The sequence below is a fragment of the Perna viridis genome, chromosome 14, assembly GCF_037379345.1.
Source record: "Perna viridis isolate PV_CMFRI_1.1 ecotype Kerala chromosome 14, ASM3737934v1, whole genome shotgun sequence".
Lineage (NCBI taxonomy): Eukaryota > Metazoa > Mollusca > Bivalvia > Mytilida > Mytilidae > Perna > Perna viridis.
In genome coordinates, this window is record NC_142458.1 from 28637090 (window position 1) to 28773820 (window position 136731).

At 33.0% G+C, this 136731-nt stretch overlaps 5 protein-coding genes across 18 annotated transcripts in view; 1 reads left to right on the forward strand and 4 right to left on the reverse strand.

The window, feature by feature from the left end:
* LOC148598896 (uncharacterized) overlaps positions 1 to 2006 on the reverse strand; it is a 15368-nt gene extending 13362 nt beyond the window's left edge. Inside the window, exon 1 of the mRNA XM_088562191.1 lies at positions 1543 to 2006. Coding sequence (XP_088418317.1) covers positions 1543 to 1828 — 286 coding nt within the window. The 5' untranslated portion in view covers positions 1829 to 2006. The remainder of the gene's footprint in view (positions 1 to 1542) is intronic.
* Positions 2007 to 15090: 13084 nt separating this feature from the next.
* LOC148598897 (uncharacterized) lies at positions 15091 to 42917 on the reverse strand. Of its 13 annotated transcripts, XM_088562532.1 has the most exons (13): positions 42739 to 42917; positions 38287 to 38718; positions 30492 to 30582; positions 29153 to 29185; positions 27023 to 28522; positions 23351 to 23453; positions 23012 to 23090; positions 22296 to 22376; positions 20829 to 20882; positions 19005 to 19058; positions 17685 to 17833; positions 16918 to 17067; positions 15091 to 16336 (listed from the first exon to the last, which is right to left on the reverse strand). In XM_088562532.1, the coding sequence occupies exons 1-13, from the start codon at positions 42745 to 42747 to the stop codon at positions 16066 to 16068; spliced, it is 3006 nt and encodes a 1001-aa protein (XP_088418658.1). In that variant the 5' UTR covers positions 42748 to 42917; the 3' UTR covers positions 15091 to 16065. The 13 variants fall into 13 exon arrangements, with proteins under 13 accessions (XP_088418658.1, XP_088418663.1, XP_088418662.1 ...); XM_088562537.1 differs by lacking the exon at positions 22296 to 22376; XM_088562536.1 differs by lacking the exon at positions 19005 to 19058.
* Positions 42918 to 53268: 10351 nt separating this feature from the next.
* LOC148598898 (replication factor C subunit 1-like) lies at positions 53269 to 90776 on the reverse strand. Of its 2 annotated transcripts, none has more exons than XM_088560567.1 (24): positions 90681 to 90776; positions 81210 to 81599; positions 80462 to 80558; positions 80046 to 80132; positions 77782 to 77975; positions 77273 to 77429; positions 76457 to 76566; positions 75204 to 75374; positions 74049 to 74150; positions 73255 to 73434; positions 70397 to 70510; positions 69287 to 69629; positions 68717 to 68820; positions 68222 to 68333; positions 66631 to 66725; positions 65805 to 65942; positions 64765 to 64860; positions 63577 to 63675; positions 61965 to 62119; positions 61077 to 61194; positions 59840 to 59985; positions 57666 to 57879; positions 56635 to 56823; positions 53269 to 54276 (listed from the first exon to the last, which is right to left on the reverse strand). In XM_088560567.1, the coding sequence occupies exons 1-24, from the start codon at positions 90759 to 90761 to the stop codon at positions 54178 to 54180; spliced, it is 3591 nt and encodes a 1196-aa protein (XP_088416693.1). In that variant the 5' UTR covers positions 90762 to 90776; the 3' UTR covers positions 53269 to 54177. The 2 variants fall into 2 exon arrangements, with proteins under 2 accessions (XP_088416693.1, XP_088416691.1); XM_088560565.1 differs by having other exon boundaries at positions 80462 to 80561.
* A 5649-nt stretch (positions 90777 to 96425) lies between these two features.
* LOC148598899 (uncharacterized) lies at positions 96426 to 98417 on the forward strand. The gene has a single exon (XM_088561036.1). The coding sequence runs from the start codon at positions 96613 to 96615 to the stop codon at positions 97681 to 97683; it is 1071 nt and encodes a 356-aa protein (XP_088417162.1). The 5' UTR covers positions 96426 to 96612; the 3' UTR covers positions 97684 to 98417.
* An 8891-nt stretch (positions 98418 to 107308) lies between these two features.
* On the reverse strand, positions 107309 to 113375 carry LOC148598900 (uncharacterized). Its single transcript, XM_088561614.1, has 3 exons — positions 113256 to 113375; positions 112294 to 112613; positions 107309 to 107504 (listed from the first exon to the last, which is right to left on the reverse strand). The coding sequence occupies exons 1-3, from the start codon at positions 113358 to 113360 to the stop codon at positions 107357 to 107359; spliced, it is 573 nt and encodes a 190-aa protein (XP_088417740.1). The 5' UTR covers positions 113361 to 113375; the 3' UTR covers positions 107309 to 107356.
* Positions 113376 to 136731: the final 23356 nt, after the last annotated feature.

Consider the following 136731-nt stretch of genomic DNA (forward strand, 5'->3'; position numbering starts at 1 on the left):
TTTATGGTCGTCATCACGAACTCGTGGATCGTTACAGTGTATCCGTCTGCGCCATGAAAACTGATTTGTTCGACGTGTCATAGGTTCCCTTTCCTCTTTCGTCTACCTCAGACTTGACTTTTTATGAGCAACTTGGTGGATGTTTCTAGAAAAGCAGAGGACGCTTACCCTACCGATGTACCTGGTCCATGCTCCCAGTTTTTGGTGGAATCCGAGTTGCTTATTTGCTTTTGTTACTTTGTATGTATGATTTTATTAACTTTATGTTCTTTGTCGTGTATGTCTTGTCTTTGTCCCTGGATTACATTCTTTTGATTACCGCTATAACATGTGTTTCCTTGATTACTCTTAGATATAACGTAAGAAAGGCAAGATATTATTTTTTAAAGTGAACGCAATTCAAATAGCAAAAGCAATATGGGTAAAAATGTTTTAACAAATAGTTTATGATATTTAGTGATGTGTTTCATATACGGATTCCTTTGTCCCCCAAAAGACTAATTTTGGTTTAAGAGTAGCAGAAATCATTAATTGTTGGGGTGACCAACCGGTCCATATACTTTTATTTCGTGTGTTAACTAGTCAACTGGAATTATCACTGTGAGTTCATGAAAATTGGCATGTTACTACCTTTAAAAACAAGATTTTTACATTCAAGGGGATGTATGTTTGTATTTACTACATTTATATCGGATACGATGGTTTAATTGCCCATGAATATTATATGCAAAACAGTCAGGTAATATATATGATAAATATGATTGGAAATATAGGTATAACGTATTATATTTAAAATCGGCATCAAATTATTTCAGTATTATGTATATTATTTGTTACTTTAACATGCTATATATTATATTTTTAGCCGAAGTAAAGAGTATACATCATTCATTACAGAAATTAATTTTGTTATTTACTTACAAGTAAAATGAGTAGAAGTATAAAGGACACTTCCGTTGAGTTATTTTATTTTGTACATACACGACAATCTAAGAATCAGGCAAATGAAGACAAAAAGGAATAAGACAGTTTTTGTCAACCTTCTTAACAACTTTAAATATTTAATCATGTCACATTTATGACAATAATATGTATCAAAGTTGTACTCAGTTTGGAAAAGTAATAAAAGGAGTCGTTCAGAATTCTGCTGATTTCCTGCCAAATTTTATTACAACTGATACTCATATTACCAATTGTTTTGTCTCATTTATCCAACTTCCGTCATTGCTGTAAGTTGTATTCAATCAATGAAAGGATAAACTGGATATATTTAGGCAATTACGACAGTTAACAAAAATATGGCCGTACCCTCAGCATGTTTGTAATGAGAAACTATATTTAAACGTACAATTCTGTCCTACCCACTAACTGGATATTTTTCATTTATTAACTCTAGTATTGCTAATGCCTGCTTAATAAATAAATAAAATTAAATTTGCGATTTATTTAAGTTTCGTTTATTTTTTAAAAAAGGGCACATAATTTTGGGATTTACGGTTTATTTACGGAATATTTAATTTAAATTATTTTTAGAAGACTTACCTCTTTTAAACATTATTGCGCTAGACGACGGTAATAAACTTGGTTGACAGTTTGTTGATAATATACACTGTTTCGTATTTCCATTATAACTTCCGGTGCAGCACAAGTTTGTTACAGAACACCGAACTACACATGACACTACTGATTTTGATTGTATTATCAGCGTTCCAGACGCATCTAAAGTCTTATTCTTCGTTATTGGAAAATGTTTCACAATAACTTCTGCAATCGTAGAGTTGAAAAGGTTTATTACAGTAACAATTAGAATTGTGGACATAAAGTCCATCACCCTTTCCAACGTTGTGCAAGTTCTTCAACTAGACGGGTCCTTTTAAATAATTTTCTATATTCTGCCCGATTGTTGTTTTAAATTTAAATCAGACAACCGTTATTGGTAACTTTACATCTGTCGTACATTATGGTCGCCGTACTGAAACCTGAATTATAAATGTAAAGTTTTGTAATTTTAATATGTATTGATGATAATCGGAAAGTTACATCAAAAATCTTTATGCATGTATGACTCTGTACAAATTTGAATTATTTCGAATCGGTTATTCGAGATTTCCTGTCGCCAATTACACAACTAAAATCTTTAGTGTAAAACAATTCGAAAGTTTAACGTGATAATACTAATTTCTATAAAGACATCATGATAATAATATTGTTTTATCTTTTATAACATCGACTGCTTGATCCTACTGGATGGTAGAAAGATCTAGAATTAAACGAAATATGGTAGTTTTATTCCTTGTATTACCGATGCTTAACGGTGTCACTCCAAGTTCTTTGGAAGAGTTCATATTGCTAGTAATTTATTTATTTTTTTTTTTTCTTTTCCTGATCGTCATTTTCTTAATAAAATCTTTTTTTTTGTTACCTACGTTGTGTATATAGATCGTCTTTATTTCCTGTTTTCATGTTCAGGCAATTTACGTGGAGTCTGACATAATTTGAATTGTCCCATTTTTCACTGGGATAAAGCGGATGACTGTAATGGCCGTTACGGTCATCGCAAGATGAAGGATGGAAATTCGGGCAAGAATTGTTTTTGAAAAAGTTGTCTCTTCAAATTATTCAACAAAATAAATCACAAATAATTTATCACTGCTTGACATTTGACGCGGGAAGCATATGGGAAAAATATATGATTAATGAGAAATTACGAGATAAAAATATCGACGGGATGACCGTAACGAAGAATCTACTTCTTCTAAGGATGTGTTAAACATGCGACAGGAGATGTTCGAAACGTGATAAACAAAAATACTTCGTCTTTACCATAATGATAAACGTTAAATTTCCCAAAAAATTCACTGAGTAATGTTAAAATTGATATACTTAATAAATTCATTCCAAATGGCTTTTAGTTACTTTATGTTCTTTGTTGTGTATGTCTGTTTTCCATGTCTGGTCTTTGTCCTTGGATTACATTCTTTTGATTACCGCTATAACCTTGGTTCCCTTGATTACTCTTTTACTACAAGCGGTGTTTGTACAAACTATGAAAAACGACACCTTAAAATATTTAGCACGTGAATCTATGAAAAATTTTCTGAGTTTTCCCTGGAGAAAAAAATCCTAAACGTAACAGCCGAGCAGCAAAGTACCTCCCTGTTAAGTAATGCGACTTTATCCAAAAAAAATATGCTGAAGGTAAGGCCATATTTTTGTTAACTTGCCCAAATTTTCATCCTGTATTTGGGATGACCGTAATGGCCGTTTACCCTATTGATTTTTGACGGAACGGTATATTTCGTCAATATTCTAACCTATAAAACTATATTTCCAACATTTTAATTTCTTTTGGAAAGTGATTTCTTTTTGTGTCTTAATGCTTTAATGAAGAAGCATGTACGTATCTGATTTTGTTTCACAATTTTTCATACCATGAAAGACATTCTGGAATTAATTTTAGGGTGACGATTTCAAACGTTAAGGAATGAGGGACCCAGAAATGGTCAGAAACAAACACTTTTCTTATGTTTAGACAAATAATCGATCTTTTTTGAAATTGTACCACAAAGAGTCATACCACCACAAGAAGGCTGGGATTAATTTCGGGAATTATGACTTGAATCAATTAGGAATTAGGGACAAAAAGGGATTATAAAAAGCGTTTGTTAAAATACTTTTGACCCTAGCCTATTAAGACTAAGGGCCACAAAGGGCAAGAGCCCCGTGCAGGTCCGGGTGTTAAAAGAATAGGCCTGCAGCAGCGCTAAGCTTGTCGTATAAGGCGACTAAATAGTGCTCAGAAACCAAGCCGGGGGCTAGGCGCTCTGCCCACAGAGCAACTGGGATGTGTGTCCCAGGTGGTGGAATGGAGTACCCCTGGCGTGTTACATGCTGGGGTTGTCAGGCTATAATACGGAAAACCTGACTGCAAACCATAGTGGTGCACCGTGTTGGAAAAGATGCCACGTTCCTCGCACGTTAAAGATCCCTGCTGTGGTATTCGATAGGAGTAGGAACGTTTGCGCTCCGCCACAGGAGGCTAAATTGCCCTACCTTACCCATCCCCCCTTTTTCCAGTGGCAATCAAAATTTGTCGACCCTATTATCCTTGTGACCCTTTTTTTTCATTACATGTTCATTTTATCATCCATTTCATGTTCATTGTCTGAATATAGCTGAAATATTGCTGCTTTGACGTTAAACCCCAACAAACAAACAAACAAACAAACAAAGGGCAAGAAACAAGCACTTTGTGATGGTGCTGGATAACATCTTGAAGAACATGAAATGAATTTCTTTGAAATTGTACCACAAGGTTCCATACTACAAAATTGTTTGAAGTTTTGACTAGCCCATATAGGTGGCAAGGGCCATTTTGATTTTGTGATTTGGATAAAACTTTTATCCTGTTTGTGAAATACAAATTTTGGTGTATGGACATTTGCCCTAACCGTTCAAGTTTTGAACTCTGTGTTCGTATCAAGCTGCGCCCTGCACAGTATGTTTAATTAACATATTGGACATTAAATAATTCATAGAAATTAGCCTTGAATTCTTGGCTAGTTGATATTCAAAGAGAGTATTGAATTAAATCGTTTTATTGGTAACGTTATTTAAATAAAGCTTGTACACATGGAAATTATATGGTGCAAATCATCTGTTAAACTGTAATTAAATATACGATTAGCTCTGTGTTTTTCCTTGTTATAATAACAAGTTAACGATGCAAATAATTGCAATTTTAAAATCAATCTCAGTATCCCATATCCAAAACAAAAGTGTTGAAATAGACCACAGTTTTTTTAATTTTTTAAATTTATTTATTTATTTATTTTTTTTTTTTTTTGTTATACATATGGTTATGCATATGTTTGCACACCATAACGACGTGTCATGCACGTGTTACCTGATTTAAAGTAAAGTATGGTATAATAAAAAATAAAATCTATTTAAATCTCGAATTATGATGCAAATCAGTACAGAGTGAAATATCTAATTGAACAAATTTGGGTTTTAATAATTAACCATCCGTAATAAAACAGTGCTTGACAAAGAATTATAGAATTGATAACTACAGCCATTGATATACATGTTGGATTTTTTCTTCTTGCAATTAAAACTTAATATTATGAATATCCATATCCCTTAATTTTGATTAACCTTCTTTTCTTAACATGCCTATGTATTCCCAAGACGAGACAGGCCTGCAGATCAAGATTGTTGCTTTTTTCATCTTAACTGTGAGTGTGCCACGGAAATCTCACTTAGTTCAAAGTAGGGGTATACTTGTCTTAAAAAGTAAGAAATCCGTGATTCTGCTTGATTTCTCATCGATACAGAAATTAATTTCGATGACATTTGCAACCATAAAATTATTTTATGACATTCCGAAAAAATATATGTCGACTTAAATTATTTTGTGAAGCAAACCATACACCCCAAAACACACAGGCGAACATACACATACAATATAATAGCGAAATAAAGAATTATCTTATCAAAAAGAAGGAACATCGTTTTGGCAGATCCTTTGATTTCAGTTTCCGTTCTATAAATGACGTGTTATCTTTCAATAATCGTAGTTTCGGGGAATTTATACATCGCATCTATCCAAAGAAAACTAACGTAGTGGACACTACAGACACCATAAAGTCAGTGTCACAACTTGGCCTACACGCAGAGATCGAGAGTATCATGGTGGTACTTTACCACAAACGCGATGACTTCTCATTCCGTACTGTCAACTTTCCTTTCATCTCTGGCAACATTCCCTCAACACCTGGTTATGCACTTTTCATATCATAACTCATATGTCATGCCAGAGCTTGATGTAACTACGCACCCTTTTTTTTACCGTGCTCTAACAATATGGCTTCTGGAACAGGGTTATGTTGATACAAGATTGAAGTCAGCACTAGAGAAGTTTTATGAATGTCACCAAAAATCATAGAATATATTCATTTGATTTCTGTTTGAATTTAGGTTCGTTTTATTTATCTTCTCATATGATACTCTTTAACATTTTATTATTTATTCAAAAACCTGTTATTGTATATTTGATATATCGAAGATTTGGACGAGATCAGACTTTAATTAACACAGCATTCTTTTGCAGCTTAAAATAATAAATTTCCTAAAATATTTTCTTAACACCCTGAATGTATAATATTTTTTGGAGCTGTATAAGATTTATAGCATTGAATTCGGCAATTTAACTCTGTTTTTGTCCAATCTACAGAACATAGTGTACTTTGATATACTTAAACTTAAATTACAAACACTTTAAATTTATTTGAGTACACCTTTTCGAATTGGAAGATATTTCACTATAAAGTCTGATAATTATAAAGTTGATCTATCCTTAAGTTGATGCTTCTTATCAGTATATGGTTTTTTTTTTCTTTTTTATCAAAATATGTTTTGTGTTGCCTAGGCCTACTGCATTTTCATTATAATATTTACGCTCGATTTAAAAAGGGAATCAAATATGTCGACTAAGAGTCCATATATTTCAATGGACGATAAGATTGATGACAAAAAAAAGGCACTTAGGCCAGTATACTCAATTGGTAAATTACAATGGGCACACTATTCAAAGAATTGGATTTTTTAGACATTGTTAAGCAATCACGCTTAATGTAACGTGTTTCATAAATATTCTGTTGTATTGGTATCTAAATATAACATCGACAGCCTGTGAAATATTATTTACAAAGACTTTTGCATTATCGTTCAATAAAAGTTCAATAAAACTTATGTAATAATTTTTTTAATGATTGAATTTTGCTGCATCGTCACATGATTTTACATGTGCATATCAAGTAAATTATTTCCGAAATCGTACAACCCACTGTTATCATCTTTAGCATGAACATTAAAAGAAAAAAATTCTTCATATTGCTTAAATCTATATTTATTTTCATACAATCACTTTCAGCCACACTGACAAAGCAGATAATTCCTAATTCTAATAAAAAATCTGTGATATTTCCTCTCTCGATGCTTTGTTTCTGTCGTCTATCAATATGTACTGTACTGAACGCACTTTATTTTAGAAATAATATTGTTTACCATCGTTTAACGTGGAAAAAATATGCCAGTATGTTTTGAATCACATCGTACAAGTTTCATGCGTCAACATGAGAAAAGGCAAACTTGATCTATAATTAATCGATGGATGAAATAGTTTCATGGTTGAATATCAGCTGCAAGTGCTCGTTGACAGCATCGATAGTATTGTGACGAGTTTCTGCAACTAGTGCAGACTCATTGGCTCGGTCCCTGGCAGAGCTATACTAATGGGTCTAAAATTAGTAATTACATCTCTTTTTAAAATCCATAAATTTGCTATGTGTCATTTTACCTTAAACGCAAGAATTATCTGAATATATAATGATATCATGCAAATGTGTCTTTGAGCAATTTTAATCAAATAATTTATCTATATCTATATATACACGTGTCACTCGGATGAAATTAACATATATGAAAAAAGATAAAATACATAATTCGAAATTTGTTAATTAAATACAAAGTTGTTCTCATTTCTATATTTTCTCTGGTTGAAGCTTGGGTTCAACTATTTTATTCGATTTTATTGTCAATGCTTAATTTTTTATCATACTATTTCTTGTGTTTTTACATATACATTTACACTCTATACTAACAGGACGTATACTGTCTGGTCTTTAATAAGAGTTGTACTTTATCATTACCGCTCCATGAAAACTGTTCTTCGATTATACCTTGCCGAGGTCCATTAACAATTCTAATGGAGCCAGTGTAACATAATTACCATATAATAAACAAAAGGTTTTCTATGTTTAACTGGGAATCGACTGTAAAAAAGTCAAATATCCATCTGTTTGAAATCAAGACGTTTATTTTCGTGACGGTTTCTAATTTGTACGACAGTAGCTTTAAGACAATGCTTCTAGGGCAGGGTCAGTGTCTTATGTTTATTAATGATTGCTTATATACTCAGGATGAATTAAAACATTAGTAAATTCTATTATTGATCGTGAGAAAATTGATATCAATATATTTGTTTAGATTGTTAGTAAACTGCATGTCTTTTTGTAATTGATGAGAGTCATATTAAAAGAAAACGTTCGTCACAAGAGAGACGTGAACATAAAAATTTTGCTAATTCGTCGGTTATATCTTCTTAATTAATTATTAAAGTATTAATGTAAGGCTGAAAACATCCAATAGCATTATCATCGCTCTTAGTTCTCCTTGATTCTCTCACGATGATGTTAAGGTGAGCGTTCGCCATGAGTTTCAAACATGAGTGCCGGTGGTTGTGGATATTCAATACCGCTTTTTGTGTTGTCATTAGAAATACGATTAGAACATTGTTCTATATAATTATGACATTCTTGTGAAACCTACTGTCTATCTCAGATTAAATCCTGTATAATACTTTGGTTGGTCAACTATTAAATTGTGATGCGTGCTTGATTACACGCTAACTCTATCTTATAAGAAACAGTAATACTTTAGGCATTTCTCCATCTTATACTGCAGTTTCTCTTTGCAAGGATGTCAATGATTATGTTGCTTGTTTTGTTCGTTTTTTTTTTCATAATAATACTTGAAAACTTAAAATAAAAACACTGCGACAATAAAATCAGAGTGGCAGTAGGTGTTCCGGAAAGGTAGATATGTTCTGTTTTGCAACCGATATCTGTCACATTAGTAAATAAGTATACCCATGAAGGGTCTAGTTATCACAACATTTATGCAATTTGAAAAATATTACACACCCAAAATAAGCAATATTCCAAAGGTAAAAATAACTCTATAAAAGAAATTCAATACGTTCTATTATGAATAAATTATGGTTTCAAATGAGGGTAAATTGCTCAATCAAATTTCCTTCTGCAGTTGCCTTCAACGTCGTAAAATGTATTACAAATCAGTACGTTGTCATATTTCTCCTGCAGTAAATTCGTTATAGGCACATTTAAGATAAACCAAATCAACAGCTGGACAAAGATATTTACAGTGGATGTATTCTAGTTTGAATCTGTATGTATCTAGTTTGTTTTTTTATTATTTGCATGTTTCCTATTTTTAAACGTGCAGTGAAAATCTGACAATGCAAAAATATATATTTATATATCAAAGATGGAGGAATGGAAATATATAAAAACATACCCTGATAATCTAGCCATATAATATGTATATTTCTTTTTAAGGCGCTATAATATATTGACGAATTGATGACGAATAATAAAATATCATACAACATTTTTCCTGATAATTAAGCACCAAATGGTGTTATATTATACAATATTCAAAACAAACAGAGATGACGGGTGCATTTAGATCGATCTAATACAGCTATTTATTCAACTTTATAATATTGCTGGTCATAATTTAAACCAAATGTCTTTAGAATATATTGAAGATAGCAACGATCTTTCTTGAATTGATTAAAAATTTGAATCTATGGAAACAATGTGAAACGTGTGACATTAATGGATAATGGTACATCAATGAAATATAATACTTCAATTCAGATAGATATTTAGGTATTAAAAAAATACGATGTTTTCGTGATAAGCTAACGTTTTCTGAATTTTCTCAACACATGTATAAAATAATGTACCAGAGCTAAGATTTACTAAATATAATTATGAATAATATATGGAAAGTAAGACAAGTTTTCATCTCCAATTTCCTTCATAAACCTAAAATCTATAAACAAAAATCTTATCATTTCGTTGTCATCTATATGTTTCGATCATAGCAATGTCAATATCATTAACAAATGAATAATGAGCGATACCATGCATGTGAGTATTTGACATGTATATATGTATCTATCTTGCTTGTAATACAGTTTGAATGTTTCATTTCCCAAGAGTGCAGTCAGTAATTTTGAAATGGAAGAGTAATCAAGGGAACCAAGGTTATAGCGGTAATCAAAAGAATGTAATCCAGGGACAAAGACCAGACATGGAAAACAAACATACACAACAAAGAACATAAAGTAACTAAAATCATACATACAAAGTAACAAAAGTAAATGAGCAACTCGGACTCCACTAAAAACTGTGAGTATGGACCAGGTGCACCGGTAGGGTAAGCGTCCTCTGCTTTTCTAGAAACACCACAGTTGCTCATAAAAAGTCAAGTCCGGGGTAGACAAACGAGGAAAGGAAAACTATGACCCGTTGAATAAATCACTTTTCATGGTGCTGATGGATACATCATAACGATCCACGAGTTCAGGATGGCGACCATAAAACTTCTGTAGTGATGACTTCAATCTTGTAGCAACATAACACTGTTCCAGATGCCTATTTGTTAGAGTTCTAACGCGATACAAAAAGTCTGCGTAGTTTCGGCAAGCTGTGGCATAACGTATGATTTGTGATATGAACACTCCATACGCAGGAGCCGAAGGGATGTTGCCACAGATGAAAAGAAAGTTGACAATTCTGAATGAAAAGTCATCACGTTTGTCGTAAAGTTTTGTCAATAGTTTTCCTTTACCATGGTATATATTATATTTGATGAAATACCTTAGGACGCAAGCGCCAAATAATATTATCGCTATATCATTTCATTATTAGTTTAGAAAAAACAGGGGAATTGTTAAGACAGGAGATAACTACAACTCAACTTGAAATGACATAGATATCGTATAAGTCATTTTTATCAATAAATCATCTGGTCTTTTTGTCATTATCTGCATAATGAGAACTGATTTGTTTACCGTGTCATAGTTTACCTTCCCACTTCCGTTTCCCTCAGACTTGACATGTTATGAGCAACTCGTCAAAAGCAGAGGACGCTTACCCTACCTCTATACCTTGTCCATGCTCCTTGTTTTTAGTGGAGTACGAGTTGCTCATTCACTTTTGTTTCTTTGTATGTATCATTTTGGTTATTTTATGTTTCTTGTTGTGTTTATCTATTTTTCATGTCTGGTCTTTGTCCCTTGATTACATTCTTTTGATCTCCGCTAGAATATTGGTTTCCTTGATTACTCTTTCACAGTAAAGAAAATTCCACTTTTGAAATGATGGTGGTTATTTTCTCGTAGTTGAAATATTCAATTTGCCACCTTATTGTACATGCTTTAAAATTGACAGACATTGCAAAATATTCAGAATCGATAATATCCTAGACTGCAATAAATATACGACTTTTAACCAAGTTATACATCAATAAATATGTTGAAGTTCAGGACATATATAGTAAATAGTAAATAGTATAGCGGGAAAAGGGAGATGACTAGAAGACAGAAGGTGTTCTACTACAGAGAGACGTTTAATTATTATGCATTAGAGGCTATAGTTATAACAACGTCTTACAATGCATAAAATAAATCTCCACCAGTTATATTTAATCATATTAAACCGAAATTAATCAGTCTTAAGCAGTACAAAAGCAATGACATGGACATATGAAGTAAGTTAAGTCTTCGGTCCATTCATGTATAGAATACACTGTGTCAAACATTCAATACCTTCAAGACATGCGTGTATATAATTTTTTATATTATCCATATATAGTACTGACGTGACTTCGTAAAATTACAAATTGAGAAAACTCTTTTTTTTTCAGAATCTAAATTTCAAATTTCGAGCCAATATTGGCTTAAACAAGAGTTTAGGAAGGAATTAAAGGTTACATATTTCTTGCGTCGTTGTTGTCTGTGATTTTGAGATGATATATTTTCAACTAACCTTTCATTTTCTTATTTTTGATATCTTTGAGATATATTGTCAACAGTACATCAGACCAATTGTTTACATTATGTCTGTAGAAGATTAAAGATTGATAGAAAACGATGGCACGTCGTTCTAAAAATGTTCGAAAAGGTATTGGATCCGGCATGGATGGCCTGATGACTGATATAGAAGCTGTTGCTATCACTGTTGGTAGTCTTATTACAATTACACTGGTGATGTTGTTCTTCTACCTGTTAGGCAAATTATACCAAAGAGCTAAACGCAGGAAAAAAAATATAGGGTCTGGAAACATTATAATTCCAACTCACCCTGTTACGACAACTATTGTCAATACTAGTGCAGTCAGTAGGAAAAATACATTGGGGAGAAATAGGATCGCAAATAGCAACAAAACACATGAGATTTCTCCTGAAAAAAGAACAACGGATGATATGACCAACAATTCAAAATGTGACATTAACAGTGATATAAAAGACCTCGGTGACATAAATGCTGATACATGTAAAGACTGTAATCTCGAACCAATAGTACCAAATGTTAAAAAACAATGTGATCAAGATGAGAACATGGCAAACGAAAAGACGAAGCCACATGAAAACAATTCTGGAGTTGACTTGTCAATAACGGACCATATTGCGCAAGATAAAATAAAAATTACTCATAAAATAGCCGAGACACAGCGCAATAACCTTAAAATATTACAGGATACAAACTTACGACGAAGCAGACTTAGTTTGTATAATGTTTATTTTGCGGAAGATTGTCCAGAAAAGTTTGGATAATGTTCATTCATTAGTTTAAACGTTGAAAAATTGAATATTGAACCATTTAGATACATTTTTTTTTCTGAATGAGACATGTGGGTATAGACACTCAGCTTTGGGAATGTTTTTTCACTGCAATACAATTTATTGACAAAAATCATTTTATGTATCCTTGTAAGATCCCATGTGCACAGTAGAAATTCTGTACTTATGTGATTCATTTTTTCATAAAATACTGGTAGTTTGTTTAAGGAAGATATACATTTCAGTCGTCATAAATCTATCCTGATCTTTCTTTTTTATTTGTACTTGTATAAGAACATGTGTTTTTGTCATATCATGTATGTTTTTAATATTTCATTTTATTCATATCCTATATTAAAGAAATCTTATATTGACGACAAATTAAATATTCAGGGCGAGGGAAAGCTAAACATAATATCAATTATAATACGTAAGGACATTATTAATAATGCATTTACTACATTTGATTTGTATATAGTTTCATTGCAATTTGGTTTCAATCAAAACGTATATTGATGAATCAATTCAAACATTGCAATAAATTAGTTACGATTTTATTCATGTTTCTAACAATTTCTTGTTGGTTGTTGGCGGACTTTTTTTTTACATCGGGGAAAGAACAGATACTAACTTCCCATTATATTACTTACGCCATGCTGTAAAATGATGCGTATACTACGTATGCAATTGGGAAAAATGGACTTATATTTCAATGTATGGTGGACCGTGGTATATCGACATGATATCCAATGATTCGTAAATTCTACATTTGCTAGCGGATATTCTGGTAGAGCAAACCCAACAAATCCTTTCTTTTAATGAAGTTTGTTAAAGACAATATTTTTGTAGGAAATCAAATATTCATGGATGGCTCCCTGACATTCCTTTCTTTAAACATGTTCAGTCACAGCCTGCTAAAGCGTAGAACTAAACATACAAGTTTTCTCATAATTCGTGAAAAATTTTGAAATGTTATACTAGGATTTTGATTTAAAATAGAACAAAATATAACAAACTGATGTCCTAATTTCTATTACAATAAAAAAGTGGTTCACAAGCGAAATCTACATTTCCGGTTTGTTGGGAACGAGACAAATAAAACAGCAGAAGTATAGGTTCATAATCAAGATGTGATTTGTTAATTAAATACGACTTCACACTTTTGCAAAGAATTTTCATGAATAAAATGTGCATCATTTCACTTTTTACAAAAATTGACAAGAAAAAAAAAGTTGTCGTATATTCATTTTTATTTCTATATAATCCCAACATTTGAGTATATATCGTCTCAGAATGTGACGCCTCCATTCACTACACTGCTCCATCGGATCAAATTGATACAGGGAAGATAACGTAAACTTATAGAAGGGTCTGAAAAATTCTCAACGATGTTAGAATTGTCAAATTTGTCAAATATTGATCCTCTATTTGGTTAATGTTTTCAAAGCTTACAGTTGACGCTGTTTTGTACGAAACAAGCAAATTGTGCAACACCTGTGTGCATATTTATTAATTTTGACATTTAACAGTCCCCAGTGTAAGTGATGAAATGGTGATTTGTTTTTTACCATATATTGCATCCACTACAACAATTAGACTTTGCTGTTACTAGATTAGCTGAATCATTTGGCTATTTTCATATGATCTTCAGTTAACTAGAGACTTGCCACGCCAAGTCAAGTTGAAAAGTGTGCTAATTGATTTGCCAGGGAATTACATTTAGTTAGGTAAAAGAACATAACACGAATAATCATGTAAGTTTAAGTGATTAACACTTAATCACCACGCTCTGCCATATGTAAGGTTTCCAACTTTCCTTTAGATATTAAAACTGAATATGAAATATTTGCTGTCATAATTGACATGAGTGAGACAATATGACTAACCAATAACCCTGAAAGTTTTATAAATCATCATTTTTTAGAGTTTAGGAGATTTCAGCTTTCTGGTTTTTTTTATTATGTAGCTGTGTTCAGCATATAACTCTATCCAGCATATGACTGTGTCCATCATATAAATTTGGCTCATTATGCATTAATAAATATTTGTGTGATATTATTTTGCATCCTGCTGAGTTCTACAGTGCTCTTAATTCAATAAAATTAATCATAATTTGACACTTGGTAACCTTAAGGAATACTTAATCATTTATGTCATTAATTTGACAAATAAAGATTTTTTTTTCAAACGACTTACTTCGAGATCATTAAAACATTCAAAAAAAAACATTGTGAGCTTTTCTAAACCTTTGTTGTGAATGGTTCATATAATATCATTCCTGTATGAAAATTGAATTATAGATTTTTTTTGTTTTTTGTTTTTTTTATTTTTTGAAAATAGAGGTTTTCATTTAGGCAAATAGGTGAAAATGCATGGCTCCTATTTGTGTTGTTTTGGTGAGATATAAGCCCGTTTACTATTACTGAATTGCCACCCTCATGCAGATTAGCCATACTGACTAGCCATTCTTAGCCATGTAAGCATAGGTAAGCCATACAGAATAGTCAAGCATAAACAGGTAAGATTGCGTAACCCATAGTGAGTAGTCACACACACTCAGGTAAGTTTAACTGAGTAATATGAATGCAAAATATGTTGATAATTTTATTGAATAACAATGAATAAGATATAAACACTCTGATGATTCGTCTCTGACATTACTACAGGTGTCCTTCCAGTTACGTCCTATTATGCTTACATTCGTAGTGAAAAAATAAACATGTGCTATATATAAACATGACACAATTAAACCGTGAGAAATACGTTTTCGTGGATACATAGATACTCATTGTTTCTCTCCAATCCATTCTAAGTAAGAAAATAGCTTTAGATACCTTACTTTACTTTTACACATTTGCCACTGATTTATATATAAATGAAAATATATATTCAAGCGACAAACGATTGGACCCACAAAAAGGCATTTCAAGTGAATGGTATTGTATGCAAACTTCAGGAGTTAAATCATATTATATTTCTCACTATTATGCCACTCCAATTTTAAAAAAAAATGGTATATCGAGGAAAAATAGTCAATTTCCTTATAGTATGTATCGGAAAGAACTAAAACTATGTAAGGAAAATACCGAAACACTGATATCTCATCGTTTCCTTACTGTTAAATAATGCATTTGCCGTAAATGGGAAAATTGTCCTGTTCTTTATAGGTACTTATCGGAACAAATATCCTATGTGAACAGCACTATGAATATTCTAATACTTAATGAAAGTCACAAAATTCGCAATTAATAACACTGCGAGGATAACCTATGCATATTATTACCAAACGCCGTAAAGAAAGAACGCGATAAAAGACATAAATAAAAGATGATTTCTATTCTATCTATTGGCATTTAGTGCATGTTCAATTATTAATAACCTTAACAAAAACAATTTCTAAACAATAACATGCATGAATGAAATGTTTACACAAATATGTACACAATCTGATAGCGCCAGATCTTTTCCTGTATAACCATTCTAAACAACCAACCAGGAAGTAAAAAAAATTGAACAAATATATCACAGTCAAATTTCTTAAATGTCATAACAAGCCAGTCATAGTTTTAACTAGCTTTCTGAGGTGTGCCTGTTGGTTGGGGCTGGTCTTGCTTCACAGTGGTATCTAAAGATCGTACACATTCTGTTACAGCTTTTCTCGACCCTGGTGTATTCTGTAGATAGGCAAAATAAGCCTTCCTCATATGTGGACGGTTCATAGGGTGGATTTCATCCAATTTGTCTAAATCCATTCTGTAGAAATCGTCCTTTGTACGTTTGTAATCTGAGTCCACTTTGGTTGGGGCGTTAATGCTAAATCTTTGATCCATTTCTTGTCTGTAAAGACATGTGCAATCTGCAGATATAGTCATTTCTTGACTATTCGTATTTTTCGATGTGGAATAAATAGAAGTGGTTTGACTTTCAATAGTGTTGAATATATGGTTTTCCAATATCTTCTTTAATTAATATAATTATATTTCCTTACATGAGCATATTTCAGGTTTCTCAATAAATGAAACTTCCTTGTAATCAGGCATTATACAAACAGAAAAATTATAGTCTACCACATGTCATCATTATCTAGATTTTTTTTTCTACGTAATGGAGAACTTTGTGGACAATCAAGTATTTAATTGTATAATTGACTACAAAAATTTATACCTTTAAAAGAGAGTTCCGTTTTTCACCTTTACCACAGCGTTATTTTTTTGTTGTTGATTATTTTGAAAGTAACTAATGTTTTACGGAACGAGAATGAATATGCACTCATTTAATGCTTTCCAATAAATATAAGGTGACAAATAAAAAGAAATTTTTACACATTCATTTTTAAGTAGGAAAGAAATATATAATACTTACGTAAAAACATTGACCTTTATTTCTAAATATGCATTGAAAGGTGTAGTGGACAATACCTGAATTTAGGAATATCTTGGTATGGGAACCTTTGTGTGGCATTTTCTTTACCGGCATGGAATGGAACAACAGGAAATTTTGGCAGTCTTGTACTTCCTTTCTTTTCTTTCTTTTCCTTTTCTTGGCTTTCAGATCTTTCGGATTTCTTGCTGCAATTGAAAGTAGACCTTTTCAATATTAACAATATTTTGTACCATTTGAGCCCCGATTTATAAATAAACGATGATATAAGCAATCATTAGACTCTTACTCTTACGTCTTACTGAGAGGAAACTACTTAAATATCCAATATTTGAATCAAGTCGGTAATAAAAAAACGACTAATTGTTATTTCTTTCAGTCGGCTACATCCGCACGCATAAAAAAAACTATATTGTAATGCTCTTGTTTATTAATGTATTTAAGGATTATAAATTCAACAAGACTTAATATTTCATAAATGACATTTTCATTTTTAAGAGTTAAAACCGCTTTCGATATCTCAAATAGACACGACAGTTTCGCGTGTTCATTACATCGTTCTACACTTAACTGAAATTGGTTAAATACAAAATTTGCTAGTAACATGAATCAAATTAAAACAAATGTCAATATCAGTCGACATATTTAACAAAAAACTGTTTGTTATTGACATAAATACAAAGTTACATCCGCCGGCAACAATTCTTAAAAGAGGCATGTTTGTAACTTGCCTAGCATCGCGCTGATTTGAACAATTATCATAGTGATTTATCTTATACTATATTATCAAGTGAATGACAGTTACCCTCTCGTTCTTTCTTGTCCTCCTGTTGATGTCCTCTGAGCACTACCAATCTTTGGTAATATGGTGTTGTCCATTTCTAGATCTACCCAGGGATCACACAAACCCTGTGCTGTGCTCCGGCTAACATAGCTGTGACGAAACTCCTCGGGCTGAAAATAATTACAATTATTTAAACCGACAACTAATTGGTACATATGGTGGAAAGGAAACGTGTAGATATCAAAATTTAGAAGATTATTGAAATCAATCCCAACGAACTGAAAGAAAAGGATAAACAGCAATACTTACCATAAATAAATATAACAGAAAGTTATGACACAAAACGGAAATGGTAAGCTATACACATAAATACATATATCCAAAACGTAGCATCAACAATATCTGAGTTTCACATCGTGACATGCAAGGCGGATAAACCTACTACTAAAGCAAAATATCTATTTTTTTCATACTTAAACATTCATTTTTGTTTATTTGTTTTTTTTTTAATTAGTTTGGAGTTTGCTTAAGAAATGAGATCTATATTGAAGGTCAAAAGGTTGTTGTTTAATCGATATAAATATACATAAAAGTAAGCATAGTTTACAATGAGTCATTAAATCAATCCCTAACACCAATTTGTATTTCGTATTTTGTTTTATTACACCCAGCCAAAACATTCTACCATGTAGCAAAGCAAAGCAACAATAAAAGTTAAATGTCAATTAGTGTTTGTTACCTTAAGCCCGGTTATCAGATGAGTTTGTGTCCCTCCCCCTCTTCTCTTTTATATGTGTATGTGCATGTGCGTTTTAAATAGGAATGAGTTACTCTTCCTTTTCTGTCATCTGTATACATGTTTACAGCAGTTTTTCTGACCTTTCGTGAGACAATTTCTTTTTTAACAAAAGAAGCAGTGTAATTTTCAACTTTGGCGTTATATGTGTTTATCGTTTTAATGATAATTCAAAATTAATAAACGCATAAGTGAAAGCATATATCTAGCATCTGAATAAAAATGGTATGAATGTTGCACATATACACATGTTTGTAGTAAAATGTATTATTCTGATATCACAATTATCATGATTACATGCAAATTGTGAAAAGTGCAAATAATGGGACTGAAAACTGTGTGTTGCTAAAAAGTGATAGTGCATGCAATATTAGATAGAATAAAACATGATTTGTCTTTATTCAACGTAAATAGTTGACAAATCAAATGTAAGTAAATCCATCGAGGTAGTAGTTCTCGGCGCATTAAGTCAACAATAAATTGCGACCCGTGAATTGACTAGCCTATAAAACCACACCATGGATCACACGTGCATATATTCTTACAGTGCTAATTGTTCTTGATCTAGGCATTGGTGTGGATTGTGGATCTTCTTTTTGCTAAAATTATATACATTCATAAACGGTTTTGTTCATTTTTAACATCAGAAGATATGTGTACACTTCATTCTTAACATCAAATGAAATATGTACAGTTAAGCTAATGGAATACAATTTACCTACATAGTTCGTCATATGCAAACAGTGATTTCAACAATTTTGTTTGGTACCTTGGTACCATTTTATACAAAGAAGTAATTGCAAAATCATTAAATCATTTTACACTCTTGTCAATGAAATACTCGTAACATCAAAACTGGTATTAAATTGTTTTCATATCCTTTAAAAATAACACATTTGATATCCATCATTTTTGTACCGAATTCGTACATATAAAGAAAATACAGTATCAAATTTCAAAAAACATATTCGGGAATAAAACTAGATTCCAATTTTCCAGAATAAAATGTATATAATGTATTAACCTTTTCATTCATTAAAATAGAATAAGTTATAGTGCCATAAGAATGGCGTTTTCATCATATTCAATGAAATAAACTACCATGTGATCGCTAGATTATGAAAACTTATACATGCACCTTTTAAATGTGATATTCAGGTTAATAGTTTAACACGTTTCTAGCCTAAACATGAACTTTTCTGGTAATGAACATTTCTGAACTAAGATCGTAAAATTCGTCATCTCGAAAAACTGCAAACGCAAATTTACAAATGTTTGATAGCCAAATCGAGCACTAAGCAAACAACAAACACAATAAATAAAATACACAATAATTTCAATAATGTTAATAGTACTGTTAGCGAGTTAGGTTAACATTTGTATTTGCAGAGCGAGAGAGAGACTAATGAACATCAAAAGTATTCTAAATATAGAAACAATAGTAGGAAGGTGTTTCAAATATTGGATTATTTGCAAAAGGCAAATTGTATCCGAAAGTAAGCCAAAATAAAGTATTATACGATGGACAATTCAGTAGGTTTTATAAATGTGTGAATGCAGATATCAGAAGGATATATATACAAGTTAAAGCAGATTGCAACCATCTGTTAATCTAAAAAATTCAAGACGAAATGATTGCCGAGTAATGTCTTAATGGCATAAAATAAGGTAATGAACTACAGGGCAATCCCGCTGTAGTAAAGCGACAAAAAACAAAAACAAAAATAAAAAACAAAAAAAAAACGTTTAACTTGTTGTGTTCAAATACAACAAATATCTGAAAGACAAATGTGATAGAGTCACTATGGGGAAAAGAATTACAAATATAATGATAAGTATTTTTTATCAGATAGTTCAATGACTTTAAACTTTAAAAATTAATATTTTTGATAATTTTACCAAAGTCTATTCTAGCTCAACTGCAAAAAGTCAGATTTAATTTTCCGTCGGAAGATCCATATATTCTTCTGCTTAAATGTTTATTTTGACGCCTCCGATGTAATAACCTTGTCGAAATGGTCCATAAAAGTAGCGGTCTCGCTAATTATAATTAGTAAAATTGCACGTAGTGCTATGATTGTTCATTTATTGTGATAAAAATACAGTGTTATACTAAATTTAAATTTAAATTTATCTATTTAATTTCCGTATGAATTTTTACATTGTAAAGAACTGACCAGCTACTATGTAACAGTTTATGTGGAGACGGTGATTTTCTGGTTTATTCATGTCAGGAAATAAGGATTCTGTTAAAACACAAAGAGAAGAACCAAGTCATTTAGTTTATCTTTAAATTCTCAGGAAAACACGAATGTTACAGTAGTTTCTAGCCAGGGATAATCAACAACCAAGATAATACTCATTCTTACAGCGCTAACAGTTCTTGTTCCGGGAGTTCTAGGGGGTCGTTGGTCTTCTCTTTGCTAAAATTATACATATCCCAATACACGTATGTCCTAATATATGCTTTAATCGCTTTAAAACACAGCTTGTTGAAACTAGAAGTGCGGAATGTTTATGTTCTTAAGATTGAGAATGTTCCCTGACATCAAGCAGTTGCATCGTAGGTTTAATGATTGACATACGACAATGTTTGTTGTCTGTTTATGAAATCAACGACTAACAAAATATGTGATGAAATGAATGAAATCCTTCAGTAACATAACAATGAAAAACCGTCAGATGAAGCACTATTGGGTTTAGATGAAACAAGATTTATGTTTTAAAGGTATTTATGACATAATCCCCATTGATTAGGTCTTATAAATGTTTTTCATGCCATTAAACGATACAGTAAAATGAAATCTGGATGTAGCTAGGTAAGAATGTAATGGCAATCAACGTTGAATTACATGCAACTATAATTATTCAAAAAGGATTTTAATTTTTCAAACTTTACTATGCATGATAGAAATATAAAAAGCGATCGAAACTTTAACTGAAAAAAAAAAATCTATAAAATAGGGAAAACAAACGTGTATATCTGGTTGAAAAAAATCACAGCTTCCCTCAATAGAATGTCAAAAACATTACAAAATACTAAAATGCAAGCTGTGTGTAATAAATGAGATAGTAATAAAAGCTGTAACAAATCTAAATAAAGCATTTAGGTAGTACTCCAGCAAGAATCATGCAAAATGTGTTTCATGGGTAAAAAGCCTACATATTTTTATTTTTGATATTTCGTTTGAATAGCCGTGGTAAACAAAAATTTACAATCAGTTCTTTATATAACCCGTCTTCTTAGGAGATAAAAATCATATAGAATGCACTGTAAATTTCAAAATTAAGGGAGGTAACTCTGTAAATGACACTCAAATACAATAAATTCTATTGCAATTTCAATGTTGATTATCTCCTAAGAGTTGGCAGATTTGAATGAATAATTACACATTTCATAGTATAGACCCATAATTACAAAAATGAAAATATGTAGCCTTTTTGGGGGTGTATCAAATTTTTCATGATTCTTACGAAGACTATTACTTAATTCCCAATTTGTGATTAATTTGTACAAGTGTAAACTCCACGATCAAATGTTAAGATGAACTATCTACCAAGACTGAATAAATAATGTGACTTGATGCATTCAATACCCATTTGAAAAAAAGCAAAACAATGCATTCAGAAATGAGAATAATTGAGAAAAAAATAAACTAAGGAAATAAAACTAAATATAGTATGTACATGTGCAACCAGAGTTTTCTATGGCTAATAGTATGAAGATATAAGATAAAGGACACAATAGAAAACAACTGAGGGTAAAATAAGCCAACATGTGTGTGCAATCAGCAGGAAATGTGTAACCAATAACCTAATGGAGAATTTTGTCCAACCTTTTGACGTCGTGACTTTTTCTGAGTATTTTCAGATTCAGTAGATTCGGTCAATTTCTCTTCATCTTCATCTTCTTGTTTCTTTATATAAAGAGTTTGTTGAAGTGATTAAAGTAATGGGCATACTATTGAATTTAGTTTCTCAGTTTCAATGTAATAGTTACAACAGATACATGTACAAAATATCATCCATGTAACAATGTAATAGTTACAACGGATACATGTACAAAATATCATCCATGTAACATTACGTATGATTCGTACCCAAAAATTTAAACAATAATTTCAAATTTGTTTTAAAAACCTTGAAATTGTGTGTGTCCCCTAGTGTTTACCTTGTAATACATTTTTGAACCATACCTTATATTGGACGAATCGTGGGAATGAAATATTTTGTAGGTATACAAATAGGCTGTTCTTGTTGTGACTTACGTCAAACAAAAGTAGGAATAGCATTTTGTCATCTGATGTCTATCAATAAAATTTAAACTGAAATGCCATATAAATACCAAATCAAAAGTACAGACTTCATTTAAGAACAACTTGAAATCCAAAATTTAAAACATACATAACATTAAGCGAAAAAGAATGTATGTAGTCTCAGGGTTATGGTTTGTATGAGACTCTTTAAAAACGGCTAATTTTATCCGTTACATATGATATATTATAATACATGAAACGATTAAAGATCGATTATATATTGACATCAAACTTACCAGGTCTATCAAAAAGGCAGCGGTTTGTGTATTGTAATAAGGCTCCAAACTAGTCCATACAAATGGAAAATGCTCACGCCTATTAAACGAAAGTCAGTATTAATTATTCCAATCCTTATATTTACCTTGGTTGAAAATCGAGATAAACCAGCAACATATTTATACATTACAACAAATTCGAAATTGAGTTATCTCCCATTTTACAGTTTTGCATTAGCATTAAATGAGCTTACAGATTAGAATAAGTAACTGTTTTAAATATTTGTCTCTTGAATCTTGGATTATTAGAATTGGTGTGGTATTGAATATTTCTTTATGCTTTTACATATATTCACATACTGTTTAGGTTTTCTGATGTGCGATCGTTCCTTTCTAAGTATGTCTTGAAGTCGTCTCAATTCTTCAGTCTTGTATTCTTTTTTCTGTTTCCCTGAATTGGACGCTAGAATGACACAATTCAAGGCAAGGTAAATATTTGTTTTTCCTTTCGAGTGAAATCTTGCTTCAATCCTACGGGACGAGTGTTTTTGAATATAGTGCGAGATTTAGCAAATGAGTGTTAGTCATTAAGAGATCCTTCCGTTTAAGTCGCAAATACTATCAATAAATTTATATTCACAATGTGCACATTTTAAGAAAGATTTTAACTCTGTATGGGATCGATATTGTTCAAATTCATGTTTCAAAATCTAAATCCTACTTTTTCCCTCCACCAGTGTATTTGAGCTTAAGGCAACACACAAAGTTATATATAATTATATATTAAACGCTTCCAACACATACAAACATCTATCACAACAGCAAAACAGGAACGTTGAGCACAACCTGGTATTTTTCAATAACAAACATTGCTAGCACAAGAGTATCAATTCTTCTTTTGTGTATATTTTGAACACTCTAACATCTTGAACTACATGGTCTATAAAATGTATTGCAATAATCATATAGAATCAAATGAAATGCGGTTTGTTATTCATAGTCGTCCTCGTGGGTTCCGTGCTTAGTAACTAACTGCACTTTTCAGAACCAGAAAAAAAATTATCTTATCTCAGTCATTGATGATTAATTCCTGTCAATATAATATTCAGGAGGTCATTCATGCATGTAAAAAGCCCATTTAATTCACTTTTTATTTCTTATCAAGAAACTCCGACAGACCACACAACCACTCATAGTTAGGTAGTATATGTTTACTGAAAAAGTAAATTTTGTTTGATGGGTTTTTGTACACCATGAATACCTTCTACTATAGGCAGTGTCTGAAATTTATATATAATAAAAGCTGCTACTTAAATAAATGAATAGACAAAGTCTTCATACGTACTCTTAAAACTAAGCAATATATCTATGTCTCATAAAAAGAAACCTTCAGTCCATGTTGGTTTCTTTGTACATTAACAATCAAGATTGATACATATCACTACTATATGATATAGAAAAAATAAATGATTGTGTCTACTGTGCAACTATACGAATACGAGATTGGTCCAGATCAAATATATTTGACTTTAAACTTTTCAGAAACAGCAAAAAAAAAAAACTTGAAGATAATATTTTAAAAGTTTAGAACAACAATTGAATGATATATCTTTAAATATATTATTTTCGATGTTAAAAGATATCGAGTCTCAAAGGTTGGGAAAATCCAATTCAAAAATCTATTTTGATAGTGCATAAACACATTCGGCAACATCAAGAACAATAAAGAAGCGCCCGATACCTGCACAAGGAATTCTGTGAATGAATTTACTGATGAAATGTTATTCACTCCGATAAAAAGTCATGTGAACAGAAATGAAAAAAAAGATAAATTGTGATTAAGTGAGAATAAATTATATGTCCATAATACCAAAAAAAAACATATTGGGATAAAGTGATAAGACAATTTGAGCATGTGGATATTTGAAAGCATTTACACTATCCATTTGTTGAAGTGAAGGAGACATCTAAAGCCTACGCCACCTAAATTGTTTAATCTACAACAGTAGGTACCCGTAAAATCATAGAAAGAGAATATTGGTTTTAATAGTTTCGCAGAATAGAAAAAAATAGAATGTATATGTTATCATTCATATAGTATTCTTGAACTATCATATATGAGTGTTGAACAACAAATATTAAAAAGATTTCAAAATCCACCAGGCCAATCAAAAGAATATCATGATTATCTGACATTCAGTCAACTCATGCCCGCATATAAAATTTCAAAAGATATCTTCGCCATCACTCATTTCTGTAATACTTTTAATTAGTCTTTAGGTCAATTTAAACAATGCTATCGTTAATCTGACATTTTATGAAAAAGAGGAAATGGAGAAGTACAGCCACTGCTTCATATTGTAGTACCTTATCTTGTTTCAGTTATAACAACAATGGAACATGATATATCGCTACCTTACCCAAAACTATTATGAATATTCCCGAAGAACAATAAATTACTTCCAAATAACCTTAAAGGTAAATATGTTATCGACAATCGAAAGTACGAAAATATACCAAATAGCTATATATCCGAATCAAGAAGGTGGAAACATTGAACAGAAACCTGTTATTCCAATATCAAGATGCACGACAGAAGATGCAACCATGTTTTGATAGTGTTCGTCTTTGATTTTAGAGCTGAATAATGTGATGAAATACAAAACTCAATGCATTATCAATATTAACATAAGAAAGGAAATACAGAAATTTTAATATTACGGAAACTGTTAGTGACACAAGATGTTTGCCGAATATGCTTAAACACAGTTAATGCTGTACAAAAGTACAACACAAACAATATGATAAAAATAACACCAGATCAAATTATCAAAACGTTATTCATTTTTAAGATAAGCAAATATTTAATTTAAGAATCTGATATAACAGCCATCATTAACTGAGTAAATATAACACGTACAAAAAAAATCTAGTACTTAATAGCAAACGAAAACACTGCTAACATTGTTATGTTGGTTTAGTCTTTAGTTGTGTATTTAGGTATTGCATATTAATAAAAAAAAAATAAATTCTCCAAAGTAACAAATTTAAAAATCTATCGGATATTATTTCTAGGATGTGTTGAAAGCTTAGAATTCTTTACAAATGTGAACAATCAAATAAACCAACAAATCTTCAGACTTCAAACAACTGGTTTTCGTTTAGATAGAAATTTAGGAAATGAAAGCGTTGTCAGTACAAATGTGTGGTATACGTTAGTAAAATGAAGGAATTGGATTTGATAACGGAGGAACTACAACAGAACTATTCAGACAGTTAGAGATAATGAGCAATTGCACGATCTACGCATGACATTGCACATGCTCCCTACCTTCCAAATTTTTTGCTTCCTTCTGTTTGTTTTTCTTCCCTGTTTAATTCAAACGAGATAGTAAGTTATACTAGTGTTCTTAATTTTGAGAATGAAAATGAAAATTGTTTAAATCTACTCAGCTAGCTACAAAAAGAGGGTAATTAGTATACTTTCATTTGATTTTTCAAAAGTCCGTTATACTTAGCTATTAAAGGTAGTAGTTAGTATTGGTGCCATAGAAAAATCATTAGTTAATGTATAAAGAGTTAGAACTAGCTACTAAAAAAACATCTAGTGAGAGAGTGCAACATAATCTAGTATGTTAGAAAATAATGAATGATTAAGTATGTAAACTGATTAAAAACCTGAACAAAGATCTGTTCCATTAATAAGTAGTTGCAGAAGCCCATGGATATGGAAAATTTAAATAGATTGAAATATTTGATAATTAGTTAATTAACATTTAAAAAACTAACAAAATACAACACTGAAATTAAAAGTTGTTAAAACAAACATAATATTGGAGTGAACAACATTAAACACCAGAAACACATTTTACTAAGAGAGAAAAACACAAAAGTTCCGGTTATCATGCTCGCTACTCATGCTTTGTTCGAAAGAGTCACAGATGCTCCAAATATAAACATTTATTTATCGAATAAGTGAAGACGTTCTATATACATGCAGGTATCGGGACGCGAGATACTACTTTTATTCACCTCTGCTGATACATCGTCGTCCATCAGACTTTGGGCGATTGGTTAATTGTTGAGTTTTGACAGGCGCACTATGGGCTGGTCGGCGGAATTTCCGTTCATCTTGCTTTTTCTTGTACACCTGGCTTGGTGTTGGTGTATTTCGTGCTCTTGTTTGATAGTCGTCTGGACGGGGACTCTTCCTAGGACTCTTTTGTGATTTATTTGATGTTTGGTTGTTTTGGCTTTTACCGGAGTTAACTCTAACGTCCGGTGCGATGACAACATGTTTCGATTCCTCGCTTCTTGCTGTGAGCTGCTTACTTTCCGAATTATTGAGGTCTTTGTCATCTTCTGAGTAGGCATCGCTCTTATAATCATCCCTTCTGTAATCTTTGTCATCTTCGTTTCTTTCATTTCTTCTATGTTCATCGCTTATGTTGTCTTTAGTATAATCGTCTCTTCTATAATCGTTTGCATAATCATTATTATCATCCGAATGGTGAACGGCATTTTCTTTTGTTACTTTATCTATTTCGTCGTCATGATCATCGCTTGCATCTGATTCTCTATCCTTGTCGTCTCCATAACCAGTTTTATCATTATCATTCTTACCATCATCATTCGAAATCTTCTCTTCATCGTACTTTTCCCACTGAAATTCGTTTCCAGGTTTTTGTCTTGAATTTGCAACTGGCGATTCCTCAGTATCTGCCTTTTGCTTTCCGCTTTTTGCCGGTGAGGGTTCACTCTTGAATTCTTTTTTGGTTGCAGTCAATTCATCATCTGAATACAATTTTGCTTCCTGTGGTACCACCTTTTCGTTTAATGTGTCTCGCTGTTTTGTGGACAGGGAATCGGAAGACCCCTCGATCAAACAATTTTCATTTTCATTTTTAGACTTTGAAGTATCAAAAGTGGCGGGTTTACTTTCTGTCTCAACTTGTTTATTTTGATTATCAAATGTGTCATCATTTTCACTCTGTCCAGATTTTACCGAATCTTTACGTACAATGGATTGTTTTTGTTTAAAGGTATTATCAATTACGATTTTCTCATTAGAATTTTGAAGTCCCTTATCTTTTCCATCGCTTTCAATATTTTCATGTTCCTTTTCTGTATGAGATTTGTCATGTAGACCGGATACTTGTTCGTCGTTTGTTGTGCTTCTGTTTCCCGTGTTATCGGATGTATCTTTTGTTTCCCTTTCGTCAACTGTATTTTGTTTATTGCTATTGTCATTCGTGACATCACTTTTGTCTGATTCTTCATTTTTGTCAATTGAAAGTTGATTCTGACCGGTACTAGCACCATCGTAGGGGTTATCTGTTACGTCATCAGACCTCATTATAAAAAGGTCATCGTCAGTTTGTACTTTAAATTCGTCTATATTATCTGGACAACTATTTTTTGCCGGTGAACTAGTATCCTTGTCCAATTTATTTTCACTTTCTATATTGTTGTCCTCGGGGCGTTTATTTACATGATCAGAGTCACTTGAAATTTTGTTCTTATTGTCCATATCTACAGATTCGTCAAAATTAAAAGCATATATATATATATAAGCAACGTAAATTCGTTAAGACCCTAGAAAGTGGAAAAGAATCAATGACTTCCAATTAGCAAAATTGATAAAATCTTTAATTCTAGTAAATGTTGAAGCTTAGATCAAAAAAAAAAAACATCACAAACAAGGTTCTTATGAATTAGGTATTATTGCTATCCCCTGTGTTTTGTTATTTATTAAATGTCTGAACAGTTAATTTTGGGTAAATTGTAAAGGGTTTTCAAAAAGAAACACACTCAATCTGATTAGTATCTTTCTTATGATTTATCCTTATTTCAAAATGAGTGAAAAATGTTCAGTTTGCTTAGATTAAAGAAGACCTTTTAAATCAAAGTTATTTTTCCGTATTTAATTAATGTTTCAATAATATGTCAATGTTTTAAGTGTTTATATATAAAGACATGCATCCAAGCTGAAATGTTAAGAATGCAATACATGACTTGCTTGTCTAAACCTCTTATCATTTAGTAACATTTTCTGTCTAAGATACATAACTTGTTAGACAAGACGCATAAACATTTAGCAATAATCTCCTATCTATATTTTCACATGCTATGTATGACATGAACGCTTTTCTAATGTCTTACGTTTTTTGACACGCTTTTTAGTCTGTACTTTCCCTGTAGCAGAATTAAAACGTTATTGTCATTCGATTTGATCTAAAGAAAAACATGACACAAAGGAGTATAGTACTTAGTTACCTTTCCATCATACAATTTTAGATAATAGTATTGACGCATCAGAACAAAAGAAGATCTTTGATAAGAATTCATTGTGGATTTTTTACATCAACTTCGTGGTTTATGTTAAACAATTATGCAATGGTTCTTGATTTCATGCATATAAATTTACCATTGGCAAATTTCAAAGTAAATTTTACTTTCTTTAATTTTATCGTATGACTTGATCGAACCATAAAATTTGGCATCACATGAATATCACGTCCAAATATTGTGTGTTGTTTTACATAAAAGACTTATTATTTAAAAAAAACAAATGTAAAATATTTCTTTTATTGTTGTTTTGTACATGAATATTACTGATCTGCTGAAGAAGCATAACTTACTAAAAGAAGTCGTTTTGGAGGATTCTGTGTTCAATTGAATTTTTGATATTTTCGATGACTTGGCAATGTGAACTACAACGTTAACAGAGTAATCCAAACAATATTTAAAATCATGTGAATAAAAATAACAGATTTACGTCCGTTTATGAGATAAATATTAAACATTTGATTGCACTCTTCTTCCAATCTGTGATTTCCGCTGTCAAATGATGTCTTATAAAAAAAAATTCAGATATGTACGAAATAATTGTCTAATCTCATTAAGTACAGTGACCGAGTCCTAGTGTGATTATGCAAAAAAATCCAATAATAAATGTAAAAAGGTCAAACTATGTACAAATCATAACTTCTATTTTTCGAAGAGAAAAAAATTATAGTATTTCGTTCTCCAAATCCTGGTTCATTGTAATCATTGTTACACTCAGGTCTATATTTAGGATTTTGTTAAGAGTAGGGTATATAAACGAGTACATATAAATAGATAGTTTTATCTGTATTAGTTGTAATCGATAATTTTAAAGAATAAGAAAGTTGTGGAATTGTTTTGAAAACAAAATAACATTTTCACATTCCTCAACCTTCCATCACGTATAGAAAGATACATCCTATATAAATATAATCAATAACTTGCAATAATAATAAAGAAAAGTACCAGCAGGGTATTATATAAACATTTGTTATTATCAGGATTTTTTTTTCGGATTTGTTCCCTAACTCTTCTTTCACAAACAAAACATGTAATCACTCTTGAATTAGTTGATGGTATTTCATGTAGCAAATGAAATCTAGCGACCACTCTTATATAAAAATCACCAACAATGCAGCAGCAACGCATTTCAGTCATATATGTCAATTCATACCTGTGTCGCTGTCATTCGCTCGTCCTTTTGCATCAGTGGCGTCGGTGTTCGCTCGAGTTCCCCTTTCTTCTTCCGGATTATTTACGTCTTTCTGAAAGGTTTAAAAAGAATTTTCAAAGTACTTATCATCATTAACCTTGGCATAGTTGATAGTTGAACTTCTTGTCCGGCTAAAGACGACATTTTGTGCAAATATAATTGGAGTACATTAAGTATATCTTGGTGTTTACCTGGACCTTTTTGAGTCTTTTAAAAATTATAAAATTGAAGAAAGCAAAATCTCAAGCCTTAAAGTGAACACATCTGATAATAAATAAGCTGATCCTGCTTAAATGTAAGTATTTTATACGAATCGGGGGAAATTGAGAACATCCAGAAACACACATGTAAAAAATCAACCAATCTGACAATATCGGTTTACTCAGGAGTATTTTAAAAGACTATTATTTGATCTCTGCATCATTAGATTTGCTCAATTTTGTCCATAGAATGTTAGAAACACAAGGTTTTTGACAGTGTTATCTGCCCTAGAAATGTTCATTTTCAGTACATTTCAATACAATTATAACTCAATTTACGAGCATGATTTGTAAAATCCTGTCATTTGTTTCCTGATTCTGATGGTGCAAATAGTCAAAAGATGGTGGGTTTCGTAATACCATGTTTCATCCACTGCTTAAGAACTTCTTTGTCTAATAATCAGGCAAGATGTGTGTAATGTTTGGCACATGAAACAAAAGCAGAGATTTTATGGCATTATCCAAGTATGTATATCTCATGACCTCCAAAAACAACCATCAAAGTGTTTGTAAAGTTTGCCTCTATAAGATAATGATAGGCCAAATATAATTGAAAATGCTCTATGGAAAAATGGCGGGAAATTTAATTCAGCACATTTTCCCTATATAAGCAGTCAAAACAAAAATAACCATATCATAGACATATAAAACGGATTAATGTTCGGTAATTTTGCTGTTACCCATATACAGATGCTTAAAAAACATAAATAGCTTTTCAGTTATTTTCTAAATGTATTGAATGTATTTGAGGCATAAAAGAAAAAGTGAGAAAATGACCTGCCACCCATTACCTAATTCTTACACAGACTAGTACCTTAATGTTGATAATAAGAACATACATATGGTTAAAAAAAATCAACTATTTCTTAGTTGCACCTGTAAATTCAACGTTTAGTAAATGGTGATAATTTTACAAAAAAATATTGCAAACTATATACAAACACCACATATGATAATTCTCTCTCAATATTACAAAGTACGTGTCTGCATACAAATAGTAACTTATAAACTCACCCGAGTGTATATTAAATGTAAACTATTCATTAAATCCTTTTTTGTTTACTATTTCAGAGCGTATAGTGATATCTAATAAACAACCGTGGCAGTATCATGAAATGTCACTTTATAAATAGGATTTTAATTCCTACAAAATGGTAGTTAAATTTATGTTTGAATTTTGTTCTTTATCACGATTAAGTAGATAGAAATCATAACTTGTCCCTATAGTGCAAACACTGTATAGGTTGAAGGCATATCATATGTCTTCCAAACGGAAATTATTTAATTTGGTTGTTTATTTCTCATCTGGGCGAATAGGTCATATTTCTGTAAACTACGTGTAACCTGATACTGTGACATCCATAAATGTCTATCGGTCCACAGTCCGCAATTCAAACAATTCCTTTACTAAACAAGGCTTTGATGAAAGAACAAACCTTTAATATTCTCTTTAATCGACGGGAAATTAAATTATAGGACTTTTTATTATTATTATTATTATTATTATTATTATTATTATTATTATTATTTAAAGCAATTTATGCTCACATAACCTGGTCAAAATTTGAACAAGTATTCGGAACGGAATATAAATTTCTGGAAAAATCCCTATTTTAATCAAATATAATTAATCTCTGAAAATAAAAATAAGACCAATCTTTACACATAAGAATAATGTTATCCAATGAAATCAGTAATATTACCAAACAAGAAATATTAAAATTTATAGTCAAAGTGAGTCACGCTTATATTTTTGGTACTGAAAATGATCGACATTTTCGAAAGTAAGGAGAAATTGAGTCATTATCAAAAACTCAGGCCTTCCCTGTCTACAATAAGTATATCATTTTAGCTTTTATCGAGGTCATATAAAATTATAACACGACAAACTAAACGTATGTATTTATTTAATCACTCTTTTTATAGAAACTGCCTTTTAAATCAACCCGTCATCTTGTCAAATTCAAATTAAATTCTCAAATTAAAGTACATAAATGATACATTATAGATTCGATGGAATAAACACCATTTCTAAGGTCGTAACTAATGGTGAAACTAATCCCTGATAAAAAAAAATGATCATTTTCTTGTGAATTGGCTCCTCAGTTTACAACCATTTGAAATATAAATGTGACAAACATATAGGAAGAAATATGACTATCGAACAGACGGACACATAAACAAATTAGAAAACACGGCACTCAGTCACTAAGGAAAATTAAAGCAGCAAATTGAATAAAATCATAAAATGACTTAAACCGAATACCATATAATGCTTGTTTGTTGGGGTTTAACGTCCGACCAGCAATATTTCAGCTATATTCAGACGAAATACCATATACAGAGTTAAGAATTACTGAAATATAAGAACGATTAACATTTGGTCCAAAACAATGTAAAAACAGTTAACATTACGACGAAACAACCAAACAACTGAAGTATCTTCAGCACTGACAGGTTTTGTAACTATTATACTGGCGTGTTATTCACCCTTAGTTGTCTTGGGGTTACATTTCTGTTTTCTTTTTTGTGTGTGTGTGGGGGGGGGGGGTGGCAAAGATAAAATTTTCTATCCTTGCCGAAATTTTGTTTGTATTTAAACAAAAAAATATAAGGAAAATAATAGCTCATGCTATTTCTTCTTGCAAAATCTTAATCCTGCCTCTATAATTCAAATTTGATCCTAGCCCCCAACCCCACCCTTGCCTTTCCCACATAAAAATCCATATTAGTTCACTTAATCCTTATCTCTATCGGTTTCTCTAGCCATGATAACGCATACAGAAATCGTTAATCTGTATTGGATCTTTTTCTCGATATGTCAATTTTTCCCCGTTAGTTTGGACATTTAAATTGATATAAATCAGAGGAGATAGATAACTGTCTATAAAACAGATTTTTATGCCATTTATAAGTGTCTATAACCATTGATGATAGATTTTGATTTCGATCTCCTCATAGTTTGTTTCAATACAACCCAATCGATTGGTAAATCAACAAAAAATATTTAAACTTGAGATATGAAATGATTTGCATAATAAATGTTTCGACATACATGTATTTCAAAAGAACAAATGACCTAACGTGCATTCATAAATTGACAATACCTGTCAAAATCTAACAAAATCATGTTATATAAGACACGACAGTTGTTAAAGCATTTCATGAAATAATCAATGATATCTACCTTTAAATGTCAAATACTTGATAATGGTGGATACGTTACAGAATAAAAAAAGAAGTTGGGCAAAATATATACTTATGTATAAAAACTACCCACTATATTTCTAGGAATGAATCTATCTTATCCAACACTACTACTGCAACGACATAAATCAACATTTTGTTTGAATACAGCTTGTTATGATAAACAAAGCTTAAAAGTAAAATGCTAATATACATAAATGCCTGCATTACAATAGGGCATTGTGTGATTTTTTAATTACAATAACTACCGTGTAAGTAGAAGTACAGACTTTTGATACCATTAAATTTGTTAAATTAATAGCTAAATTTGGAGTTTTATCAATGGCCCAAAATGATGCTTAACAACAGAACAAATGGCCTGTTCTGTAGGTAAAACAACATAGGTATTGTCGGTCCTTAGAAATTTAAGACGGTGTAGTTTTATCGAGAGCGGTCTCCCGTGAAGAAATAATTGGACATTTTAAACGGCCAAGGGTGTATGGACTGTGTATGTAAAGAGATTTCGTTGTCGTATATTTAAGACATTTCAAACAGGGTTTGTTTAAGAATCACTTTATTTATGTATGTTTCAATTGTTAGACTAATATTTGAGAATTAAATTCTTATGCGACACAATGAGTGCATTCACGTAATGTTGAGTCTTTTAGAGGTCTTGAAAGGCCAGCCATGTAAGATTGATTGCTTTTTGAGGATTTTGGAGTTTTTCTATATCTCATTACAACTTTAAATTTCACTAGTTTTACTGTGACGCGGGAGAGTGAAAATCGTCAAGTTGTCAATCGTGCTCTCTGTTTCTATATCTCCTTTTTGTGGTTGCGATTTACTGTTTGAAGTAACTTTCCGTTGTTATAAAACATAATTAATTGTAGGTTTTAACAACAATTCAACACAAAAATTCAATATTTGTTCCTATTTAAGACCTTGATGTGAACTTTGAATATTTATTCTAGAACAAATTCTATGAATTTCTGGCCTTTGTACGTCTTGTTTCGTTTTTACCTATAGTTTATTTTTTATGTTACTTGAGTACATAGGAGCAACTCTTTCGCTGTCCCTGTGCATAATGATAATAATGTCTTGTTTTGGGGCCAGCTGTAGCCTGCCCTGTGGTGTTAGTGTTTCTTCGTCGTTCATTGAAGACCAATGGGTAGCCTTGGCCTGAAATTGTTATCCCGGTGGGGTGGTTGTCTCTTTGCAAGATTCACCATACCCATTCTGGTTGCCTTTACGTTTAGCATTATAAATAGATAATGTTTTTTTTCTAACTTTAAAAATAACCTATTAGTCGTTAGCAACATCTACAAGTATATCAGCAATACATTATTGAAGAATTGATGCAATTAGCATTTACATATAAAGTTTCAAACCTAATTTTAAATCATTAACTTCTGTCAAGGCAATAATCAATGAGTCCTCTTTAAATTTTCGCTATAAATTAATTAAAATTGGGGTACGAAGGTCTTTATTTTAAAAGCGTTGTCATGGAGAAATAATTCATAAAGCCATCGCAAACAAAAAAAATAACATCTAAGAAAAATAGAAACAACACAATTGTATAAAATAAACTTCCTTGATGTATACCACTGCCTATGCATCAACTGATGGATCAAATCAGGTGTTTAAAATCTAATAGACACCAGGGGTGCAGTTATTATTTCTTTTTATTCTCTATGTCAGGGGTGCAGTTATTATTTCTTTTTATTCTCTATGTCAAGCATGCACAAAAGTAAAATATAAAAAAACTTCCGCCTAAAATCGAAATAATTGAATTCACATTAAAGTAAAACAGAAAAAAATCAATTAAAAGATTCAATTAAGTTTTGAATATTTCAATATTGTTTATAACACAGAATATATTGCAGTTATAGAGTTACAAACGTTTCCGTCAAGTTGCAGTGATAGACAGTTAAAGACGACTTCTTTCGAGTCGAGTTGTACATAGTGCGTCTCTGTCGAGTTGTAGGTAGTTAATGCGTCTCTGTCGAGTTGTAGGTAGTTAATGCGTCTCTGTCGGGTTGTAGAGAGATAAAGACGTCTCACGAAACAAGGAGATGTTTTTGTATTCTTATCGGCTATTGTTCAGTTCAATCAGTACGGAGGACATATGGCAGTTTAGCAACTAAAACATTCAATGTAGCATTTTAAAGTTTTGTTAAGTCCTAGTCATAGTTTCTACTCAAAACCATAATTATATTTGCGTACTGGATAAGTCCTTTGGAGTCAATCGATTCGCAGATAAATTCCAACAAAAACACAACTGTGATCGAAATTAAGTATTGACACAGTCACCAAAGAAGAAAATTGATTAGTAGCAATAATGGCAAACCTATTTCGCTTCTTGTCAATAGAAAAGGGAAATTAAAAAATCAGCATCGATTCTACATTATTATAACTTCCCGTGGTTTTGACTATATCCAATAAGCCACGGAAATTGATTGATTGATTGAGTAATTGAATCCAGAGATTGATTATTTATATTCATGTGGGAAACAAGTCAGACTTGTTGCTGTAGAAGGGGTTCAGTACGGAAATTCCTAGTATAACCAGGAAACAGGGTACATGTGAAACCGACTTTCCTGCAGAATATTTTTCATTGAATAAATGGAAGAATCTTGTTCGTCAGTTCTGTGTAAACAATATCTGGTAATCAAAAGATTAAAACAGATATACTGATATTGATGAAGATTGAATCAGACGTATATAAAAGACAACGCCCTTGGTTTGCCTGCTATCAGTACATTATCTCAGCTTAATCATAGAAATATTGTTACATTTAAAGTCTTTGGGTCACGGTATATAAATTATACAATTACAATCTTTTGAAGTGTCATTTTTAAGGATCAGCACAGAATGTGATGTTAAAACGGGAAGCCTGAACTAACAGAGTATACATACAACATACCTATCAAAACAATCCAAAACAAAGTATGTACGCAATATGTTCACAGGCTAGACAGATAATTCAGGAACAGAGTTTTCTTATATTTGCCAAAAATATTCATTAATACATCCTCACATTTAAAAATTAAAACGTTTACCCTACATGAAATACCAAACACTATCAAATTACACCGTATACTGGCACAGAAAATGGCAATGCAATGTTTCTAGTGCAATTTTACCTTACTGCAGAACTTGGTACAAACCTATTCCAACACTGTCATGACAGCAGTCCAGTTCACAATAAACCTCATATGGTTAAAAATAAATTGTTTGTGATCTGATAAAGCATTTCTCCATCGGGTTTTCCATTTTCATTTTTCTTATTTTTTGCAAGACTTTGCGTCTGAATATAAATTGTTTATTAGCATACCAAAGAACGTCTATTTCCCTTGATACATTAACAGACAATTAAGAGATGCAATTTGTAATGAAATGTATTAAAATACCAAGGCACAAGTTTTGCAATTAAAAGATTTGTTTCAGGCAGAAAATTAATTTGTAATTTGTACTTTTAAAACTTGAATAATTAAATCGTTGATCAGCAAACAGACAAAGGAGTTCTGGTCGACGATTTAGAACAATTAAGGTCTAGTTCATAAAAGATTCGTTTCGTTTTTTTAATAAACGGATAGTAAATCCAAGTCGGAGCGCCAAGCAGTGTCCACTACATCTTAGAAACTATATGTATCGATCATATGACATTTCTAAAATGGAATTTATAGCTTTTTAAATAAAAATTTTTCCATAAAACCTATTTTACAAGGTGATTGTCAGACCTCCGATCCAAGCTATGAAAACAAAAGAAATTTCGTCCATAATTACCTGGCGATTTTACAAAAAAGAGGTTTCAAAACTATTATACGCATGTGAAGAAACGCCGGTAAGCTGGAAAAAAAAATACAATACAATTCATATAAAATTTAGGGCCAAAAAAGGCCTTCAAGTATTATCAAGCAAAATAGTTGTACTTAGGTACTTAGGGTCATGTTAGCATATCAGCACAATATATAGATTATGTACTAGCACATGAAGAAAATGGCCGGACAGGAGACTATCCACGAGCAAGTATTATTAAAGCTGGACTCAGACTTAATAACAAGAGTGCGACTATACGGAAGCGTTTGAAAGCCGTGCAAGACAATATATGGGAAAGCTATATAAATTGAAGCTAAAAGAGTTTAGTGATCCACAGCAGTTCCACGTGAGTCATTGTTATCAACTCGTCAATCTGTGTATGTGTGCTTGTGTTTGTGAGCCCACTCCAGAGTAAGAGATGTATGTATGACGGTGCTAGTAATATGACAGAATTCACCACAGACGTGTTTACATGTTCATCACGTGGATACCTGTTCAGCCCCCGCATTTGCCCGGATGTTCGGAAACTTTACTCCCTTTCCTTTTGGTTTCTTGTCTTTCGTTCGTTTATTTTCCTTGTCGTCTTCTTTTCTCTGCTTGGTCTTAAGGTTTTTCTTGTTCTCTTGTTCTTTAAGTTGCTTTCTAAGCGCCTTCTTCTCCTTCTTTTTCCGTTTTTGTTCATCCCTAGGGAGTTTTTTGTACTCTATATCCGAGCTAGATGGACTGGAACAAGAGCTACTGCTACTACTACTGCTGCTACTCGATCTCCCCCTACCATTTTTCTCTTTCTTTTTGGTGAGTACTTTTTCTTTTTTCTTGTCGTCCTTGTCTTTTAAATTCTTCTTTTTTTCATCATCGCTCGAGCTCGATGAGCTGGAGCTTGATCGTGATCGGCTTGACCTCGCTTTTTGGTTTTCTTTATTCTATAACAAGAGGTTGCATATATGCGTAAAAATACCATTTAACATATAAGCGAGCTGCACCTTTTAAAGACAATTAATGTATATTGAGAATGTTGTTCATCAACCGCACATAAACGATTTTGCGTGATACATTTATTTACGTTTATTTTAGGAAAACTGTCAATCCTTTAAAACTGGGAAATTCATTACTTTGAAAAGTATCAATGATCATCTACATGAATCTGAAGTTCGGAATATAATTCCAAGACTTAAAAACTATAAATATTCAATCTAGCAAATGAATGCATTATAATTTTAAGCAGATCCTATAATTACAAGCACGGAAACCCCTAGATTCATATTATTTTATGAAAAGCATTCAAAAAATATTTCACATAACAGCAAAACAACTATTATAGCAATGTATAGCCCGGGTGTAGCTAATAATTTCTAATGAAGCGACTAAATACGTGCATACATAATGAAGCACCTTATCTTACAGTATATAGGACTCTATATACACGTATGACTACATGCGTGTGATATGTTAAATGTACCGTGCCGATTGTCTTAAAATTTAACTCTTCTGTTGAAAGGACGTATTTCCATTCACCAGTGAATTCACTTAACACGCTTGAAGTATTTCTGTAATTACTTATTCGCTAATAGCCTGTATTTCTGTTACCTGTTAAGTTCTTATTCAGTGTACTTCATTTATTTCCACAATATTGATAAACAACATGTATACATATTTATGCGTCGTTTCAACGCAGCTTTGATATGACTAGACGAATGTCCAAAGTTCCCGTCCATGGCGAGCTAGTTGCTGACGAAACATCAACACTATCAACAACTTATGATTGTACATGTATATAAAGCGAAAATATTAAACAAACATAACTTAACTATTCAGGGATATGGAAGGAATACAACCTTTGACTACGGTGGGCTGAATTCAAAACCTGTATCAATGTATTCCAAAGCAGATCCAAATAGTCAGATTGATAGGGCATATAACGCTATCTCGTTTTATAAAAATAATTACGGATTACTTTTGCTTGGTACCGAAGCGTTGTATTTATATGGTTCAAAGTCTTCTGGGCCTATGTTTTCTTCTGTAGCACTTGTCATGATTCGTCGGAATCCTTATTTTATTATATGATCATAAGTGGTCCGTTTCATAAACAAGCCTTAGAAACAATTTTGCCTCCTAGTATACAGAAATATAAATTACCCGTACAGAATGTGATTATCTGTACGTATACAACGTCAGGTACAATACTTTTAAAATGATTATACTTAGCCATGTTCCTTCCAGACCCCCTCTTTTGAGATAGCTGGATTACATAATACAAAACACAATAATTTATATTTAGTCTCGCATGACAAGATAATAGCTAGGTCTTATATTTCTCCGGATAAACTCAAGTAGAGAATAGAAGATTCCTATCAATATTTCGATGACCTTTTCTCGTTGAAAGGTTATAAACCAAAATATTATCGTCCTCTTGGTAAGGCTAGGGGGAGAAATTGGTTAAATGACACAGAATATTCCGAAGTTTCAAACTGAAGCTGTTTTGAACGTGCCAAATTTATCTTTAATTGATCACAATTCATTAACTATACATGTACCAAACTGGAATAGTCGATGGTGATTCGATATTAAAAGTGACTTAATTGTACTTGGATCCAAGGTTCATGTGATCTTCATTTAATTAAAGCTTTAATATCGATGCTCAATTCTGAAAAGGGGGTCGAGTGTGTGCGCGCTTTGTTTTGGAAAAAAATAGGAGGTGTGAGTGGGGTCAACTTGCCACATTGTACATGTTACTCGTCTTAACTGCGGGAGTAGTATTTTCCTTCAAAAAATGAAATCGTCTCATCTTTCTACTGTTTGTATGCATAGATAAATCTCATTAAAAATCATTGTTCAACGGTTGCATGTTCCAGGTAGTAAGTAAAATTGAATGGATGGGGAAAAGAATTGAAGAAACTGGGGAAATAACAAATCGTTATAATGTATATATGATTTATTAACCTCCGTAGCTAACTCAACTCAATTCCTAACCTCATGTGAGTGTAAAACGGTTTATAACGAGGTATACACCATGTGATTAATACACAGTAATAGTTGATATAAAAGATTAAGTACCTTTAAGTTTAAAACTTAATTTGAGTATTAAATATCTTGCATTCATATTGAATATGTAAAATATACCTAGTTATGTTAATCCTATACCCAATGCTCTAATGATTTGTCGTAATTAAATATGATTGAGACTTGGCAATATCAGGGATTTGAACAGGTTTTATTTGTGTTTTGGCATACGACAAATGTTTACAAAATGGAAACCAAGATATCCCAGCAACTTTATCATTTTGCTTATTTCGAAAGGTGTTTTCCCCGCCAGCAACTGTAGACAGATAGTTAAAGGTCGAAATCGGTGAAAAAGGTTCAAATCAATACTGGACGGGGAAAAGTGGTTGTATGTGGGAAAGGGACGCCTTGGTGGGTAGAATTGCAGGAAACAAACAATTTCTTCTTAATCTATACCTTCTGATGTTCTCGATATTTGATATTCTGGAAATACAAGAAAGACAGTTTTCCTATGCATGCACATAATAGTTTTTGGTGTATTTCCGGTCGTTAAGGTCTTTGCTTGTTTGTTTGTTCATTTGTTTGACTTCTGGGTATCGAACAGTATTCATAGGCGGACCCAATAGGTCCAAGGCCCCATTATGTTTAAAAAGTAATTATATAAAAAACTGGAAATCACCGAAGTGCACCCTTCAGTCTAAGATTGTATTTAACATATTAATACTACCAGAAGTATGTCTTGACGGAACGAACTGACCAATCTCAAGAGAGGGCTTTTCTAAACGGATCTGCCTCTCAATATTGACAAGGTCTTAGTCCACAATCCTGTATCGTGTTACATTTGGTCTTACACGAATCACGAAACACGAAAGAACCAATAATATATTTTGATTTCGATATGCTTTCCAAGTGCTGTACACGTGTTTCAAGGAGTAACCTCTTGTCAGCAGTATTTGAATCAAATATATTGGAAAATCTAACTCCAAAAAACAGAATGTTGCCATGGGGAAAATACATAAGCATGCATCTTTTCTCTTCCGTCTTCTCTCTTGTTTCGGTCTTGATCTTACGGTGTGATATTCCCCTTACCCTCTCTTAATGGTGCACAAGGGGTGCATTTGTCTATCAATCTCGTCTCACTGACCAGCAATCGAAGAACATGCATTGTGCGATGCAAGCCATACGACTCGTATTCCACCGGTTATATAGAATATCAGAAGTTTACCATGAATAGACAGTGTCCAATTAACACCTGGTTTTACGACAAACCATACAAAGGTATCTATCTCATTTGTCAAAGATATTTAACACATTGAGAAGTGCTAAAATAAGTTTGACATACATGTACATGTAATTATAAGTGAAATCAAATGGTTGTACAACGAATATTTGTAAGGTATCAATGTAGTTAATTGTATAGGTATACCATTTAATTTCTATTAAATGGATTCACAGAGAATTTAAGGAATACTGCAGTAGGCCTTTTTTTCTAAATGCTCATTGTTGTAATGCAAGCCTTATAAATTATCCTATCTATAGATTCATTACGAATGATAACACAGCATACATAACACACTGTATTACTATTCCTTTCCTTTTACCAGTATTGCCCCGTTTGAAAAATCATGGCTTTATTTTACATATACATGTAGTTCTGAAAAGGCTCCCTTACTTCAATTATGTACCACTGTATTTTAGAGTAATTAAAGTAACTAGAAAAGCAAATCTTTCATCAGCATGCCATTTATCATTTTATATAAACTTGTTCCTGTTGGTTGATTAGTAGTTTCTGTTTCTTATACTTAACTTGTAATTGAAACTTCTCATGTACATAGTTGAACTCCAATGCATTTAAAAACTATTAACAAAACGACCCACGGGAACAAAAATCATACCCAAGACAGGTGAAACAAATACTGATAAAAAGTTAAAACAAATCTTACCTCAGACATCGTTACACCATTTAATCACTTGTTTGTCCTGTTTTATTTTTCACAGTTGCTCAATTTACTATTAAAACCATTCCACGGTGAAACACCTCGTCAAAGCGTCATATCACCTTGGCGACACTACCGGTACGGCTACGTATAAATAATCCGGAACAATCAAGCTATTTAAATGTATTGATTTCAAAGTACCTCTGTAAGAACGTCTTTATGTATATATTAAAAAGATTGTATCATTTTTATAATTTAAATGAATTAAATGCCTTGTCGTGATTACTGTGCACTTAGATGCATTATATTTTTCGCACCTTTTCAATACACAGGTAAATCTATTGGAGAGTTTATTGTTGTTCAGTTAACAAATCACTTAAGTTTTTTCGAAAACTGCACAATCTCTGCAGTGCAAAATGAAAGTGATAAATTCATAAATTATGAACGACTATTACAACTACTATCTAAATCATATACCAGTCAGGTTACTAACTAAATTATTCAGGAGTTGTCAAGAGAAGCTTTACTTTCCTCCACAGTAACCGAGTAATATGAATAGCTTAAAATTTATAAACATATAGTTTTAAAAATATTAAAATATCATTTAACTATATACTCATAATTCTCCTGAACATGATTTTGAAAAGATTAAAACCAGAATAGTTTTATTGACTTTTTTAAATTACATCTATATTAATTATATGCTATGAAGACAATAGTCCGTAATACCCATGAGGAAGTACAAGCCTGGCAATAGGCAGAATGTAAAAGGAATTCTAATGCTTCTTTCCTTGTTTTATATAATGACTGATTTTATTGGTAATATCTTACCTCATACCACAAATACCACGATAACTGATGCAGGTATACACACGTGATTTATGGTCATTTTCTGTATTGATATGATTTAAGAACAATACCAAAATATGCAATACTTCATTATAGCATAGCAAAGACGGATCCAGAAACTTCAAAGAAGAAGGGCGGGGCACAAGGGCTTGCTCCCACCATGAAATATGTAATCCAATACTTTAAGCTTATACTAGTCGGGCTACATATTTGACAGTAGGGGCAAGCACCTGTGCTGGCGGTGGGGGTGGGTGTGTGTGTGTGGGGGGGGGGGGGGGGCTCTCCATTGATTTCCATTTAGCTCTATATAATCCAAACTGTTCGTACATAACGCCACCCTAGACCCACCTACTTCACTTATTAGTTAATTATTCATGTGATTATGGGTCATAGTTCACAACATGGGCACAGCCCAAGAAACAATGACTGAAATGATAATACCCAACCTGAACCAAACCCATTAACGTCAATATCAACTTCCCAAGGGCTGTCAAAATTTATAATAATGGTCAATGAATGGAATAATCAAATATGTATGTGTATTTCATGTGAAATATTGTCTATTTCAACAAATATTTTACTTGTTGCGCTGGAGTTTTTTTTATCCGTGTGAAAATATTAGCAGGCATATCCGCATACAGTCAATATCGAAGTTTACATGATGTAAAGTCATACTGTTATGATAAATCTGTACTTCTGATATAATTCAGGCCTTTACCTGTCAAAGGGAAACCATACATCTATTCGTATGATTATTATTTCCGCCACGAATTGACTTTGTCGTTTCAAGATGAACTAAGTTTAGTTGTATACCAAAATAAATCTTTAAGACTTCAATAGGCACGGAGTCGACGTTCGAAGCAAAAACGTTTGTCGTTACTGAATTATCTTCATTTCTTTTTTCTAAATGTCAGCTTATCCTCCGAGACCTTAATAAATAGATCAAAACTTTATATCTCCAGTAAGACTTGTTTCCCAGAAGGTTGAAAGGATAAGAACACCGTATGAAGATTTATTGCCCTTTAAACTTTGACCTAAAACAGGAAATACATCAAAGATAAAACTAACGCCATAAGAAAGAAATTTTAAAAAGTAAACCAGAATACAATAACTTTAAATGTAAATCAAATAAGTTAAAAGGTCTCAAATTGAGTTTGACAATCCCCCCTTTTTTCTTCTTTGACTTATATCTTGGAAATGGTTAGAGATAGAAAACAAATACATGGGTCTTAAATGTTAAGAATTAAATCGTCTACAAAATGATACTAAAACAAAAGGTAAAAGGTCATTTCCAAAATTTTAAAACAAAAGGCTCCCAGAAGCCTGAATTACTCACCTTGTTAAATTTTGTCTTTCAAGGGCAATAAATTTAACAAGTTGTCTAACAATATTGACTCACAAAGACTTTGGTAGGACTTATAAGGATCATTTCAGCAACTTAAAGTTTCTTTCTGTCTATTTACTTTTGTTACTTTGTATGTATGATTTTAGTTACTTTATGTTCTTTGTTGTGAATGTCTGTTTTCCATGTCTGGTCTTTGTCCCTGGATTACATTCTTTTGATTACCGCTATAACCTTGGTTCCCTTGATTACTCTTTCAAGATATTGACTGAAAACTGAAAAAAAAAGAAAAAGAATTTCAACGGCAAAAAATCTTACAAGTAGTCGCCTGACTTTTTTTATTACTGAAAACTTTTGAAGGCCTTATAATAATGATCATTTCAGCAATTGAAAGAATTTGACTAAATCTAATGGTTTTGGAGATGTAATATGCAAAAAGGTACTGTCTGACCCCTGTGTTCTATTTTTAGTAATGGCAGCCAGTTTTTTGATGCATCAAAAATCCCCACATTAGTTCTATGCAGGATACCCCAAGGAACATTCATACCAAGTTTGTTTGGTCAAGTAGTGTCAGGGGATAATATTTTGGAAAGAAATTAAAAATAGCAAAAACCAAGAGGTTCTCAGGAGCCTGAATTACTCACCTGGTTAAATTTTGTCTTTCAAGGGTATTAAATTTTACAAGTTGTCCAACAATTTTGACTAAAAAGACTTCGACATTTCAGCATTAGAAAGTTTCTTACTATCTATAATAGTTTTTAAGATATTTGCTGAAAACTGTAAAGAAATGCCTTTTTTCATCTTTCAAGGCCGATAACTCTTACAAAGACTCCTGACAACTTTGATTCCTTTAGACTTTTGAAGGCCTTATAATAAGGATCATTTCAGCAATTGAAAAAGTTCGGCTATACCTTACGGTTTTTGGAGATATATGTGATCAACAACTGTCTGACCCCTATGTTCTATTTTTAGTAATGGCAGCCATGTTTCTCAAAAGAGCAAAAATCCCCAGTTCTATGCAGAATACCCCAAGGAACATTCAAACCAAGTCTGTTTCCATTTAGTTAAGTAGTGCCAGAGGAGAAGATTTTTGGCAGAAATAACATAAAAAATAGCAAAAATAATGTCGAACAAGAATGCTATGCGTAGCCATATGTCCCCCCGCCACTGTAGAAAGAGTTGAATAACAAATGTTTGACACTTGCATAAATAGCAGATTCAAAACTTATGTGCTTTCATAAGTCCATGTGGTGATTCAAGCAGGCATTCCAAAACAACAATGACAACAAAATGATTTGACTTATCCAAGAACAACTGGGTCCCATCCATATAAAAGCAACTTGCATACAAGAGATGATATACTTACCTTCAGCTACTATGTGAAAGATATAACCTGATACTGGCACCTCTTCAAAACAAAAAAAAAATCCGCAAAAAAAAGAACGTGAAAAATTAACAAAGTCCCATAACTCCCATAAAAATTAACGAATCAAAATGGCAGTTAAGTATAATGAACTACATATAGTGACAAACAATCCTACAAAATTTGGTCAAATTGCGTTCATCGGTTTTCTGAGGAGTTGCGTCCACAGTGTGTTCCTACTGCGAATAATGTGAAACATGAACAAAGTCCCATAACTCCGATAAAAATTTCAAATCAAAATAGCAGTTACATATGATCAACTACATATGGTGACAAACAATCCTACAAAATTTGGTCAAATTCCGTTTAGTGGTTTCTGCGGTGTTGAAGCTTTGGGTGGACGGAAGGACGAACGGACACCAGCATTTCTATGTCCCCGCTCCGCGTTGCGGCAGGGGACAAAAATGGCAATAACTCCAACATGGCTTAACAGATTAAAATGAAAATTTCACCACAGATAGATCTCATCATGCTGAACACTTTTGTAAATACCAAAATGGGGCTTAACCTAATGGTTTTGGATATATGCAAAATCCTACTGTCTGGCCCCTATGTTCTATTTTTAGTAACGGCGGCCAAGTTTTTGAATGGAGCAAAAATCTAAACACAACGACGTTTTAGCTTAATCCACATCATTTAATACCCCATAATGTATACTTATCTATAATATATTAACTGGGCACACTAGTCTTTGCAGAAAGGAGAATATCACTATTTCTGGTGAACTCTTAAGCCGAGTTTTTTCATGTTACATGGATACAAAATTTAATTCTGAATGCTTCATAAATGTTCTTTTATCTGTAATGTAACATGCTACTCGAATTTGATCGCCTCGCCTCGCCTCGGCATAAAAAAACTCGAGCTACACAGACAATATTCCGATGGAGCTACATATAGGTCCCTTTATCACCAAGGAGTTTCACACCCCCATTTCAGATTTATATAGATAAAACTATTTATTATGTTGAAATAAACATAAACGTTTGGGTTCCCTCTAAAATTTTGATATTAATGTATGGCCCAAGATCAGAAATCTATGTTGAAAGCTAATTCTATTTTTCTATCTTCACATTACTTAGTGTGATTCTGGTCAGTACAACATGATTATTTATATTTTTATACACGGTTCATTATCCTTGTTTGATGTTTTATGCACAGCTGGACTTGTCAATTTATATGCAAAAGTTATGATGTCAAAAGAATGAAAAGTGTTTTGATGAGAAAATAAATTATGTGTTTTACATATTTTATGGCATATTTCACTTTATTTAAAGATGGAAACTTGTTACTTAAAATAGAAAAAAAGACCTTAGCAATTGGTCCTTTAATTCGGAAGTTCTTTGTCTTTAACGTTTAAACTGATTGTTAATATCAAATATTAAATGATTTCAAAGATATGATCTGCAACTTCACATAAAATTTGAAAACCTGCCAAAAAATGAATTTGCATTCACATTTAAAAACTATTTTAACAGAGTATTTAACCAATTACAGCTTAAGATAGTAAATTCCCAGCTGAACATCAGATTTTCCAAAAACTGAAACTTTTTTTTTATCGATTTGAATATTCCCACACATTTTTCTTGGCAGTTTTTACAAACAGTAGGGAAGGTCCCTTGAAATACATGTGGCATAAGGTATCCTGAAGTATCAAAAAACAAAAAAAAGTGATCAATTCAACTGATCAGAAGTAAAAATCTGATAAATCACAATAACATATATCACCAAAGTCTATGATTACAAATGACCCACCTCTTTGGTTTGATTGTGAGGATTTTTAATACAATCATGACCTTGGTTAATAATAATGACTCCACATTTTTAAACATGAATTTTCAATACATTTCAAGTAAATTAAATATTTTCTGTATTGTACACTAAACTGGTTCATAACTTATCTATTGCACAGCTACAACAGAAAATATTATAGAAGTATTTGGTCGGACACACTTTTGTCAACAACAAGTAAAGTTGACATGATGTTTTGTAAGACCCTTTTTGTGAAGGTACATGACACAATTTATTTGGTTGATTTGGACAGTAAATTAAAAAAAAGTAACATCTAGTACATGCATAAAACTATTCCTTGATACCGTTCATTAGAGAAAGACATGGGGGTGACCATATAATGTAAAGCAAAGGTCTTCATTGGTTAGATAATGTACAACTATATATTGCACACTATGTCTTGTTAAGCATACCCTCAACCATTTCTGTCCAAACTGGAAAGGGGTTACACGGTATAAGTCTAATACACTACAGCTAACGATCATTTTGACGATGCCACTCGCCCACGGTGGACAAATCAAGTTGTCCACGCTTTGCCCACCCTTAATGCCCACGGTGGACAGATGTCCACGTGCCCACCGTGTCAGGTGGACAGTATAGTGTCCACGCCAACAGTATCCGGTGGATGCGTGATAACCTGTTGATTAGATTTAATCCATGATTGACAATTTTATTACAATGTTCAAACGGTTGACAAATAAAAGAACAATGTGCCAATCATTACCTTGACCGTGAGAATCAATTTTCTTTCACGTATTATTGGCCTCAAGCCAAAATTGAGACACCACCAGGTGTTTACTTAGGAATTGATATTATTTTGTTTTTATATGAATTAAATGCTTTAAACTCTTGTTTTTTTTTGGTTTTGTTTTGTTTTTGTTTTTTTCTATTTCTTACGGACTACATCGTACTTAAGTCTACCATTATTTAGTATCATCAAAATGTAAACCTGGATTAATCGGAAACCAAAGTCGATATAATTTTTAAAGAAATTCATAAGGTCTCAATTTTATCATTTCCAGTTGCTACATGTATCATGTAATAATATTATACACCTGACCTGTCACCAGATTGTTACGAATTGTAAATTACAATGTTCAAGAAAATCGAGTATTTGCGAAATCCTTATTTTACTGACAATCAATTTAACGCAGTTGTATTTTCTATGTGAAAGAACGGATTTGAAGCAGACACGTGCAACTTTAACTTACGGTCTATAAATAACCGCTTTCGATATCGTGTCATTTCAACAAAATTTGAGAGCGGGAAGCATCGTTGGAAGATAATGTATGATACAGAATTATTGAACCGCGTACTTCACGAGTTTTCAAATGGCGTATTATCCGAGCACACGTTTGCCAACTATAGTGATGGGTGAAAATTTCCCCTCTCAAGTTGAATATGCAGTAAGTTCTTTTAGATTTAGCGCACCATAGACAATTGAACGACGTATTTCTTCCGTTCCTTTCACCTCCTATCAAGTCATACAGATTTTGTAGCACATTCATTGGTCATAAAAAAAAAACTACTGGAAATTTCACTTCTACAAATGTATATCCAACAAAAAAAAAAAAATAATACTTCAAAACAATCTTAATACCTTTTTCATAAAAAATAAATATTTGCCTGTAAACTTTAACAAAACTCTTATTATTTTACCATAATTGAAAAAAAAATAAACTATTTGAAAAAAAAAATACAAAACTAAAAATCCCCCCAAAAATTAAAAAAAAATATTTCTATTTCATATTTGCCTTAAAAATTATCAACATTTTATGATTTGTGACTTTTTGTCCTGTGACTTTTTATCCTGTGACTTTTCGTCCGTGACTTTTTGTCCTGTGACTTTCCGTCCTACAATCTTTTTTTCTTCACTTAGTTCAACAATTTTGACTACGACTAGTTCCGTTATTATATAATAACAGTAGCATACAAATTGTAAATTAAACTGTTCAAGAAAATCGAGTACTTGCGAACTACTCATTTTACTGACGGGTTTCTTGCGTAATAATTCTAAAAAAAGAACGAAGTATTTTAAACCAATAACTATTAGAATGCTTTGAGTGCGTCAATTTCTTATGCAAATTTGATAAACGCCTTGTAATATCTTCGACCAATCAATGTGTTTCACATTTTATCAAAAGGTGTGCCCCTGTGTTTTCAGCATCGTATGAGGTAAATCGACATTTCGTTGACACTGCAACAATTATCGATCGACGAACAACGTGCCTTACTTGCATAGATAATAAGAAGAGTAATAATATTTGAAAGCATTTAAAATTCAACGCCGTCATTCAAAAAACATGTAACTTTAAGAGACATATAGAAATGTAAAATTATGCTTTTCATACCGTTGACGTTAAATCATAACTTTTTTATTTTACGAGTCAGACTTGTTAATTAAAATTAATTTATATGTAATTCCCGAAAATGGATTTCGAGTGTTTTATTTTGAAATCTCGTAATTTTTTAGAATCTTCTGAAATTTTATTCCAAAAACATTATTACTTTCATTTTCAAAATATCCATTGTTAGTTTATAAATATACAAATAGGTGAATGACACAAGGGCAATCGTATTTTTATTTCAATGATTAAATGTTCAGTGTTCTTGTAAAATCATACCCAATACAAGTATTTATTTCTTTTTTTAAACGTAATAATCTTGTTAAGTATTTGTGATTTTCATATCATAGCCACCTAGAAATAAAATTAATTAATGTGTTTACAACCTTAACTTAATTAGTCAAATCAGTATTAACCGTGTAATGTCACTACTTGATACCTGAGCGTGTCACACTCGGCCAATATACAGGAAGTGGTGGATTAACTGCTAATTACCGAGAAGGAATCGTTTAATAGTATTTAAATTAAAAAAAAAAAAAAAAAAAAACGAATGTAATGTTTTATGATTACAGAAGCGTATTAGGGACATCCAAAATTATATTTTTAAATCAAAATTTCGCCATTAAAAATCCCGTATAAAATAGTGTTAGAATCCCCAGGATATATATAATCTGATAAAAAAAAATTATTCTAGTATGAATTTTACGACTAACTGTATATAGAATCAATTAAACTAATTGGTATCTTTATTTACACTGGTGTGCCGACTTAGTAGGCCTTTTTCCCGAAAATCTCCAATATATTTCAATACTAAAACGGGACAAAATTAAGTTTGAAAATTTCGTATTTTTGCGTTATTTTGCCTTTCACCTGTAGTTATTGAAATGGATACAAATTTAATTAATCATAGTAGAGAGTATTATTCAAATTTTAATATATTTAAAATTCGTAACACCAGCCCACAGTCGTTTCGATTTTATTTTCGAATTTCATGAAGGTTGCACTCCTCGTATATCTCGTTTATTTTCTTTGCGGTTGATGACAAAAAAAAAAAAAAGAAAAAAAATATTATTACTCAATCTTAGTACACACGTACACGAAGGTCTAATCACCCTCAATATTCCTATAATTTATTACCTGTCAATCAACGTTACTGCATCTTTACTTAAAACCACACCATTGACATTTTATTTAATTGATTACCTGTCAATCGAAGGTCCGAGATAGAACACCTGCATCTTTAGCCACCCAGTGAAATTCATAGTAAAATAATGCAGTGCCGTAAAAGGGGATGCTGTTGTAAATAGATTCATCTTTCAAAGGGACTGCATATCCAATCTTAGCTGATTTTCTCTAAGAATTTTAAATATTATAAGCAAAAGGAGGTTGCACTTTTTCCATCACATGGTCGTTAAAGTATTCTCCTCAGAATTCATCTTACAAATTCATATAAGTTATGTTGAACTATTCGGTATTTCTGAAAATATTCTAATCCAACAAGTAACACCTGATTAACATTAAATCAAAAAATTCTTCCATAACTCAATTTATTTTTGGACAAGTGATAGCGCTGCACTGTATTAAAACCTGCCGCTACCGTTAATTGATTGACTAGCAATTAAAGAGAGCAAATGGCACCTATCAAAGGTTACCATGATTTCCTGTATTAATTCCATTTTCGCCTCTCTGCTTTAATCCCGCCCACAGGTAATTGATGACTGTCAATTCTAAAGAAGCTCTTTTGACACCTGTGAAATATTGTTACCGATAATTCATACAAGTAGATACGCTTCTTATAATACAACAGGACCGTAATAATTATTACGTAAGAATGAGTTTTTAACTCCGATTCCTGTTAAAACGAAACAAGATTTAAAATTGACCACCAGAATGCGTGGGCAACGTGGACAGCGACCAACCACGTGTCCACCATTGCCCACGCCACCGTGGGAAAAGGGAATCATCAAAATGGTCGTTAGCCGTAGTGTATCAAAGATTCTCTCCAGTAGAAGCTGATAAAAATGTTACAGACAGACAAACTGATGGACATGTAAGATGATTGCAATATAGCCCAACCCCTCTCTAATGAGTAAGGGTATAAAAGTAATCTGTAATATTTTTGTGTAGTGTTAGACAGCTTTCAAAGAACATCATTTATGTCATTATCTGTCCCATACTGCTGTATAGCCTTATTAAGCCAATTACAGTAAATTTGTGATCAAGTGATAATTTGTCTCTAAAATTTGCTATATTAATCTTACTTCGCAAATCAATATACATCCAGGCTCTCTAAAGAACTAATTATGAACTTGAATGATCAAAAGACATCAAAGAATGTGGAAATCTAGACTAAGTGTTAACAAAGATGTTAATGGAACAAGAAACTGACAGGAAATCAGCCAAATCAAACCTTCATTGGACGTTGTAAACATCAGGTAAACAACTGTACAAACCTTGGATAAAATACTGTTACATCATCAATAAGTAACATGGACAAATTAACCATGCATTTGAAAAAATCAATGAAAAATAGCCATATTAAGAGGATTAAAACCAAAAAGTAAATACAAAAATCATTAAACATGATGCTGATTTACATTCTTGCCTATTATAGACTGTCTTCTTTCTCATCCGATTAATTCATTAAAGGCTGTAAGGTTGGAAAGTGCCCCCCTTTCAGTAACATCATTTTTAAACATTTAGTTCTGGTTTAACCTTCAAAGTGTGGCTACCTTTTACTTTTTTATTATTCATATTTTCATATCAAGCTGTTTTTCAAATCTAAAGCATATGTCTACAGTTTTATTGTCAACAATATCTGTTCATACACATATACACACAAAGCACTTAATGTAACAAGCATTACAGAAAAAAAATGAAATAAGTTTGCAATAACTCTACATGTGTTCAAATTATTAAATACGTGTACATTATGAAGTAAACATGTTACAAGATTTAGTACATGTACAGTCTAAAAGTTATGACATCATTTCTTATGCAGAGTCCTTCAGATATCAATGTACTTTCTATAGTCACAAATACAATAAACAGGTCAGGTACACGTATGTGATAGAAACAAAACAGTTACATGTATGTGATAGAAACAGAATAGGTACATGTATGTGATAGTTAGATCAAGAAAGCTTTTTAAAGTCCTATTGGGACATCCACTGTGACAAAAATGTGTCAAATTTTTCTTTTTGTCTTAGTATTGCATATGTAGGTAAATGCCACTTTTTAAAGTGGTCACAATTACAAATCCTTGCCAAAACTTACTTGGCAACTGCATAACTCAACAGAAGCAAGTGTCAATGCTAATCTATCAATTACTAAAACAAATTTTACAAAAAAATACTTCCAACTTCTATTGTAGAAAGCCCTAAATCGTTAATTCTTGAAAGATTTCTGGTTTTCACCAATAGGGTTAAACCCTACACTGTTCTTAGCTATATTGGTGAAATAATTACATTAAAAGATACAACCATGTATGATTTCAAACACTCCCCTAAACAGTGTTAATGAAAAGTTTCAAATTAAAAATATATTATTCATAACAAATGTATAATACTATTAAAGAACAGAAAAATTCATTATTTCACCTTCTATAAATGACATTGTTAGAATATGATATAAATTTGATTGCCTGAATACAGCATTCAAATCCATATAGATATACAAAAGGCTATTACATTTCTGTGCTAGCTTTTTCCCTTTCCACGACCTTTGCCCTTTGAACTAGCCATTCTTTTTTCAGCAGCTTTCTTTTTAGCAGCATCTTTATTTTCCTTCTTTTTTATCTGCAAATAAAAGTTCATGCCAACTCAAACATCAAATCTGCAAATGAAAGTTCATGCTTACTCACATATTAGCAGTCAGTGAGGTAATCATTTCCACAAAGCAAGGGTGTTTTCCATTATATGGTTTGTTCCACAGATTCGCGTTCCATAATTGGTTTGTACCCAGTGGTTCAGCTCAATCGACAAGCCAGACAAACCAAAAGTAGAAATTGAGTAAGTTGGTTTCGTAGCAGTTAAGTTAATGGAAAACAAGCCAAGTATGAATATTTTGTTGCCATTTTCCAAATGTGGCCCCTCATGAAGGATTACAGAGAAAGTTAAGTATAGTTAAAACAAATTTAAATTCAAACATATTCAGATTTATATAAAATCCATTGGAAGTTTACTGTATTTATATTACAAAATGTTTAACAAAAAATATAGTTTCATTTTTTTAGTTCTCAGAAATCAATTTGAGATATAAAAAAAAACAACAAAAAAACAAGAGGCTCCCAGGAGACTGAATAGCTCACCTGGTTGAATTTGTCTTTCAAGGGCAGTAAATTTAGGAAGAATTTCGATCATAGTTTTCAAGATATTAGCTGAAAACTGTAAATAAAAACCTGGCAATAACTCTTACAAGGAATCGTGTAACAACTTTTATCCCTGAAGACTTTTGTAGTCCTAATAATATAGATCATTTCAGCTATTGAAAGAATGTGGCTAAACCTAACGGTTTTGGAGATATATATGCGAAAAACTACTGTCTGACCCCTATATACTATTTCAGTAACGGAAGCAAAGTTTTTCGACAAATCAAAACTCCCTATATCAGTTCTATGCAGGATATCCTAAAGAACATTCATACCAAGTCTAATTCAAATTGGTCGAGTAGTGTCAGAGGAGAATAGTTTTGAAAAATTGTTAATGACGGTGACGATGGACGCCAAGTGATGGCACAGGGGTCACGCTGGGCTTCGCCAATGTTGCAATTTGCTATTTTTTATTTTATCTGGCAACAGAAATAGCCAGTTGGCGATTTTCTTGGCACCTAGGTTTTGTATATTAAAATGGACAGTAAGTTTATCAGCAACGGATATTCTCTTTAATTTTGTGTTGACGCCTGGTCAGAGTTTATTGACTATGACCAATTTACGACTGAATGCAATTAAAGGTAATTAGACCAGGCGAATATATTCATGGGAGGTGTCAATCAAATGTAAATATATTATTGAGCCAATCAAAACTCTCATCATCTGGTCAAAGGCAAACACAATTAAGGCCATGTGCATATGGCTACACACAAGTTTCACAGCCCTGTTTAACCACGTGATACATTCAGAAACAGACTTACCTAATAACAGAATAAATTAAATCCAATTAACAATGATTATCCCATCAGGAAGTGTCTGAACACTTCGAAATGAAAGAATTGATAAAAGAAAATGGATGACATTTGTTTACACTTTTGCCATGTGACTTTTTTGGTGGGAAAATTGGTAAACAAATAGAATAGGGATTCCCAAAATCTAATTAAAGAAATGCTATTCAGATATCAGGGACACAGTTATTGGTCCATAGTACAAAATGTAGTTTGATAGACATTTTATCACTTGAGAAAAAGAATCAAGTTTGTTAAAAATAAAAAAAAATAAATTATATTGTATTAGATAAATTAGCCCATAAAGGACAAAGGTGAACATGTTTTAAAATCATTGACTATATGAGAATAGTAATATAAAGTCTTTGATAGAAGTAAAAAACCTGTTTCTGGAGTAGTCCTTTATTATTTTATGTATATGAAAGTGACAGACTAGAGCTAAAAACGTGCTTTATACATGCATCAAAAGTGAATCTTGGGTACATGTATGTCATGAATGGAGAGACTATTTTGATGAATTGACAACGATAATTCATCAGTGGACTTGTACTATCTTTTTTTTTTGAAAAAAAAGTATAATTTTTTTTGGCACCCTTCGACTCTTAATTCCTGAAAACTGGTGACAAAAAATGGCAGCTGGTGACAGAATTTTGGAAGCCAGAGCAGCCCCTGTGGCAATAGAGGAAAAAAATAGTCATGCTAATTAAATTGAGGGAATCAGAAAAATTACATTATCAGGAATTCTCTACAAAAGTGAATCACTGATTTAGATTATAAAATATCGTAAAATAGAGAAATAGGAATCTTTTACTGTGGATTGAGATCAGATAAATATACAAATGTATTATATTTAAAAAAAAAATGTTTAACGCTGTTTGCTTGTTTACCCTATGGAATCACATTAATCAAATGTATGCAATGAAAGATTCAATTTTTCTATTTTTGATGTTCACTTCCAAAATATACAGTGTATAACAAAACACAATACTAAGACCAACCTTTATCATAGTGTCAAGGTCAACTTTGTCATCATCATCACTAGATGGTGCTTCACCTTCTTCCTCACCATAGATATCATCCTCTGTTGCCATTGCAGCAGCACCTCTCTTCTTTTTAGTTACATTACCAGTAGAATATGGAGTCATATGTGCCTCCTTGTTGTATGTTCTAGTAAAAGCAGCTTTAGTCTGTGAAAGAATTTAATGGATCTAATCCAAAATGTAAACAAAAACAAAAACAAAACAAAAAAACACAAAAAAAAACAATCAAACAAACAAAAATGAAACTGGTAAAATTTGAAATTTAATCTTAAAGCAGAAGACAACAGGAAGTTGCATGCATAGTCATGCTAGGCATACCCACACTTGTACAGAAAGTTGATAACAATGAGCAAGTAAAATTACTTAGAAGATATCTGTATGAAGCAACTCACAAAATTTGAAATCAATCCATCCAATGGGAGCCAAGACATTGGTGGTGACAAATTTTCTGTCATGCCATATAGTGAAAAGTGACAATGTTCCGCTAAACAAGTAGTTGATCTCAAACAGCACACAAAATCCCTTCCATAATATAGCCCATCTACATGAAGCCACATACCAAATTTAAAAAAAAAATCCATCCCTTGGGAGCAGAGATAATTTTTTTTTAAAAATTCAGATGAATGGAACAATGGACAGACAAGGTGATTCTAATATACCACCTGCTCGTTAAGTGGGGTAGTATTTGGAAACTTAATTCTAGAATTTTACAGATAGGTCTTCTTTGTAAAGGCATTTTCAGATGGTTTTATAAGTGTTTTTTTTTTAGAAGTATGATTTTTATGAATGTTTGAAGTCATCCCACAGCTGTTTCAACAGGTTAATAGTTGTGACAAAAATGTAGATTCAAGGTGAATGAAGTACCTATATACAGGTATAAATGAGAAAATACTATAATGAACAATTTAATAAAAATAGTGATTATAAAAGCAAAATGTCTGACACAATCAAGAAAGATTCCCAGAGACAAGGGATTAGAAAAAGAATACCTTTGAAGCAACAGTAGCCATAGGATCCTTGCTGCTTGGCCATTTAGACACTTCAAGAATATTATCAAAATCTTCCTTTATTATACTGTATTCATCCATAATCTTTATAACATCAGGAACACCATCTGTGTCATGTTTTACTAGAGGATCTGTTAGGCTTCTTCTCAGGTAGGGGAGATAATCCATGTTCAGTCCTCGCTTGTCACAGGATACACTGTAATTTATCATATCATTTTAATCAACAAGTAAAACTAGAGTCATTATTCACATTTATAATCTCCAGTTAAATTCTTTATTTACTGGTAAGAGTAAACAATGAATGATAATGGTCAGTGATTTAGCTAGCGCTTGTCATTTTCGCATTTACAAAAGGATTTCATAAATGATGAAAGTGTTTTAGATCGTTTTCGCCACTTAAAATGAGAAAAGTGTATAAAAAAAAAATTCCATTCAAAAAGTATTTCAGATAAATTTTTCGTAACCTTAAATATAAATGTTGTTAAAAACTGTCAATCGAAAGTTACATAATTTCACATGGCCTTTCGCTCTGACAAGTTTATGACCTCACGCTTGGTAAATACCTGGTTAACCAGGTGTGAAATACATTCTATTGTTGTTAACCTGGCATCCCTGATATGTGCATCATTATTAATCCTTTAAAATAACAACAATTTATCAATCGTTTGATCATTAGGACCACAAGATAATCCCAGGGTTCTCACTCAACTTCAGCTGGTCGTTTTCGACCACCGAAAAAAGCTTCAAGTTGACTCGAGACATTTCTGATTTTAAGTACATTTAAATATAACTTAAACATATCCTTATTTTAAGGATTAGTCGTGTTAAACGATTTCGATTTTTAATGGATACCAACCGATATTTACTCCCATATAAAAACAAACCCTTCACAAACCTCGCAACATATATAGCTATTTATTTTAAAAAATTTAAATGCACACAAAGACAATGTCTCCGATGTGTGACTGGTCATCTCATGGATTTCAATTAATTTTAACGCAATAGCGGACAGTTAGGAAGTATTTATCAACCATAAATATTTATTTTATGATTCTCTTTACTTCTTGAAAAGAAATCACAATGATTACAAACGTCTTCAATTCTACTCATGATCTGGGGTCAAAGGTTACTAAAAAATTACCACCCAGCAATAAGATATCATGGAGAAACCACATACAGAGTGCAACATTCTGCAGTTGACTATGCCAGTGTGGCCTTCTGATTTGAGGAGTTTTAGGTTGAAGAGGGCTTTTGAGGTGTGGTGTTTGGCAAAGGACAGGATTTTCTCTTTTTAGTTGAGTGTCAGGTCATACATAATAGTAGCTTTTGTAAAATAGTAGCTATTTTTAGAGTGAATGCATCAAAGCTTTGTCATGATGTAAACATTTTTTCTATTTTACTATTTTTCTAATAGTAACTATTTTATTTCATCAAGTAACACACATTTTCTTATAGAAAATAACAGTTACTTTCTTGTAATATTTATTGTATTTATTGTTATGCCTGTATCTGTAAACTTAAAATGAATATATTAAGAGTGTTTATGTCTTTAGTTTATGAAACTATTGACTATTTACAAATTACTGCTGCCCATAATATGTCGTTCGTGCTTTATGCAAAAGTGACTAAAGCCATCAAATTCCTAGCTAAAACCCTGTAATGGTTTTACATCCCTTTAAAAGTTTTGTTGATTTTTCTTGCATTTTAGAATTATAATCTTGATTATGCCAAAAAGCACTTATTTTGACTCCAAGCCAACCAGTTCTCATTTAATCTCCTATATCTATACATGCTGCATGCTTGGTCTAGCAGTAGTGACTACCAATTTTAGAGCATTTGGTATGACTCCCAACTTGATTCAGATCAAAATCTAAAATAGGAGGTCACAATGTGGACATGTAACCAAGGTTATGTTAAAGTTTCATTCAATTCCACTTTGCAGTTTAGGAGGAGTAATATATAAGAGTTGGGTCCCCCATGTAACAGATACATCTTGGAGGAGCAAAGATAGTGGTCAGAAATAGGGATGACAGGCGGATATGTGTGAGACCTTATGTGCCAGAAGGCACCAAGAGGACTTGATAGACAGAAATGATTAATGGACAGACGGACAAGGTTGTTCTGAAATACCATCAACATAGGAGTGTAATACTTACTGTAGTCTCATGTGAGTTTGTAATTCTTGTAATATTCTGTCATGTTTACCAGTACTGGAGTTTTTACCCAGCCACTGAGGGAACTGAATCATCTGAGACATCCCACCTCTCATGTGTTCACCTGGCATCACACTTGCATATATCGCCTACAGAATATACAAAACAATGTCTCATTTTTAGCCATGTGATATTTCTTTATCTACAAATAAAACACATTTTAAACATGCTCCACCTGTGACGGCACAATACAATGTGTTAAGATGATTTCCAAATGTAAAAGAATTTTGGCAAAAATGGGTGTTTTGAATTAACATTCAAATCAAAAAGTCAATATTTTAAGTGAGAAAAAGAATCAAACACCAAATAATGCAAGACTGAGAAATCTCAGACAACCTAGGGATTTCAATATTCTCTAACTTTGTAAGGTAACCTGAAATCTTACCCTAGTCTCTGAAATTTCTCTGTCTTGAACTCTAAGCAGTTTTAGATTCATTCTTCCAAATTTTAAAATGTACATGCTTTATATTATTTCATCCATGTTTATGTCTTTACTATGTACTTATCTCAATTTTTTTTAACATAAAGTAAACCACTTTTTTAACTTTTTTTCAAGGTTATTTTACAGCTCAATTTTTCAAAAACATACACATGTATATCATACACATTACATTATTACAACCTTATATACTTATGTAATTATACTTCATAAAAAATTCAAACCTATTGTTAAGAGAAGTCAAAAATCTATAATGATGTTCTGAAAATTTAAAATGCCATATTCTGATCAAAATTTTTATTTAACATCAAAATTATCCAACCACATTTTTTTGTGTTGTAAAATGCATTTTTCATTAAGTTGTTCAAAGCAAACTATGTACATGTTTTAAATAAAACATTTCTGACTGTAGGTTCAGGAAATAGGAAGTTCATTGTCCCTTTAGGACCAACTAGTGTTAAAACATACTAAAATTTCGTAGAACACTACTATTCATTATTTTCATGGTGGTCAAATATGCATGAAAAAAAGTACCCAATTCGATTATAAAAAGCTAACTATATGTATTTTATAAAACTCTGAATATAATATTGATATGCATGAAAATTAACAATAGTGAAAATGAGTATATTCTGCTAGATATGAGGGCAATATGTGATTCCTTGGGGAGACATATGACTTGCCCTTCATTCCTATTCACTTATTATAAATTGACGACAAAATGTGAACATAATCGCATACTTGGGTGGGTAACAGTCCCCAGTGTCCACCAGACCTGACCAGTTTATCCACCAAGTCTCCATCACTGATACTATTGGCAGCTCGGGCGAGCTGGGATAAATGTTTACCGATGTTGCCCCTATAAGACAGACCATTAATCAATGATGCAGAATGGTCAGATAAGAATACAGATAATTTATAAATAATTTAACCCTTAAGCTGCTATGCTATTTTCTATGTTTTATTGTGTAATGCTGAATAAAAAATTGAAAAATGACTGATTGTGCTTACTGTGTTTGAATGAGCATATCTTTATCATGGATCTTAGACTAATAAAAATTATATGTAAAAGATTTGAGTTTATCATTGTAATTCATATACACCAGACTTTGACCTATCAAAATGTCTAATAACATTTATTTCTTTTATTACTGCTTTTGGAATTCCGACCTAGTCTAGGAACAAACATAAACAACTGATTACCGAAAATGACAATAGTCGCATGTAGCAATCATCAATAAAAATATCAGAACGACAATAGTCGCTCTTAGCAGCTTAAGAGTTAACTGATAACTGGCTAAGTGTTTTTTTAAGAACAAATAAACGGTACATACATGTTTTTCAGCACTGAACTTATACATTTTATTTTACAGAGAAGGTGTGGCATAAATGTATTTGTTCTATTAAAAAAATTTCCCAACATAAATCTTCAACCGTCACATGTACATATACTTTAGTTACTTTGTACGTATTATTTTGGTTATTTTATGTTCTCTTTTGTTTATGTCTGTTTCCCTGCCTGGTCATCGTCCCTGGATTACATTCTTTCGATTTCTACTAGAATCTTGGTTCACTTGATTATTCTTTCCTAAACCCAACAGTCATGTAACAAGTACATTGAAATCTTACTTGGCAGAATATGGAGTGACATGTATGTAGTTATCCTGTACAAACAATGGACCAAAGCTATAATCCTGGAAGAAGAGATCAGATTTGTCGTTGATTGTCATTCCTGCCGTCTCCTGACCTCCAGCAAACACCTTCCGTGTTGTTTCAAACGGACCCTATGAAGATAGAAATAAGCTCATTGAGATGTTTACAAACGGATCAGGACAAAAGCCCCCCCCCCCCATGAGAAATTATGTAATCAATTATGAATAATATTTCTATTAACAGTGAAAGTACAAAATTTGAAATTTAATTTCTTTGCAACTTAAACTACATGACTACATGGACTGTTATAAAAATGTATAAATACTGGAATTGTAAATTTAAAACATTCCTTTCATTTTGAAATTTTATTTTAGTATAAAATTTAAAGTTTAGATGAATTACTTATTTTAACCTTTTGTTTCTTTTTAAGACAATATTTCATCAATAAAATGAGAACAGTTGTCAAATATACACTCTTTAAAAAGGAAATATATTTAAAAATAGCCATCTTGTTTTCTTTTTAAAAAGTGTATTACTGGCTGCTTTTCTCATTTCATTGATGAAATTTCAAATGATTCTGGTAATAGAAAATACAATACCAAATATAAAATAAGTGTACCCTTAAAAAATACACAGAAATTGAACCATTTTAATACAAAAAACTTCCTAAATATAGTAAATAGAATTAAAAAATACACACAAAAAAAAAAGACTAATAAAAAACATGTAATACCAAAATCAAAGGAACATACAAGAAAAGATAAAAAAATATACGCAAAAAAAACAAACAAAAATAACAAAAAAATATTTATATCTTCACATTAACATTAAGCTTATTATGAGATGGGAGATTTTTGTCTGGGGCTATGGTCTTTTGCTTTTGTCCTTTGGAAGGGGGAGGGGCTTTTATCCAGGAGGCATATGTACTAGACCTGTTAACAATGATGATCACTAGCTGAGATTTGAAAGAATTCAAGTTACATGTTATTTCTCAACTTTTCTTCCAAGACTGTCAATTAAACGTAACATAGAACTATACTGGCGGTACCTGTTCCCCACGTGATTTGATTGTTCAAAAGTTAGATTCAACCTACTGTGTATGACAATAATACACATTTTTATACTGATATAAGACTTGTTTTATCTTAATGATAATGTTCATTGATACATGTATGTTTAATAAAAAACACAGGTTTTCTGCATTATGTGGTATAGGTTTAATTTCATCGACAAATAGCTTACAATCCTATTCAGTCAAAGGAAAATCCTTGATAAGAATGTCCAGGTATTGAACATGTTGAAGCACATGCTAACAGAATAAAATATGAATTCATCCAGTATCTTCACCTAATAACAACTACTAAATAAAAATAATAATGTCATAAAAATCTTCTAACAGCTTCTCAGGATAATATAGGAGTCTCTGGGTTGTTGTGGCATGTGGTATTGAAAAAAACAATATGTATAAAAATGACAATTAAGAACCAAATACATTGTATACTCAGATGACATGTATGAAAGAAAAATTCCTTGCCAAGCATTATGGCCTTCTTAAGCCCTTTTCAGAAGTATAATTACCCTAACTTACCATGTGCATATCTTTCTTGGCCATATCAGCATCCTTCTTTGTCTGTTCATATGTCATTGTCTTGCTAGAAGCTGACCACATTGATAAATTGTGTATCACCTGTAAACAAAATTACTAATTCTAAAAATAGATTATAAAATCTATTCAGAATTGTGTATCACCTGTAAACAAAATTACAAATTCTAAAAAATAGATAATGACATCTTTTCAGTGGAAGAGGATGGTGAAATGTTTTGAATTTTTTTTTCTCAAAGTGAAATCAAAGGGAATAAGAGTTATATCCAAACCTAAATACAAATCAAATATGAAGTTGCATGCTTTTTCTTGCTGAGGGAACCCCCATTGGTACAGGAAATTGTATTAAACAGTATTCACAAATCATTTACAAAGTATGCTTCATCTATATAAAGCAACACAACAAATTTGAAATCAATCCATCTTTTGGGAGTCAAGAATTTTGCAATGAAAATTTCTCTATAATTCAATATAGTGAAAAATGGGTTTATCTCTCAAAACAGTTAACAGTGGACATCACCCAAACCACTACCAGCCGAGATTTTTGTGACAAAATTTTTTTTTTTTAATTCCATATACAGAAAAATGAAAAAAGTCTAATGAAACTGTGAGGGAAGACACAAGGTGATCCCAATACACTACGCACTCCTTGAATACAGGTATAATATATTGTTATTCTGCATGCATGTAAAACATGGAGTTTCTGTATTGATTTACATATAAATTTCTTCAGCTCTTCTCTAAGTTTACTTATTTCATGTTTGGTTTGAATGCATATTCATTCAAAGAAAAAAATATTCAACTGCATTGCAAACACTCCATTCCATCAACTAAAGTGCTGTTCTATTAAAACATATGAGGTACCTGAAGATTTTTTTTTTTAATTTACATTTAGGTAGTTGTCAAAAATTGAATGTAATGCATGTACCGGTATATAGACTGGGCTTAAAATTGCTTCTATGGGTGAGTCTACTGACAAAAGAAAAGACCTTCCCCTATTGTTTTATACGTTTCAATGGAACAGTTTTTACTTGTAAGAATATGACACCTAATTAAACTTTGATAATGAGACTCTTTGTTAAGATAATAGGATGTTACCTGATAAATCAAGAAACTTAGAAACAAACAACAAGATGGAAGATTCTGAATACATGTGGGCAACTATAAACTTGCCTGCCTAATGTCCTGATTAGAAGCCAGAATAATCTCATTTAGTGCTGGTGGAGGTATCTTTATACCTTCCTTGAATGCTATTGACATCATGGCAGCCTGAAATAAAATACATGTGATCAAATAACACCAGTTATACTAAAATGAGGCAAATAGTGAGAGAAAAAAATCAACATAGCTGTAGAAAATACTTGTTTAAATCAACATGGCTGTGGATAGCACTAGTTTAAATCAACATGGCTGTAGATAGTACATCTGTAATACTTGTTGGAGGAGGTAGACCTAGGGTAAGGGACATAACTCAAGAAATCAGTGATATGTTTGCATCATATTCAATTTCACCAAAGCATCTCAAGCTTTCAATGAAAGCAGAATAAAATGAATCCAAGTTAATTAAATGCTTACATAAGATTGATGTAAAATGCTGAATACAAACGTATAGGTCTACCACCTTAAATCAACATGTACAGGTTTGATCATAACAAGTGAAGAAACATCTACTTTGAAATAGTGTTTAAAATCATAGCTTTTTTCCTCATTGGCAACTACTGTTTATATTTTAAAGATAAAACTCTTTGTTTAGCCATAGTTTAAAGGTAACATACAGAATACTACTACAAAAACATCATTTTCTAATAATATAAAGTTGTCTAGTTCTTATTCAGTAATTTTATTGTTACCATTAATTATAGCAGTTCATGAATGAAAATAGTGCACAAGACTGATGTAATATGCATATTTTTTAACTTAATCAACATCAATGCAAAATATGCCCATAATTAAATATTCTGCAATGACTTTGCAGTTTCTTTTTGCTTCTTCAATATTGCAGTGCTCTAGAATCTGAGAAAATTTCATGAATCTAAAAAAAATATTTTATAATGAAAATCATATTTTCCCTAACAATATTACTTACAAATGTAACATTCCTAAGCTGAGTTTCACTTGCTACAGGAAATGGTAGGTCTTGTTAAATGCATTGATTTCCAGTCCTGAATAAAGCTTTTTCTATATTTACTATGATTTTACTCTCCATAAATTACCTTAATCTGTTCCACTCTTGGTCGCTGGAATCGTAGATCAAAGCAGTAATTAGACAGAGTCCTCATCTTTGGATGATTTCTATCATTACACATACAAATGATGGGGATCTTTGATGACTTGATCAGACCAACTAATTCCTGAAAGAAAATACATGTTGAGTAATTTGTAGTTTTTTATTGATATAAATACATGTTCCTCCAATTCTGTAGGGGAACCTAAAATTTAAAAAAAAATCAATTTCATAAGAAGTAAATGTAAAATGTCGTACACATACATGTATATATTGTACCTACATGTACATGCAGTGCCATATTCCGATACATAAATAAACAACAAAAATTGGACCATAACTCTTTTGAAGGCAGACAGGTAAATTCAGTAATAATTCAAAATGGATACGATAGTTCTGTAGAATGGCATATGGATATCAAGAATTAAGCACTGCAGGAGTGGTAGACAAGGAAATCTCAGATATCTAAAGGTAAGATTACAAGTTATTTTACAAGCAATGCCAAGTTAGAGTATATTACCCAAGGGTGTTTGAGATTTCCTAGTCATGCATTTCTGCCAGTGTTTGATTCTTTTCCTCACTTTTAAAATAGTATGTCAATGCATTAAGCAATATTTGTGGAAATTTCTTTGTATTGCAAGATGTTTTAAAAGGTTTTATAGTGATTTAACAAACATCACATGTTTTCTATATCCATCAATGTTGTCTGATAACACTGAAGTCATAATGTCAAACTATTACAATTTTTGGCAGATATTGTGGAAACAAACTAATCAAATTCCAACATTGGAATACATTACACATATAAATGATACCTGAATTCCTCCCCTATCTTCATTCCCAGCCATTCCATCTACTTCATCCATTACTAGACAATGCTTGTGACCTCCGGTCTTTGACTTTTGACCACCTGTTACATAAATATCAAATCATATAGATATCACATCTCATTATAACCCTGATACACTCACATCAACATGAGACCTAGCAGGTTGGTTGATGGGTTGTTATATGAGATATGATGACTGATGTGAACATGAAGTTGCACATATTTCAAGCTAGGTTATACCCAAACAATCATAGGAATTCAATGTCAGACAGCAACCAAAATCACTTACGACATATGCCCCACCCATAAACATCCTTACACCACATATCAAATATCAAATGGCAGCTGAGACTTTTGTGAAAAAAAATGACTTTATCATTTCATATAGTGAAAAACGACCAAGGCCTATGAAACAGAACATTGATACAGGACAGTTATTATAATCTCTTACATCGTATGACACATCAATATACAGGTATGATTTTGGAGGTCAACAAACAAAGAGGAAATGGGCAAAATCGGAAATAATTATACAATAAAAAAAGAATCGTATGGCAAAATCCAGATTTGAAATAGCAGAATTCCGCTAAAAAGTTGAAAATAATCATCCCTGAATATAAAACTACAACCTAAATTTAAATTAATTTATGCATTGGAAACAGAGAAAAGTGTGTCAACCTTTGAATGGATGGACTGGTGACTCCAATATACCACACACTCGTTGAATGGGAGTAAACAAAAAATCCATATCATATTCCGTTCATAATACAAATACATTTCAACTGCTTGAGTGTTGACATTTAATTCAATACAAATCATGTGACATCAATGATTAAGGGTGTACTATTGATGCTTCAGGTTCAGCCTATAAAACCTGTGTTTTTGAACAAAATACATGTATGGTAAATTGGAATTTTGACCTAAAGAATAATGAATCTCAATGACCTATTATTTTAAATGGCAAGTTGGTAAGTAGACATGATCCATAAAGAAACTACATGTATTTAACATACATCATAAAGTGCAATTGTTCCACTGGTTGCCTTATAATGCTGTTCATAGAAAATTTCATTTATTCAGGGAAAAAAAAAGTCTTGTTTCCTGCTACCAGCAACAAAAAATATAGGGTACGTGGTTAGGGAAATAGACCTTTTTGTGGTAAGTTGGTGAGCATGCTCATCGACTACCCCAACGTTAGCACAAAAGGGTCTATTATTTTATTTTTCAAAAACATTTTACATTGAGTTAATGAGGAAACAATCTTGACTTTAACAGCGCTTGAACCAAAATTGCCATACAATGTTTAGGGTAGGCACAAAAAAAATATGGTAGGGAGAGAAGCAGGAAACAGACATATTACATTTCAGGTCTCATTCATTTCAGGACTATTTTTAATCTTAGACAAAGTTCTGCAAAAAAAAACAAAAACAAAAACAAAACCCTACAAACTTAGGACAGTTTATCCTTCATGGACAATGAAATCACGTCTGACATATTTTATTTTCTAATTCAAATGAATTAAAGATGAATTATTTTGTCTGATAATTCAACTTAAGAGTTTTTTTTTTACATCTTACCAGCAAAATCAACCATAGTTGTATTACTCAGGGATTCAGCAACAACTGACTGCAATGTTTTCTTGGAACGAGTGTCAGAGGCATTTAACTCAACAAAGGAAAAACCAGCTTCCTACAACAAACAAGTGGGAATGTAATAACAAATGAAAAACCAGCTTCCTACAACAAGCCGGTGGGAATGTAATAACAAATGAAAAACCAGCTTTCTTCAACAAACAGGTGGGAACATAATAACAAAGGGAAAACCAGCTACCTACAACAAACAGGTGGGAACGCAATAACACAAGGGAAAATCAGCTTCCTTCAACAAACAGGTGGTAACTTAATAACAAAGGAAAAACCAGCTTCCTTCAACAAAGAAGTGAAAATGTCCTTTTAATCAATATTGTGAATGCTGGAATTTCTCCATAATCAAAAGCCTCGAATCTCTGAAGTCAGTTCCCCCATACATAGAACTAAGTGGACATCCTGATGATATTGAGAGTAGAGACTTACCTTACACACCAGTGTGGCTGTTGTAGTTTTACCAATTCCTGGAGGCCCTGAAAGTAGAGCTGCCTTAAAACCTGCACCAGTCTCATCTTTGCCAAAAAATTTACCTGAAAAATAAAGGAAGTAATCTATGCAAAATATTAGGCTTACATGCAAGTAACAACCCAATAATGCCAGTATCATCAACACAGCTGGCTTTTATTTCTATTTCAATCATAATGCAGCTGTTCAAATTAGTACAGCTCAAAAGTATGTGACCCCAAAGTTTTGATGCAGGACCTTTGAAATTTTAAATTCTTTGAACTTTCAGTAACAATGGTTTTTTTGCATGTGATGTCTTGTCAAAAGAAAGAGCCACAAGGAGGTGTTTATGGGTTGCCTTACCTGTAACAAAATTTATTTCAAGTGAGAATTACATATCAAAGCCAGAAAAAATGCATATCTATGAAGTCACACACACCATGTGGTAGGATTTCAATTTCCTTTAACTTAGTAGGACCTTGTTAGAGAACTTAAGTATCAACCTAGGGTGTCTGAGATTTCTCAGCGGTGTTTTATTGTTTTTTTTTTTACCTGAGGGTTTGACACCAGCCGCTCTGCTTTTATGCCAATTATTTAACCAATTAAACAGTTTCTTTGCATTACTCTTCTCTCCCTGCTGTCCGATAATACTCTTCATTGCTGATGGTTTATATTTATCCACCCACATAACTGAAGAAGCCCCTGATTGATCAGTATTTTTAGCACTACTTTCACTTTTCCACGAACTTGGTTCACTTGTGTCCATGATACTTTCACTTTGACTAGAGTCGGTTTTAAACAGTTTTTTAGGTGATGGAGTCCTTTCAAATTTAGAAAGTTGTTTAGAAGTCTGAGATGATGTACTTCCTTCTTTCTTAAGGTTCTCTTTCTGCTCCTACAATATAGCAACATTGTAACACAAAACTTTTCAAATTCCAATCAACCACAGAATAGCAGATTCTATAACAAGTCCTGTCAAAGACCTGCATCTTTTTTGAAAGAGTTGCAAGAAAATGACAAAAAAAACAATGCATTTTTCTTGATGGATTGATGAACAGGAGAGAATTCTTATATAATGCAATTCACAAACAATTTTCTTAAAGGCTCACTAATCAATATCACAATAAGTTTGAAGTGTAAAATAGATCCTAAGTTTAGATGTCCCAAGAGAAAATACCATTGTCATGTCATTACTTATCATCAATTTAACATTCACAACTTTAAGTGAACTGGTCCACAGAAGAAATAATGCATCAAAATCGATGTGATGTCAAGTTTAGGAAGCATAGGTCCCTGTAAAATCCTAGTTTTTTTTTGTTTTTTTTTTAAATAAGTTAAATACATTCAAAATCTATACAGCATCATTTGTATAAACTACAAATGATCAGTTGAGGTAAATACGACTACATTTGATATCAGCCATTTCTGAAATAAAATTTAAAACATAACTTTTGATAGACCTGTAAATTCAGTTCATAACCATGCACACATACCACAATAGACGCTTCAAAACTCAATATCTTCTGAACAGACATTTTGGGATTCAAACATTTTCTTGGCATCTCTTAGACTAGGTGGTGTTGCTTAAACAAAGTTCAGAACAAATAGATTTTGGTCCAATTGGTCCATCAGTCTCACAGAATTTCAATACATTTATTATACCTTTTTAATTGATTCTTCAGCTTGTATTTCATACTTGGACTTTTTACCAGGTTTAGTTCTGATCAGGTCTAACATCCCATCCTCATCTACCTGTTTTGTTCCAAAATTTCTTGCCTGAAATATGATCAGGATAAAAAACGATAATTATATTAATAATATCAGATGTATTCCAAATACATGTAACAGAAAAAGGAACAGATATAGTGGAACAGAACAAATAAAGAGTTTATACTTACAGATCACTAAATGGTCTTCAATATTAAAGTGTAAACAAACATTAAAGTAAGCTCTGAAAGGCCCCAACAACAAATGCCAGATTGTTTTATATCAAGTGCATTCCAAATACATGTACCGTATTTTGGCGTGTATAGTGTGCATTTATGTATTGTGCACAGTGCAATTTTGAAGGTCTAAACGTGTGAAAAAAAGATTTTTAGACTTACGTTGTAGCAAAAAAAAGACAAAAAAAAAAAATTTCATATTTTGCTCTTGATCGGTCAATTTGTTAACCTTGATGTGGTATTTCCTATGAAAATGTGAAGGAAAGAAACTTCTATGCGGACTAAAACATCATGTAAACATCAGTAGCTACATAAATTGGATGGTTTTAATATCGAAGGATGATAAAATTGACACAGGATGTATGAAATGGCTTATAAAACAAAAACAAAAAATCAGACATTTCCAGTTGTGGTTGTAACTCAAATTTCACATTTTTTCATTTAAAAACATACTTTTAAGAAAGAAAATTGTAATAAACAAAACAGCCAAAATAAGTATCAGAATAATCATTTTCAACTGTAAAAGAATTTGATAAGGGGGGTTTGCCAAAAAAGAAATTAGTTACTTTTTGGTTTTTAGTTGTTTCATACCAATTTCTAACCATGCTTTATAAGCAGGAAATATTATACAATCTTTGTTTAAAACATGTTATTAAGTCACTTGAACATGATTTGAAGAAAATATCACTAAAAATTCAATACTTAATGATATATTTGATGGTTAGATAAAATTTTTTTCAGTAACATTTCACTTTCGGTTTGTTTACATTACACAATGTCTTTTCACGTACCAACTCATGGCCAATTCTCATGTATTGATGTATAATCGCACCCCCATTTTCTGGAAATAATTTTTATGTAAAAATGTGTGCACCAAAATACAGTAATGCCACATTGTTTGATATCAGGCATGTTCAAAATAATACTAGTGTTAAAATGTATTAATATCAAATGTGTTCCAAATACTGACACGGGTACATGTAAGTATTATTATTAACTGATTACTTAAAATACAGTGCAAATTGCCCATTTAATATAACAGGAAGTTGCATGGATTTATTACACCCGAATTTATACAGGGCAATGCCCTGTATTAAAAATTTTAATACAGGGCAATGTCCTGTATTAAAGTCGGGCAAATTCGGCTATTTCCGGAAACGTACAAATACGAAATGAACTATAGTCAAGTGTAATTTTCTGTAACAGACTATAGTTTTGCAGACGATAAACAAACAATGAACATGGCCGCACCAGAAAGAATGTCAGATCGAAAAGCAAAGAGCGGCAAGGATATGCTGGAGGTATTAGCACATGATATCATGAGATATGAAAGATATGAAACATTGGCAGAAAATGATGAAATGTTAGCACTGGCATCGGCTCTCGCTGGGGAATCTGAAGAAGGGTGTACGATTTACGAGATTGATGTCCCACTGCCACAGCCACAGGCACAGGCACAGTTCGAGGCTGTTGACATTACTAATCCTGTCAATAATGTTAGTGATAATATAAAGCCTGTATTATGTCCTCTGTACGAATAAATACGAACCAATGGCAGTCATTTTAAGTAATGTCATGAAATGGGTATTTTCATATGAAGCCTGTACTATGTCCTCGTACAGTCATTTTAAGTAATCTGTTAATAAAGGTGTCATGAAATGGGTATTTTCATATGAAGCCTGTATTATGTCCTCGGACATAATACAGGCTTCGTATGAAAATACCCATTTAATAACACTATATTATTAACTAGCTGTACATGCATTTTCTGTTGGTGACCACTGCTTCTGTAGTCAAAAGTGAAGTTTTAAGTTCACAAGTCACATCTATGAAAGTACATGTACAACATATATTACCATTAAAAAATTATTGTTTTATGAAACAGTTACAGACCTGATTTTATGAGGTAAACAAGTAAGCAGATATTGACATATAAAACAGTAATAACTACAATTACTGTGAGCAAGTAGAATATTTTGAATTGGATAATCTCCCTTTGGGGTGCTCCAATAATAATTATATTCTTTTATGCACATCTACATATGATTGCACAATTTTTATTGGTAATATATATGATATTGATTGGTATGTTATAAATGTACAAGTACAAATAGAATATTTTTAATTGGATAATCTCCCTTTGGAGTCCTCCAACAATAATGATATTCCTTTATGCACATCTACATATGATTGCACAACCTGCCTATAAATTCTAACAGCTGCTTAGGACGTATTGCACTTAACAGAACTGTATTCAGCTAGACAGATTTAATATATACCCCAAAATTTTAGTTATGAACAATTATGGTAAAACCCTGATTTGGAAAAGCTATACAAAAAACGTTCAACCTACATGGGCCTGAAAATATCCCTCTTTAAACCAGTTACGGTCAACAAAAAGTAGATAAGTGAGGAACCTGGAGAGAGGAGACTGAACAAGTCATCATGCAAAATCAATATATCAAATAAATCAGAATTCTCTCGAAATTAGAAAAAAAAAGCTGAAAATCTGTTACAGGAAATGACTACAATAGCCTCCACAATAATGAATGGAGACAAATGAAGTCTGTTGTTTACCTTATTTAGTTTACTTTCCCCAGCATCTCTACCAATAACCATGTAAGATGTTTTCTTACTAACAGATGTTGTAACCTTTCCACCATACTTCTCAATTAAACTTTTGGCTTCATCACGCTCAATGGATTCTAATACACCTGTTATAACAAATGTTAGACCCTCAAGGCAGTTTGGTGCTCCCTAGAAAACAATCATAGAAAATGTGAAACATTACGCTAAAAAAAAATATGCTAGGTTCTCAGGCCCCGCTGCATCCCTAAAAACCCTGCAATTTCTATTACGGTAAAATCCTGAAATTTTACATCAGTTCTGGAAATTTTAATATCCAGTCCAGAATCGACTTTTAATTAGTGAACAGAATCGTCTGCACATTTGACAAAAAAGTAAAAAAGTATGATGCGAATGAGACTGTTATTTAGCATTAACCATTAAAAACGAAAGTTGTCTTGTGGTGCAGAGATGGCTCTTATTTCTTGCCACATCCCATATTTATCATACCTCTTTTATTTAACTTCTCAACATTCTGTACGTTTACAGAATTGTTCAATTCGATGAAATTTCTCGGAAAAAAAATTAATAAAACTTGCTTCTGTCATTTGGTCTGGACCTTCATGACAAATTTCCAGGTAGAAGTACTTTTGACTTGAAAGGACTGATAGTCCGAAAAAATAAGCAAGCCTAAAAAGTACGGAAAATAATACAGAATAAAACTGTGATATTCGAAAACTGCCTTATTCTGTATATACACTATATAGAATGTAAGATTATACTTTATTAAGTTTTATATCATTAACCTCTGGAATTTCTTTGGATCCCAATGCCTGTGGTCCTTCCCTGGTCATGTAAGATCTATATGTAGTTCCTTTTCTCTGTAATGTAGCTGGAGTTTCTGGAGACTGAGAGAAATATAATAGATTAATAGGTTCAGACACGAGTATCTATTGAAGATCTGACTGCAAGAAATTCCATCTTTTGACAATGGAGCCAGCAGAACGGGTGAAAAGACAAAAAATTAATCACGCAAGTGGAAGACACCCCAAATCTTCGACAGATGACAAGTGTAAGAATGTATTTCTTCTGTTTCACAGCCAAAAGCTGCGGAATTACAATATCGGTCAATGAGTAATTAGCATAAAATATGTGTCATATTACTGGGTGGTGATAAATCATGTGCAATAAATAGTATCACCCCTGAAAATTACTTTTTATCGTAATTAATTGTTAAGTTTTTGTATAATTTGAATATATTAACAAACATTGCCAGACAAAGATGAGGATCTGCATACAAAAAGTTTGATTAATTCATTCATTGACCCTCTGAACTTTACTGGACTACTTTTACTTTGTGTATTGCAATTGCCTATTTTAGCCAAGACAGACACAGTCGTGTGCACCTGTCTGCCATAGAAAAACAAAGAAAATATTATAGTAATATCACAAGCTGAAAGAAAATATTACTTGCATATTGGACAATCAGAATAGAATGTAGACAAGGCAAGGCAGTTGCATTTATCCTGCAATTTTTGCATAATTTACTTTATTATCAACCTTTGAACATAATTATATGAGGCTACTATGAATCCAATGATTCTCCAGATCACAAAGCATGTATTTGCACACAGCACATGTTGAAAATAAGTGGCAAAACAATGCATCATGCCTGGACCTAAAGCCTAATAATATACTGGCTGTAATTTTTCCTAAAATTGTACATATAAATGTTGTATATCTTTTTCCTTTTGTCTATGAATGATATCCAGTAAAAACTGAACACTTTATAATGGGCATACTAGTCTGCTTCATTTGTTCTGTGCTTAGCTTGCCACTAGTCTGTTTTATTTGTATTCTGTGCTTAGCTTGCCACTAGTCAATAAGAACTAAAATTTAATATAACTGACAGAACAGAATATAGTTTGATTCTCTTGGTTCATTGACGGTCTACTACTTACAACTTTACTGGGACTGGTTTTACTGCCTCTGACAGATTTAGGGGTACTGACTTTATCACTAGCACTAGGAGATGGTTTCTTGGGAGATACTTTCTCAGGTTTTGCAGGAGATATCTTCTCTGCTTTGGCTGGTGAAAACTTCTGCAGTTTATTTTGCTCCTTCTTAGGTGACTAAAACACAAACAAATGAAATGTATAAGAAATACAAAATAAGTTCATCTTACATGGAAGCATTATGTAAAATTGCAAATTCAAAAGAAGTTTTGAGACTATTCTATCAGTGATTAAACTAATTCTGATTTAATAATGAACAAGATGTTGCATACTATGTCCCATTCAACTATTTCAGTCAAAGCAAGGAAAGACAGACACAGCACAGGGAAAGGAAGACACAGTACAAGTCATCATGCAATTGCAATATACCAAATATCTAAGCATTCCCTGTATAAATAGAAACTGGGAAATATGTTACAAAAATTTCCATTTTGTACCACCTGAAAAATTATTAAGTTGATCTGTTAACAGGAAGTAGGTGAGAAACTGGAAAGTGGGGACAGGGTACTAGTCATCATGAGAAAGCAATATAGCACATATCTAAGCATTTCCTCCAGTAGAAGCTGAAAAAATTGTACAGATGAACAAGGTGATTCCACCCTGATGACTGGTGGGATAATAACAATAGATAACAAATATCAGTAAGTAAATTGTCTCTTTAGTTGTTTTCTTTGTAGCTATTTTAACTTATATATTGTATATATCTTCTGTATTGATTTGATTACAGATTTTACCATTTTTGACCAGCAACAATTTTACTCTACCTGTTTACATTGTTATATACCAGAAATAGGCAAAATGGAAGGGGGAGGTTAAGTATGCTATAAAGCCTGCTTTAAACCACAATTTCCATTGGAAATACCTGTACCAAGTCAGGACCATCACGGTGGTTTCCAATTTTCTGATGTTTACCCTGATATTGCATTTGCTATATAGACTTTCCTTTTTGAGTATTTCTCTCGACTATTGCCTAGAATTTATCAGGTTGGTAATTTTTGTTATTCCCCTTCATCATGTGTATTGTCATGAGAATTACAGTATAGCCATTAAATATATAACATTGACCTAAGTTCAAAATATCAAACTCATGTTATTCCTGGCACAGCTACAAATCTGACTTTGTAAAATAATATTTCAAAAATAGAACAATAGCCATATTAAAGTATTCAAATCAGACTGATATTAAAGGGAAGTGTCACCTTCATTTGTGATACAGGTGTCTCCGGTATTGAGACACCTGTACTGGGTTTCTCAGGTGTGTCTGCAATAAGTGTCTTTGATTTAGCTGCAAGCTTGCTGGCTAATGATCCTACAATAATATATATGTTATTTGTTAAAGTAACAAGTACAAAATACTGAATAGCTGGAATCTTGAAAATAAAAGCCAGCCAAATTTAAGTCCAGATGTTTGTATATCATTTCCATTCCGTTATCTAAAGACAGGATAATTAATACACATTGCCAGATTTAATACCATAGCTATGATAAATGTAATAGTTTTGTGAAAAATTGACCCATATGTTCTATTTTTAGCCATGGTGGGCAACTGCTTTGTACAAGATACCCTTAGGATCACTCACTCTAATTTTCATTTAAATATGTCCACTAGTTTTCCAGGAAATGAAGAATTAGTAACAGAAGATGACCATGATGCCAAGTGATCACTGAGGGTGATAGTTCACATGACCCTTCCAGCCAGGTGAACTATAAAGAACAATGTTGAACTACATGTTCTCACACTTCTACTAAATTCATCACTTTAAATACCTGCTCACCAGTCCTTAAACTTTGCCTAAATCTGAACAACTTGCCTTTATAAGCAAAGCAAATTTCCACAAGCTCAAATTAACTTATACTATACTCAATCATAGGGCTAGTGGATAAAGGCACTGACTGAAAGACTTTCTAAAATCCTGCCTTTTTATAAATAAAAGGTCAATAAAAATAATCAGTTCAATGCAAGAACTTTGACCTCAATAATAAACCGCTTTTTACACTCTGGTCTACCTCACTACCTTTTGGCTTCTGTTCAGGGGCTTCCTTTTCAGGGGCTTCAACTCTAGCTTTCTTTGCAGGTCTTCCTTCATCTAAAGCCTCTAAGGTTTTAATGAAGTTTTCATCATCATGCATTTCAACATCATCCATCTCATCTTCTTTTTTGTCATCTTCTTCCTGTTTATGTAAACATAATTTAAGGTCCATTAACAAGAATACTCTGGGAATATAAGAAAATAATGTCCTTAAACCCAAACTATGGTGTTTAGTTATGCACCTATGTACAAGTACTTTCTAGTTACTGATCATAAATTTATTTTACTTAATAGCAGTTAATATATTCAAGAGAAAGATAACATCTCTACTCGATTTCTACACCTCCCAATAACAAATTCCTTGTTTCTACCTCATTTTCTAGTTTCACTTTTTCAGACAAATTTTCTAAATGGAGACTTGTACCTGACTTATAGTAGTCCAAAGAGGAAAAAATAAATAAAGAATCACTACAAAAAATACAGAAAAAACAAACCAGTTTCCGTTTACTTGACACTACTGGTCTTTCTTTCCTCTTTACTGAACCTCCTCCAAAGAAATCCATGGCACTAATAGGGGTTTTCTTTACTTCAGAGTCCTCTTTCTTGACCTCTAGTTTTTGTTTGGTTTTATGTGGACTAGGAGTTTTGAAGTAGGACTCTAATGTAGATTTCTTTTTCTTTTCCTCATCTGACAACAAAGACATTGTTTTTTTCAGACAGTGAGTATTAAATACTAAGATCTGTGATTAACAATAGGAAAGTGGAAAGATCAAATAACGAGTGCCAAACAACACCTACATTTAATATGTTCCATGCATGAATTAAATCTTCAAGCGTTCTTGACACGAGTGATCATATTTTGGTTATTCACGATAACCAATTGATTATCCTATTTATTAAATAGATTTCCTCCATTGTTTGTTGCTTTTTTCAACATGTTAAAATTCTGTGAACAGTGGATTGATATTGTGTTGTGAAATTTTGGTGGGAAAAAATGCAAGAGTGGAATACAGAACAGTGTTCTCCCCAGGATTTTGGAGGGAGAAAGTCTGAAAATGTAATTACAGAATTTATTTCCGAGTGTGAATGATCAATTATTTTTACTCAGGCAATCATAAGATAATTAACTGGAAAGAGTGAATAACCAAAGTATGTTCATGAAAGGCTGAAGAACGCCTAGATTTTAACAAGTGAGCGGAACTTGTCCCATTCACAAGTTAAATCTTCAAGCATTCTTGGCTCAAGTGATCATATTTTGATTATTCAAGATAATCAATTGGTTATCCTATTTATTATATAGATTTTCTTCATATTTTATCAATATTTTCGACATGAATTTTAAATTTTGCGATAGGCCGATTGATATCAAAGTTGGTGTGAATAATTGCACGTGGGCAAAACATTAACATGTACCTATTCATTTAACCCATTCCAATTATCTTATCCGGTAATTTTTTTTTATTGAAACCAAATAAAGACTAACCAGGGGCTGCTCTGGTTTCCAAAATTCTGTCGCCAGAAAAATCGCCAGCTGCCATATTTTGTCACCAGTTCTCAGAAATTAGAGCCAAAGGGTGCAAAAATAAAAAAATTATACTTTTTTTTAAAAAAAAGACAATATTAAGTTCACTGATAAATTACCTTTGTCAATTCATCATAATAACCTCTCCATTCATGACATACATATACCCAATATTCACTCTTGATGTATGTATAAAGCACGTTTTTAGCTCTAGTCAATCACTTTCATATGCATAAAATAATAAAGGACTACTCCAGAAACAGGTATTTTACTTCTATCAAAGACTTTATATTACTATTCTCATACAGTCCCTGATTTTAAAACATGTTCACCTTTGTCCTTTATGGGCTAATATATCTAATACTATATAATTTATTATTTTTATCAAACCTGATTCTTTTTTTTCAAGTGATAAAATTTCTATCAAACTACATTTTGTACCATGGACCATTAATTGTGTCACTGTTTAATTATTTTGATATCTGAATAGCATTTCCTTAATTAGATTTCGGAAATCCCCATTCTATTTGTTTACCGATTTTCCCGCCAAAAAAGTCACATGGCAAAAGTGTAAACAAATGTCATCCATTTTCTTTTATCAATTCTTTCATTTCGAAGTGTTCAGACACTTCCTGATGGGATAATCATTGTTAATTGGATTTAATTTATTCTATTATTAGGTAAGTCTGTTTCTGACTGTATTACATGGTTAAACAGGGCTATGAAACTTGTGTGTAGCCACATGCACATGGCCTTAATTGTGTTTACCTTTGACCAGGTGATGAGAGTTTTGATTGGCTCAATAATGTATTTACATTTGATAGACACCTCCCATGAGGATATTGTCAATCACGGTCATCTGGTCTAATTACCTTTAATTGCCTTCAGCCGTAAACTGGTCAAAGTCAGTTAACTCTGACCAGGTGTCAACACAAATGTTTAATTAAAGAATATCCATTGCTGATAAACTTCCCGTCAATCTTAATATACAAAACCTTGGCCCAAGAAAATCGTCAACTGGCTATTTTTGTCGCCAGATAAAATAAAAAATCGCAAATTGCGACATTGGCGAAGCCCAGCGCGACCCCTGCTAACATTTTACGCCAAACAAAGATAAAAATATGTGATTTTCCACTAATATTAATCAATTGTATGATCTTATAACACAGGTCTACCAATTAGAAAAAAAAAATTGTTCTGGCTTACCAACCAAAAATCCTACAATGTATCACTTACCAGAATCATCAATATAAACGGGGGCCAAATTCTTGTTACTTTTTTTCTTCTTTTTATCTGACTGAGGTAATGGGTCTTCTCCATCATCTAAAAATTGTACTAACTTATATATTTTGAAGTATCAGAATAAAATTCTAGCCTAAGCAGTTTTCAAATTTTGCCACAGGCCCATGGGTACAAATTAGTGCTGGAGTACCCAAAATTATTACTTTTAAGAAACCTTTAAGCTGTCATTTTCCTAGGTCATTGACATTCAATTCTTTTCATCAACACTCTGTTCTCTTTGAATGGTACAAATGTACATTGCTATAAACAGGTAAAAAAGTTAATTTGAAACTTTAAAGCCTGGTAGTTGTCTCCTATGAAACTGATCAGCATTTTCCATTTTAAATATTTTGATCATGTATACTAAGTACCTGAATCGATAACTCTATGTGTTTTCTGTTTCGATTTTGACTTTCTGGTCTTTAGCTTGACTACATCTTCAAGTTCATCATCATCTTCACTGCTTATCTGCTGTAAATTAAGCAAAGTATTTAACGCATTCTAATTGTACTACTTTGAACAATATAATCCTTTCAAGTCTACAGAAACTTGAAAGACTCGTTATTTTCCAGATTAAAAATGTATGTACAAATGTAACTAAATCTAAATATTAAAATATTAGAACCTACATACATGTACATGTATACCTTTTATAATAGTACTAGGGAAAGGCATGTTACTACCAGAGAAACCCCATAGAAGCATTGTCAACCTACTGGTACATGTAAGTATATATATTTTATTTAAATATCAACAGTTTTAGGACCACTAAAGTACATGCATAAATTTTTTGTGGTCATATACCTATAAAAACTTGCGTCTTTTACCTGTACCTTATATGTTTTAAAAGAAACACGATTGATTGATTGTTGGAGTTGACCATCTGAGCAGCAATACTTCAGCTATATTCAGGCAATGAACATGAAATGGCGGATAAAATGAACATGAAGTGATTGACTGATTATTAGGGTTTAACATCTGAGCAGCAATATTTCAGCTATATTCAGGCAATGAACATGAAATGGAGGATAAAATGAACATGAATTTAAAAGAACAGACCAAAGTTGTTTCTATCTAGTAATATATATCAATTTACATTTGTACATGTTTACACGTTACCTTTTTCTTCGACTTCTTAGAAACTTTCTGTGGTGTTGGATCTTCATCACTTTCCGCAAATAAATCTTTGGATTTCCTTTTATCACGTAAAGTTTTTTCCTGGGAAACATTCCCATTTTCGTCCTCGTCAGAGTCTATTTGTATGATCTTTTTGTCTTCATTCTTCTTACTTTTACTTTTTTCTTTCTGTGGTGTCTTTTTGTTTACACTGATAGTTTTCTTAGAAGTTTCACCTTTTGTCTTTTCTTTTGAAGAATGTTTTTCTAAGCTAGGTTTACATTTCAAGTTACTTGTCTTTGTTGAATCTGTTTTGGAAGATTTAGATTCATCCTTACTTGAATTTTTGCTGTGCTTTGTAACTGTAGATGCTCCAAAAAAGTTTCTGATGTCCTGTTCATAGAAAGTACAGCTTCACACATATGATAAATATCTAAAAATGTTACTCAACTCAGATTTTTGTCATCAGAAATTGCACTCTTTAGTTTAAGTTGTTTTAAAAATGTGTTAAATGTACAATACCATCAGCCAAAAGTTAAATTTCTCCACTCTTCACAGTGGAGTCACTACATTTTTTGTATGTTCTCCAGTGAGTCCACCAAAGAAAAATCATCTCAATTCAAAAAAGATACACATAATATGATATCCAGGGTTCATACACGTTTTTTACAACAAAATTCAAGGACTTTTAAGGACAATTTTAAAGATTTTCAAGGACACTGATTATCAAAACATCAAGGCTTTTAGGTGTATTGCTTGAGTTGGCCCTATCCAGCCAGTCACCGTATGCAGACATTTCACGCCATCTATATGTATTTGAGAACTGACACCTGCCAGACAATAGACATGAACAAAAACAGAACAATGTAATATACACATGTACATTACATGTAAATTAAATTTATGACCATGGTGCGACAGTAGTGTAAATCCGATCAAAACAGATTAATCTATATTTTAACGTTATATATTAATATAATTTGTTAAATTAAATTGACCTTCGATTCCAACATTCATTCATAAATTTTATAGTTATTTTTAGTATTTCTATAGAACTGCTATTTAATATATATGCTATATCTCTTGGTGTGAGGTGAGGATTTGATGAAGAAATTAAATTATGGTTGTCCAGTTTCATTCTGTATTGATTTCTTTGCGGTGTGTAGTGGATGCACACCGAGAAGAACTGATATTCATCCTCTATGTTCCCACTATCATATGATTTACAAATACGTTTTTTTCTCTCTCTCTGTTTTTGTACCGACCCCTTTCTATTTCTAGTGCATGTGCACTCAAATGAAATTTACTGATGATAGATCTTTCTATTCTAGATTTACATAAATCAATATAGTGAGGTTTTTAGACGGAATAAATATGGAATAAATATTTTACGGGAAAATGACAGTTTTTCACTCATAGCTAGTGAGCCTACTAAATTTTGTTTAAACTGATCGTGTAGTCTTTGTTTGATTCTTTTGATATAAAATAGAAGGTTATTAAGTTGTAAGTTAAGATGACAGAACCCTAATTTATTTAGTATATTTTTTACATGGGACATCCACAAGTTGTTTTTAACTTCTCTGAACATTTCGTAGACTAGTGTATCAGGGGAGTTAAGGATATGGTTTAAAAATTTAATCGTATTCAATTGAACTTTTAGATGTAGAGATGTTTTGTTCAGTTCTGTTAAGCAATGCAATGTTTGTAGTTTTACTATTTACTCCAAGGATTTCTTTTATGAATTTCAAATGTAAGTGTTCATAGGGGTCAGAGTCACTGAAAGTTTTCCAGCTACCCAGACCTCACTTCCGGTGCACCTGGTCCATGCTCCCAGTTTTTAAGGGAGTCCGAGTTGCTCATTTACTTTTGTTACATTGTATGTATGATTTTAGTTATTTCATGTTCTTTGTTGTGTATGTCTGTTTTCCAAGTCTGGGTCTTCATCCCTGGATTACATTCTTTTGATTACCGCTATAACCTTGGTTCCCTTGATTACTCTTCCATAAAGAACCAAAGTGTCAAATAACTTTTCAAGTAAATTACATGGGACATCTATAAATATGACTTTTTTTTATTTTAAACCAGGTCAGACATGATGAAAACTTCTCCCCCGAAATTTGAACTACTTTTTTCTCAGACTGGCAAAAACAAATAATCAACATCGTCAATTTATTTTATTAATAAAATGAACAATCAATCAAAAGTGATATCGTTTTCTATAAGTAAATAAAAATCACACAATTGAATTGCTTTTATTTACAAAATTCTCATTGAAACCATGAATTATTTCCCGAGGACGTCCACATAACCAAAACCGCATCACGTTTATAAAAAAATAGAACTAAATTACTACGCGCCAGTTTCACGGAAATGGTACTATTTTTATAATAGGAAAAATACGTAAATTGCTGATATTATAAACTTTGTACGTAATCAGTAAGTCCGATGGTCAGAAAAATGTTCTTTTCTGCAATTAAACAACACTTTTATATTGATTTGAAATGATATCAGATTCTCAAGGACTTTTATGGACCTCTTTTGAAATTAAAGTACTTTCAAGTCCTTAATTTTCGACTTTTCATTTTCAAGTACTTTCAAGGATTTTAAGCACCTGTGATAACCCTGTGTATCTGCAGTTTTGTTTTTCAGCTTGGGGAAACTGAAGACTGGCTCGGAATATCAGAAAAACATTGTATCAACTCCCATCTTTTATATATTTAAAGGTTAGGAAATATGTCATGCAGTGATTTTTCTAACATTCATCATTTTCTTCATTGAAGAAAGACATTTCAGGATGACAAAAAATAATCTACATGATGTAGTCTCATTTTGTCACCAGAAATCTTTGAAGTATAAAAAAAGACATTAAGAGCTGTAAGCCCAACATTGGTTCAAGTGACAATTCTATTACCCCCAACTCTCAACATTTGTCCAAATTTTGCGTGTAAACAATTACCTATTTCTCCAATTACGTGGAGTAAATGTCAATTTCTTGATCACTTAAGCCTGACTATAACACACAGAGATTACAGTCTATAAACTTCAAATGCTGGTTAAAATTTCTGCTGGTAAACTTTAACTTTGTATCAAAATGACATAAAAAGTTATTCCTCATTTACTTTTGTACATTTAACTTCACTACATTCTGTACATGTAGTTGCATGTCGGCAATATTAACAATCTTGAAATTATCATTTATGATACTAATGAACTCCTCAGAGACCAATACTTAATACATGTATAACTGTGGAATAATGACAAAAAATTATCATAAACCTGTCTTGAGTTGAAATTGTGCTAAAAATAGAATTTCATTAGGCAACAGAGGGGAAAATACTTATTTGAAAATATTTAAATTGAATACACAAAAGTTGATAGATTACTTTGTTTACTAATCCAAATGTGTAGTACTAATCATCTGTTTGTCTCTAAAAATAGATCAACAATTTTGATTGGACAAAATGATAAAATCATACATGCACGGCCATTGCTGCTATTTTTAAAACTTTGGTTAGAATTGAAATGGAAGTCGAACAAGGACTTCTGACTTTGTTTTGAAGCTACATGTAGCTTCCTGGCAATGTCAAAAACCTTTTCCAGAAAATGTCAGAGTTCTCCATAACCTCTTTTTGCATGGCACTGTATTATTTTCCTTGCTCCATGAATTCAAAACAAGTGCAATATATTAATTTAATGTGCGCCATGTATTCAAATTTGCATAATTAATGCAACAAACAATTTATCAAATATGTTGTTTGTTTCTTAATGATAATTAATATTACATGTACATAAACATTGAATATCAGAACGCAACTTGTGCAATATTTCTACTAAGATACAGTTTTTTTAGGGGGAATTTGTGAGAGGAACATCTCACAACTTTTGTTCCATGCACATCATGTTTATTTTATTTTTTTATGACAATATAGGTCTGGTGAATGTCCTGTACTTGGCAATCACAATACTGGTATACCAGTATTGTGATTTAGAAAAATAAATTTTAAATGTACATATATATCTATAGTATTGTAGTACATGCAAGTATTGTCATGAGTATATGAAAATTTAACTCAAGTACTGTTTTGTAATTACTCATTTCTTTACAGTATTAACTTTTATTGATTTAGTAACGTTCACTTTGATATGAAAGACTGCAAAAACTGTTGTATGATATTTATTTCGTACATGTTAGAAGAAAATTAAGCACTATTTTAATGAAAGCACAAATCAAAATATCATGATAAAATTACATATTAAGGTGGTGATACACAGCTACTGTTATTAGAGTGAGTCTTAAATCGTCAATGGTCTTAGTCTTAAGTGGACTTGTTTCTTGTAGTAATTTGATTAGGTCTTCATATTCTTTCCAAGTAGGTCTTTTTCCCCAGGGACATGCAAACCTAAGCGATCGGTGGAAGGACATCGCTGTACAAAATTTTGAATACCAGCATTGACATTGTGCACAATACTGGTATACCAGTATTGCGATCGCCAAGTATGTGAGATCCGGTCTGGCAAAACTTGCTTTTCTGTTAGGCCCAGTGTCCAACAGAAAAATGCAATTGTTTACATCTCTGATAGGATGGGGCAACTCAGTTCAAATGAACATGAACAATGTGCATATTAATACATTGTTACTTGGTAATATAAATTATATCTACCACTTAATTCAATTAAGGAAGGATGTATTGACACACTGTCCACTCCCAAAGAGTCTGCTCTTGCATAATAAGAAAGATCCTAAATATAGACGGTAGCCCGAACTTTTAACGAAATCGGGATATCATAGGAAAGCGTAATCGATTTTGTTTGTTTGTTTGTTGGGGTTTAACGTCCGAGCAGCAATATTTCAGCTATATTCAGACGATGAACATGAAATGGATGATAAAATGAACATGAAATGAAAAAAAAAGGATGGGACACAAGGATAATAGGGACGACAAATTTTGATTGCCACTGGAAAAAGGGGGGAAGGGTAAGGTCGGCAATTTAGCCTCCTGTGGCGGCACGCAAAGGTTCCTACTCCTATCGAATACCACAGCAGGGTTCTTTAACGTGCGAGGAATGTGGCATCTTTCCCAACACAGTGCACCACTATGGTTTGCGGTCAGGTTTTCCATATTATAGCCTGACAACCCCAGCATATAACATGCCAGGGCCAGGGGTACCCCATTCCACCTCCTGGGGCACACATCCCAGTTGCTCTGTGGGCAGAGCGCCTAGCCCCCGGCTAGGTTTCTGAGCACTATTTAGTCGCCTTTTACGACAAGCTTAGCGCTGCTGCAGGCCTATTCTTTTGACACCCGGACCTGCACGGGGCAAGCGTAATCGATGTGAATCGACCAAATGCAACTAACTTAACGATGATCATGCATTTATAATGAAAAAAAAATGCCATGTGTTTAATTCTGATTATAAACACCATCATCCATATCACTACATTAGCCTATTGGTATATGTATTTACCATTTTTTCACGAAGATAACACAACAAAATCCGGGCTACATGAAGGCTTCCATTTTGTTTTCCCGCCAACAGGTTTGTGCTATTCGGACCAATGGGAAATCGGACCAAGGATTTTTACAGTTGACTAAAGTACGTTTAGTTAGTTTAAACAATGTTTTTATTTAGTATAAAGCTGAAATGGATTGGACAGCAGCAATGATAACTAATGTGTGTATTATCACATGCAATTTATTTTTACATAGCAGCACCCGAAATGAATATTTCATTTGAAAATCAGCCTTATTAATGAAGTGATTGGGAAAATACAGAATTTTTTTCCCAACGGATTAGTCAATTTTTTTGGCTTCGGTCAAAAATTCGGACACATTTTCTCGTTTTTTTTCAAAAATTTCCTAGGGAAACTTCCGGGAGGCATTATAACTGAAGATGAAATAACTTTGATTATAATGAACCTGAACCTATAAGGAAAAAGGCGTGTGGTCCCGGTAAGATACACACACATATATATATATATATTACGTCTCAGAATGTGACGACTCTATTCGCTACACTGCTCCATCGGATCAAATTGATACAGGGAAGAAATGTAAACATATAGAAAGGCCTGAAAAATTCCCAACGATGTTAGAACTCTCATACCGCTGTGAGATCTATGACAACACCGCCTGCACAAAGTCCAGCGCCATAGACCACTCGGCCAGCTGGGCTATATAAAAATATAGCTTTCGCTTGCCGGGTCATTCCTCCTCGTAGGATTAATCTAGGGCTGTAACTTAGTACACGATGTATGGTAGTACGGGACAGTTCATTTAGATGTTATTATGTAGGATAGAGGATCAAATTATTAATGCATGTCACAACAAATCACTATTATACAACGTCTCAGAATGTGACGACTCTATTCGCTACACTGCCCCATCGGATCAAATTGATACAGGGAAGATATGTAAACGTATAGAAGGGTCTGAAAAATTCCCAATGATGTTAGAACAGTCAAATTGGCGATGCAAATTTTTGGTCGTTCCCTCCGCGGGACTCGAACTCGTACTGCTGTCACATCTAAAGATATATTATTTAGAAGCTACCCCTTTACAACGGGGGCACCAGCTACCAGGGTAGAAGTAAAGGCGCGTCTATCATAGTTACAAAATGTACAATAGCACTGCTAGAATATTCAGCTGCATTAACAATAGAAAATATTATCGTTCATCAATATAAAATTCCTGTGAGAAACACAGTCATGGTTATCATAGTACATAAAATGTTATTTCTGTGATTAAAAATATCAGCAATTTTCAAGAACATCATCGTGCGTAAAATATCAATCTCAGTGAATGAGTCGTAAAATATCAATAAAATCTAGTCTCAGAATAAAATATGACATAAAAAAACAAAAAAACATCATTTCCATTAAAAAACACTAATTAAGAATACTGTGACGAAAGTTAAATAATTCGACAAGGTACATTCTACCATAGAAATCATATGACAAACCAACATCATCGTTAAAAGCATAATCTATATCACCAATAAGAAATAAAACTTTGGCACTTGGCGACAGTTCACTGAAGTTCAAGCCAGTATTTACAACCGGGTTGAAAACCGTATTATATTTTGACCGTATATGATCGAGTGCTGGGCACGTAAGTAAAAAAATGTTCTAAATCCTCGGCGCTATTCGAATCGTATAGCGGACACCGATCAGTTTCAGGCATCTGCATTCTAAATAGATTCTTATTTAGACTTAAGCAGTTCGTTCTGGCAAGCACTTTTAACCGCGAGGATCTAAAGTTGCTAGTGTCATTTAGGTACATCTGCATTCCAGTTTTGATATGGCAGTGCTGGTAGAATCCAAGACTACTCTTCGATACAACATCAAGAAATAGTCTTTGTCTTGTGACACTGCCATACTGCCGACTGAAATTTTCCAGACAGGTTTCACCCATTATCGTGTTAATCTCATCAAAGTAGTTCCAAATATTTTTGTTCCGACGAATCATTTCGTTTAATACCCGCTTGCACAGTCTGTCATTCGGTAGGTCAACAAGACGTTTAAAGTACGCAAATTTTTGTCGTTTTATGAAAGCGATGACTGGCTCCCATCCTAGTTCGAGAAAAAGAGCATTCCGCATGACTATCTTGGCGACGCGGTACTGTCAACTGTCTAATAGGTCTTCATTTGTGGCTGACAGTGGCATCCAAACGTCAAAACCGTGTGCCTTTTCTGCTTTTAGCCAACGTAGAGCATTTTCTATTGATTCGCGTGAAAAAGTAACGGATAAAATATTCTCGCCCCGACCGCGGTTTTTCACAATCTCAGATAACTGATCAGTAACTAGTGATCTGAAAGCGGGATTGACATTTATGTCTTTACCTATTTTACTGAAGTACGAGCTAAGGCAGTTACAAATTTGAACTGCATTCTCTATATAGTGTTCCCTGTTATTAGGATCAATTATTCGACTCGGGTTTGTGTCATCCAGTGGTCCTCTCAGCAATTTCCAAAATTGCTTCGTATTCGTGTTCTGTCGCATATTCTTTACGGACAGACTTCTAACTTTTCTATCTAGCTCCTTCCGCTTAATCGCTTCGTGTAACGTTTTTTTATAAACCTCCGATAAGTGTCTGCCAAGCTGACTATCATGCTGTCGCGCTTTATTATGTATTCGTTGTAATCTATTCGCGACACGCCTCTCCTTAAGCAGTCGATCAAGATCTTTGTCCAAAAATGATCTATAATTTTTCACCACCGGAACCCTTTCTATGACTGTTTCAGCGGCAGAATTTACATTTGACTTCCAAATATCCCAGATTTTATCTACATCGTTAGATGTTTCATGCCCATTTTCACTGAAAATCTGACATAGGTTCCTTTTGAAAAGATCCCAGTCAACACCTTCAGTTTTCCACATGAAGCGTTTTGGGTTCTGTTTCTTTCGAGCACCGTCAGATGTTTCACGAAACTGGACACGCAACATAACACGATCACTGTGGAGGTCTAAAGAGCCTATCTCATCTACGAAGATAGATTTCACGCCAACGCATAGCCCGCCCGAAAGTAAAACGTAATCAATGACCAATTTCTGGTCATTTAATATTCTGCTATAGAAACCATCCCAACATTCGAAAAGGTTTACAATTTTTAAGCCAGCGGCTTCTTTAAACCGATTACGTCTAGTTCCGTTGTAACTTTGCTTTCCGTCAGTGGCTGTCGTTTTGCCAGTATACTCGCATTTGCTGACACATCTGCCATTGAAATCACCCGTTAGACAAATTTCGTATCCAAGACTATTAAATAAAGAACAATTTTCGAGGAGTTCGAAAGACAATTTATCAGTAGTAGGCTTATCTACTCCGTCGTTTGGGAAGTAGGCAACGCCCAAAGCCGTTTTAACGTTATTTAAGCGACATAAAATCCAAAGCCGTTCTAGATCATCATTCGTACTGCCAACGAGATTATCGTCAAGAATTTTCAATTTAGAACTCGCACAAATGCCTAAATCACCCTTTTCTTTTGAACCAGTTCGACATACCGACCTAAACGTAATTACAGTGCAAGTTGTGGGGTTTGTCGTTATACGGAAGGAAAGTCTCCACTAAACACAAGGCATCAGGTGTATACTCATTCAAATACTTGTTTACCTCGTGGATTTTACTCCTGATGCCCCTTATTGTTAGGAAGTCAACCGACGATTTTGTAGGTTGTCGTTTATTTTTCCGACCGCTATGGTGACGTCGTTTACCAGAGGGTCTTTTCGTCGATACAGACTCAACGTAATCTGAACTGTCGCCATGTACGGCACTAACATCATGGCTAATAACCTAATAACTACAGTGTTTTGCTTTATGACCATATCTAGAGCTTGCGTTACATTGTATATAGTCAACATACCTACAGTTTTTAGAGATGTGATTGTCTTCATTACATAACCAACACCTACTCCCACCATTGTTTACATTTTGACGCCCATCATTATTCATATTATGACGGCCATCTTTGTTGTTTACCTTTTGATGGCTGTAGTCTGGGTGCACCTGCTTATCGTTATGGACACTGCCCAGGCTTTGAAATATGTCTAGCTGGGCCATGTCCAAAGCTTCGACGTCCACCACGGTTTGCCAGCCCACCCCCAAACAGCATGCATCCTTTGGCTGATGGTTGTAGCGTTGGCTTTTAGTTGTCGTTGGCAAGACAACGTTGGCCCAACGTTTGCCCGATGTAGTAGTCCGTAGTTAAGGACATGTTTCTTCTTGATTTATTTTTAACTAAAATGGTTTTTAATTGACAAGCAAATGTTTAAACACGACATTTTGAAATTTTAAATACTTTCATATCATAAAAAGGTTCTACGTTGGCCCAACGTTGGTCCAACATTGGCCCTACTATATTTGAACAACCATTTCATTTTATGATTCTCTTTAAAAACTTGTTTTAGAAGCGAAATCTGCGTGAGAGTATTGTTAAATTTTGATTTTTAAATCAAAACCATGATTACATTATTTGCATTATTCTACATTTGTCCAACCCAGAGCCAACAGTGAGCCAACACTGAACCAACATTGAACCAACGTTGAAAGACGAAACGACTTTGGTAACAAATATGTTAAAAAAGACTTAATATTATTCTTGATGCAAAAATTAATGTCGATCTCAAGAAAGTGAAACTAGAAAGCGAATCAGGATGTATGAAAGCAAATGTTGTGTTGCATTTAAACTGCGATACCAAGGTGGGTCAACTCTAAATCTAAATATATATATTTATTAATATAGTTTTACTTCCTTCAAAAAGTGTAGTTGGCTCTTTTCTTGAGTTCTGTTAACTGCATGTTTAATATACATGCACCAAGTATTCGCATTTAATATTTAGAACTTAATAACACAAAATAATTATTATGAATAACCAAATCTAATTATGGTCTCACTAACCACTTCCGGGTCAAATGGCCACCCCCCCTCCTATGTAGTACCAAAAACACACTGAACCTAGACATGTGCATTGTAAGTGCATTATTTGTGTGTATTATGATTAAAAGTAGTCAAAATAAAGCTGAGAATGTGTACTTTAAAATCATATATGTAATTAACTACAGAAGTGTATGAATATTGTTTACATGTGTGAGTAATTTGCCTCCATGCTGTCATTTAGCAGAACAGGTAAAAATGTGGATTTTCAGTATTATTTATTCAAGTAAATTTTGTGAAAAATTTCTATAATCATCGTACCATTAGCATAATGATTTTGGAAGCCTTACTTTCCAAGCTTCGCATCGGTATGCAACTTTAAGATATCATTTTTCCTGGGAATTCACTGTGAGACTTTGAAAATTACTTTTTTAACATGTAAAGTAATGGAAACGTTAGAAGTGGTTAGTGAGACCTATGAAAACAATATTGTACATGATTATCTCCCCCTTATGCAGCTTTGTAACTAAGACCACAATACATCTTTTTAAAACAAAAATTCTCTCTCATTAAATAAATGTATACATATTTTCAATGTAAATTCAGCCTAAACACAAAACATTGACATATATTATCATATGTCTATTCAATGCAAAAAAATTGCAAATTTTTTATAATTAGTATACCAATGCTCATAGTAACTGCTAATTTAATAATAGGTTTTCTTGTTTTAATCTTGTAAACTACAATCAGCTTGTCATTGGTATATTTTAACGGTAAAAAATTTATATGATAAACTGAGGGGAAATAGCAGCCCTTACTCTGTAGGAGTGCACATCAGCACGCTGCGGCATGACCAGGATATACATAATAAAATAATGTTCTAATACCTTAAGGAATACAATCGTCTGGCCATATGGTTGGATTAACGTTGGGCTTATGTTGGCCAAAATTGGGGATTCGTTGGGTCAGTGTTGGTATTACGTTGGGCCAACATTGTGTACCCTACGTTGGCCAAACGTAAATGACTCCGTTGAACCAACGTTGGCCCAAAGTAGGAATGCTGTCTGGGCCGTTACTACCTTTACTTGCTGGTTGTGTCTCTTTGGCAGTAATACCAAGGCTTGAGGCAAGCTTTGCTGAACCTCTTCTATTAAGGTGGATACCATCTTTAGCATACAAGAGACAATTTACAGCACCGTTTGGTAATCTGAAAGAGTCATTATGTTCAACAAATAAACAGTTTTCATTTGATGCAATTTTACTTAGTATTACATTACCACGTCTAGTGTTGCCACAAATGTCATCCAATCGGGGGCAGATAGTTGCAACTACAATGTTCTCACATTTACTCTGCGCAGTCTGAAGAAGAGTCTGATAGTCATCACGCAAAGTTTCCTCATCGAACTCAGCACTGGTACAAAAGAGTAATCAAGGGAACCAAGGTTATAGCGGTAATCAAAAGAATGTAATCCAGGGACAAAGACCCGACATGGAAAACAGACATACACAACAAAGAACATACAGCAACTAAAATCACACACACAAAGCAACAAAAGCAAATGAGCAACTCGGACTCCACTAAAAAAAATACAATCGTTTACAATCGTAGCTACCAATCTGTAATATGATGTTCTCATACTGTTCATCATTTGTTTTACTAAGGAGTTCTGCTGTGATGTCCGACACTATACTTCCGCGGACGTAAAGTGGTTCAGTGTCTAATTGAAAGGCGGTCTTTGTTGTGTCGCGAATCACGCAACTTCCGGCAAGTAGTGTTCCACCTTCAGGCGTATCAGGTTTCGTATGATCGACAGTAAGATTCGCTGCGCTATCGTCATCGTTACTTACGTTTACATCTGTCTTTTTCTCGTTTAATTTTCGCCTTTCAGTTTTATCTAGTCTATCTCGGAGCTGGATATTTTCCTGCTGAAGAATTTCTGCTTCCTGTGATGTCTTCTCAAGTTTCACTTCGACCTCATTGTATCGAATAATAAAACATTCTAACATTGATTCAATGTTTATAACTCTAGATGGAAGGAGTCTGCAGCCTAGGCAGACCCAGAAACCTACATCGGTATCGTTTTTGTCTAGAACGCAGGCAGAATGGAACCAAATTTGGCAAAAATGCATCTGATCATGTCGACGTCTGACTTGTTTTCATTGCATATACACTGGTACTGATTACTGATGACTGGTTTATCAGTCTTTTGTAATTTCTTGCTTGTCCGAGGCCTTGATTTTGTCTCTGATTTGTCTGAATCTTCAGCTGATTTTCCTGTTACTGACGTTTCAACGGTTTCGTTGGCGACCGTCTTAGTGATGCTGTCATCAGCGGATTCGGACACATCTGAATTATGTTATGGTTGACTTTCATACAAAGGTTCGTTTTGTGTGATGAAGAGGTCGTTCATTGAGTCCGACAGTTCATCAACCACTTGATTTTCACTTGTTGGTGATGTTTTCTTTGTTTCTGTGGTGTACTTTACCGCATTTTCCTAGTTATTCTCGGAGATGTTACGCCTGCTCTTCTTCGCCTACCTATCTCATCCTGAAATTAATTATAGAGAGCGTTCGAGGCATAATGACAACGTTCTTTGAGTATGTCTAATGATACAGTATACTCTATGGCTTGGTTGAGTTCTACTTCCATCAAGTCTGTATTTGAATTTATCGAATTTCTTTAGTTCAGCTAAGGTGAGAGAACGCACGACTTTTAGGTATTTTTCTTTCAATTTTTTTTCTGCTTTCATCAGACGCTCCCGGATCGGCGGACTTAGTATTAACACTTCCAATTATTGCGATTTACCGTTAATATAGCTCCAGGCTAACAAAGTCCAAAGTCCAACACGACTGAATGAAACGATCTCACCGCTAGTGATAGATTAATATACCCTCAGTGAGATGTTTTCATCGGATTTGTCGTGTATTATATTTTTGTATCTTCATAAAACATCGATATAGACAAAAAATATGGACGCACTTGATACAAAACGAACATTTGTTATATGGCGGACAAATTGTAGTAAATACACTTACTTTTCTGTTTAATAAAATAGTGATTCAAACACGCATTCCAATGCAATGGAAAAATGGTTTCATCGTACCGATCTACAAAGGAGGGAATAAGAATAAATCTTCTCGTGACAGTTATAGACAGTATGTCTTCTTTCCTGTATACTGAAAGTGTTTGAGAAACTGTTGTTTTCTCGTTTACAGTGCCATGTTCTTTCGCCTGATATATTCCCTAACCCCCTCCAACAAGGATTTCAGAGCTGTTTAGGATGTGACAGCCTCATTTATATTTCATGAAACTATATTCCACAATATGGAATTACACAGTAATGTTTATTCTGCCTTCCTTGATAGCCGTAAAGCTTTCGATACAGTCTGGTGTAAAGCCCTAATGTATAAATTATATAATATGAAAGTAAGGGGCAAAGCTTGGTGTATCATTGATGATATGTACTCAAAAACTGAAAGTGCAGTTGTAATGAATCAATGCAAATCTAGATATTGTACTGTTGATGAAGGGGTACGTTAAGGAGGTGTATTATCTAGCATGTTATATTCAGTCTTCATTAATGATTTATTAAAACAACTTGAAACATGTAATCCAAAAATGGGGGTTGACTGTATAACTTCTTGTGCACCATGTCTTGCTGACGATATTCTTTGCGTAGCAAATTCGCCGGTTAAACTCCAACAGATGCTTGATATATGTTCTAATTATGCTAATAATTGGAGATTCCAGTTTAGTGCCACAAAATCATGCATTATGTGTTTCAGCAAAAATAGATTTAAATCGAACTTTCAATGGACACTTAACAAACAATGCATTCCTATAACGGATAAATATACTTATCTGGGTATTGAGGTGTGTGATAACTTAAAATCTACAGCTAGAATCAATTCCGCCTGCAGGAAAGGTCGTAATTCGTACTTTGCAATTACAAACATTCGAACTGAAAACATCAATCCAATAGCAATACTTAAACTTTATAAATCTGTCGTCGTGCCTACATGCTTATATGGCTGTGACTTTTGGTCCGGTTTGAGAAATCAAGACATTATTCAGCTTAATCGTCTCCAACACTTCTTTGTAAAGGACATTCAGAGGTTCAAGCCCCGAAAAAGGACGGATATGTGTGAAAGTATGTTAGGACTAAACCCATTAATATGCGAAGTGGAAAAACGAAAACTGTACTTTTTTGGGAAACTTTGTAGAATGGAACCAAAGAGCATATCGAAACAATGTTTTCTTATTAGACGTTTTACCTGTTTACCAAATACCAACTCTCGAAATGGTTTCATTCCGGGCGCTTTCAATTACAGATTATTCAAAAATACAATCTTTGTGAATTCCTAGATACATATCTGAACTTTGGTAATTTTCCATGTAAATCTCAATGGAGAAACACAGAGACTGCCGCTATTAACTCAGTCCAAAATGATTTATGGCATGACCGTGTGGTTTCAGATAGTAAATTCACAAGGTTCCATCAAGTGCACACAAACATATCTGTTGCTGACATGTGGCGTTGGCCGTCGTCTTCCATTGACCGCAGAACGGCATTTTTGTCAGGGAAGTCTATTTATAGATGAACTTGACTTAGAGATCGTCGTCAACCAAATTACGTAACCAGGGTAGACGTTTCAATTTATAACTATCAAAATAACACTCCGCGAGTTATTCTCCTTGCAAAGTTTACATTATGATATCGCTCCGCCGCCGATCATACTCCATGTCAAATATGTGATGTTTACTTTACGTACGACATGGGGGTATAACGATATTAACACTGCTCACAGGACATGGTAGGTTGAAAAATATCCGTCGGAATTTCGGGATTTAAGCTGGAAAACATGAATGCTACATAAAGAAACTTTCTGTAACATTAATACTAATGTAGATGTACATTACAATTGATATTCAGCTGATTTAGTGATTGTTTGATACACTAACTTTTTGAAGTGAACTCGATAGTGAGCTCGGACTCACAAACAACAACAACAATAACAAAAACAAAAACAAACATGGACGCCCCCATACATGATCCGCCTTTCATTACACAGTCACAGCCCAACCCAACTTCGACTACTGGTTTCGATTCTCTTGATTCTACTGACCCTACAAATAACAAACGGCCTAGTCCAGAAAGTCCCGAAGGTTTGCCTGCAACAGAAAAGCAGACACAGCGACAAATCCGGAGACGTAACTCCTTTGGTGATATGACAGAGCTGAAACCACTTACAAAGAAGCAATTAGCCGCTCAGAAAAACCTCGCTGACAAAGTCCTAGAGATATTATCTAGTCCCGAGGTGCTTGACTCTATCATCCCTGTGTTAGCCAGTAAAATCGGCCAGTCATTATCAACCATGATTGAGCAACAAGTAAATGAACGGGTACAAGCAGAAACAAAATCACTGCGAGAAGAACTAGCGAAACAAAGCGCTGATATTAAACACAATGAGACTAAAATTTGCAAGCAGTTTATAGAAATCTCCCATCTTGAAAGGGTGACAAGGGAGAGTATTACTGCTGTCAAGGAGCGCGAAAGGGACATTGATGCTTTGTATCAGAAAATAGCTGACTTGGAATATAGATTGGAAAACCAAGAACAGTATTCCCGTAGAACAAGCCTCCGATTTCACAATGTACCCGTGCCCATTGGTGATGACGGAAAAATCGCACATCCAGTAAATACCGACCAACTCATATTAGATATATGCAACCAGAAAATGAAGCTGAACATCCAACTTCAGGACATAGGTCGGACACACGTCATCGGTAAAGTGCGCAATGGTAAATCGCAGGTGATTGTCAGATTCATATCCTATAGGACTAGGCATCTGGTGTACTCCAATAAAAAAGCACTGAAAAATGACTCTAACGGTACATTCATTTCTGAAAATTTGACGCAGTTCAGAACAAGTCTAGTCAAGAGGATTGCCAAGCTTAAAAATGACAATCAGATAGAGGCCTACTGGACCTTCGATGGCAGAATATTTGTCAAGCGTACAGAAGATAGTACAAAGCTTATTATAAACTGTCATGACGATATCTCCAACCTAGAGCGAAGGATCCGGGAGCAACCACCGTCATAAAGTGTCTGGAATGATGACCAGAATAGCAATGATGGTGTAGAATAACTTAGTTATTATAAACAATAAATTTGTAGAAACTTAATAAACTTTTGCCAAATTAACAATTCATAACTGTCAACCAAATACTTTCTTTGTCTGTGTACTCTTTATGTTTTAATATTAGAACTGTGTATTGGGTTCTAAAATATCCACGTCAAAGTGAAACACGTGATTTTTCATTGTTATTGTTACCTGGTTATTGATACTCACCTGTTCCACCATAGGGTTTTTCCTGTTGCTAAATTTAGAATAGACCACTTACCTTGACTAGAAAATTTCACATGTGTGATTAAAAGATGTTCATTCTCTCATTGTTTTTCCTCGACAACTTCATAAATTCTCTGGACTTTATGATTAATTATAAAAACGATTTCAAGAGTTAAATCTTTTCCGGCGAATCAAAAGTAGTTGATTTCGTTTTGGAATAATTTCATTAACCAGGTTTTATAATCTTAATACCAATATCTTGCTTGTAGACACTGTTAAAAAAACAGTAGTTATTTAATATATTGTATATAATAAGTACCAAGTGTATATCATTCATTCCTGCTATTTAAAATCAAAACAAATGCTGCTTGATGTGTATGAATGAAATATAATGTCATTTGAATTCAAAATATCATGGTATTGCATTCAAAATTACTCATGATACCCGAATAATTCATTTTGTTTGTGTTTTGTAGTTACTGTAGTCCGTGTTCAGAATTATTCTAAAATATATTTTTATACTGTAGTTTATGTATTTTCCATCGTAATGTATTTTGTACTTTGTTTTGATTTTGGATTGCTGCTAGGCCTGAAGAACTGTAATACATGTCCTAGACCTCTGCTGTTGCAGTTCTGCGGATCTGTCAATCCTGACAAAACCACCCAATGGGTACGATGTGCATTGTGATGGATATATCTCTGCAATTATTTAGAATGATGCTTTATATCTAAATTTACTAAATACAAGTACATGTAGTTATACAAATTTTCAGCTTTTATGATTTACCATATTTTAATGCATTTCTGTGTTCGTGAAAATCTCTCAAAATGATCCCTAAATTCCCCAATGAAATGATATTTGTCTTTTACCTGTATATGTCTCCATATCTTGTGTTTTATATTGTTTCTCTTTGTACATTTTTATATCTGTTTATCTTTTCTCTTGGTGATGATGATTTGATACGGGTTACACTTTATAACCATGGCTGTACTGTGGTAACTTACCTTATATCTGTCCCTGTATTAGATGATGGGTAGTGACCTTAGTACTTACAGGGCAGCCATTGGTATATTCAACAACAGAAGATTTGTCAAATCTGGGCCACTAAAACCGTCAAAATCCACCTTCTTTGAATTGTTGTGTATTAATCTAAAATGTACATTTCTCGTCGTCAATCTGTCCATCCTGCAGTCAGTTAATCCTAATATTGACATTGTTTTTCTGCTTTTTGTACTCCATTTTATTTTGATCATCGGTAACATAGAGATGAACCCTGGTCCAGGATCATCTACTAGGTCATCGGTCACCGACAACTCACTATCGATATGTAACATCAATATCCGAAGTATCAGAAACAAACTTAATTTCTTAAACTTGTTTTGTGAAGATTTTGATATTATTTCCATCACAGAAACACACTTAGATCCAAACATTAAGGACGAAGAAATCCATTTAGAATCATTTTCTAAATCCATTCATCGAAAAGATAGAAATGCGTTCGGTGGCGGTATCTTGATATTAACCAAGGAAAATATCCATGTAAAACGAATGAATATGTTGGAAAATGATGTTGATGAAACTATCTGGGTCGAAATTAGTGCAAAGGGTCAAAAATTTCTATTATGTAATGTTTATCGTCCACCAGGTACAGATTCGGAATTTTACACGCGCTTGAACCACTCGATAGGTACAAGTTACCTATACAGTCACGGTTTAGTGATCTGTGGAGATTTGAATACGGATTTACTTGTCAGAGAAAATAATAGACTTCTCGACACAATGAATCTGTTTAATCTCACTAATGTGATCAAGAAAGCAACAAGAGTAACTGACCAACGTAGATCTTTATTAGACCCTATACTTATTAGTGATACATTGTCGTACAGCTTTTCTGATGTTTTTGATGTTCCGAGATCAATATCGGACCACGATGCAGCTGTAGTATACCTACTGTGCCCACATAAAGAATCCGTAGCCTTTAAAAGACATATTTGGTTGTATGATAAAACGAATAAAGAAAAGTTTTCAGCTGATTTACAGGCTCTGGATTGGAATGCCCTCCTTCCCGACGGTACAGATGTAGATCAAATGACTGATATATTTACAGAAACATTTCTGGCCGTCGCGGGGAGGTCCATTCCAACTAGGGAAGTTACCATCAGACGAAATGACAAATCGTGGTTTAATAACGAATTAAGAAGGGAAATAAGAAAACGTGACCGTTTACGGAAAAGGGCATTAAAATCAAAAACCGACGATGACATTCTTAAGTACAAGAGGCAGAGAAATAGAGTTAATAATCTTAAAAAATCAGCAAAAGAAAATTTCGAAAGTAATTTGGACAATTTCATTTTAGAAAATGTTAACAACCCCAAAGCGTACTGGAAAATAATGAAAATGTTGATAAAGTCAAACAAAGGTTCCAACTCTATACCCCCACTTCAGAATATTATAAACGATCAGGATTTAAATGATATAGCATATGCAGATGACGAGAAGTGTGCATTACTAAATAAATATTTCTGTTCAATCACTAAATTGGATGAAGAAAATCATCAAGTCCCGGAATTTCAAAACCGAACAAATCATAAATTATCGGACGTACATATAGAAGAGTCTGAAATTATTGATATTATTAAGGTTCTAAAACCAAATAAAGCATCTGGACCCGATGTTATCAGTCATAAAATGCTTCAGCTGTGTCCTGATAAAATCGCTCTCCCATTGCAGAAAATTTTTAATAAATCTATTCAGCAATGCAAATTTCCTACTAGTTGGAAATTGGCAAATGTGACTGCTCTCTTCAAGAAGGGTGATACATCTTTACCATCCAATTATAGACCCATATCATTAATAAGTTGTGTTGGAAAAGTAATGGAAAGAATAATTTTCAAATATGTGTACAACCATCTTCACAGCAACAATCTCATCTACAAATATCAATCTGGTTTTCTTCCAAAACATTCGACTGTCCACCAACTACTTGAAATTTATAGTAACATCCTAAATTCACTTGAGAAAAAAGAAATTAACTGTTTTGTTTTTTGCGATTTTTCCAAAGCTTTTGATAAAGTCTGGCATAAAGGTCTTATGTGTAAGCTAGATTCGTATGGTATATCAGGAAATCTTGTTAACTGGTTTAAAAGTTATTTATTAGATAGACGTCAAAAGGTGATTCTAAACACATCATCCTCTAACAGCTGCTCTCTGTCGGCTGGAGTTCCTCAAGGCTCGGTCCTCGGTCCTCTCCTTTTTATAATATACATAAACGATATTGCAGGGAATTTGACATCTCTGTGCAGACTGTATGCAGATGACACTTCTTTCAGTTACTCTGACTCTGATAGAGAGCAGATATTTTCTGTTATCAGTCATGATTTGGTGGAACTGGACAAATGGTCAAACAAATGGCTTATGTCATTTAATCCGGACAAAACTGAGATTATGGTATTTTCAAACATCGAAAAGCCTGATTTTAATTTCTCCTTAAACGGTACAAGCGTTCCAATCACAGATTGTCACAAACATCTTGGTGTTACATTTAGTAGCAATGCTAAATGGAACGATCACATTGAAAACGTTGTAACTAGTGTTAAAAAACACTTGAATATCTTGCGAAAGCTAAAATACCAACTTAACCGTAATACATTAGAGAAATTATACTTAGTTTACATTAGACCCATACTAGAATATGCTCCTGAAGTCTGGGATAATTGTGGGGTTTGTCTTTCGTCTAAATTAGAAAGACTTCAATTGGAAGCTGCTAGAATAGTGACAGGTTTACCTATCTTCACCAACTCAGAAAAACTCTACGGAGAAACTGGTTGGGAAAAATTAGAAGTGAGACGTAATAGGAGAAAGTTAAACATGATGTATAATATCGAACATAAAAATGCACCTGCATACCTATGCGATCTAATTCCACCTAAAATCCAGTCACTTACAAATTACCCACTTCGAAATGGAAATGACATTATGCAGCCTTTTTGTAGACTATCTGTGACAAGCGAGTCGTTTTTTCCTTCTACAATTAAAGAATGGAATAAACTCGATATCTGCACGAGAGAATTAGATTCAATTTCTAAGTTCAAGCCCGCTTTTAAAAGTAATACAAATATCTTGCAAGTTCCAAAGCATTTTTCTTTTGGTCCACGGAAACTAAATATTATTCTGACCCAGCTAAGACATTCTGTATCTTCCTTAAAGCATGACTTGCACAGAATGAATATAGTGGATGCACCTTTTTGTAGATGCGGAAGAATGGAAGATGTTAATCACTTCTTTTTTCATTGTCCGTTATATGATGAAATAAGAGCACGCCTTTTAAACCACATTAACTGGATTCCTGATACTTTAACAATAGATGTTGAACTTCTTACACGTGGTAGTTTGGAATTAACATATGATCAAAACATAAGTTTATTGAAGCACGTTCTAGCCTTTATCAAAGATTCTGAGAGATTTTCTGTTGTCTAGTAACTTGTAAGATATTACTTTGTGTACCCACTCTCCTACCACCATCATCACCATCATCATCACCACTACTTTTCTGTCAATTTTTTTTTTTTTTTTATTTCTTTTCTATTTCTTTCTCTTTATTTTCTATCTTTAAATTTAACTGATCATTATAAGTATACACAGTTGATGCATGCTCAATGTCATTTTGTTATTGTATATTATACTGTATTTAGGAGAGAACCTCGTAAGTGTGATTCACTTTTGTTCAATCCCTTTTGTTTATATGCAAATAAAATATGTTTAAACTAAAAAACGATATTAAGGCTATTTAATATGTGTAGAACTGCAAGATTTCAATGATTATATAATATTAACTATTTAAATTTTGACGCAGAAAGCTGGACTATTTTGTCAAATTGATCCAAGCATTAGCAGGGGGAAGCTCAATCGAGATTTGCCAATTTATTTCTCTCGATATGACCCTTTTAAATAAGATGTCGGGAGCCTCTAATGACGGATTTTCGGAGCTGCAATGAACACGTTTTGTGTAGTCAGTATAGAATACAGTGGCGAATCCAGGGGAGGGTGCATGGGGTTGGCATTCCTCCTTTTTATTGGAAAATTTCATGTATGATAATTTGATCCAAGGAATATAACTTCTGTACATATGATGCAAATACTATGTACATATATGTTAATTACTACATGTATATATACATAAATAAAATAAAATGTTAAACACACATGTACATACATGTAACAAACAATGAAGTATTTAAAATAGAAAATAAATAGAACTGTTAAATTATTATGATTTCAAAGCAGAGACATAAACAATGTCTCTGTTTGAACGGTAAGGATGGAAGGAGGTCATTTGACATATTCATCACATTCAGTAGATAATCTTGAACTATCAAAAGGAGGGGTATCCAGTAAAATAAAGTAATGTCCGTGGTACGTGAGTGGACACAATAGCCATGATATTACATATACACTTGTACATGTTCCTAAAATCCAAACTTCCACATCGACCGTAGACCTTTATCACATACCCTATATCACACCCATAGACCTATACACATACCCCATATTACACCCCTAGACCTGTATCACATACCGTATATCACACCTTAGACATATCTCATACTGTATATCACACCCCTAGACCTATATTGCATATCGTATATCACCACTAGACCTATATTGATTTCTATATCACCCCCTATACCTATCTTGCATTCTATATCGCAGCCCTAGATTTGTATTGCCTTCTGTATATCAAACCCCTAGACTTATATTGCACACCTTTAGACTTATATCGCATACCGTATATCATACCCCTAAACCCATTACAAGTACCCTATATATCACACCCACAGACATATATTGCATACCTTATATCGCATGCATGCCTAGACCTATATCGCATGTTGTGTAGCATACCCATGGACCTACATGGCACACCCTACATCACACTCCTAGATATATATTATACATCATAAGATATCACACCTTGCACAGAAGACAATTAAAGTACATTTTTTATAGATAAAATATAAGAAAGAAGGAACATGACATGCAAAAATCTGTTTCATATGCAGTATCAACTCTCGACCTATATCACCCAGTGGCCCAGTCGCCCTTGAGTTGATATAGGAATCTCCTGTTGATACTACATGTGATACAGATTTTGGCATGTACTATACAGTGTGGAATTTAAAGAAATGGTAATACAATGTACTTGACTGAAAATATACATGTATTTTAAGCATATGACATGGAGAAACCTCCTCTTGTTGGGAAATATTGTTACATGTACATATAATTTAGTGCAAATCAGTCAAAAATAAGGGTTGGGTGGTTATAACAGTACCAGGTTTTTACTGGTTTTTAAAGCACCTGGTCAATATTCCCACAGTGATCAATACTGGTCGATTGAAATTTTGCAAACAAATTTCTGTCATTATTCATAGTTTTTGTCTAACATTAAAAAATGTTAATATAGTATATATCTACTACATTTCAGTGTTCTTAAGTTTTATTCTTTCAATTTCTCTATCAGCTGTATTAATTAGCATTTCTTCTCTAAAATAATTCAAATTTATCAGAAATAACATAACAAACTTTACAAAAATGTACAGTGTATTCCATGAGCACATCTTTGTTTCAATAACTATTTATAACAGGTAACACAAGTAAGAGTAGAACAGGTAACTTTTCACATGTCGTTGTTAAAACAACATCCCCTAATAACCAGGAAGATAATAAAAAGTAGTTTGAAATGATGAGTTTAAAACAATAAATTAAAGTCATTTCATTTACCAGACAAAAACCTTCTAAATACAGAAAATAGAAAGCTTGCTAAGGTTATTGCTTTAGGGCTTCTTCCATGTATAATTTTAGCGACCTGCTGATTTATGATGATGTTTTGACCCACATTTCAAAATCTCTGGATCAATCCCTGAATATTGATTTATCTATAAGCAATTAATGACACATTGTAAAGTAGAAAACAAATTAGATACATGTATTACTATATTACAAAGATCATAATTTCATGTATGAAATCTTTAATTGATATTGTACTGCATATGCTAGTAAGCATAGTTAGAGTACATCCTCATGTATTTTTGTAGTTTTCAGTGTAAATTTCTTGTTCACAGACATACAAATGTAAACTGCAACTATTGCTAAGAAATATGACTACATTGTTCTACACTAGCAATAAAAACATTATACATATCACTAGTTTTGAACATTTTAAATAATTGTGTACATACAAAGTATATGAATAAATAATGTATACCTTCAACACTTACCTAGTACATTGTACATGTAAGAATGTCCATGAAAATCAGCTCTTAGAAAAGGTCTGAATTTACATTGTAACATTTTGCATATATCAGACACTGTTGTGATTTTTTCCCTTGATTTCATTTCAGTGGTTATCACTTAGAAGTTGCACTTGATCGAGTGAGAAGAAAGCAAAAGTAAAACAGACCATTTCGGTGCTGGGGCCCTATTTAAGCATGAAACAAAGTTCATGATTCTCGGTGGAATTGAAATGCTGATTTAAGTGTTAGGAAATTTGAGGACATCAACATACGTGTACAGCCAGGAATACCAAAAGCAATAATACAAAAGAAGATCCAAAAATACATATTGATAAACAAACTGTATAAATATATACAGTGTTAAAACAAATGATTATTCTTTGAAAGGTCTAAGTTTTGATCTGTTTATTCAGCTTACAATTTGGTTACATTAATATTTTTGATTACCTTGAGGTCTTCCTTGACTCAGTGCATCAGCACTTTGATTTATTGCGAAATTAATTGTCACAGTACCTGATACTGACGTTAAAGACTGTAACCTATATCACTGTTCATTTTTGGACGTAATGATGTATTCATCGTGCGAGTGTAGTCATACTGCAGATCGACGTAATATTTTCCTTGTTCTGATAATGGAAACCTTTCCCCTAGATCTTTACGTTGAGTTGAGTTATTATAACCCAGGTGTCTTATACTGTGTTATGCTTGGGAAACAACCGTTTACTGAACTTGTTAAATCTGAACTGAACTATTTCCGCACATTGTTTCACGCATGTGCTTCGATCTGCTGCAGACTATAACCGTATGTTAAACTCTATATTAAGTCGATCTTGAGCTCGACTGCTACAAGAGTATCTGTCAGCAATATATGGTACTGACATGTATCTAATGTGTAATATTACTGATAACATTGCATATTTTGTTTTTACACTTATTTCCCTCCTTTTTGATATTTTGATATACTGTATGTTATAACTGCTCATCTTTTGTGTTCATGTACATATTGCTGGATACTTACACATGTTGTCATCTCTATTAGAGAAAATAAAGACATGAATGAATGAATTTAATAATAATAATAATAATGATAATAATAATAATGTCAATATATAATTTTGATAGACCTTTTGTGAAAATGAGCAAAGAAGATGATCTTTGAAATTTGACAATTATTTTTTACCAGAAAATATCAAGATTTGACTAACTATAATACTGTGTAATATACAAAGCAATTATATATTTCATAGTCAAACATGTCGATCATTACAACTATATTTTGCAAAAGTGTAAACATAAAAAGTTAAAAAATCTATAGCTTTATCCGTCTTTTTTTGTTTTTGTTTTTTTTTTTTAAACAAGAAGATTCATAGGGTTCGACCCGGCATACATGTACGCACCCTAAAATTGGGTAACATTTTTTTTTTGTTTGCTTTAAATCTAGATTTTTTTACAATTTTTACACCAAAACTGTTCTTTTTTGTTTAGCTCGTTTTTTTTTAATCTAAAGTCCTGGATCCGCCCCTGTGACATGCACATGCAGGGCAAGCTTTTATTGATTTGTAACGTATATTCAGCATAATGGTCATCAGATGTTAAGGAGTATTCCAACTAAGAGTCATGCAAAATAAGATTCATGGTTGGAAAGCATACATATTTTTATTTGATATATATATAAAAAAGATATCACATGTGTAGATAATATATTCATAAAACTAGTAGTAAGTAAACAATATAATAGTTCTATCGATTTCATCCTTCTGTAGGGACTCTTCAGGATAACTGAATAGACGTCGTTATCGTTATTGATAATGACGTCAATTCAGTATCCTAATAGTATTAGTAGTAAACCTATATCACTATGTGGCTTTTCATATAACCCTTATAGAATTCAAGATTTCTAAAACTTTTCCCAAATAATTCGGTAAAACACTGTTTAATTTAGAAGATACATGCGATAATGGAAGTGAACCATTTTCTCTTGATATTTTTCACATTCAGGCATAAATTTAGTTAGTGGATATGTTTCATATCATCTTACTGAGTAAAATGTAAATGTATTAATTCAGCTATAGAAAAAAAAAGCAAATGATATATATCTCAATTTTAATATGTCAAATATGACTTTATTAACAAACTATAATTTGTCATTGTCCATCTCTTCTATGGTAATGAAGTTATCTTTGTTTTCGTCCATTTTCACCCAGTGCACATACAACTCTTCTTCAGTAAGCCCGGTATAGTTAAACGCTTCTGCGAACTCCATCATTTCTATTTTACCATTTCTGGGCAAAAGAAATATATTAATGTACTTGTTTTTATGTTTTTCCAAAATTTAATTTTACCTCTTATTTTTTTTCTTTACGATACTACTTTTTCGGATCGGATATATTTATTGTTAAATATTGTCAAGAACCCCCTATGATCAGTAGAAAATCATTGATATATACCCTGTCCCATAAAATTGGACTTATGAAACATAACATTTTTTCTTTTTGGTTTACAGCCCATACATAATACGATAATCTACGGGTTTTAGCGAGGCACGATCCCTCCTTGCAGAACGAATTACTCAAACAAAAACCACACTCTAAAATGTTCAATTTAATGGTTCAAATTTAAAACGCAAAATTCAGGAAAAACATTAAATTTAAAGTTGAATTCGTTGTTTCTTATAAGGGTTTCATTTCTTGTCAGTCTTTGATGCGACTCATAGAACAAGGAACCAGATCTAGGAAGTTGAAGGCTCATCATACAGATTCGTACATGCAAGTCTCAATGTTAAATAACCAACAACTAAGTTTGTGAAATAGGAAAGTACACGTAAGTGACGTTACGCACACTATTCATATCACTGCTTAATGTTCAATTTGTCGACGTGGAGTGACAAAGTTCTGAAAGGCTATATGGCTAATGATGAAAGACCAAGATAATGAGGGGAAATAAATGTATAATTATCGAGCAAACTGAGCAAAAAAAGATTTCATATAAATGTACATACCATGCATTGTTACGCGAGTCGCACGTGTTCATGTGTAGCGTCGGGTAGGTAAATTCCATATTGTGTTTCAAATGATATTAGGCTAGTGGAGGATCCAGGGGGTCAGGGCAATTACCTCCCTTCTTGTTTAAATTTTTTTTTATTAATTTCAACCACAGTTTTGACAAAATTGAATAAATTACAGCCTGGAATCCGGATACTTCTATGAATTTTCAGTTTTCCCCTTTTTCCTAGATTCGCTCCATGCAAGTGTTTCATAAATAAAATTGAAGACATTGACAAACATTTTTTTGCTGGTTTATATGCATTTACATGTATAGATAGTCATTAGGTCTGCTTGGTGAAATTTTCTCTGAAGCCGGCCACCGGAAAGGGTCAAGCCAAAACAAATTATTATTATTTATTCGCTTTTAAGATACTGCGGTTTAGATCAAATAGATGTACAAGCATTCATGTTATGTTAAAAAATTTGTTTCGACGCTACTTTTGGGATTTTTTAAGGATTTTTTCACAGAAACACAAAATGTTGACGTACGTCGTCTGAGCTAACAAAGACTTGTCGTTTTTTCCAGAACGCTTTTTTTGTCGTTTAAAATAAAATAACGGCTAAACAATTACAAAAAAGGTAAAATCAAATTCTGATGCGAAATTTCGTGTTACATCTTACTTCGTAGATTAAGCAAATTTTAAAGCTAGATTCAAGGGTCTTTATTTCGTGTTTTAAAGTGGTAGAATTATGTCTGTTTCATATTCAAATAACGCACACACAGACACATATTTTGATACTAAATAATGGATATATTTCAGTCGTTTGATTTTAATTCTGCGTAGATTAAGATTCGATTAGGCATAGACGCCGATGTTACGTAGTGTGAGTATTGTGTGTTACGTCTAGTAAATAGTTATAAAAAGTAATCTTCAGTATACAGTAGCCCTATTTAATATTTCTCCTTTCATTTCATATTTAACTTCTAATTATAAATTAGTATCTCTATCTGATCAAAATTTCTTCTTGGAAACTACAATACTAGGATAAAACAGTTTCAAATATATTTGAAAAGAATGAGATAAATAAAAATATTAAAAGAAAAAAACATACATTATAAAAACATAAGTGTTAAAAGTTTACTTACTTATTAAAATGACTATAAATACATGTACCGTCCCATAAAATTAAGTTTGATATCCGCCTGAATATTTGAATTTAAATCTGACCTGACAACTCTCAGATAGAGGCTTCACATCAAAACAACATCATTTTCATTTGGTCAGGTCAGGTTAGATAATAAATTGTACTGAACTCATTTGTAACAAATTTTCAATGACAATAACCAAAATACATTTTTAGACAAGATTTTAGTATGGTTTATTATTAAGAGTGCGTTGGCTTACGCTGTAATGCGTTGGTTGGTATTGATCGAAAATGCGGAAGTGTATTGTAGTTTTCCTACTCATGCAGTTACCACGAAAGCGCGTATTAAGAGCAGTTCCCTGGAGGCAATAAAGTGGTATGGAAATTCTATTCCATTGATGAAATTTAGAGTACTGACTAAGTAATGCATATAATGACTAAAATAGTCATAATTTTGTATTTTTTATTTGCTTGCCATGAAAACCACAAGTCCACGATTTCTGATGATTGTGACAAAAGTACACAATAATTGCCCAAAAATTTTGACTTTTTTTTTATATCTATGTGACATTTTCATTACTTTTAGATATAGCCTCATGATAAAACGCAGGCATCGAGAAATTTGTGCTTTAGGTTTTCATACGTTTTACCCTTTCTCCACAAAATATAAGAAAATTGAATATGCTATATTTTTCTAGCAAATAATTCATAATTTGTAAAAGTCGTAACTATAGCAAAAATCACCAAAAAGGTGAGTAGAAAAAACAATTCATTTAGCCCTATTTAGGCCACAAATCTTGCTTTGTTCAATTATTAAAACATATACTCTAAGTGTTAATCCATCTTAAGAAAGATTTTAATATTTTACAACAAAGTTTTGTTTCTATGCTAATACAAATTGCTATGATACAGATAGATATCTCCATGTATGTTAACTGACTTAAGCGTGCAAACGTTATGAACATGTGCATTTGTGTTTTCAATTATCATATTGTCCTTTTCATTTTCTAATTTGACGTATGCATTAATATTGTGTATGATGATCAAATGTTCTCCAAAAAGAGGACAATCAAATACTACAGATGTTCCTTTCTATCCCCAGTCTTCATTTCCCCCCTACTTACAAAACTGCCAAAACTGATGAACAATGAATACGTTAATATGAAGTGTAACATTGAAAGATATTATCAAGAGGTGTTATTCTTTTGGTCATGCTTCGGACCAAAGTGTGTGGGATCATTCTACAGTCTACACTGGCTACAGCTATATTATATATTGTGGCCCGGATTACTAACCGAACCTGTTCTCCAGCAGTGCTAGAGATTGTCTGGCAAGCTATTTTCTGACTGGGTATGGAGGAACGTAATTCCAAACCTCTTACGTTGAAGGAGTAATAAAAACTGATGACATTTGTAGGACTTATCGACCAATATTCTTTCAAAACTTCTAACTTTTATATTCACAGCTGTCAAAGAGGGTCTCCAGTCTTTACACAATACTTGTTACTCCCGTAGTGGTATTAATTCAATGTGGATCCTGAAAAATTCGAAAGATCTTTTGGAGACCCCAGTTCAAGATTATTATCAGAATATAATAGCATTAAAACCTAGGTTTTTTCTATTCCTCATACTTAGTTAAAATCCACACTCAAAAACATTATACATCGTTGTTTCTCCAAAAAGATGGTACACTTAGATGTGATTGTATAGTTCTAGGAAGAGATTCCTTATACTTCGTAAAAAAATAATTCCAAATTATCTTCCAAATTTACAGAAGTTGTTTTCAAAATGCTTGAATTTATGATCGACAACATATTTGTCCAGTGTTGGGGACGCATTTTTCAACAAACGGTCGGCATTCCAATGGGTATAAATTGTGCTCCTCCAGTTGCGGACCTATTCCTTCACTCTTATGAGGCTGACTTTATAGTTGATCTGATCCGAAAGACAGAACATCGTTGTTTCCGCTGTATAAATGACATACCATCGTTAAACAATCCTAGTTTCGGGGACTTGATACATCGCATGTACCCCAAATAACATGAGATAAAGGACTCTACAGGCACTGTGAAGTCAGCCTCATACATTGACCTACACTTAGAGATCGGTGGTAAAGAAAAACTATTGACCAAAATTTACGACAAACGTGATGACTTTTCATTCAGAATTGTCAACTTTCCTTTCATCTGTGCCAGAGCTTGTCGTAACTATTCAGCTTTTTTTTTTATCGTGCTATACTTCTTACTGTTAGGCTTCTGGAACAGGGCTATGTTGCTACAAGATTGAAGTCATTACTACAGAAGTCGCCATTATGAACTCGTGGATCGTTACAATGTATCCATCTGCATCATGAAAACTGATTTGTTCATCGTGTCATAGTTTTCCTTTCATCTCGCGTCTATCCCGGACTTGACTTTTCATGAGCAACTCGGCGGGTGTTTCTAGAAAAGCGGAGGACGCTTACCCTACCGGTGCACTTGGTCCATCCTCCCAGTTTTTATTGGAATCCGAGTTGTTCATTTGCTTTTGTTACTTTTTATATATGACTTTATTTACTTAATATTCTTTGTTGTGTAAGTCTGTTTTCCATGCCTGGTCTTTGTCCCTGGATTACATTCTTTTATTATCCGGTAGAACCTTGGTTCCCTTGATTACTCTTTCGCATAAATGTATAGAACCTCTACTATTGACAGCTATTATATTACGTGCAATTTATTCAAATGTTTTGCATGAAATAACGAAAGGTAGTTCGAAGATTCCAAATATATATGTGATCGATAACTGATACGGAAATGGAATATACAAAAACGATTTCATATCTTTGTTGTGTGTGTCTGTTTTCCATGTCTGATCTTTGTCCCTGGAATACATTCTTTTGATTAGCGCTATAACCTTGGTTCCCTTGATTACTCTTTGTCTTAAGATGTATTAATCATACATACTTGTTCAAATCATAAATGTTGAATATGACTACAGCAGCCGTAGCTTCAGTGCTTCGCTTTTTGCGCCCTTTCCGAGAACATTTACATTTACCGTCAAAGGTAAAATAACAGATTTGCCCTTTTGGAGGTTTTCGGCATCCACCACCACAAGCACATCCAAATATGTTACAACTAAAATATCCACATCTTGGTGTACCACGCGTACAGTCGCCACAGTATCCTCGTTTAGAATTGCAACAAGCTCCATTCGTCTTTTTGATGACAATGGCCGTCATCAGTAGAAACAGCACTGCAAGCGTCATACTCATTGTAAATAATATCTGGAATGGAAGGTATGTTTTTTTTTGTGAAATCTTAAGGGTTTAATTATTTTCTTAATCGACTATATATTTTACTTGTCTATTTGCTGGGAATCATTTTCACTTGGTATCGGTTGATTCAAAGCTCGACATATATCTTAATTGTATTGCCAGTAACCAAAAAATAACAATAATAAAAACAAAAACAAAAAAACCCGGATCAATAGGCGTGGAAACTTAGAAAATGACTTGGGTATATGACTTGTATCAATTAGACATGTTTATTTAATCTAAGGAATAACGGTACCGGTCTACGTTTTGAAAATAAATAAATAGGGTGACCAGAAAGCGTCGATGCACGAATTGCCCTATGAAAATGTTGTCTTAATGACAAAATAAATGTCAATATTTTTTGGGAATCTGATAGTACTTTAAAAATTGTTCAATCTAAAATAGAAACATTCAACAAAAGTCGAAAACGGAGCAGTGAGTTGGGGGAGGGTAGAGGGGTCATATGACGAATATACGGAATTGACATACTTAAATATTTCAAGTAATAAATATTAATGAATTTTACAAGAATTTTTCTAGATTTCCTGCAAATAATGGCTAATGATTGTCTTTTTGTAGAGACTTGCCGATTATAACGCATCATTTTATTACCATTAGTGTATTCCCGCCGCAATGGAAGGAGGAGGTATAGCGCCCTGTAATACCAAGATTTAACCCACCATCTTGTTCGAAATGCCTGTACCAAGTCAGGACCATTGCGGTACTAGTTGCTCCGCTGGTGAAATACCTATTTTGCCAGATTTGGTTTGGACTTGACATTATTATGGATTGGTAATTGTGTTGTAACACTTATTTACATGCATGTATGAAATGTTTGAATATTCCTTGAAAAAAATTCTGGTCGACAGAATATTTAATTTTATAAACAAATGTATCATTTTATATGTATTTAATATAGAAAGAACATTAATCTGACATCAAATTCATCGAATGAATTGTTTACTATGTTATTTAAAGAAACTTACGTCATTATATTTATTAAAGTCAATTGTTGTCCCCAGATATAACAAATATAACAAATATGATATTATTATTTATTATTATTAGAAGACATTACATAAATATACATTTACCCTACGCACTTTACATTTGAATCAGATACTAAACACTCGCATAAAATACATGTGATATCTAAAAAGATACTCGACATATTAAATGACAATAGAAATGTAATAAATAGAAAATGAAAATGAAAAAAAAACAACTTATTTTCATGAAATTATCAGTTAAGAATTAAAAAAGAAACGAGATCTTTACCACAGACTTTTATATTTGCCTGTGTAATGTTGATATATAGTAAAATAATAGGCATATGGTCATGGCACTTGCTATAACTCTCATATGCATAATGATCTAGGCTTCTTTGTATATGTTCTTGGTGACATTGTAAACGCAACCTTTTTAGCTGTTATCTTTTTGTTTTCCCTAATTATTCATGCATATATATGTACATGGTTATTTAATAAGTAATAACACAAGATAAATCCTAAGTAAACTATATTACTTACCCTTGTAGACTTACCTGTATTCTGAAACAATGAAATATGTTGGAGGAAACTAATATTTATAGTTGTGTTTTTTAAAAAAAAAAAAGATACATCACTTACGATTGCGGTTGCATCCTGTTTTATGTACTTAATTAAAGTAAATGCGTACAAAAAGGACATATTTATCATGAAAGAATAATAAATGAGACATTGTATCTATTTCTTAAAAATTAACAGGATGAAGGATAATATTAAACAAGAGGTAGTCACGTGATGAAAGGTTATCGTTACCATGGTTACCGCTTGTGCCCACTCATAGATGAAACAACTATCACCAGGGATTTAAAAGATTATAGATACGACGCCCTAAAGAAAAACATTATAACCGTGCTTAGAAATATAGTCTAAATTAATCGACTTGACACTGAAATGTTATGTTTGTGACGTATCAAAGAGTAATCAAGGGAACCTAGGTTATGGCGGTAATCAAATAAATGTAATCCAGGGACAAAGACCAGACATGGTAAACAGATATAGAAAACAAAGGACATAGAGTATCTAAAATCAAACATACAAAGTAACAAAAACAAATGAGCAACTTGGACTTCTCTAACAACTGGGAGCATGGACAAGGTGCACCGGTAGGGTAAGCATCCTCTGCTTTTCTAAAAACTCCCGGTGAGTTGCTCATAAAAAGTCAAGTCCGGGTTAGACGACAGAGGAAAGGAAAACTATGACAGTTTTCACGGCGCAGATGGATACACCACAACGACCCACGAGTTCATGATGACGGCCATAAAACGTTTGTAGTGATGACTTCAATCTTGTAGCACCATAACCCTGCTCCAGAAGCCTATTTGTTAGAATTCTAGCGCAATACAAAAAGTCTGCGTAGTCTCAGCAAGCTCTGGCACAACGTATTAAAGAGTTGTGATATGAATATATATGGAAGTTGGGTTTGTATTTATTGTTCTGAGAGACAGAATGCATTCGAAGAAGCTATATTATATTATATTGAGATAATAAATATGACAGCTACAGGGTATGTATATAAGAAGTAGACCTTTTGCCTTTAATTTATCCAACTAATTGCAATCAAACAACGTTCTTTGCATGTTTTATATTATAGGAAAAATTGCATCACAGTATTCGGAATCATTCCAAACTCAATTATATCATTAGAGTATAATTACACCCCTTAAAATTACCTATTTCTGATTACCTTTAATGATAACATCTAAAAGGTGCAAAAGCAAACAAAAAGTAACAAAAAAAAAAAAAAAAAAAAAAAAAAAAAGGGGGGGGGGGTGGACACAAAATAAACCAAAGAACGAGAAACAAACAGGACATAAATATAAATGCAAACAAAACATCAAACAAACGGACAAAGCAAACAATTCCCGACTTGCGGTCCAACCTTTTGACAACATTTATCTCCCTTTGGAGCAGGTGTCTATTCGGAACACGTCAGGTTTTCCATCCGATATCGACGATACTTTAGAAAATCTCGAAAGTCAAAAGGGAATTTCTTGTTCTACTGATCCTGCCATAAATCTCTGTTACCCGGGATACAAATGAAAATCATCCTTATGTAACCTACCAACAAAATGAAACGCCTTGTAAATTTTAGAAACACCGTTGTGTATGTCTGCTGGGGATTCCATTTTCATTCGAGTTACCTCTTTTTTCTGCACCCGAATCCGAGCATCGATTAGAGAGACTTCGAAATTATACCTGCTCTTACGGGAGGTAACTCTGCAAAAACAGGATAAAATATGGCTGCATCCCAATCTCCCAAGTAGGGAATAAAAAACATACAAAAAAAAACCACAAAAAACCCAAACAAACATACATGCAAAAGGACTGTTTAGTAGAAAGTGTAGATGAAATACTGCATTATAAACGGGGATTACTAGAACTTTTGTTTAGCAAACTGTTTTACAATTACGTCAAGGTTATTATCTTCTATGAAATGCGAGCTCAACCACATCCGTTTGTTTTCATTATTTATCCTGTTACCGTCAATTTTCTGAAAATAAAGCATTAATAATCCCTTGAATTTATTTAAATTGTACATGGATAATGACATTTGTGTATAAAAATAAGTCATTGTTTTGACATCCTAATGCATATAAATTTACAAACTGACACCCAAAATGCGTAGGCTTGATACAAAGAATAAATATATTTGTCAAATAATTAACATGCTCCGGCTGCTTTTTTTTCAATGGTGCTTGTTTAAAGCTCGTGCTTGGATTATAAAGTATCTGAATTATCCTATATTAGAAGTTCCGGTATTTGTTTCGCCCTTATTTGGAGTGGGTTTCTGAAGTATGATATATTTGTGTCTGAAAAGAAAAAGTGAATTTCCAATTACTCAAATCACTGATGATAACAAAATCCAATGACAGCTCGGATACCTCTAAATCGCACCTCAAAGCTTGCTATAAAATCGCCTACAATAGATCTAACCCAGACCTGAACTATTGAACTTTCTTATGCCACACATCACAGCAAAATTACACCATAAACAGAATGGCTTTATAGTGACACGACCAATGAATGCACTGTATTCGTTTGTATACAGTTAAATCAATAAATTTACAATATAATCAGGTTAGCTTGAGATAACTTACAAAGGTTCAAATGGGTAATACACATGAGATTAGTAATATTGAGTTAATAATACCCAAGCACATTAAGATTGTTTTTACAACTATGATTAACCCTATCATATACACATGCGATTTTTAATTAGAGAATTAATTACAGAACATTAAACTGTTTTTACTTTCCTCGTTTCGTCTACCCAGGTCTTGACTTTTTATGATCAGGTATTCTAGAAAATCAAAGGACGCTTACCCTACCAGTGCACCTGATCCACTCTCACAGTTTTTAATGGAGTCCGAATTGCTCAATTACCTTTTATTGTATGTATTATTTTAGTTCGTTTTTGTTCTTTGATGTGGTGTCACCGGACTTGTAATAACGAGTAAGAAACGACTATATGTTAAACCTAGATGTGTCTACATTTGAAGGTCCTAGTCTGAGGGTTCATTGAGCTGGAATATCGGGCAAACCCCCACCCCAAGCCGTTCGACCATGATTGAAGCTCAAAACAGCCTAACAGCAGTAAATATCTCCGTCGGTTAAAAAGATCGGCGGAGGCTGTATTAATTGTTGGCTCGTACACTGATGTGTATTCATCGACGTTAAATAAAATTTATCTTTACCTTTATTTCGAATTGACCATAAGAAAAAGAAAAAATAGTGGCGGCAAGGGAAAAAAGAAAAGAGAAGAATATGTGCTAAATTAGAAGTTTGAGAAACATAGCCCGGTCTGAAATGTACTTTAAATGTACTTAGCATGATTTTGACATATTTTTATATTGTTGTAGGCAAATGTGGTATATGTGTTTTTGTGTGTCCAACCAGTTTGAATGGCATTAGACTTCTAAGTCGGATCGTCGATTCGATGAAGCAACAACAAGCCCTTATACTGGTATTCGAGGCCCGATACGGATTGAGTCGGGATTGCTTAACAAACTCTCTAGTCCCACACTCTGTAACATAACCTCAAGTCCATTGCCATCGTTCTAGTAGCATATCCATACTCTTCATATCAATACAACTATCAAAGGAAGTTGACTCTTAATCTAGTTAATCAAATAGAGTTCGTTAACCACCTATCTGCGAAACTGGTGCAATGTACAGGATATTATATGAGTTAATTTTGATACAGGCTACCGATGTGCTATTCCTAGACATTTTTGAGGAAATTCGAGAAAAACCTTCTTGCCAAACATGGATCAGTGAATATCCAAGAGCTAACGAAAAAAATCAAAAATCTTGTGAAGAACTAGGAGACATCACAAACATTCGATTAAGAAATTATATACAATTAGAAAGAAGCGGACATAGATTCAGATATCGTTGTTTCAGATATGTATGCGACAAGAATCCATACAAACAACGTTTCATAGCTGGATCTGCAAAATGTACCACCAAACCTCTTTCAAAACTTTCACCTTCTATACTCACAACTGTCAAAGAGGGTCTGCAGTCCTACCACAACACTTGTTACTCCCGTAGTAGTATTAATTCAATGTGGATCCTGATAAATTCGAAAGATCTTTTGGAGACATTCAGTTCAAGACTATTATCTGAATATAATAGCATTAAAACCTATGAATTTTCAACACTGTATACTTCTATTTCCCATACTCAGTTAAAATCCTGACTTAAAAACATTATATATCGGTGTTTTTCCAAAAAAAGATGGTACACCCAGATACAAATATATAGTTCTTGGTAGAGATTCCCCATACTTTGTAAGAAATAATTCCAAATCATCTTCCAAATATACAGAGGAAGATGTTTACAAAATGCTGGAATTTTTTATCGACAACATATTGTTGATAAACAAAGAATACCGTTTGGCTAGATCCTTAAATCTCAGTTTCCGCTATATAGATGATGTATTATCTTTAACTAATCCTAATTTCGGGGATTTGATACATCAAATCTACCCCAAAGAACTTGAGATAAAGGATACTACAGATACTGTAAGGTCAGCCCTATATCTTGACCAAACCAAACTATCCAACCAGTCACCGTAACAAGGTGTATGCTTCAGTAAACATTTCAATTGAGTACCATATGTGTTGTGTTGTTCTCATCCTGGTCAATGTGAGGAAGAATACTATATAGATGACGTATTATCTTTAAACAATCCTAATTTCGGGGATTTGATACATTGCATCTGCTATATAGATGACGTATTATCTTTAAACAATCCTAATTTCGGGGATTTGATACATCGCATCTGCTATATAGATGACGTATTATCTTTAAACAATCCTACTTTCGGGGATTTGATACATTGCATCTACCCAGAAGAACTTGAGAAATAGGATACTACAGACACTGTGAAGTCAGCCTCATATCTTGACCTACACTTAGAAATCGATTTTAAAAGAAAACTATTGACCAACTTTACGAAACTTTACGACAAACGTGATGACTTTTCATTCAGCATTGTTAATTTTCCTTTCATCTGTGGCAACATATCTTCACTACCTGCGTATGGAGTGTTCATATCACAACTCATACGTTATGCCAGAGCTTGCCGAAACTACGCAGACTTTTTGTATCGCGGTAGAACTCTAAAAAAATAGGCTTCTGGAACAGGATTATGTTGGTACAAGATTGAAGTCATCACTACAGAAGTTTTATGGTCGTCATCATAAACTCGTGGATCGTCATGGTGTATCCATCTCCACCATGAAAACTGATTTATTCAACGGTTCATAGTTTTCCTTTCCTCGTTTGTTTACCCCGGACTTGACTTTTATGAGCAACTCGGCGGGTGTTTCTTGAAAGCAGAGGACGCTTACCCTACCGGTGCACCTGGTCCATGTTCCCAGTTTTTAGTGGAGTCCGAGTTGCTGATTTGCCTTTGTTACTTTGTATATATGATTTTAGTTACTTCATGTTCTCTCTCGTGTATGTCTGTTTTCAATGTGTGGTCTTTGTCCCTGGATTGCATTCTTTTGATTACCGCCATAACTTTGGTTCCCTTGATTACTCTTACATGATAAATGAGGAAATTAGCGAAATTCAAAAGCTTGTAAATACATTCTCGTTCAACAAAAGCAGCACAGTTGGTTAGCTCCATAGAATATTACTTCAGCTTATTATTGAACCCGCAAATTCACAGTCTGTTTATTATCAACATGTGAAACTCAATCCGAGGGAGAAACGCACCACAATACATGTAGTTCAAACTTCAATAAGACTGAATATCCACCTTCACGAAGTTTGTCCAGAGTTCATGAATCATCATCATTTGCGGCAATTTTGGGATTCCTATGAGACATCGATTCACGATATTTTTACCCTAAGCAATGTTCTGAAGTTCATGTATCAAAATTCAACTCTTCATGACGAGGCTCTGAAAACCGGTACGGGATTTTCGCTAACATGTGACTACTATTGGAAAGCTATCTCTTTGCTCCGAGAAAGATACAGACAATCATATGTGATCAGACAAAAGTACATGCAAGCCTTATCCGATAACTAGTACCACAATACATGAGTTTCTTTTGACATTCAGTGGTGTGAAAGAGTAATCAGGGGAATCAAGGTTATAGCAGTAATCAAAAGAATGTAACCCAGGGACAAAGACCAGACATGGAAAACAGATATGCACAACAAAGAACATAAAGTAACTAAAATCTTAAACCGATGTATAATGTTTTTAAGTCAGGATTTTAACTGAGTATGGGGAATAGAAGTATCCAGCGTTGAAAAATCATAGGTTTTAATGCTATTATATTCAGATAATAATCTTGAATTGTTTGTCTCCAAAAGATCTTTCGAATTTTTCAGGATCCACATTGAATTGTTTGTATGGATCTTTGTGGAGTTTAGGAATCCAGTACATAGATGGTAAATCACAATCATCGTCCTTGGTAGAGAGATCAAAAGAGGATAGCACAGATTTGTGGTTTTCCACAATCTCTTCTTTGGAGAGAGTGGTAGCAGTATAGGTCTTATCACTGCTATTATTTTCTACGTCTACCTCTGATAATATACATTGAATGTAGAACTTTTTGCAGACAAAAACAATATTGTTTTGGGCTTTGTCTGCTGGTACGACAACATATTTGTCATGTATAGTAGACAATGTTTTTGCTACATCGGGGTTTTTGAAAACTGATGTAGCCTTGGCACTCATTGACCTACTTAAAACTTTCATTCGTTTCAAAATTAAAGACCTCACGGCCTTTAACCACTCTGACAGAGAATCAATGTCTTCTTGTTCTCGTTTTATCCATTTTCTTGCATAGTCCTCGACGGCATCCATAAGAACTCTAAAGTTATAATTCCAATTTATGGAGCGTGGTTCACAGTACCTGGGACCTTTAGAAAGGATAATACGCAGATTCGTTTTCGATGATGGTTAAATCATCCGTAACGACGTGACCAGAAGGACCATATTTGTATGGAGAGGTTTTGCAAGAACAGTCAGGTGGTTTTGTCTTGAAGTCCTAAATCTCGAGGTTCTGCAATAGCCTTTTATAATTGAAAATTTTGGATGCAATGGGTGAAGTATAGGAATACGAAATAATTGGTATGGATTTATCTTTGAAATATGGGGGAATTTTGTTGGTAACGTTTTTGTGATGGAGGATGTTAGCCAAATTAATTGCATCTACACCTTTGTTGACAAAAGGTAGTGGAAGAAATGAAAAAGTTTTTCTTCATCTTGACTTTTCACACAAATTGGTTCAAAGAGTCTGGAAACCAATATCCAAATTGATGGCAACAAGTCCGTATAATGATGAGGTCGTTTCAGAAACAGGAGTGTCAAGACTTGTTTTGTAAAGGGAGTGTAGTAGAGTGAGCGGTATAGACAGGTATAGAATAAAGTTTGGTTCTAATGTAATGGAGTCCAAGAGGTTTTTGTATGAAAAGAAGGAGACCATCCATGGAGACATCATGCAACTTAGGTGACGTATAGTGACGATGACCATGACTTCTTTCCCGTCTTGGATTTTTGTCAAATAAATTCATCATATTTATGTTATTGTTATATTGAAAGGTTTCCTATACTTTTGATGTTGTCATTGCATCCGTAAGGTATTGCAGTACCTAGTCTGCGTATCCAATATTCCTCTCTTTCTCTACGATAGTTTTTATTTAGAACGGGACTGTTCGTAGGATGGTAAATTTTTTTCTAAAATACGAACTTTCATGGAGAGGATTGAATGATCTTGTTGATTAAATTGTTGATAAACTGTCAGGAATTTGGTGGTGTTAATTCCCGAACGATCACCGCACATTCTTTTATTTAATCTTTCTTGTGTTTCTCCGACATATATTAAACCACATAAGTTGCATTCTAATCCATATATTAAGTTTGTTGATTTGCAACTTAAGTCATCGTGGCTTCTTGTATGGAAGGTTTTGTTTGTAAGGGAACTGGGGAAGTAAGGGTCGGTTGTAAGAATGTTGCATGTTTTGCAATTTTTAATACCACATTTTGATATGGTACAATGTGGTTCGTCATCGTTGTTGTCAAATATATCGTTTAAAGTGATGGAATATGGTTTGATAATTTTAAAATAGGCAGAACTTTGGTACTGGAATAGATGGTCTGCAGACTGAACGTGTGATTGGGTACTTTTAGTTGAATTGGTCGGGGCACTTTCCATACCAGATGTGAGTGTGCTAAGATTCCCATCTGGGGACATCATATACTTAAAAGACGACATAGTGTCCGATCTGCTGTCAGATTCGGACCTTTTTATACTGGGCGACGTCCGAGCCAGTTTTTCTTTCATTCCTCTAGTTAAAACCATTAATTAAAAAAAAATGTATTACTGGGTTGGTGATACCCTCGGGGACAAAATCCACCAGCAGAGGTATCGACCCAGTGGTGTGAAAGAGTAATCAAGGAAACCAAGGTTATAGCGGTAATCAAAAGAATGTAATCCAGGAACAAAGAACAGATATGGAAAACAGATATACACAACAAAGAACATAAAGTAACTAAAATCATACATACAAAGTAACAAAGGCAAATCAGCAACTCAGACTCCACTAAAAACTGGGAGCATGGTCCAGGTGCACCTGTAGGGTAAACGTCCTCTGCTTTCAAAAAACACCCGCCGAGTTGCTCATAAAAGTCAAGTCCGGGGTAAACAAACGAGGAAAGGAAAACTATGAACCGTTGAATAAATCAGTTTTCATGGTGGAGATGGATACACCATGACGATCCACGAGTTTATGATGACGACCATAAAACTTCTGTAGTGATGACTTCAATCTTGTACCAACATAATCCTGTTCCAGAAGCCTATTATTTTAGAGTTCTAGCGCGATACAAAAAGTCTGCGTAGTTTCGGCAAGCTCTGGCATAACGTATGAGTTGTGATATGAACACTCCATACGCAGGAGCCGAAGATATGTTGCCACAGATGAAAGGAAAGTTGACAATTCTGAATGAAAAGTCATCACGTTTGTCGTAAAGTTTGGTCAATAGTTTTCCTTTACCATAGATTTCTAAGTGTAGGTCAAGATATGAGGCTGACTTCACAATGTCTGTAGTATCCTTTTTCTCAAGTTCTTTTGGGTATATGCAATGTATCAAATCCCCGAAATTAGGATTGTTTAAAGATAATACGTCATCTATATAGCAGATGCGATGTATCAAATCCCTGAAATTAGGATTGTTTAAAGATAATACGTCATCTATATAGCAGATGCGATGTATCAAATCCCCGAAATTAGGATTGTTTAAAGATAATACATCATCTACATAGCAGATGTTATGTATCAAATCCCCGAAATTAGGATTGTTTAAAGATAATACGTCATCTATATAGTTTTCTACCTCACATTGACCAGGATGAAAACATCACAACACATATGGTACTCAATTGAAATGTTTACTGAAGCATACACCTTGTTACGGTGGCTGGTTGGATAGTTTGGTTTGGTCTCATTGAAAAGAACTGAATAAAAAAAGCACTAAATCACACATGCACATGATCATTCACATGCCCTCTAAGATAAAAAAGAGTAGGATAATTCAAAGTCTATATTCGAAGAAAAATCCGGATATGCTTACCTTTTTCAATATCTATTAATTTTTATGGGAAACAAATCTGTTTGTCGTGAATTTAATATTTATTTTGTTATGTACTCATACCAGTATATTGTCAAATGACAAGTTGTGTTCAGGATTAGCTAGCCCAACTTCCGTATATGCATGTCAGTGTCCATGTTTGAATCTATTATATAGGTACATGTACAAGCAAATTATTATTAAATTATTGATGCCTAATCACTTGTTTTCTATTTCATGCACATTATGTTAGACGTGATTAATGTATAAAACCTTTTAATCGAATCGGTTAAAATTAAAAGTTAATTAACACATTTCTTTCGTTTTGCTCCTCACACTTCTCAGTTAGTTTAAACATATTTATTTAGGTTTAATTTATTAAAAATAATTTTGTGCTGTTAATCTATAAAAAACATATTTTCAGGAATATATAGGCATAATCTGCAATATTTCTATCCACTGTACATTGTATCGTAGTATCGGAGGTAATGCTTAAGAATGTAGGTATACCATGCATCATTTAACTCTATCTTTAATGTTTTATTGAATATATCAAGGTATCAAACATTTTGATTAGATATTAAACGATTTAATTGTGATTACATGCGCCACAATAATTTTAGTCATACAAATGCTCGAAAATATTGATTACAAGGATTGCACTTTATCTAGTTGGAATAAATGAAATGTAGACAAATAGCAGTATCATCAGTACTCATAATACAGGATGTTAAAGATAACTTGTTTTAAAGATGTAACTATTATGATAAGCATGTGTTGTTTTAATCTACTACATACGAACACGGGACATTTCTAAGGCAACATATCTTTAGGAATGTTATTTATTTGTATTCATATTTAGTTGTTACATTGTCGAACTGCATTCCCGATTCTTGGGCATTTTCGACAAGATTGATGTTTTGCCTTTAAGGGTTTTCTGTATTTCTTAAACACAATTTCACATTTAATTTTTCATCAGGTTTTTAGTTATCTCAATATAACGAGAATAGGTACGATGTATATGTCTAAAAAACAACAACCCACCGCGATGAAAATTACAGGCCAAAGGGAGAAGGGAGCCTATTGGTCTTTAATGGCGCATTTTCTATATTTATAATACCTAGCCAATGAGTGTTCGTTGTTTTGTCTCCACGTGGAATGAAAAAAAAAAAAAAAAAAAAAAAAAAACAACAGAAGTTAGTTAAGATAATTTGTGGAATTTATTTTTTTAGAAATGTAATGGGAATTTTAGGTTTTTTAGTATTACAAAGAAGGTTTAGTGAACTACAGATTTTATAACAATCGCCTTTATCTAGGCTCAATTATCTCGAAATCAAGTTCAGTGACCTGTATTTTTATCATACAATTTTAATCGTTGAAGGTCATCTTTGAGAATAAAATAGGAGAAGTATTAGGTACAATCTACCTTAAGCTGCAAAAGTATGTCTTACAGCAAGCGTGCTTATCCAATAAGATTACACATTACCCACATAGTGTTAATTAATAATTTATCAATTTTAAGAAAAGACGGATGGTGGATTAACAGTCCATTTAAATATTCCTACATTTCAAGCAAGATCCTTGCAAACAACCTTTAACTCAATGTGGTGAAATCAGCCTCATATCTTGTCTTGCTCTTACAGGTCGATGGAAAGAAGAAACTTATTATCAAAATATACGAAAACTTCTCACCATGTACTGCAACTTTCTTTTCATCTGTGGCAACATCCATTCAGCACCTTTATATTGACTTTTCATACCACAACTCATATTTTATGCAAGAACTTGGCAAAACAACGAGGAATTGTCGCATCGTGCAAAACTTCTTAAAATTTGGCTTCGGGAACAGGGTCATGTTACAAAAAACATAAAGACATTAAAACAACATTTTATGGTCGTCATAATGAACTCCTCGATCGTTATACTGTATACATCTGCAGCATGAGAACCAACTTGTTCATCGAAACCGTTTCTCTTTCGTCTACCCAGCACTTGACATTCTGTGGGCTTCTCGACGGCTTTTTCCAAAAAATAAAGGACGTTTGTCCTACAGTTGGACTCACTTTATGCTGTTTTTTTTTTTTTTGGTGGAGTTCTTGTTGCTTGCCCATTAGCTTTTCTCTATTCTTGACTGTTATTTTTGTTACAGATATGATATGAGCACTTTTATGTTATACAGAGTTATGAACGTCGGAGAGCAACTTCTGACAATAGAAAAAACAAACATTGCAAGATTCTGTCATCGATTGTTACATCGTTGATATCAGATTGTATAATTTTAACAAAATGCTGGAAAGAAGTCTCATCAATAAACATAAAGTGAACATCTTGCAGTATATCTTTGATAATGATCAAATATCTACATTGAACATTAAGGTCTAAGAAGTATAATAAACATGTGTTGTTTCAACAAATCCAAACAGCTTCAAAACATTCCTAAGGTAAGGTATTTGCGTAAAAATGTCTTTGTGTTAAGTAGTTTCGACTTAATCTTGAACAATTGTCTGCTTATTTTCAGGATCGGAAAACGAGGTTTAAGAGTTTTCTATGTTTTCTTTAAATTAAATTTAAAAAAATCTATCTACTAGAAATATTAGGCATGATCTACCTTAGATATAAATTAATGCTTTATATTGTCAGCCTGTTATATTATTCTAATGACCTAACAAAAGGGTCTAAATTATTATGTGATACTGTTTGAATCATCCTATACACTGCTTACTTTGTCCAGTATTCGTTCGGAATAATGAGTAGGACTGTAAGCCTGATGACGTCATTTTCGTAAGAATTTGAATGTTTCTTTTTATGATAAACACTCCATGATTCTGTTGATTATTTGCAAAAAGCTATAATATGATTCATATTTAATTAAACATGAAACTAGCTAATGAATTCCGTGACTGATATTGTTCCCCACTGTATCTACAATAATCGCGAACTATATAAGAAATTAAATTTTTATTTAAATAGTATTTTGAAAAGCATGATTGTAGTGCAAACCGGATATTGATACTTTTTAATCACATTAAAATGAATCCAAATGGATAATACAATCATTCACTATATGTTTTATTTGAACCAAGAGAAACTAAACTTAATCTTACAAGTATTGTGTTGTAACGATGCATCTCCAATGGCAATAATTTTGGGAGAACAATGATAATAATAACAATGACGAAGAAGCTTTACATTTATTGTTTCAGTTCAAATGACGTTCTGAACTTTTAATAGGATGATTGTCACGATTTTTCTCCTTACGCTGTTGACTCGTACGTCAATTGCAACGAGCACCATTTGTACAAAATGCTACTGTAAAACATGGTTATTATGTTTGATTAACGGATTTACAAGTATTCCAGATGATTTGAGTTCAGCCTCTGAATACACAGTAGTGTAAGTGACAAAAAGTTAGAAATGTATTTGATTGTGTGGTATGCAAAAGTTGTACGCAGGTAAATATTGGTAAAACAGTTAAAATTGTTTTGTTATATATTCGACTTTATTTGTAAACGAAGGAGTACATTGTGATGTTAAACTAAATACTGAATATCAACGATATCTAACTATAAGTAGTGAAATGACTTTTATGCTAATATTTATTTGTTCGTGCGAGCATGCGTCATTCGTTGCACACATTAGTACCCTTGCATAGAATAATAATCCCTAATCCTGGCACATGTATATACCAAATAACATGGTATCTAAAGCCTTTGTTTTGGTCGCATATCAAGGGACAAAGCCAAAGCTTCATTTAATGCAATGTATGGGCTACCCCATTATTCTCAGTTTCTGCTATATAGATGACATAGACAACTTTAAAAGATCCGAGTTTCGATACATCGCATCTACCCTAAATAATTTGAGATAAAGGATACTAAAGCCACTGTGAAGTCTGCCTCACATCTTGACCTAAACCTAGAGATCGATTGTAAGGAACTATTGACCAAACTTTACGTAATGACTTTTCATTCAGAATTGTCAATTTTCCTTTCATCTGTGCCAACATCCCTTCAGCACCTGCGTATGGAGTTTTCATATCACAACGCATACGTTATGTCAGCGTAACTGCGAAAACATTTTGTATCGCGCTAGACTTCTTACAATTATGCTTCTGGAAAAGGGTTATGTTGCTACAATATTGAAGTCATCAGTACACAAGTTTATGGTCGTCATCATGAAATCGTTATGGTGTATCCATCTGCACCATGAAAACTGATTTGTTCAAAGTGTCATAGTTTCCTTTGCTCTTTCGTCTAACCTGGACTAGAATTTTTATGAGCAACTCTGCTGATGTTTCTAGAAAAGCTTAACCTTCCGGTGCACCTGATCCACTTTTTTTTCAGTTTTTAGTGGAGTCCGAGTTGTTCATTCAATTTTGTTACTTTGTATATATTATTGTAGATACTTTATGTTCTTTGTTGTTTTTGTCGATTTTCTATGTTTGCTATATGCCTATGTATTACATTTGTTTTTAATTTCCGCTAGAATCGTGGTTCCCTTGATTACTCTTTGCATTGTTCTTGCTAAATAGGACGTTTTTTTCTTACTTTTGCGAAATGTAGATGCCTACTTAAGGATGGTTTTGATTTACACATTTGAAAGATGATGTGTTAAGTTTCCGCAGCAAGATATTCTTGTTTCTCGTGTTTTCAATCCATGATCAGTTTTCTAAACGCTGATACATTTAAGATGTTATGTTTTGTTTTATGATGATACAACGAATAAAAGTGAATTTAAACTTTAAATATATGATATCATTGTTTAAAGATAAAAAGTGAAAGAACGTTTGAACATTTGAACTAGTTGATAATCAGATTTCTTCAATACCGAAAGTAAAATGAGAGTACATTTAGCACTCGTTAAAGCTTATACTGAAATGCATTGTGTACCTTCATTCATCAATGCGTTACACAGTAGGAAACCTAAGCAACATTTCGTTGATTTATTACCTCGAGGCTATTTCTAAATCTTTGAAACTAACTTCGAGGTGTCTTTTCCACCCAAACAGTTAAAGGAATGAAATTGATTTTAAACATATTAAAACGACAAAATTTTAACACAGTATTTATAAGGCAGAATAATATGGAATATAATGTGAAATATTGTCACTTCATTGCATTAGGAAATGTCTGTTTGTGCTAAAAAATACCATGCCTGTTTTTGTGTGTGCAAATAAAGAAATACTTATTATGCAGTTATCGTTTTTTTTAAATCGTAAGTGTACAGTTATATTTAGGTCATGATGTCATAATTGATCAAAGTATTGTAACGTCATAAATTCCTCTTAATCTAGTTTAATGGAGTCCTAGTCCTAGTTTTTAGTGGAGTCCGAGTTGCTCGTTTACTTTTGTTACTTTGTATGTATGATTTTAATTACTTTATGTCTGTTTTCCATGTCTGGTCTTTATCCCTGGAATACATTCTTTTGATTACCGCTATAACCTTGGTTCCCTTGATTACTCTTACACTAAGTCTGACAAAGTTTTGTGAAATAGATCACTGATAGGTCATTTTGTGGAAACAAAATTAATTGAATGGCATTCATCAGTTGTTCTATTGAAATACATTTTTTAAATGGTTCGTACATGCATTCCTTTTAGAAAGAAATATAGGGATGCAAATTTCACAGATGAAAATAAATACATCTCACTCACTCCTTGAGGTGATATATTAACATATCAAACAGCAAAAGTTTCTTCTCCTGTACTTGATCTTTGATGGTACAGGACATTTCATAAAGTTTAAATGTTACAGGTTTGAAAAATACAAATCGTTATCATGTTTATCTTTCTTTGCAGATCTATCCAGTTTAATCCAATCACAAAAATATATGCAAGAGATTTCAGAGGTCTTCCCAGTATTAAGACTTTGTAAGTTAAACACCAGTATTTCATTTTGCAAACATTTGTAGGTGCAATATATATACAATGGAATATGACATCAAATTTTATGCAATAACCCCTTTATTGTATCCCGTGTATAGTAATGCATAAACCATGATTTCAAATACATTTTTGTGGACTATAATATCGTATATTTGATGTTATGTCTGCGCTAGTAGAATATATTTCACGCCGAGGCTTGACCGCTTTTTGTGGTAAATATTACCACGTTACATAATGCACTGTAACATGTGTAAAATTAAAAAAACTTCTTCAAGTCAGCATTTTTTTTTCGATCTTTGTCGATGATTGTACTGTTTACCTAATGTGCCCATTGATCATGTTCATGTACACTTGTATGTCTTACATCTATCAGTTAAGTGTTATGTCAATTAAAATATTGCGACGAAGAGCTGAGGGATCTTGGTAATAAAACCGACCAAACGTGTAAATATATGTTACTTGTAAGGCAGTATAACGTTTAAATACTGCGGATTTTGGATTCTTCAATAATTTTACAGTTTTGTAAAATTAATATAATGTTGCATGCTCCCAGTTTTTAGTGGAGTTCGAGTTGCTCATTTGCTTTTGTTAATTTGTATGTATGATTTTAGTTACATTTTTTGTTGTGTATGTCTGTTTTCCATATCTGGTCTTTGTCCCTGCATTACATTCTTTTGATTACCGCTATGCCTTGATTAGTTTTGCAGATATATATCGAATAACAAGATAGCAGATATAGAACCTTTATCATTTGAACCAATCGGTCAAACTCTTGAAGACATGTAAGTGTATATATGGATACATTTGTGTAGAGCTCACACTAAATATGAACGGGCTTTGATATTGTTACATTATGAATTTTTAAATGAATACTATCCGAATTATTTGTGTCATTTTGAATCCTCTCATGTGAGTTATTCTTATATTGTATAACGCCCAAATAACATAAACACCTGGCGTTGGTTTCACAAAAAGTCGTAAGTGTGAAATTGATTGTAAATCATGACGTCACAATGCTATTTTAGTTTATGACGTTATTACTTACGATCAACTTTACACTTACGACTTTTTGTGAAATCGAGACCTGTTCCCAGCCAACAACTTGTTCGGTAGATGTATTGTTCCTCCATTTTTGTTGATCTTGTGTTGTACACTTGTACCTGGTAGTGTAAGTAATAGTGTCAATACAGTATGGAATATTGCGATAAAGGGCTGAGCGGATCTTGGTAATAAAACTTATAAAATTTGTAAATCTCCCTTCGGTGTAAGATAAAAAAAAAAACGTTTGAATTAAGTATTTGAAAATACACTCATTCCGCAATTCAAAATTAGGACAACTATAAAATTGATTAAGTAACATTTTAAGTATTTAAGTATAGGTAAAATGACTCAAGCTTTTTCCGATACTGTTTTACCTTGTGATTATGAAAAAGGACAATATACACAATTAAATTGTGCAATGTTGACTGAAATATACATCTCTCTGCCGGTTTCACCTGCTTAGTTTCAAAGAACCAAGTTTGAGGAAAATTATAACATTGAAATTCAAAGTGTAGCTTTGACATCACTTAATAATTGTATAAAAATAAGAGATGTGATATTATTGCAAATGTGACAGTCATCCAACAAAAGTCAAGCAACCTACAATTAAACTTCTACATGTCGCAATACTGTCTTCAAATATAGGCAAAACCATACCATAAAGCAAGCTGTAAAATGCTCGAAATAAATGCAGTGAAACTATTCATAGAAGACCAAAATCGACCTAATCTAAGGAAAAAAAAAACGAAAAACGAATATTAATGAACGTTAGAAAAAACGACAACATTGACCTACATGTTCCTGGCTTTAAAAAGGCACATAAAATATGTAGTGGGCTTAAATATGTCTGTAAGTGCTCAACCCTCCCTTAACCTAGAACAGTGGTGGAAAAATACGACAATTGAATAAACTATGCAAATCTGTTGAATTTGTCCTTTTTTAAAGAGCTGGAGCGGTGTTCAGTGACAAAGTTGTAAAGTAAAAAAATGTTATGGAGTGCATAACGACCAGAACAACAGTTTCCAAGTGCAAGTGATGTGAAAGTAATTTAGACATAAAACGAACGGGAAGGTCGATTATGTTTCAGATATTGTAATGTAACTCTTAATGTTGATAGTTCCACCCACATGCCTAAACATCAGTGCATGTTTATTACGTTGAACGACATCACTTATTAGCTCGGATATCCTGGTTTATTGAAATACACATTTCATCGAGTACACACACAATCAAGTACAAAACTGAAAACCACCTCTCGGACCTCTTTTTTTCTATTTCAAAGGCGAAATTAATTATATATGGCAGATATTTTATAGCCTAAAAATAACCAGGTGTTATATTTGGTATCTTCCAGGAGCTTGGCAGGCAATCAGTTTACTTCCATCAAGGACAGTTTTTTTAAGGGATTGATTAAGCTCAAGTCATTGTAAGTACATAAATTACTTTGCGTTAAGATATGAATCCATCGAAAGGCTAGATTATGAAGCTCTGTACGACATATGTTATTTATTTTTAGAATAACTAAAAAGCCTTTATTAAGCAATATACGAAATAAGATACACTGGATCATACATGAGACGTCATTTCATATCTGGAAAGTCTATGATCCACAATATACTGGAAATAACATTAAGCTGGAGAATTCGCTCATATTACAAAGCAGTTCATTTTACATACAGCACATGAAACATGAGAAAGAAACATGTTTTGTACATCTTTATTTTCAGATTCTTAGCAAATAACAAGATTTCTCACATTGACCTAAATGCATTCGAGGACCTCATTCAACTGACAACATTGTACGTAAGACAAGGAAACCAAATACATAAATAAATAAATTGAGAAATAATATGAAAAATATTTAGGGCTTTCAAATCATTTTGCTTTCAAACCGTATGTACTTATTTATTTGATTATGACAACTAATATTTGAATGACCTCAATTCATTATTTGGTTTTCTCACCTTTTGGCCCACGTAAATAACATTTGCAAAAGTTAGTGAGTTCGGTTTTATCGAATTCCATTTTTTTTGCCAAGGTTTCAGGTAACATATTTTAGTTTTTTATAACATGTATCTTTATTCTGCTCTTCAATTGTAAAAGTTTATTCTTGACAATTTGTTACTTTAGACGGTGCTGCGATAACCGACTATTGTTCTCTGTTATAAACTATAGAAGACAAAAAGAGCAGGAAATGTATCTAGCTATAAATAAAATTATAATCAGAATGAAATTTGTAAAACGATTCAATGTATGAAGCTCAGACTTTACAAAACCATTATATCCATGTATGTCTTGAACGATTTCAGAAAAAAAAATAATCCCAACTCATTGGCTGTTAACTAATACACATATAATTACTCTGAAATATTCCGTATTGACCTAATATTTTTCTCCTGATTGAATACGACGTTCCAATGAAAATAATAACAATGTGTATAGAAAGCCAATGCTAAATTTCTGTATATTTTATCTAATTATTTCTTCAGGCATCTTAGCTATAACAGATTGAGCGAATTGACAAACAAAGTCTTCATACATTTACAAAAACTAACGACATTGTAAGTATGTTGTACAGGATCATATATATGAATGAGTGATAATATTATAGCAAGTAGGTTTGTCATGTTATGGGGAAATAATGAGTAAGGACAGCTTATAAAAATGTTCTTTTTTATTAGTCATTTAATTCGGTTAGATAATATCATCTCAGCAGAAAGTTATTGGACGTAGATGAATTTATATAATTGACGACGTCCTGCATATCCAAGATACTGAAATACAACTGATATTATAATTGAAAGTGTAATAATTTAATTTAAGATATAACACGTTTAAAAATATATTGTCAATCATCTCATATACCGTAATGTAACTGTGACGTCTGCTGACTTATTCCTTAAGAAATCAAATTAATATTATAATCAATTAAGCAGCTTATTAAGTTTACATCACGTGATTGAAGTAATTTCCTCATAGACCGAAAAAAATGTAACAGTCATTCTTTAAATATATAAAACAGTTTCTTGATTCATTTACAAATGCCGTTAATAAAAGTAATTAAGTGAAGGAATGCACATAATAAATATAGTATGAATAGCAATCCAGAGTTCTCTGACACTTATAATTGAGACCAGTTGTAGCGGATTTAAAAAAATGCAATGAATTAGCGGACGACAATCGCTGGAGGGGATTACATTTATTAGATAAGTTACCGATTATTTTTGAAGTCTAAAAGCTTTTCCTCTTTCACCTTACTATTACTACAAGTAATCCACTTCTGTCATATTGTCCAAGAAAAATAGAACAAAATATATTAGGTAAGTTTGAAAAAAAATATTAAACATTCTTCGTAAAATGAAAGTAAGACAAAATTATAATAGTATGCTGGTTTGAAAAAGCCAATGGAACAATATATGTCCTTAGATACATTTTCTCTGGTATTTTTTAGGCTTTTAAACAAAAATGAAATATCAGTTCTAGACAGTGGTTCCTACGAAGGTCTTTCTGAACTAAAGGAACTGTGAGTAGACACATAGTTCAACACATTATTTGTTATGTTACTTTAAAGACGACATCCATGTACACGTGTAGTGCACGTGGTGCTTACAATATTCCTCCATCATATTTGATAAAAGTGTCCTGTTCTATATTGATAAAATATGAACAAAAATTTTGTCCCATCCAATCTAGTAGAAATATATATCAGTTAATTTTGAGCATAGAAAATAATATATACATACAAACATATTTATATATCCAAATCCCGCGGAGGGAATGACCAAAAATTTGCATTGACAGTTCTAACATCATTTGGAATTTTTCTGACCTTTCTATACGTGTACATATCTTCCCTGTATCAATTTGATCCGATGGAGCAGTGTAGCGAATCTATATAGTCGTCACATTCCGCGACGTTTGTATAATATTGATTTGTTGTGACATGCATCATTAATTTGATACTCTATCCTACATAATAACATATAAATAAACTGTCCCGTACTACCATACATCGTGTACTAAGGTTCAGCCCTAGATTAATCCTACTAGGAGAAATGACCCGGCCAGCGAAAGCTATATTTTCATGTAGCCTAGCTAGCCGAGTGGTCTAGGGCGCTGGACTATGTGCAGGCGGTGTTGCTATAGATGTCACAGCGGTACGAGTTCGAGTCCCGCGGAGGGAACGACCAAACATTTGCATCGCAAATTTGACGGTTCTAACATCGTTGGGAATTTTTCAGACCTTTCTATATAGATATATATATATATATATATATATACGCCCAGGAATGTGACGACTCAATTCTTTACACTGCTCCATCGGATCAAATTGATACCGGGAAGATAACGTAAGCATAGAAGTTGTTTCCTCCGCGAGACTCGAACTAGTACCACTGTGACACAAATGGCAACACCGCCTGCACAATGTCGAGCGCCCTAGACCACTCGGCCAGCTAGGCTCTATCAAATAGGGCTTTCACTGGCCGGGTCATTCGTCCTTTTAGGATAAATCTAGGTTGTAACTTGTACACGATGTATGGTAGTACGGGACGCCTAATTTAGGTGTAGTAATGTAGAATAAAGGATCAGATATCTGTCAATATATATTTAAATCATTTTCTTTTGCAGGTATTTAGAAGATAACAAGATTGCTAACATTGGAGCAGATGACTTCATTAACGTACCTAACCTGTTCATGTTGTAAGTAAGAAAAGACATGATAATATATATTAGTTCTATTTAAGCTATAAATAATTTATTTACTCTTTTATTTCGTCTTGATATTTAGAGACAATCTCTCTGATTATAGTTTCCTTACATGTTTTGCGTTAGTTTTTGTATAAGTTAGAAGAAGTCAATGTTCATCATATCGTAAAAAATACCGATGCTAACATAATTGGACAATCCGGATGCATCGAATTATACAGACATGGCCTGAACGTGAAAATAAGAAACAAGGACGATCTAGAAGAATAGCACAAAAGTATGAACTCAAAAGAAAACAAAGCCAAGTTCTATCGTGGTTCAGGTCACTTTATCTATATTGCGTTCTTTTAGTGGAGTCCGGATTGTTCATTTGCTTTTGTTACTTTGTATATATGATTTTAGTTACTTTATGTTCTTTGTTGTGTATGTCTGTTTTCCATGTCTGGTCTTTGTCCCTGGATTACATTCTTTTGATTACCGCTAGGACCTTGGTTCCCTTGATAATTTTTTCATTTGAAAATACCATACCATATATTTGTACCACAACTGCATGAATTCATGAATTACTGAAGAATAAAAAACTAGAAAAGAAAAACGACAAGTAAATGTTTAAAAATGTTATTTTTTATTTAAAGGTTCTTGAAAAGAAACCAGATATCAAGTATTGATGAAAATTCATTCAAAATTCTGTCTTCATTATCTTATCTGTAAGTATGACTGTAAACCCGAGAAATTTACGCGCATTGTTATTTTTTGCAGTTTCTGCTATGAATCTGCTTTTGCGCAATTTTAAATTCGCGATCGTTCATCAAATTATCCTGTAATATTATTCGGAAAAATATTCGCAACAGATCTATTTTCGCGTTATTTAGCGGTTTACAGCAGTTGCTTGAACTGATTTGATTGGGTTTGACAAGTCCCAGGTTGTCTTGAAAGGATGCGTTTAATAGGCGGTGAAGTGTCCCAGAAAATGCCCTGATAAAATAACAGTTCTTGTCAGGGTTTATAACTTCATGAATTCTTTATGGGCGTATTTATACACAAATACTAAAAGTATATACATTGTAAACAATTCTATGCCAGTAAACATAGTTGTTGATGAATATAGTTAAAACGTTTCAGTAAAGTTCCTCTCTTCTCTTAAGTGTATGAATAGGGATTTATATTACTTGCTGTAAGAAATTATTATAATACTGTCTACCAAAGTAAAGAAAACGAAACAAAAATGAAAGCACAATGAAACCATTTTTTTCAAGGATATTTTGACATAGATAATTGGGCGAACAATATAAAGGATTTTAGTAGTATCTGTT

Excerpts from the sequence above, each read along its gene's own strand:
- LOC148598898 (XM_088560565.1), bottom strand. The coding sequence starts at position 90,761 with ATGGCCCAGCTAGACATATTTCAAAGCCTGGGCAGTGTCCATAACGAT. Across the intron at positions 81,600-90,680 it reads CAGACTACAGCCATCAAAAG|GACATCAGAAACTTTTTTGG; the intron begins GTAAACAACAAA and ends TTCTATGAACAG. Across the intron at positions 66,726-68,221 it reads AACTATGGTTGATTTTGCTG|GTGGTCAAAAGTCAAAGACC; the intron begins GTAAGATGTAAA and ends TTTATGTAACAG.
- LOC148598899 (XM_088561036.1), top strand. The coding sequence starts at position 96,613 with ATGGACGCCCCCATACATGATCCGCCTTTCATTACACAGTCACAGCCC.
- LOC148598897 (XM_088562532.1), bottom strand. Across the intron at positions 20,883-22,295 it reads AAAAGTCACGACGTCAAAAG|CAAAGAGAAGACCAACGACC; the intron begins GTTGGACAAAAT and ends GTATAATTTTAG. Across the intron at positions 17,834-19,004 it reads GATCAAGAACAATTAGCACT|CCCGAGGAGTTTCGTCACAG; the intron begins GTAAGAATATAT and ends AATTATTTTCAG.
- LOC148598900 (XM_088561614.1), bottom strand. The coding sequence starts at position 113,360 with ATGGTCCTGACTTGGTACAGGCATTTCGAACAAGATGGTGGGTTAAAT. Across the intron at positions 112,614-113,255 it reads GCGGCGGGAATACACTAATG|ATATTATTTACAATGAGTAT; the intron begins GTAATAAAATGA and ends CTTCCATTCCAG. Across the intron at positions 107,505-112,293 it reads AACATTTATGATTTGAACAA|AAATGGTAAAATAGAAATGA; the intron begins GTATGTATGATT and ends TCTTTTGCCCAG.